Genomic DNA, 144179 nt, shown 5'->3' on the forward strand with positions numbered 1-144179 from the left:
TGTTAGTAGTTAAACCAATAATAATGCTAGGGCTGCAACTGACAGTTATGTAGGCACATTTCGATTTTTTCTTAACGCTGTGTGATTAAAAGAATAAACACAAATAGCATGATAGGCACACACATTTCCTATATCTTGCCCCACTGAAAAGGCACTGCACTGATACTGCATACCTGCCAACCCTACCGATTTGGGCGGTAGTCTACCGCTTTTGACATGTTTCTACCGACTTAGCTGACTTTCCCTACCGATTTTCAATCTTCCCAAACTATAACAAATAAAAATGACACTACATAGAGACTGGACTCGACTTTTGGCGGACACCATTTGCAGCGTGTCTGTGATCCGATCATACAAACAGTCCTCTGTGTTTCTGAAAGAGAAACAACGAGCAGAGGAAAGGCAGCGTTACCCCCGGGGCTGATGGGTAATCACTCCCAAATTTGTTTAAGGGAACAGAGACGAGGCATTTGAGTCCTGCAGGGTTTCCCCGTTAATATCAGTGTTTCGAAAACACATGTTGGCGACACATGAAGAAAGACATCCAGTGTTTGGTCTTTTCCTGAAGCATCCTTCACCTACAGTGTCTCAACTGAAAGAGGACCACAAACACACAACAAATATAATACAATTTTGAGATTTGGGGATATTTATCTCCCATTCTTTCACTTTTTCTGACATTTTCAACACCAAACATGTCGTTAATGTCTCTGTTTAGTGAACTACAGCAATCTGAAAGCCTGTACATTATTTATATCACACTTTATCAGTAGAAAAATGCAGGAAATTACTTTTTAATGCAGTATTTTCTGATTTATGGCGCAACACAAAGATATTTCGCTCTGTGCAAACCTTTGACTCTAATATGTCATCAACATGAAACAAGAACATGAACCTGGCTTTATCCAATGTTCACACAAGAGTTCTACATTCTGACACATCCTTCATATACACTGTCTCAACTGAAAGAGGACCAGAAACACATTACAAATATAATAAAAATGTGGAGATTTTGGAATATTTATCTCCCATTCTCTTACTTTTCGGGCATTTTACAGACCGAACGTGTCGTTGATGTCACTGTTTACCAAACTACCACTTTTTCTGAAAAATGCATACACTTATGCAATATATGTTAAATACATGGTTTATACATGTAATTACTTGGTGATCCATTTCTTCTGATTACCTAATTTGGGCGTGCACATTTGTCGCGCGCAAACCTACCTCTTTTGGATTTGGAAAGGTTGGCATGTATGATGTTAAAATATTGGCATAGTTCATCCCTGTGCTGCTTGGCTCGGGCTGTAGCATGTAGCCAGCGCTATATAGAGAAAAGAGTTACGACAGCGGAGGACCAAAATGCTTGATCATGACGTGGTTTAGGGAGACTCAATAGTTCCCCGGAAGTTCGTGGCGGGCCATTTGAATCACGATTTGAATGCATTAATATCAGGATAGAAATGCAATTTTTGGTAATTAGTGGTCAATAAAGGTTTTGATTTGCAATATTTATACAACATATCGATATGTGTATGTAGTTACATCAATGTTTTTTTTTTTTTAAAGTAACATAGGCTATATATTTGAGGATTAAGATAAAATAAGAAGTACTTTATTGATACCAATTGGGGAAATGTTTACGCTGCAGCAGCAAAAGACAAGGCATTATACAAGATTAGACAGTTAAAAGACTATAATTAAAAAATCGAAAATGTAGAATCTTAAATAGAAATAAAATAGCATTACAAAAAGTAGAAAAATATACATAGTGTGAACAGCTATCTTACCTGTTAACATATACATGTTAGGCTAACGTTGCATTAACGCAACATATTCGAGGTGGTTTTAAAATAAAAGATTGTTGATTTGTATTTGAAATGTGTCTATCTATATGGCGCTGCATGTAGCTATTTGTTGTTTGTCACGCAGTCTGTCTTCCGGTTGCCTCTTTTGAATGACGAATACACACTACCGCCGCCTGCTGGTAAGGAGAGTTATTGCGACTCACGCATGCGCAGTGCGTACGTGCTACTTGGCCGTCGGCTGAAGTCTTTACGGTGTGTTCCAGTGCGACTTTTTTGGCCAAGACGCAGGAGACGTGAGAAGACAAAACAGTCGGGTCCGTCGGGACGTGTTCTTTGGTGTCAGGGTCTTTAGAGATGAGCTGCTGACCCACTGACAAGCCCTCCACACACACACACACACACACACACACACACACACACACACACACACACACACACACACACACACACACACACACACACACACACACACAGACACATTTGAATGCAGTGTAGCTTAAGTCATCTTTAAAAAGGAGATGAATATAAGTTGTTACATATCACTATTACAAAACGGAATGACTGATCTGCCAACACATTTGATTTTTGGTTTTCAATGTTACATTACATTACATTGCATTTAGCTGACGCTTTTATCCAAAGCGACTTACAATAAGTGCATTCGACCAGGAAGATACAACCTTTAAGAAAACAGAATCATATAAGTACATCAGGTTTCATAGAGCCAAACATTTCAAGTGCTACTCAACTGGCATTTAGAAAGCCAGCCCTTTATTAGTATATAAGTGCTTTGTTAGGAATTCAATCACTCGAAGTGGAGTCTAAAGAGATGAGTTTTCAGTTTGCGTCGGAAGATGTGTAAGCTATCTGCTGTCCTGATTTCAATGGGGAGCTCATTCCACCATTTTGGAGCCAGGATAGCAAACCCACGTGTTTTTGCTGACGGGAACTTGGGTCCCCCTCGCAGTGCGGGTGCAGCGAGCTGTTTGGCTGATGCAGAGCGGAGTGCACGTGCTGGGGTGTACGGTTTAACCATGTCCTGGATGTAGGAAGGGCCAGATCCATTCGCAGCATGGTACGCAAGTACCAGTGTCTTGAAGTGGATTCTAGCAGTTACTGGAAGCCAGTGAAGGGAGCGGAGGAGCGGTGTGGTGTGGGAGAATTTGGGAAGGTTGAAGACCAGACGAGCCGCTGCATTCTGGATGAGCTGCAGAGGTCGGATGGCACATGCAGGTAGACCAGCCAGGAGGGAGTTGCAGTAGTCTAGGCGTGAGATGACGAGAGCCTGGACCAGAATCTGCGCTGATGTCTGGGTCAGCTGGGGACGTATCCTCCTGATGTTGTAAAGCGTGTATCTGCAGCAGCGGGTTGTAGCAGCGATGTTTGCAGTGAAGGACAGTTTGTTATCTAGGACCACACCCAGATTCCTTGCAGTCTGAGTCGGGGAAACAACAGAGGTGCCGATGTTGATTGTTAGGTCAAGAGTGGGACAATCTTTTCCCGGAAGGAAGAGCAGTTCAGTCTTGTCAAGGTTGAGCTTGAGGTGATGAGCAGACATCCACCGAGAGATGTCTGCTAGGCAAGCAGAGATGCGTGCGACGACCTGGGTCTCTGAGCGGGGAAAGGACAGAATTAGTTGGGTGTCGTCAGCGTAGCAGTGGTATGAAAAACCATGCGGGCTAATGACAGACCCGAGCGAGTTTGTGTACAGGGAGAAGAGGAGGGGACCAAGAACCGAGCCCTGAGGGACCCCTGTAGTTAATTGACAAGGGTCGGACTCGGACCCTCTCCAAGTAACCCTGTAGGTGCGGTCGTTGAGGTATGAGGTGAGGAGGGAAAGTGCAGTGCCTGAAACTCCAAGTTCTTGGACAGTGCGAAGGAGGATCCGATGGTTCACCGTGTCGAATGCAGCAGACAGGTCCAGAAGGATGATGACAGAGGAGAGGGAGGCTGCTTTAGCAATGTGCAGTTTGTCAGAGACAGCAAGGAGAGCAGTTTCTGTTGAGTGACCTGCCTTGAAACCAGACTGGTGCGGATCCAGAAGGTTGTTCTGATGGAGATAAGAGGAGAGTTGTTTAAAGACAGCGCGTTCAAGTGTTTTAGACAGGAACGGGAGGAGAGAGACGGGTCTGTAGTTAATAACATCAGACGGGTTGAGAGTGGGTTTCTTTAGGAGAGGGTTTACTCTTGCCTCCTTGAGACTGTTTGGAAAGTGACCAGAAGTTAGAGAAGTGTTGATGAAATGGGTGAGAAATGGTAGAATATCAGGAGCGATAGTCTGAAGGAGGTTTGAGGGGATAGGGTCCAGAGAACAGGTGGTAGGACGGGCAGAGGTAACGAGGGTAAGAACCTCACTTGGAGAGAGAGGGGAGAAAGAGGTCAGTGTGTGGGTGAAGGGAGGGTCTGGTGACCCAGAGGTGAAGGAGGTCAGTGTGTGGGTGAAGGGAGGGTCTGGTGACCCAGCGGTGAGTAAAGGTGAGTCAGAAAAAGAAGAGCGAATATCATCAACCTTTTTTTCAAAATGGTTAACAAAGTCGCTTGACAGAAGGGAGGAGGGGGGAGGTGCTTTGGGGGGGTCCAAGAGGGTGGAGAAGATAGAAAATAGTTTTTTGGGATTGGAATAGGAAGATTGGATCTTATCTTGAAAGAAAGTGCTTTTTGCCTGAGAGATGGAAGCAGAGAAAGAGGAGAGGAGAGCCTGATAGGTTAGGAGGTCGTCATGGTGTTTGGATTTCCACCATTTCCGCTCTGCTGCCCGAAGGATGGTTCTATTAGCACGCAGTGCATCATTTAGCCAGGGAGCAGGAGGGGACTGACGAGCCGGCCGCGATGTGAGAGGACAGAGAAAGTCCAGAGAGGATGAGAGAGTCGAGAGGAGAGTTTTTGCAGCAGTGTTTGGAGGCAGGAGTTGGAACGAGTCAGAGGAAGGGAGGGCTGAGAGCACCGATGAGGCAAAGGTAGAGGGGGAGAGGGAACGGAGGTTACGGCGGACAGGAGCAGAGTTAGAAGAGATGAGGTTGTTATGTTTGGAAAGGGGTAGAGAGAATGAAATGAAGAAGTGATCGGATGTGTGGAGCGGGTTTACAGAGAGGTTAGAAGTAGAGCAGTTCCTTGAGAATATGAGATCAAGGACATTGCCAGCTTTATGAGTTGGTGGGGATGGAGACAGTGAGAAAGCAAAGGTGGTTAACAGAGATGTTAGTTCAGATATCTTCCCTGTCTGGAGGTTGAAATCTCCGAGAAGTACAGCGGGAGGGCCAGTTTCAGGGATGTGTGAGAGGAGATTATCTAACTCCTCCAAGAAGTCCCCCAAGGCGCCTGGTGGACGGTAGAGAACAACAATGGTTAATTGTATAGGATGGGTTACTGTGACGGCATGGAATTCAAAGGTGGAAGGAGTGAAATTAGGTAGCTTGAAGAGGGAAAGCTCCATTTGGGAGAGAGCAGGAGACCAGTGCCACCTCCTCTGCCAGAGGGTCTGGGTGTATGGGAGAAGGAATATGCTGTGGAGAGAGCTGCTGGGGTGGATGTGTTGGATGGAGTGATCCAGGTCTCCGTGAGAGCAAGGAAATCCAGAGACTGCAGGGAAGCGTAGCCAGAGATGAAGTCAGCCTTAGGGACAGCTGACTGGCAGTTCCACAGGCCCCCTGAAACGAGATGTTGGATCTCAGTGGAGCATGTGGGATAGACGAGAGCAGGCCGGTGAGATCGATTAGGAGAAACACGGGGCCAGTGATAATTGCGAGAAGACACATGAACAGGAATGCAGAAAATACACATGATTATAGCATGAGGGGCTAGAGAACCCAAGAGAATTGAATAAAACTAAATAACACCAGCGATACTTGGCGCAATCAGAGTAGGATTTGCCTCCTCTTTGCCTCCCACGTGACTCCCACAGGACTCTTAATGTCTTTGTCAGTATTACTCCCACAGGACTCTTAATGTCTTTGTCAGTCTTCGTCTGGCTGACGCTGAAGCTGACGCTGCAGGAAAACGCAACCTAAGATGGATACCTGATTGCTCAGTTCTCACAGCTTTGGGGGCACGCCCCTGTAATTAGTTAACTATTTTCTGCTGATGGGCGACAGCAGAGTCTTCCTACCTATTGAAATGCACACTTGAGGGGCGTGACTCACTGAGACCTGAGTTACGCCTGGAGTTGAGCAGATCTGAGATTTTAAAATCTCTCAGAAATCGCCGTTTTAGCTACAATAACTACAGAACAATTATACAGAGTAGAATAAATGAAACAGAGAAGTCTATTTAAACAAGAATATAACTTACAGTGATTGCTGAGTCAGTATCGATAGTGTCCTCACCGAGTCTGGCACCCCACTCTCCCCCAATGTAGGGGGAGAGTGGGGTAAGTTGAGCCATTTTTTTGTTATGCTGTCCTCTAAGGAAGGAGAAATGACACATAGTAAAAATGAAAACACACACCTATAATTCAGGATGTCTCCTATCAATGGCAATCATAATAATTAATATTTGATCAAGGGCAGTGAAAATATTACTTCTTAAAAAAAAAGGTCAGGTCAGGGGGTAAATTGAACCACTTTTCAAACCTGGGCATACCTGTTCAAACCTGGGCATACCTACAACAAATCTTAAAGGTAACTATAAACAATAAATAACACACCAAATACAATTTTAGTTTTTCAAATATTTTCAATATAAATTTCGATTGAATTGATTGATTTTTTTTTACATGTTAAAGGAAAAGTAATCATACAAATGTTGATACAATTTCATACATCTTACCAATACAACGCAGGGTAAATTCAACTTTAAATGTAGCCTACTATGAGCTCTTATTATCAACTTGGCCTACTTTAATTAATTTCTCCATTGAAAAACTGGCTCAACTTACCCCAAGGCCCATGGTTCACTTTACCCCATAGCCACCATTTTAGAAAAAATAACCTAGCATTAAAATTCAGAGTCATCTTTAGCTTAATGATTCACATGGTTTAATGCGCTGCCAAAACATCAACATATACAATATATGTTTTTAAACCTGGATACTTTTTTGACATGACAGCCGATATAGCTGACGTCTAGAAAATTTACTTTGACAAGCAAAAAATGTTTTTTTTTGGAAAAATGTTTACTTACCAGACCACAATGTGTATCTCTCTTTCACAGGCAATGAGAAATGGGTGGAGCTTGCATAATTTCTGGTCACTTGATTACAACAATAAGGCGTTGCCTGGTTATAGGGGGTGGTTCAATTTACCCACTGGCTCAACTTACCCCCTTCTCCCCTCTGGCAGTAGCAGAGAAACATTTCTATAGATTCGGAGGATGTATTTTTTTGGCCACATGGCAAAATATTCAGATAATAATTTTGAGAAAGAAAAAGATTTAAGAAAAAAACTGCCATTTTAATTTGAGATAAATCACCATTGTTAGCATCTCTAACATGCAGGGTAGGAATTTTGCGGCGGTCCCTCGCTCTGGCCGTGATTCCCCGAAAATAATTGTACGTCCTACGGCCACCATGGCCTTTGTGCCCCTCACACTGTTAAAACCTCGAAGTTGCTTTAAAAGCGTCAGAGCAGTGGTCTGGGGCTTCATGTATAACGCCGTGCGTAGGATTCACGTGGGAAGGTTGCTTACGTAGTAGAAATCCGAAAAATAGGTCCATATATTTTCCGACATTTTCCGATTCACCGAACATTGCGTACCAACAAGGAAAGTGCATACGGCACGTCCTACGCCGGTTTCCCTTTATAAATCACAATCAACTCGAAATGCGGTGCAGCTTTTGCGGGCTTCACGTAACGCCCATATTTGCCTATAAATAGTCAAAGAAACGCCCATTCATTCATTCATTTTAACTGACTGCATGAAGAAGATTGCAGGAAATGACGAAAGAACAGCTAAAAAAGACATCTCACACCGTGTCAGATTTTGGTTATTTTGGGGAGGTCGAGATAAATCATATTGTTTGGTGGATGCAGTTTGAACAGAGTAGCAGCATGGAGGTCGGATCGTCACCAAAATAAATAAATAAGTGGTTCGAAAAAGTCTAATGACAAAAAAAATACACATAGCCTTCCTCAGGCAGTGTGTTTGTACCGGGGACAGGAGACACCCCCTTGATGAGAAAATGTAAGAAATGATCGGGGAATCCCTCCGGAGTGGAGTCATGACGACTGGATCGGAATTATTTGTTTGTATTTGGTGGTTTGTGTTCCAGCTTTCGATCAGCAACTATTTATCTATAATCCACCAGTTAAAGGAAATACAACTAATGTGTTGTGTTATATTAGCTGTACAATTTATCACATATGGTGTTCTTAGTTTCCACACCTTCTTTGTTTTACGAGCGACTTGTCAAGTCTTGGCAAACGGCATAAAACACGATTAAACGTGATAGTATATAAAACCAAGCTCGTATCTACAACCTATAGAAATGCAAAACGGCGTCAGTTTAGACGTAATTCTATCCTCCTGCTTACCGCATCATTTATGAGAAAACATTTCATAACATTAACACAACATACTTGAGGTGGTTTTAAATAACTATCCATATTTATTTATTTCTCCAAGTTATGTTTTTGTGTGCACTGAGGAGTCGCAAACAGGCATTTGTTTAATCATTTTAAGATTGGCTTTAATCAATTTGTGAAAATGAATTCTTCATATATGATAAATGAGAGGTAACATTACATTTATGGTATTATTTACACATATTTCTCTCCATTCTTCCTTCTGCCAACGGTGTCGCAATTTCTCGTCTCTCCCGTTTTCGTGCTTAGTGCGTACGCATGAGTTAGAGTTTGCGTGGAGGACCGCACGTTTTCCCTTCAAGTTAGTATTTTATAAATCGCAAACATTGCGTAGAAACTCATGCGCATGCCATTTTTTTTGCGTATATCCCTTTATAAATTAGGCCCCAGGTCTCTGAACTGCATTATGCTGCGTTCACATGGACGCGTAATCGCTCGAGTTTCACCACGGCTGTCAGCTGTGTTCACTCCTGTCATTCTAACAGGACTCGCTGGAGAGGGGGCAGGGCTTATATCCATGTAAATACTGTGGTAGAAACCAACTATAACAAAATGAACATATTTTACCGTGATTTAATTGTAAAACAAGTTTCAAAATGATGTAGAAGTAACAACATACTGATAACGGTGAGTAAAAACCATGAATTAATGCTTTGACAAGTGTGCAGACAAGACGGCAGGCGAAAAAGTTTTTAAAATGCGTGTTTTCTGAATGGAGATCGGATCGATCAGACTAAACCAACCTGCTCCGTCCACACTAACAACAACGTCCTAAAGACAGAAATATATCAGCAACTTTATTCACCATGACACAGACAGTCTGTGTTTTGTTCATGTTTAACTTTTGTCCAGTTTCTGAATAGATATGAGGAGCTGTGAGCTCTGTGTGCTAACAGCTAACGGCTGATGTTTTGGTTTTCTGATTCAACGTCAGTGACGGCAGGCTGAGATCCTCACCGCTGATTGGCTACCGCGAGAACGCGTCAGGCGAATTTTACGCTCGAGTTGAACATTTTTATTAAAGAGACTCGTACACTACCACACACACACACACACACACACACACACACACACACACACACACACACACACACACACACACACACACACACACACACACACACACACACACACACACACACACACACACACACACACACACACTCACACACTCACACACACACACACACACACACGTCACATGGCAATGTATGTTAATGATTCATTCTTGCATTCTTGCATTCTTCTTATTGTGTGATTTTACTCTGAAATATGTTTGCCTTTTTAACTGGTTTTAACTTCCTGCTGCATGCTTTTATTTTTTAAATGTTTGGATTGGCCTTGCCATTCTGATTAACAATGAGTTACCACACCTGGAGCCAGTTTACACCAACAGCCCTGCCTATAAATGGAAGGAGAAGAGCAGCAGAGAACAGAGGCTTGTTTGAGACGGGCTGCGGCTCGCCTCGAAAGTAGACGAGAATAGCAGATTAGAGCTGGGGGAGGTCTCAAAAAGCTTGCCTGAAGTCGGACAGCTCGGAGTCGGCTTCTTCTTCTTCTTCTTCTTTTTTCTGTTTTTTGGCAGATTGCAAACAACTTTAAGGTGCATACCGCCACCTCCGGAGTCGGCTTGACTCGGTTTGCATTTATGAAGAATGCACAAATGTGTTTTATCGTTAATGTCAGATAATTATGTATGAAGTCAATACATTTGTTCCTGCTCAAGATTAGATTCAACTTTATTGTTATTGCACAGATTACAGGTACTGAGACAACGGCATGCAGTTTAGCTTCTAACCAGGAGTGCAACTGTAAAGTGAAAAGTAATGTACACAATCTACAGAATAAAATATAGAATTAAAACTGCGGTCGCACATGTGCGCGCAGTGATGAGCGGGCCCTCGCGTCCGTGTGCCTGTCGGGGAGGGCAGCCGGTCGTCCCGGCGTCAAGCGGACGCGCGCGAGTCCTCAGAAATGAGCCATTTGTCATTTCTGTAATTTTCGCGTCCCAGACTCCCAGGTCCTCCGGCAGCAACCCGGAAATGGATGTCGGCGCGCCGTCTCAAAGGAAAACAAATTTCTCTAAAGGGTCGTCGAGGATCGATTATCGAGGAGGCTGTCTGGAGCCGTAACCGAGGATACACTGACTTAGAGGAGAGAGAAGTCTCTCTGGAGGAGCTATAACCGAGGGTACAAAGATGTAGAGCAGAGAGGAGTCTCTCTGGAGGAGCTATAACCGAGGGTACACTGATGTATTCCGGAGTCGATTTCAGCCAACAGTGTTGTTTCCGTTGTGATTATAAGTTATTTAAGATGATCAAATGTGCATCCGACTTTCTGCCCTTTACATTACATTATTACATTACATTGCATTTAGCTGACGCTTTTAACCAAAGCGACTTACAATAAGTGCGTTTGACCAACAAAATACAAACTTGAAGAAAACAGAATCATATAAGTACATCAGGTTTCATAGAGCTAAAACATTTTAACTGTTACTCAACTGGCTTTAGATAAGCCAGTCCTTTATTAGTATATAAGTGCTTTGTTAATAATTCTATCGCTCGAAGTGGAGTCGAAAGAGATGAGTTTTCAGTCTGCGCCGGAAGATGTGTAAGCTTTCTGCTGTCCTGATTTCAATGGGGAGCTCATTCCACCATTTTGAAGCCAGGATAGCAAACCCACGTGTTTTTGCTGATGGGAACTTGGGTCCCCCTCGCAGTGCGGGTGCAGCGAGCTGTTTGGCCGATGCAGAGCGGAGTGCACGCGCTGGGGTGTACAGTTTAACCATGTCCTGGATGTAGGAAGGGCCAGATCCATTGGCAGCATGGTACGCAAGTACCAGTGTCTTGAAGTGGATTCTAGCAGTTACGGAGAATTTAGGAAGGTTGAAGACCAGACGAGCAGCTGCATTCTGGATGAGCTGCAGAGGTCGGATGGCACATGCAGGTAGACCAGCGAGGAGGGAGTTGCAATAGTCTAGGCGTGAGATGACGAGAGCCTGGACCAGAACCTGCGTCGCTTTCTGGGTCAGCTGGGGATGTATCCTCCTGATGTTGTAAAGAGTGTATCTACAGCAGCGGGTTGTTGAAGCGATGTTTGCAGTGAAGGACAGTTTGTTATATAGGGTCACACCCAGATTGCTTGCAGTCTGAGTCGGGGAAACAATAGAGGTGCCGATGTTGATTGTTAGGTCAAGGGTGGGGCAATCTTTTCCCGGAAGGAAAAGCAGTTCAGTCTTGTCAAGGTTGAGCTTGAAGTGGTGAGCAGACATCCACCGAGAGATGTCTGCTAGGCAAGCAGAGATGCGTGCGACGACCTGGGTCTCTGAGCGGGGAAAGGACAGAATTAATTACAGTTTGTTTACTCACAAATCACATCTCCTCTGGATGTTAGGCTATCTATCATACAACTGCTTTCATTGTGAGGCGATGTTTACAGTGAGAACAGCTGCTGAGGTCAGTGCATAAAGCAGAACAGTGTGTATAATATATATCGTGTGTGTGTGTGTGTGTGTGTGTGTGTGTGTGTGTGTGTGTGTGTGTGTGTGTGTGTGTGTGTGTGTGTGTGTGTGTGTGTGTGTGTGTGTGTGTGTGTGTGTGTGAGAGAGTTGATGCCAGGCAGACAGGCAGGTCTCAGTAGCTTATCTGACATATAATTGGTCAAAAATGGTACATTCTCCGTTAGCCTACGAGCTCCCCGTTTGAGCGAAGGACTATTCCTTCTCAATGTAGCATGACAATGGATATGCGCTGAAGTTGTCCTAGATTGGAATTTTTCTTATCATTCCCCTATGAGGAGTTAGCAGAAGTGTCCTTAAAATGCATGAGAAACGCACATCTTTCAAAATGGCCGACTTTATGGGGGGCGGTGGCTAATGGAAGGCAATTTGAAATATGTCCGCAATCATAATAGCAATGTGCATACAGCTTTTCGTGAATATCGGAATAACTATATCCGAGTAGTTTGGAGTAATTTGCGACATGTAAATCGTCAAAAATTGTGTATTCGCTGTTAGCTTACGACCTCCACGATTGAGCTATCAAAAATGTTCTTCCCAATTTAGCATCATATAGGATAGGGGAGAACGTGTCCTGGATTGGAATTTTTCCGATTATTACCCTAGGAGGAGTTTGCAAGAATGTGCTTAACATGCATGAAAAACGCACATATTTCAAAATGGCCCACTTCCTGGGGCGGGGCTAATGGAATCTATTTACAAATATGTCCGCAATTCCATGAGGAATGTAGGTGCCAACATTTGTGAAGTTCTGAGGAACTATATGTGACTACCACACAATAGTGAGTGAGCTAGTAATGGTAATAGTAATAATAATAATAATAATAGTAGTAATAGTGAGCTAGTGAGCAGTTTTTTTGAAAAATTACGTTTTTTTTTTACATTCTTGAAAAGGTTGTGGGCTCTGAAGTGTGTACCAAGTTTTGCGTCCGAAGCTCATTTTATGCTATCGCAATTTAAAAGAAATGTATAGGCCACGCCCACATTCTGAATTTGTTGCGACACTTTAAATCTGAGTTCATAGTCACCCCGAGAGTATGTGTAAAAATAAAAATAAAAATTAGTCCATTCGCTCTTGAGTTATAAATTGGTGATGTTTTTGGCGCCCCCTATAGTCCAAAATGAAAATGCTTTGGTGTGCCTATTCCCCAACACAGACTGAACCTATCTACTAAAATATGTGATGTTTGGATACATTGTTGATGAGTTATGAGCATTTCTTTCTAAGCCCTGCCTTTTTGCGAGTACGTTTTGATTGACGGCGGCAATATTTATCGTCCTAACATGCTCATTTTCTACGGTAATGTGTCTGACCCTCCACCGATGCTGTATACAAAGTTTGGTGTTGAAAAACTGAAAATTGAAATTTAAGTGAATATTTAACTGTTTTGAACATTATGCTAATTTAAATTGGTATCAGTAAAATGTATAATCTACAATAAAATATCGTTTAAAATTATGTTACGATGTCTAAAGTTACTCATAAGGCACATGCTTCCTGCCTGGCCTTGCCCGTGTATCATTACCTTCTCTCTCTTGTCGTCTGGGCTCTAAGAGAGGAGCCCTCAACCAGTGCAGCAGCAGCCACTAGCAGCTGACTGTTAGCTATCTTTAAACTATGCCGCCAAAACATAATTTCAGCCAATCAGCGTCGTCAAATCTGATGGTCACAGGGCGCCTACGTCAGCGCCCGGTGCATTCTGTGAGTTGTTTGGACTCGTATCCAAGGAGACAAAACAGGAAGCTGTCATTCACTCTGGAAGCTATCATTCGCAGCTAATGAAAACTCAGTTTTTGACATAAAAATGGAATGATCAATTATCAATACTTTTTTCAAAATGACAGACACATTGGATTAACCTTCAGCCGCGTTTTTCTCATTTTTGATCAGAGTAACAACAAAAGGTGAGCATATCTCCGTGTTTTGCTACCTAAAGCTACGTCGTGTGATGTCTCTATTTGCTTCCCCTGTCGCGAGTTCTGATCGCTCAGTGATGATACTTATATGTCTAGAATCTGTGGAATCTCAGCTTGTTAGCATAAGCTTGTTTTTGCATATCCAATAAGTATATTGATTGATATATACCTAGAGTGCGTTAGCATTTTTTCTGCTCAGGGCTCATTTAGACGCTTCTTGTGAGACTTGTGTTTTGTTTCTGTAAATGTGACCCATACAAAGTGTGTGATCACAATGTTATGTTTATATTTAATATCATTTTAGAAACCTGTTTAACAATGGACAGCAGGGGGCAGTAGATGGCAGGGTAACACTGCCGTAAAGGGGTTTGTTGTGATTTGCGCCTGCCGTAAACGGACTGATGTGGAGACGGTGCTGCCGTTGGCTTGCCATTTTGGCAAGACCCGCCAAACGAGCAGCTAAGGATTTTGTTGTTCATCATTTCTCCTGTTTTGCAGGAATACTATCTGTCATCGCGCCCTGCATAGCGGGGCCTGTTACAGATTATTGGGGGCTCGTCCGGGATTAGCATCGTTTGAGAAGACCATATGCTGATCCAGTGATATTGGAACTAAAGGACCGGACTGACGACGTGTTGCCGGAGTGGAGGTGCTTCCAGTTAATGACTCAAGAGGTAGAGAGACCAGATTAAAGGGGATCTACGCCTAGGAGTGCAGAACTGTTTGCCACAGTTGCCCACAACACACAGGATGGCTAACAACGAGAGGAAGAGACTAAGCTGGTCCATCAAGAAAGGACTTCATCAGCTAACAGCAGATGAAGCGTATGAAGTTGCCACACACCTCGATCCAGTGGAAGGACTTGACTCATCAGAGCTTAACAGGGACGACGAGAAGGGCTGTGTTGAGTATATTACTGCAAATATGAACAGTATGACTCTACTAAACCTAGAAGATGAGGGAATGTCAATGTTGTTGTGTCTACAAGATACTGTTGATTTGATTATTGCAAACCGTAGCAGTGGTACAGTGTGTTCAAAAGAGGGTGAAATTGATACTTCTGTTAAGTCACCCATGATGTTATTTGCTACTGTTAACGCTAATCAACAACTTGAGCCATTAGACAATCCAACTGAGACTGGCATTCATGACACTGACATACAGAAACTGTTAAGGGGCTTAGAGGAGGTGCAAAACAAACTTCAACACAGTGTCACCACACCTAGTTCAGATACACCGCAACCTCACTCTAGCCAACCCAGTAAGCAGCATACACCTAACTCACCACCTACATTTACAGAAGGACTCTCTAATCCCACCCGAGAGAGCATGATTTCCCTTAAAGATCTTTCCCTTCTGCATAGAAGGGAGTTTAAGATTCATGGAGGGCAGATAACTGACACTTCATCAGACATTAGCTTTAACAGCTTATGTAAACAGATTGAGGAAGGCTGCAGAGAGCAGCACACTGACGACGAGATCATTAGAGCGGTGTTACGCATAGTAAAGGGTGGAAACTTTAAAGACATGCTGACAAACAAGGAAGATCTTACAGTCACCGAGCTGAAGAGTTTCCTGCAGTCCCACTTTGTCGAGAAGAGCAGCACAGAGCTCTTCCAGGAATTGATGTGTGCTAGACAGCATGAAAATGAAGCTCCACAGCAATTCCTATACCGCATGATAGGACTGAAACAAAAAATTATGTTCACCTCCAGGCAGGCAAATGCACTTATTAAGTATGATGCGTCTACACTGCAGGGTGTGTTTTTGAATGCAGTCTATCAAGGCATGGGAGAGAGACATGAGGATGTCAGACGGGAGCTGAAACCACTGCTTGCTGACCCCACTGTGTCTGATGAAGCTCTGTTAAGGCAGGTTATCAAGACTACGATGGAAGAAAGTGAAAGAAAGCGCAGACTGGGACGCAGTTCCAACCGCAAGTTAACTCAAGCACACAGCATACTCGCTGAACCTGAAGAGATACTCAGCAGTGTGGGAGAGACTAAAATCAAAAGTAAGGATAATGTCATCCAGAGATTGAGTGCTCAGGTTGAGGCTTTAACACAGGCAATGGAAACACTGAAACAGCTATCAACAACGATCCAGGTGCCTGAGGGACGACATCAAACCAACCACCAGTGTTGCTCTGACAAAACCAGACCAGAAAAGAAGACCAGGAGACCATATGGGTGCCCACAATGCATAGCTCAGGCTCAACCAAACTGTAGCCACTGCTTTTTCTGTGGGGAGGAGGGTCATCGTGCTGTAGGCTGCTTGAAAAGACAGAAGCAGGCGGGAAACGGGCACCGGTCAGGGCAACGGGACGACCACTGACCGACCTAAAGGACAAGTTCCACCCCCAGGAGGTTGCAGCAGCAAGACAAAGCACTGGTCATACACCTATCAACACGCAGAAAAATAACAAACAACACCCAATCAAAAAGATAGCTCCGCTAATTGGCCGAAAGTCGCTATTGAGATGTAGCATGAACGGTTACGCCATAACCGCTCTTTTAGACTCTGGGGCCAATGTGAGCATAATAGACAGTGCTTGGAAAGATAGATACTTACCTGGACAAGATATTAGACCCCTCAGTGAACTCATGGAGGATGATCTCTACGTGACGGCTGTCACAGGAGATGCAGTACCTTATGAAGGATGGATTGAAGTGGTAGTAAACCTGCAGGGAAACGATGATCCAGACTTATCTATTCGAGTGCCTTTCCTAGTGAGTCGAATAAAAATAGACAGACCAATAGTTGGTTTTAATGTCATCCAGGAACTGTTTAGGAGTCATGAAAGTAGACCCAAAGTTATATCTATCCTTGTCAACTTGCTTACTGGTGCTTTGGGGATTGACAGTGCTATGGCAGAAGCTATGGTGAGTTTCATAAAGACTGAGCAAAAACAGGAACAACAGAATGCTGCAGTAAAGATAGGCAGGAAAGAAGTCAGTATTTATCCTGGCCAGGTAGCTTATATTAAGTGCAGGGTACCAGTAGATATTAGTGAATCTGACTCACTTGTGCTTTTCGAACCCAATCCCGAAGCTACACCACTGGCACAGCTGAGTGTTGGAGAAGGACTAATGGCGATTCAACAGACAGAGAGACCTTTCGTAAAGGTGCCTGTGTCAAACCATTCCAGAAGTGCTGTGACTCTGCCCAGCTGTACTGTTCTGTTCTGTTCAACATCGAAACTATTGATAGAGTGATAGAGACAGACAACCCAAGCAGCAAGGACAATCAAGGCCAGGCAAATATAGCCAGTTCTTCCACATCACCACACTCTAACAGTGACAAACCCACTTCTGCACTGTGGCACCCACCTGTGGATGTCAGCCACCTGAGTGATGAGCAACAGATGAAGGTGGAACAGATGTTACACGAGGAATCGGCAGCCTTTGCTAAAGATGATGGGTACATAGGCTGCATTCCCGGCCTGCAAATGTCCATCAACTTAAAGGACAACATCCCAGTTCAGCGCACATACAGTGCAGTGCCCAAGCCCCTTTATAAAGAGGTTAAAGAGTACGTCCAAGACTTGCTTGTATTAGGGTGGATAGTTAAGTCCAAATCTCCTTACTCAGCTCCTGTAGTCTGCGTCAGGAAAAAGAATGGGTCCCTAAGGTTATGCATCGATTATAGAATGTTAAACCAGAAAACAGTACCAGACCGTCACCCATTGCCTCGTATCCAGGAACTCATCGACACCGTAAAAAGGCCAAAGCTGGTTCAGCATTTTAGACCAAGGCAAGGCCTACCACCAGGGCTACATTGCTGAAGGATCCAGACACATGACGGCGTTCATCACCCCTTGGGGGCTGTATGAGTGGGTGAGGATACCTTTTGGACTCTCCAACGCCCCTGCTGCTTTTCAGCGCAGCATGGAGGAAATGTTGGACTCTCTGCGTGACAACTGCTGTATCCCTTACCTCGATGACATCCTCTGCTACTCCGACTCCTTCACAAGCCATGTTGAGGGAGTACGTCAAGTCCTGAGAGCCTTGCAGTCCCATGGTGTCAAGCTTCGACCAACAAAGTGTGAGCTGTTCCAGAAAGAGGTCAGGTATGTTGGTAGGCTGAATTCTGCAGACGGTGTCAGGATTGACCCAAAAGACATTGATGCCATCATGTCCCTGAAAGAGAAGAGGCCAAGCACAGTTGGAGAAGTGCGGAAGTTACTGGGTTTCTTAAGCTACTATAGATCCTATATTCAAAACTTCTCAAGCATTGCAAAACCAGTTTATGATCTGTTAAAAATTAAAGGAAACTCTACCGTGACACAGGGGTAACATAAGGTTGGAAAAGGAGCTCAGCTGCCCTCAAGGACACCTGTCCTGTGGACTGATGATCACCAAAGGATCCTTGAACAGCTGATTGACACGCTTTCACACCCACCTGTGTTGGCCTATCTGGATTTCGAACTGCCATTTGTGCTTCACACTGACGCCTCTCAGCAGGGACTTGGCGCTGTGTTGTATCAACGACAGGATGGAAAATTGAGAGACATCGCCTATGGTTCAAGAACGCTGTCTCCCGCTGAGAAGAATTACAACATGCACTCAGGGAAACTGGAGTTTCTTGCCCTTAAGTGGGCGATATGTGTGAAATTTAGGGATTACCTGTTCTATGCACCCCATTTCACAGTATACACCGACAATAATCCCCTCACATACATGATGAGTACGGCCAAGCTGAATGCTGTGGGCCACCGATGGGTAGGTGAGCTAGCAGACTTTAGGTTTGATGTCAAATACAGGCCAGGAAGAGTGAACATAGACGCAGACACGCTCTCTCGTCTCCCTCTTGACATTGACACCTACGTCAGAGAGTGTACTGAGGAACTCACAAGAGAAACCATCCAAACCACATGGGATGGTTGTGAGTCTGCAAAGAGGCAGGATGTTGCTTATGTTGCTGCATCTGGCTGGAGTTGCTCATTCTAGGACAACCCCATACCACCCCCAAGGAAACCCAGCTGAGAGGTTCAATAGAACACTGCTCCAAATGTTGAGGACCCTGGGAGAAAAAGAAAAGAGCAACTGGAAAGACCACTTATCGCTGGTGGTACATGCATACAACTGCACCAGGCATGAGGCAACAGGCTTCTCACCCCACTACCTCATGTTTGGACGGCAGCCGTGTCTCCCAGTAGATTTAATGTTTGGTCTGTCAGCCAAAGGTCAGACTGAAACAACACAGGGCTATGCTAAGAAATGGGCTCTGAGAATGAAAGAGGCTTACCGGATTGCATCTGAAAACAGTCAACACTCCAGTGCAAGAAACAAGAAGTACTACGACTGTCACATCAAGGGAGTTGTGCTCCAACCTGGTGATAGAGTCCTAGTCCGCAACATGAGTGAGAGAGGTGGACCTGGAAAATGGAGGTCCTACTGGGAACAAACTCTGTATGTTGTCAAAGAACAAGTTGTTGAAATTCCTGTGTACAAAGTGTGCCCTGAGACAGGTGGTGATAAGATCCGTACCCTCCATCGAAATCTCCTAATCTCGTTGTCAATGACCTACCTGTAAACTTGCCTGAACCAACAGGAAATCCGCTACCACCTAGAGGGAAGAGCAAGAGTCATCATGTTGAGAAACAACGACAGAGAGAGACATCACAAAGCAGTGACTCAGAAAAATCTGATGATGAGGCACCTAGAGTACAATACTGGCTAAGAGTACCCCCACAAGCTGGACTTCACTCACAGAATATTGAACCTAGGTCTGGATCTCAGCAAAACACAGACGGTCCGAAAAGGGTACCTGAACCACATGGATATAGAGTGCCATCAAGATATCATACACCAGAACAACATGAGGTTGTTACACCTGAGAGAGAACAACCAGAAGAACGGACTGATGAGGAAGACCTGCCTGTGGATTCTGAAGCACCGGAAGAGCATGAGTATGTACAAGTACCCTATGGCTATGACCGACCTGTGACACCTCAGGATGAGACAGTGAGGAAATCCACACGGGACAGGAGACCTCCTCAAACGCTGACATATGACTCCCTTGGTCAGCCATCCTTCAGATCATGTGGGCCTACAGACCCAGCGGGACTCTATACTGTACAAGCCCTGCCATTCTGGGGAATGCAGCCCGTTCCTATGCCACATTGCACTACACACCAGACGCTGCCTTACACTACACACCAGACACTGCCTTACACTGTAATGCTACCATACATACATGCATATTGAGAAGGAAAGACTGTTACACCCACTCTCATACATATTGTATTCACCTGTACATTTAAAGAAGTGCCCTTGTGAGAGTGTGTATAAGTGTTTTCAAGTTCAAAGAGAAGGGGCATAAGTTAAGAGGTTGATGGTTAATGTCGGGAGCCATTTTTCTTTGTCGGGGAGTGTGTGACCCATACAAAGTGTGTGATCACAATGTTATGTTTATATTTAATATCATTTTAGAAACCTGTTTAACAATGGACAGCAGGGGGCAGTAGATGGCAGGGTAACACTGCCGTAAAGGGGTTTGTTGTGATTTGCGCCTGCCGTAAACGGACTGATGTGGAGACGGTGCTGCCGTCGGCTTGCCATTCTGGCAAGACCCGCCAAACGAGCAGCTAAGGATTTTGTTGTTCATAATTTCTCCTGTTTTGCAGGAATACTATCTGTCATCGCGCCCTGCATAGCGGGGCCTGTTACATAAACATGGTTCATAACATCAGTTAGCTGAGTTTCTTCCCGTTAAATGAGTAGGACACATGAATAGTTTATTACATTTTATGAAGCCCTGAGACACAGTTTTGTGAGAAAAAAAACGGGGGGGAAAATCCCCTTAACACAGTGGTTCCCAAACTTTTTCAGTCGGGACCCCCTTGGGTAATTGGAAATATTTTCGGGACCCCCCAACCCGGTTCCCATCTATATTGGTAGGATTAATTGTTGTAAAAACATTACATTTTCTCTGCTAATAATAATAAGATACAAAGATCCAACTATAATTATATATTTTATTATGGATTACACATGAACAAAAGTGCTTGTAATAGATACTGTGAATTCATTTGGCCTAATTAAAACTAGCAGGCCTTCTTCCCAGAGTAGTAGATTTTTAAATTAAAATGTCTTTAAGGAAAATAAATTAATGAACTGCTATTTCTACTGCAGGTTGCAAACGATCACATCACTTTACCATTCCTATTCCACACATAGCCTATCAATGACTTGTGTGTCCTTGCTTTCCCTTGCAGATCTTCTCAAACCGGGGCTGTTGTTTTGAGACTGCCACTCTCCGTTCATTCTCAATGTTCAGCTTTGATCTGTTTTTCGTTTTGATCCTAAAGCCTATCTCACACAAGTAGGATGTTGCAAAAGGCAGCATTATGCCCATAGCTCTCTGACCAATGAGATATGTTTGAGCAGTGTTTGTTTACAATTGAATAATAATAATAATAATAATAATACATTTGATTTATATAGCACACTTTAAAAACAACGTCATCTCAAGGTGCTTCACAAAGCTAAAAGGAGAAAATAATCAAATTAAAAAATCTTCCCGCGCCCCCCCTGCAGTACCTCCGCGACCCACCAGGGGTTGCGCCCCACAGTTTGAAAACCACTGCCTTAACAGGTTGAATGGGAATTAAATATTTTTAAGTAATTTTGAGTGTTCCCAAAGCCCCGGTGTTCTGCAGTTTGTGTGGGCCTACTGTACTGTTGCACAGTTTATGCTGTAGAAACTATGTCCAGGACAAGGTGTTTGGAAGTTTTGGAAGATTCATAGCTAACTACACTGAAGATTATGGAGGGATTGATCTGTCTTCTCATATTTGTAAGCCTCAATTTGTCCTTTCCCCTCTCTAACATCACCAGAAGTCCTAATTTAAGGGGTCTTTTCTCAATTTTTGTACCGGGGGAGCATCCCCCCAGACCACGCTAGTATTGTTTGGTCACCATTTCCACAGCCCCACCTAAAATATCTTCTGCTCATGGTGAAGCAACGTGTCTGCGTGTTAAGGTGGAACCTGAGCATTCACGTTGATCACCTCTCATTATAACTGATTATAAATCTATAAAACTATAAATATTAAACTTTACTTCACGTGTTCATTTGAGAACAGCGGTTACATACCTGGGTGAAGGTTACAGTTCATTTAAATGAAAGATACAACGTTACTACACACTCATGGTTCAGTCCACCTTAAGAAATAAGACCGACCTCGGAAGCAGTTTTGTTTTAAAAAAAACTTTATTGACACGAGTACACTTTTTTATAAGAATATAGTCTAAACCACAGAAATGACTCCGGAAAAGCTGCAGATAGAGCCATAAGAAATTAATGCAACTGATTTCATCCGCGCGGTTTGGCTTTATGAAGCAGGCACGAAAGCGGTTACGTCATGACGCAAACGATGACTCAATGGCGCATTACCAGTCGGACTCTGGGCTGTGTGAAAAGTGTCACGAGCTGGCCCCGGCTGTTATGATTCTGGCTCACGTTCCGGCTCTCCGGCCCGCTCCGGTCCCTTGGGTTATGTCGGTGTTCCGACCCACTCCAGCTCCCCGGGTCCTGTTGGAGGTTCCGCCGTCTCCCGTTCCGCCGGGGGTCCTGCCGACACCGTGTCCTGTTCCGCTGGGGGTCCTGCCAACCCTATGTCCTGTCCCGTTGGGGGTTCCGCTGACTACTCTCCTGCCGGGGGTCCTGCCAATCACATGTCCTGTCCCGTTGGGGGTCCCGCCGACTACTCTCCTGCCGGGGGTCCAGCCAACCCTGTGTCCTGTCCCGTTGGGGGTCCCGCCGACTACTCTCCTGCCGGGGGTCCTGCCAATCCTATGTCCTGTTCCTCTGGGGGTCTCGCCGTCAACTCTTCTGCCAGGGGTCCTGCCAACCCCTTGTCCTGTTCCATTGGAGGCCACGCCATCACCTGTCTCGCCGGGGGTCCTGCCAACTCCTGGTCCTCTTCCGTGGGGGATCCTGCCGAAGCCTGTCCCACCGGCTCCGGTTCCTGTTCAGCCAACACGGGGTCCTGCCCGGCCTCCGGAGCTGTTTTGTCTTCGCCCTCGAGCCCGGCCCCCTGAGAGCCGCGGTCATGGCCCTCGAGCCCGGCCCCCTGAGAGCTGCGGTCTTCGCCCTCGAGACCGGCCACCTGAGTGCCGCGGTCCTCGCCCTCGGGCCCGGTCCCCTGACTCTTCCTGCCGCTGCCTTCGCCCTCGGGCCCGGCCCCCTGACTCTTCCTGCCGTTGCCTTCACCCTCATGCTCGGCCCCCTGAGTTCGCCCGCTGTGGCCTTCGCCCCACCTTGGACTCTGCCTTGCCCCTGGGCTGTCGGCCCGGGCCCGTCCTCCGGACCCCCTCCACCCACCCTGTTGGCCTTAGTTTTTGTTTTCTCCTCCCTCCTCACCTATCTCTTGTTTGTTTTATTACTCCTGTGTGCATTTAGGTTCTGTGTTTTCTGTTAGTCTTGGTGAGTTCCTTGTTGTTGTTGGACTGTATTCACTGGGAAGAGTTCTGTCTGTAAACCTTGAAATAAAGGTATTTTCTGTTAATCTGCATTTGGGTCCTGCTTGTCTCTCTCAACCCTGACAAAAAGAGCCAGAGCTAAACCGAAGAACCGGTTCTGAACCTGAAAAGCTCTAACACGGAGCTTGAACTGGAGTTGCGCTGGTGTGAATGAGGTATTACGGCTCCTACACACGGCGGTGTGCGTTGTCGCTTGCCGGCGGGGGGGACTGAAAATCGACCAACAACCAATCACATGAATCTCCCGCCCCAGACACACAAGCACGCGGTTCGATTGGCTAGAGCTTGCACTGGCATATGATTCAATTGGCTGACGCCTCCGTCGAGGCGTCAAAAGTAGACCATTGCTCTACTTTTGCAGCGAGCCCCGCGAGAGAAGCTACGCTTTGCTCCCACAATGCAGTTTGGCGAATCGTGACGTCACCCCATTCAAAGTGAATGGGCAGAAGCGTTGAAGCGGCAACGCACGCCGCCGTGTGTAGGGGCCGTTAGTAAAGTTTTTATGTTCTCCTGAATAAATTATGGTGTTAAAATCTTAAACTTAGTAGTTGGCTCCTTGATTACCCAGTTTTGCTCTCTACCTGATTTAAAAGAACCCTTTCCCTTTCCATAAATTATTACCCCTCCCCCTCCTTTACACACACACACACACACACACACACACACACACACACACACACACACACACACACACACACACACACACACACACACACACACACACACACACACACACACACACACACACACACACACACACACACACACACACACACACACACACACACACACACACACACACTTTTTCATTTCAAAGTATTGCTTGTTCATACAGTTGAATGTTGGAGCTTCACTGTACACTGCTGAATGAAGTATGTGCAGAGTTTGACCCTTGAAGGCTGTTTCTTCTGCTCTGAAATGGAATTTGTTACATATTAATAGAACTTTAATTTTTTTTATTTGATTTGTGAATGGGAGAAGCAGTAGATGGACCATACCAAACACTAATTATTCAAAGTAGAGTATTTTATTTTATATACGGTAATACTAAGTAGGCATAGGCCTATATGTTTGACATTATTGATGTTAAAAAAGTGATTTGTTTTCCATGTCATTTGTGTGTTTTTCTTATTAGAAAGTGAAGTTATTTATTTGTAAGCTCCAAATCCTAATGTTCTCTCAATGGCCTTTGTGTTCTGGCATGTTGCCTTTGTGCCCTAAAAAAATGTGTGACACCAAAGGCCAAATGGCCTTGCCCCTAAAATGACGAAATTCTAAGCCTGCTAACATTTCTTGAAAAACTCTTATGATAAATAAATATAGTTGTATTACCAAAACGCAGTTGGTCTGAATCCTGACATTCACCATAAACTGCTCTCATTTTCCATGTTCAAATTGTCTCCTTTTTCCTTTTCCTAATATACTGTAAACTCAATTGTCACTCGAGGTCAAATGGCATAATCAAGATTCATCTTTGACTTTAGACACCCCAACCCCACCCTCTTAATCCACTGTAACAATAATTTTTCGCAACATTCACCTGGTCTCCCCTCCCTCTTCCCCCCTCCCCCACGGGAACTCCACCTTTCTCAAATAATATCTACCTAACACTTGAACCTGAACACAAACATGCACGTGTTCAATATGTGGTGTAATGTGTTTTGGGGCCATCAAATAAAATTACAACAGGATTGTAATATTATAGGATTTATAACATTTATCATAGGTGATCAGAGCTAACTGCCTGCCGTCAGATTTCATTTAAAAAACAGATCTGATTTTAAGACTATTTCTGCGCTCATAAAGAATGATAAGAATAAATATAATGCGTATTGAACTAGTTTCATTAATTAGTGAGTTTATTTAACACTAGAACCAGCAATCGGGTCAATTTGTGTGATGTGTGTTGTGTGTGTGCAATGTAACTTTTTTTCAATAAAATATTAAAGTCTCCCAGTCCGTGACTTTTCCTGAAAGTGTGTTATGTAGCACCCTATGTTGTTAAAAATTGCATTCTATAGCGGGATTTGACGGTTTTGGGTAGGCCTATACAAAAACCTCTGGCGGTTCTAGTGTTAAGGTAATTAGGTACAGTAGAAGCCCTTTTTTATCAGTAACGAATTTAGCAGTTGAACATAAAAGTCAACTAACTGAGGGTCACTTGCAATGACAGTGTTGTGTCTACTGTAAGCTTGTCACTCAGAGTAACCTACAGTTAATTTAGCTGCTGGAGAAGAAAGATCAGGGGGGAGGGGGGGAGAGAGCTGTGGTTGATGGGCCATTAGTTGTGTAAATACACAGCTGAGAGCTGCCGTTTCATTCAGACTGTTTAAAAAACGATCGCTTTGGGATCCTGATATGCCGACGAGGCTCCATTACAATATAAATATTTTTAGTGAATTACTGAGTTTAGGCACGTTAATAACGTTTTAATGAAGTTGCACGTGTTCAATATGTGGTGTAATGTGTTTTGGGGCCATCAAATACAATTACAACAGGATTGTACGGTTATGAATGCATAATAAGTTAGTTATGATGTAGTTAATACAATATTGGATGATCGTCATTTTTTGTGTGTGTTTTGGACTGAGACAAATCATGGGTCAAAATTGACCCGTGAACACCATGGTTACACCTTTCGAACACAACACGAGGGTTAATGTATTAATATTTTGTATTAGCAAACAATTTTAACTAAATCTGTGTGGAGTTAAATGTACAATATTGGCTTCTAAATGTGGAGGAGTAGAAGTATGAAGGAAATTTAAAATAAAAATAATCAACTTCAAAATTGTACTTGAGTAGAGTAAATGTACTTTGTTACACTCCAACATTGGTTTGGAGGGTATCTAGGGGTGTAACAGTTCACAAACATTTCGGTTCGGTACGTACCTCGGTTTTTAGGTCACGGTTCGGTTCGGTTCGGTACGTTTTCGGTACAGCAGAAACAATTATCACAAAACATAAAATATATATATATTTTTTTATTATTATTAAACTGTGAATAATGTATTCACTCAAATAAATACAAAAATATAACAAAATAAACATTAAGGTGCAGCATTTCGATGAACTGAAATAATCTGTATTTGAACTTTACTGTACTAGTACTCATAAAACATAAACTATTAGTTTTGGGTTTTTAATTATTATTAAACTATAAGTATTCACTCAAATAAATACAAAATATAATAAAATAAACATTAAGGTGCAGCATTTCGATGAACTGAAATAATCTGTATTTGAACTGTACTGTACTAGTACCTAAGCAGCCAGTTTGACATTATGACTTGCTTGTCATTGTATTTTCATGTTTTTTTAAAGAAAAAAAAAGAAAAGGGCAGATCTACTGGCACTAACAATGTCTCCTGCTGAGGAGAACACCCTCTCGCTAGGGACAGAGGTAGCAGATACAGCCAGGTAGCGCTTTGCTAACATGGCAAAATAAGGATATTTGGCGTTTGTAATAGCTTTGGCTTGGTCTGAACTTTTTGCGAGTGGTGGAGGCTTAAATGCTAGTGGGATTTGGGTTTGCACTTCAGTCACTTTTCCTTTGGTACCGGTGATATTCACGTTCGGGTGATGCCTTTTCAAATGAGTGTGCAAGTTTGATGTATTGCCAGCCACGTAACCAATTTTAGTTGATTTTTAGCTGTCAAACCGCTTTGGTTCGGTCCACCTGTCTTTGTCCGTCATCCTTGCACGTAACTGCGAAACCAAAATGTTCCCAAAGCGCAGACATCAATGATGCTGTTTTCGAGCTGAACTTCATCTGCGTTCGCCATTTCGACAGTTCCTCAAATTACTAACTAAATTTGAACGCATCCCTGCTCTCATAGTACAGATGTAGCACTTCATTTCAGACTCCAGCTTACAGCTTCCTGCCTACGACCTGCCTAAGACCAGTATAGAGAAATGTTGAGCCCTCCCACTATTTTCCAAGAGGGCGTTGCCAGATTTTCAATTTCAGTTTTTAACCAGGAGATGGCGCTTCATTCACAAATACAGAAAGACAAGTTTCATGGACTTTCAGTTGTGTTTTGAAGAGCATTTGAACACATCAATATTTTAAATACTATACTAAAGTATATCTTATCTTGTAATTCAATAACATATAGTCTTTATATATTAAATAATCATAATAATAATGTAAATGTTTACAACACACTTCTTTATTTGTTATGCTCATACTTTTACCTTTACAATCGTTTGCTTTAATATGCAGTATATGTGTTGTATATTTTTGTGTTTGCTTCCTCCTGCTCCCTTTCGGACACATACTGTATGATTTATTATTATAATTATTAATATGAAGATATTATTAAGATAAGATAAGATGTCTTTATTGATTGAACATTTTAGTTTAGAATGTGCTGTCCCACGGAAATTCAGAAGGCTCACAGTTCACATTCCGACCATTATTTAAACCAATAGGTGCTTTCACACCGTCTACAGTTTGATTTGTATAGAGGGAGCTCTGTGGCTGAATGGCCAGTGATTAGGTGCGGCGCATTTATCATAGGTGATCAGAGCTAACTGCCTGCCGTCAGATTTCATTTAAAAAACAGATCTGATTTTAAGACTATTTCTGCGCTCATAAAGAATGATAAGAATAAATATAATGCGTATTGAACTAGTTTCATTAATTAGTGAGTTTATTTAACACTAGAACCAGCAATCGGGTCAATTTGTGTGATGTGTGTTGTGTGTGTGCAATGTAACTTTTTTTCAATAAAATATTAAAGTCTCCCAGTCCGTGACTTTTCCTGAAAGTGTGTTATGTAGCACCCTATGTTGTTAAAAATTGCATTCTATAGCGGGATTTGACGGTTTTAGTTAGGCCTATACAAAAACCTCTGGCGGTTCTAGTGTTAAGGTAATTAGGTACAGTAGAAGCCCTTTTTTATCAGTAACGAATTTAGCAGTTGAACATAAAAGTCAACTAACTGAGGGTCACTTGCAATGACAGTGTTGTGTCTACTGTAAGCTTGTCACTCAGAGTAACCTACAGTTAATTTAGCTGCTGGAGAAGAAAGATCAGGAGGGAGGGGGGGAGAGAGCTGTGGTTGATGGGCCATTAGTTGTGTAAATACACAGCTGAGAGCTGCCGTTTCATTCAGACTGTTTAAAAAACGATCGCTTTGGGATCCTGATCTGCCGACGAGGATCCATTACAATATACATTTTTCTTTCGTGAATTACTGAGTTTAGGCACGTTAATAACGTTTTAATGAAGTTGAATACAGTATATTTGTCAGGGATTTCATGTCATTTCATGTCTACAGATCTGCAATAAAAATATTTTTGGGGTATGGGGGGGGGTCTGGGACCCGGAGTAATCTGCGGCCGTGAGCTGTTATGTGCCATCATGACACGGATGGTGTTCTTTTTTTATATATTATAATGAAGTGCGAGCTGTGTGCTCGAGTCTTCCTGCCTGTCGGCTCTGCTCATGGATGTATAATAAGGCTCTGCTGCTCCGAGATGATGGTCTAGCTTCAGCAGCTACATTACCTACGGATGCGTTCGTTAATATTAACTGCGCATCCGGAGTCACTGTGACACAGACTGGACCACTGGTGAACAGCTGTTAGAACGGGCCGTTCAGGTGTTCAGAGCAGAGCTCCCTGTCTGAGCGGCAGAGCGTGATGTGAACTGAAAAGTTTTTCTGTGGCAATATTATTTAAGGAATCGTTGAGCTAGCTAGCTAGCATACATTGTCACTATCTGCTAACGTTAGCTTTAGCCTTCTATTTCTAATAGTTTTTTTCATAGGATATAAACAGAGGTGGTATAAGTATATATATAATGTACTTGAGTAAAAAGTAGAAGTACTCAGATCTTGTACTAGGGTAAAAGTAGAAGTACTCAGGTCTTGTACTTGTGTAAAAGTAGAAGCACTCAGGTCTTGTACTTGAGTAAAAGTAGAAGCACACAGATATTGTAGAGTAAAAGTAGAAGTACTCAGGTTTTGTTCTTGATTAAAAGTAGAAGTACTCAGGTCTTGTACTTGAGTGAAAGTAATAGTACCAGAGTGTAGGAATACTCTGTTACAGTAAAAGTCCTGCATTCAAAATGTTCCCCAAGTGAAAGTAGAAAAGTATTCTCATCAAAATATAGTGAAAGTAGCGACAGTAAAAGTAGCCATTGTGCAGATTGGTCCATTTCAGAATAATATATATGATATGTTTTATAATGATTGATCATGAAAGTGTTCTCAAAGCTGGTAAAGGTGCAGCTAGTTTGAATGACTTTGTATAATGCAGGGTAGCTTGTGGATTTACTCCAGGTGGAACTAAAGTCAGATTTAACACTTGATTATATTTCACATCATTCATCCACATCTGTAAAATAACTAAAGGTATTAAATACATGGAGTGGAGTAGAAGTACACCATGTACCTCTGAACTGTAGTGGAGTAGAAGAACAAAGTAGCAAAACATTGAAATACTTAAATAAAGTAGAATTATCTCAAAATTGTGCCCAAGTATAGTACTTGTTGAGTTTATGAACTTAGTTACTTTACACCATGTGGCTATAAAGATAGAAAGACTAAGCCTTGCACAGAGGCATGAAAATACATTTTCAAAATGCTCAACAGTGCTGCCAAAATTATAAACTGACTGCTACACAATTAAAATAAATGCTTTTATATATTTCTATTAGATGTGACTCTTCGGCGTTTCTGTTATTATTAACACTGCTGCTTTAGTTGTTCTGACTGCTGAAATCCTCTGTTATTTCTAATTTTAAAGCCGATATTCCGTGGGGTGGGGGAGCCGGGGGCTCGGATCCTTGTCACCTTTTTCATACAGATGAGTTTGCATCCCAAAGCCTCAGTAACCTTAATTCATGTAATAAAAACATCTCAGGTCAGTAACACTCGAAGCTAAATGTGCAATACCATGTTCAGCTATGTTACTATTTATAATGTTATTGTTGTTACATCAGAAGATGTACATATTGGAATGATTTCTTAACTTACAGTAGGCTATTTTTTACAATGTGTGTTGGAAGGATTTATTAAATTACAATGAATATTGTCATTGTTGAAGGCTTTTAGAGAAGGGTGAACTATAAGCCTGAATTACATAACATTTTATACCTAAAAACATAAAAGCCACAATAAATAAGTCACAATTATTGTAGTTATTTTTATCTCCCGTATTACTTTCAACCCACCAGCTTTTATGTTGTTGTTACGTTACTAACTGTAAGCTTGTCACATACAGTCTATGGTCACTCAGAGTAACCTACAGTTAATTTAGCTGCTGGAGAAGAAAGAGCAGGGGGGGAGGGGGGAGAGAGCTGCCGTTTCATTCACACTGTTTAAAAAATGGTAACAACCGACTATTTTTCTTAGCGGATGCATGTCAATTTAAATCAATACATACAACTATTTTTTAAATCAATAAAAACATATTCTAAATCCATAAAAGCATTTAAATTAATATTGGGAGTCATGTCGTTACTTTGTTGAGAATGTGGCCGTGTAATAAGCGGGATAATTTGCAGCGACTTGTTCCTTATGGGGAAAAACACCCGTCATGCAGACCAAGATCCCTCCGCTGCGCGTTGGGATCCTGATCTGCCGACGAGGCTCCATTATAATATAAATATTTTTAGTGAATTACTGAGTTTAGGCACGTTAATAACGTTTTAATGAAGTTGAATACAGTATATTCATATGTGTCAGTGATTTCATGTCAATTCGGCGAACATAAACATAAATGATCGTGGTGAAGATGATGATTAAATTAGGATTAAAAATCGAGAGCCGGGCTGCATTTCCTCCTATTTGTTTTTTTCGACTAAACAACATTATTTTGTTAAATAACAACATGGTGATGTTTTGTAAATGATTACATGTCTCTTATTTAGCACAGAGTATGATATCCGTGACATATGGATCTTAACAAAGTTCCGCCGTACATCCAGCGTACTGTATCTGACTTTATTTCACTTGAGCTCCAGTGTGGAACCCCACTGCACCCCCTGGTGGATCAATGATCCATTGCAGCTGGCTTCATTATAATTACATTTATCTATCACGGGGGCGGTCTCAAGTCAAGCTGGAGGTTTTCCCTTGAGCGAGGGCAGATCACGTACCAATCACGGCCCTCGCGTTTCAAACTGTCTGAAATGAATTGCTACATCTGTATGCCTCTCGTCCAATGAAATGACTTGGTCGCTCTATGATGCGTTGAATCCAATGTGAGCAAATTACTGTGAAAGCTGCAACGCAGCACCTGAGATTACTTCCAAAAAGTTGTTCACGTTCTCAATTTTTTATGTTCAACGTTATATTCGTTCGGTACACTTCGGTACACACATGTACCGAACCGAAGAGCCCGTACCGAATAATTTTGGTCCGTATACCGTTACACCCCTAAGGGTATCTGATCCTTTATCAGTTCATGATCTATGAGAGCCAAAGAGGGGTGAGCTAAACTTTTGTATTGCTCATAGTGCATTCATTATTCATGATGACTTTGTATAACATTTCTGACCTTCAGTCACAGAAACTCACAAAAAACTATGCATAACACGGCAAGACAAAATGCTGAGCTAACAGCTTAAAGCAGAGGCGTGTCACGTGTTAGCAGACATCTTCAGATCAGCCGGTAAAATGTTGTCTGCCAGAATCAGCATCATAGATGTCTGTCATAAGGGCCTGCTGCATCAACTAGTATAGGTTTATCCTCCATTCCCAAAGTTGATGCTTTAAAAGGAGACAACACAGAAAACAAAAGCAATAATGCCAGGAGCAAAAGCGGTGGGCAGCTGACAGGAGAAAGAGTGAACAACTACATAAAGGCTGGAGGTCAGAGACGTTGAAAAAGACTCTAACGGCCCCTACACATGGCGGCGTGCATTGCTGCTTGGCGGTGGGCGTGTCTTGAGCTTGGGGAGTTTACGCGAGCAACGCGACCAACCAATCACATGAATCTCTACTGTCAATTGCATAAAAGGTTTTACATGTCACACTTTATATTATGAACATTTATGACATTAATGTCTATGGTGCTATTTTACGCAACATTCCATGCTGGCTAAATACTGTCTATGCCTGCTAGCTGTCCATTCAAACGAAGTACACTGGATATAAACTCCCCAAACAGGCGAAAACCTACCAGTTTCACACACTGACTCTGCCACCTCCCTCCATGCCTGGCTCCTCCGGTTTGTATCCCGGTAGGTGAACAGTGACTGATCATAAAGCACCGGGTGATTCCCTACCGCTATGATTATTTTCTCCTCCATTTCTTGGCATATGAGGAAATGAACTGCGGTCTGGCTCTCCCAGCATACACGCAGTTTGATTGGCTAGCGCTTGTACTGGCAGATTTGCATAAACGGGATTTGATTGGCTGACGCCTCCGTCGAGGCGTCAAAAGTAGAACGTTGCTCTACTTTTGCAGAGAGCACCACAAGAAAAGCTACGCTTTGCTCCCACAATGCAGTTCGGCGAATCGTGACGTCACCCCATTCAAAGTGAATGGGCAGAAGCGTTGAAGCGGCAACGCACGCCGCCGTGTGTAGGGGCCGTAACAGGAGACCAGTGATCGTCGCCCATGTGACAACAAAGGTTCTTATCTCTCATTTTACAAAGTTATCCTTTATAAGAGTCCGTGATTTCAAGCACAAAATCTTTCTAAAGACCTAAGCAGGTATTTCCTGGGTGGCGTGTGGCGCAGTGGACTAGTGCGTTGGTGTCCGGCTCAGGGGAGCACCGGTTCAAACCCCCCCCACCCCTCCCTAAATCTAAAGACATTTTGGCTTTCTTATATAAATTTCCCGTAAACTTTAGAAACTTCAACCAAAAACCACAATGTTTTCCTAAACCTTGTCACCGAAACCCAGTTAAGTTGTTGACCAAAACATTTGAATACGATTTTCACTCTTTCTTAAACATGACATGTTACTTGTTAGCAGTGGCGGAGCTGGGGGGTGGCTGGGAGTGGCCACGGCCACCCCCAGCTGAATCCTGGCCACCCTATTGGCCACCCCAAACACCCTCACCACGGGGGCCCAAACCACTTTAGAACATTAAGAAAAACATTTTAAGTAACCTTTCATCATTCATCAATAATTAACATTAATAGGTTATATTGATAATTTACTCACTAAACTTACAATTCATTTAACTTCTTTTCTTCCAAAAGTTAATTATCCAAAGCCTCTGTACACCCCCTTCTATTTACATGTCATGGTTTGGTCCTGCCTCCAAACGCGGTGCAGAAGACAGTGAGAGCATGTTAGGAGCAGGGATGCTAGTACTTATGTATGAACCATGTCTCAACGACTAACAAAGTCAGGCTTTCAAAAGAGAAAAGAAAGGAGAGAAAGACAAGAGAGAGGGACTAAAGGGCGACAGTATGTCACCCAGTTTTTCAAAGAAAAGGTGGGTGTGGTCTATGAGTGGTGGACGTGTCTTTTAGCTAAGCGTAGTCCATTGTAAAACATTGTTATGTTTTTTTTTTACTAAGCTGACATTAAGTACTGCTAATATCTGTACAGGTTTTTAATTTCACTCCTGTTTTAGCTGACATTTAGTAAATGCAGGTACATTTTTAGCAGCTATTCATACTAAATCAGTTGTCCCTCCCCCTGGTGCCAGGACCAACAGATCCATCTCTAGACTTAGCAGCCCTGTCCACCCATAAGTGTTATATTTTCACAGCTCAGTATCAGTAGATATTGTGCAGTTAGTATTGGACTACAAGATAGATAGCAAGCCTATACAGGTAGAGTTATTGAAAGCATAAATGAGTGGGTTGGGTTCCGGAGGTGTGGTTACAGCAATTGTGCTTGGTTGGCGTGGCCTGGGCCTGGTGGTGGGGCCCAATGTGATATATTTCCATGGGGCCCAAAATCCCTGGCGTGTATGGCCAGAGGGCAGGACCTATAAACACACGTATTACCCAATAGCATGGTGAGGCTGAACAAAAGGACCTTTTGACTATGTAAATGTAGTCTTTTAAAAAAACAAAACATTTACTGACTTTTTTAGGATAGCTTCAAGTAATGTTGTAAAATTACAACCGGTGGCCTTACAGGGTTAAGGGCTATTGTTTATTGTTATTTACTTTAAGATGTTTATTCTTAACCAATCATTTGATTTAAAAACTCTTATTTAAATGATGTGTGTGTGTTTCTGTATTCATGATGATACACTGAGAGAATGAGCTCATAGTGCTGCTGATCATCATAAGCTAAACAGTCTGGGTCTAAGCTAAGACCACAGTCTGGGTCTGTGGTCTTAGCTACTAGCTTCGTCCCAGCATGTTGTTTCTGCAGATGATTCAACAGATTTGAATTGCTGTTTTGGGCAGTAGATAGGATCTTTGACCCACCAAGACACAATTTACATTTAACTAAAACTTTCTTTTCTTTGTGCTCGACAAAAGTGAAATAGTGAGAATATCTCCAGGCGGAGAAAATCGACTTGAGCTCCGCCGCCGCCATGATAGTATTGTTAGTAAACACAAACACGCCCACAGCGCGTCTCCGGCTCCGCATGTGACACAGGAAGTATCTAAGTACATTTACTCAAGTACTGTACTTAAGTACAGTTCTCATCTCTGTTCGCCTCGCTGTTGGCGCCGCTCACCAACGTCTGGGAGCCGAGACTATATAAAAAAAATAACGGAGTAACGCACCATGTAGTAACGGTAACTGAGTTACTGAATTAATAAAATAACGCTTTAGAGTACTAGTTACTGCCAAAAATAACGGCGTTACAGTAACGCGTTAGTCCCAACACTGGTTGTAGGTGCCTTAAATAACCCCTTATTTTATAGTGAGATGTATTTTTATGTTCATATAATAGTGATTGCAATGCCACCCTAAAATGATCACTGGTTCCGTCCTGGCCACCCCACTGAAAATGTCCTGGCTCCGCCACTGCTTGTTAGACGCTTTTATCCAAAGCGCCTTACATACATACATACATACATACATACAAGGAGTTACTGTGGACAATGCCCACAGGCGCAATTTAGGGTGGAGTGTCTCCGCGACATGCACTGCATGCGACAGCATGTCGTTGGAGTGTCTCAACGACATGCTGACTGCAGTGGGGTTTGAACCTGCACCACACGCCACATGGCGTAAACAATGGTATATTATCGTAACTAAATTGTACGCTCACTAAATCTTAAGAAGTCATTTTCTTTGTGTATATTGTTACGTTTCTTTACGTTTTACTACATGTTATGTATGTTTTTCATCTTCACTTTCACTTCTATAAACTCAGTCTGTCTGACATACAGTATTAGGATGGAAGAAACCAATAACGCCTACTTAGTTGAATCTTCAGCTCTTCTGAGGGCTGACCTTGACATGCATGTAGCGCACTAAAGCCAATATGGATACATTTGATCTCTAATGTGTCCACAGAGACACATTTATGTGGCTAGGAGTGATTTATATATAAATAAGATATCAAATGAGTAAATCAATAAATAAGATGATTTATAGAAATGTCAAACATGCTGCACGGTACATGGGACGTTGTATTCCCCTGTTTACATCATCTGTCTGTTATTGGATGCTCATTATCAAAGGGCATGGTTATTTATCGATGTTTTTCCCATTTTAAAATGAATAATGATAAGTAGATGTTAATGGATCGTATCTCCCCTGCAGTCCTCATCTCCTCCTCAAGCAGTGTTTTAAATAGATCCTGCAGAAATAGCACCCTCCTTTAAATGAGATCTCTCAAAGTGTGTGTGTGTGTGTGTGTGTGTGTGTGTGTGTGTGTGTGTGTGTGTGTGTGTGTGTGTGTGTGTGTGTGTGTGTGTGTGTGTGTGTGTGTGTGTGTGTGTGTGAGAGAGACTGTATTTTGGTGTTCCCATACATATTAGTATGTGCATGTGTAAATTCATGTGCGACTCAGTTTGCTCCATTGACTTTAGTTTCATCCATAATTGAATGTGTATGAATCAGTGTGTCAGCCATGCTGTAATGTGAAGGGCCGGATGGCATTTTAACGACGCGTGGCTATTCTGGGCTCAGGCCGACCGCACAGGTATTCATCACTCACACTCAGCCATTCATTATTCTCTTCTATTCTCACTGCATATTCAAGTTTTATCTTCTGGCTCGTCCTCCCCACTCCTGTCAAAGTGTATTTTTAGATTGTTGCATGGAAGATAAATCTTAAAATTCTATTTTAGAAGGGAAATCAATGTATGGATTTCATTAATGGTGTAAACACGTCCTCAGATGCTCATGTGTCAATGTGTGTTTATGCAATGACTATAAAACTCCAAACATGTGTCAATTACGTTTTTAATGGTCTGCATGTTCATCCTCTTAAAATGACAATAACATAAAATGTAAAATCACTAAATAAAAAGTAAAACATATATAGTTTATAACGATATAAAATAAAGCAAATAAAAGTCTTAAAAATAGATAATACATACTTCAGAATCAGAAATCCTTTATTAGTCCCAGTTATCATATTACATACAGTTTAGAGTTAAGCACATATTATTAAAGAAGTAAAGACAAATAAGTACACAACCATGGTTACAAAAAGCAGCATTTTAAAAGTTTGGTGAAAATATGAAGGTCTTCAGGTATTATAAAACGCATGTATTTCACATTAAAGTTATTATTGCATAATATAAACTGTTTATTAAAATATTAAAATAGTACAATTATGTATTGTTTACATTTACAAATAACATGATTAATTTGGCATACTGTATGTGCCTCAAACAAAACAAATATGGTTAAATTGGTAGTTTGGTGTTGGTATTCGAAAGCCAAACATTTTATATTTGTACCTGGTTCCTGAATCACCGCCAACATCTCCCTATTTCTTCAGCACTTAAAATAGTTCTGTTGTTGTGATGGAAAAACAAGTGAGCCAATCAGAGCTCTGCTGGAGATATTATTAATAGGGGAGGTCATTATGTGTCACAGACACAAAAAAGGCCACGAGTGTAAATGACATCAATGCAGTTGTAAATTGATCTAAAGAAGTAACTTCAAATTGGCACATTTCATTAAGCAACATATCAAATGTCATGTTGAAAGCCAGTTGAATGGTCACCTAGCTCCACTGCTTTCTGCTTGTTTTTATAACAGGATATCATGCTCATTTTCAGGTTCATATTTGTATTTAGTGTCTGACATGTTTCCTTTCCATGTTCAAAAAGGTCTATATTTGTCTCAGACTGTCTGTGCTGCAGCACCTCTTTTCACCCTCTGTCTGAAACCAGAACCCAGTCTGCTCTGATTGGTTAGCTGGCCGACTCTGTTGTGATTGGTCAACCACTTAGAAATGTTCCGGCCCTTAGCATATCACGTATAATGTAGCCATCGTGTTATAGTGATGTCATTATGTTATGGACTTTGGGATTTTAGCCTTTTCAGAAAAAAAACCCCGATATAACACACTACAGGAAAGGGAAAATCCCAGAAAGCATAATATGGCCCCTTTAAATCCTCTATCCTACTAAGTAATTTGCATATGAGAGCCGATCAAAATGCAGGCACAATGGAGGATATGAAAATGCTCTTTAATGCCAAAATCCTGTGGCGGATGTCATTATAATATATCCGGAGACAAGACACATGTTAATATCAGGTGTAGATGAGGACACAAACACTGAACTGGAATAGACTGTCAAAATGACGTTCCCTTACAATAACTTGGAACAATTTACATGTATCGATAATCATACTTACACTACCTCACTGCATTTGCATTTTAATTAAAATACAAACTGCTTGGCACACTTTTATAATGTTTATATTATTCAAAAGATAATTTTAAACCTCCGGTATCATTCGATTGGACTACGTAAATTAGTCATTCGAGACATACATTTCCACTGCAAAATACTTTGATAAAAACATTATATTAAAAGTTGTTTTTCCCAACTTTTTTGGGTTCAATCTTTAAAGGAACTTCCGCCCTAATAGAACATACCAAAAATGTAATCATTTTCATGATTTTAACCCTTTAAATGCCATTGTGAATACATGAAACCGCTGTTTATTTTTTATATTGTGTCTATTCTTAAATAAATTATATTTATATCTTTCTATTGTTGACGTGTATACATCTACTTTTATGTACATTTTATATTGTATATATAATATTTGCAATGATATTTTTTACTCATTTGTAATGCCTGTTAACATGCTGCTGTAACAAACAAAAATCCTAATTTAGGATAAATAATAATCGTATCTAATGTTATTAGTTCTATTCTAATATAATTGTATCTAATCTTATAAAATACATATTTAATAATGATAATGGTTGATAAAATGGATGGATTTTATCAGCATGTCAGGAATTTGTCACATTTGCACTTTACAGCTTGTCAGTTCAGGACATGTTTAGCATTTGGATTACAATGAATAACTACAATAAAATACAAATATTCAGGGGAGGAGACAGTTGTTTCTTGTTTGGCACGGGCGTAGATGATGCAGAACAACGGCTGACCTACGGCTGTGTTCAGAGAAATGACATCAGACAGCAGACTGGTGTCACTCCGCTCAGAGATCTGGCTCTTTATTTTTAGATTAGCAGGAGCCTGCCAACAAGATGGTGTGGTTGAAAGCCACCATGTGTTCAATGACTGAGTGGTTCAGGCTCGGGTGCTTTGTGAATACTTAACCTGCTGTATGGATTACAATGAAAATGTGATTTTCAGAAATGCTTTATTTTATACTCACATAGTTACTCATCTGTTCTTAAAGGCTGCCCAATATGAGTACATTAGTGAGATGTTCATGCTCTAAATATACACTATGTTTGCCACAAAGTGTTGCACAGGGATAATTAAGCCCTGATCTTCCCCCTAGTGCAGTGTTTTTCAAAGTGGGGGCCCCGACCCCCCGGGGGCCGCCAGGGGGGTCAGGCAAAGTTTGAGTGAAAGGGGATTTTTTTTTCATTTTTAGATGTTATTAATAACTGCATATCTATTAATATATGTGTCCTTTGATGCCAATCTTTTAATATTTTTTGTTTTTAAATCATACGACCGCCCTTCAAGCCAATCAGAATCGAGCTGCCACTACTGAGAGTGAAACTGAGTATCTGCTCAGCTTTTGGAGCAAGTGAGAGCTAGTGAATATTTCGCTCTGCTGCTGGATGAGAGCACGGATGTAGCAAATGTCTCAGAATTGCTTGCATACATCAGATTTATTGCAGAAGACAAATTTGTTGAGGAAATATTATTTCGCAAAGCACTGGAAGTAAAGACCACATGAAGAGACATTTTCCAAGTTTTAGATGAGTACATCATCTCAAATGGACTGGACTGGTCTCGTTGTGTGGGTGTGTGTTCAGATGGGGCAGTGGGGCTATGACCGGCAAAAAAAGCGGAGTGACAGCTTTGATCAGGCAGAAGGCCCCAAATATAGTGGCAACGCACTGCATGCTACATCGCGAGGCACTTGTTGATGAACGTATTTTGTGTAACGAGATGGGGGCAAAGTTTGAGGGGTTACTGCCCCCTCTCCAATGTGCGCTGCATGGCTTTCCCGTGGGGCGGTGCTAAATCATGTTTTTGAACTGCGAAGGGAGATCAGTGAATTCCTCTCTTCTGAAAATCATCAACTGGCTGGCCGTTTTTCAGATGCCTCATGGCTCCGGAAACGTGCATACTGTTTCACTCCCACAGTACTGGCTGTATGTCAAAAAAGACTATCCTGCACTGGCTGACAGGGCTCTCAAATCCCTTCTTCCATTTGCCACCACATACCTCAGCGAGTCTGGCTTTTCTACATTGAAGGTATTGCAAACAAAGCACAGAGGACGTTAGCAAGAGAGAGCCGCAGTGACGCGTCCTTAAACCCGGAAGTAAACTTCTTCCGGTTCCTTCGTCTAAAACGCAATGCAATTTCTCCATAGGATTTTGGAAAATAGCTCGAAATAAGGTCTGTGGTTGACACATATTTAAGAGATGGATCACGTTTTGTTCAGCCGGTTAATATCCACATGTCAACCCTACTTTTATCATTTTTGAATAATAAATCTAGTCGGCAGAAGCAAAATGCTAACGTTACGCTATAAACGAACTACAAGCCAGTACAGCAGCAGGGTCGCACGACTTCAACGTCACGCCAACTTAAGATCGTTTCAACTGACTTGCACTGAAACTGCACTTTGAAAACTTTAAATATATTAACATTTTAAACTGTATACCCCGGTTATCTAGGCCCGTTTTGTTTTATGTATAGGCCTACATGTCACACTGTGGGAAACGATATTTCGATATTTCTGGATGTATAACACATGTAGAATTTTTTACAATAAAGCTGAATTTGACTTTCGCGTGCTTGCATATTTTAACAAAGCTTTTCATTTTAGCCACACTGAATTTAACACATGGCTGTGTCAATTACCAGTCTGATATCGTTTTACAAAGATGACAAGAAGAGTGTAGATAGAGGAGAGAACCACTACAAGTCAGGACACGTTACAGTGCAGCCTAGATGAAGGTGTGCTTACCGGTGTTGTCAGGGCTAGCATGAGGGACAAGGTTTATAGTGTCGGTGAGTAGTGATAGCAAGAGTACCGTTAACCTTTTAAGACCGAGTTAATTTATTCACATTAATTCCCATCAACAAATCAATTTTATGTGTCACATGAAATCTTTATTAGGCAAGGCAAGTTTATTCATATAGCACTTTTCAACACAAGGCAATTCAAAGTGCTTTACAAAAAATGAAAGACATTAAGAAAATGGCATTTAAAATCAGTCATTAAAAAGAAAAGCTAATAAAATAAACATTAAAAGAAAAAATACATGGATAAAAGTTACAGTGCAGTCTAAGATATTAATAGTTCAATTAAAAGCAGCGACAAAAAGAAAAGTCTTCAGCCTGGATTTAAAAGTAGTAAGTTGCAGCGGACCTGCAGGTTTCTGGGAGTTTGTTCCAGATATTTGGAGCATAATAACTGTACGCTGCTTTACCATGTTTAGTTCTGACTCTGGGGACAGAAAGCTGACCAGTCCCTGAAGACCTGAGAGATCTGGATGGTTCATCATTTAGCAGGAGGTCAGAAATGCATTTTGGTCCTAAACCATTCAGTGCTTTATAAACAGCAGCAGTATTTTGAAATCTATTCTTTGACACACAGGAAGCCAGTGTAAAGACTTCAGAACAGGAGTGATGTGATCCACTTTCTTAGTGTTAGTGAGGACTCGAGCAGCGGTGTTCTGAATCAGCTGCAGCTTTCTAATAGATTTTTTAGTGAGACCTGTGAAGACACCATTGCAGTAGTCCAGTCTACTGAAGATAAAAGCATGGACACGTTTTTCTAAATCCTGCTGTGACATTAGTCTTTTAATCCTAGATATGTTCTTTAGGTGATAGTAAGCTGATTTAGTAACTGTTTTAATGTTACTGTTGAAACCAATAACTAATTTAACCCGCTGACAAGAGAGCCTACCTCCGAAGATCGTGACTGGCTGAGGGACAGACTCGGGGGCAGGTTCTCAGGAATTTCTTGGCTTCTCTCCCCCGAGCCAGAAGAGGAACACTACAGCTTGGAAACACTTACTGTTCCTGAAATTATCAAATCTGTTGGGCATCAGGGACCTGAGGCAATTGTGGCAAGCATGGCATTGTCTGAAGAGCAACAGAGGGCAATTCAGGTGGCTACCACTGGTCAGCGAACCAACCCAAACTGGCATTTGTTCAGGAAAGGAAGGTTGACTGCCAGCAACTTTGGAGCTGTCCTGAGGTCAAAGCGTGTGACTGCTTCCTTTATTGCCAGGGTGCTAAGGCAACAACAGGCCCTTGATGGTGTTTTGTCTGTACAGTGGGGGACTATGAATGAATGTGAGGGCGTCAGGGCATTCACCACTGCAACTCAGATGCAGGTCCATGAGTCAGATTTGTGGCTCTCCCGATCAGGAATGTTGGGGGCATCTCCAGATGGTCTGGTAGGGTCTTCCGCTGTGCTTGAGGTAAAGTGTCCCTACGGAGCAAGGGAAATGACAATTAGTGAAGCATTGCAAATCAAGGGCTTCTTTGTCAGTAAGGAAGGACAAACATTCAGCCTGCGTGAGGAACATCCTTACTGGCACCAAGTGCATGGTCAGCTTCACCTCACTGCAAGAAAGAAGAAGAAATAATACAATTGTGAATTGTTTTTAATTTACATTTACTCGCCTTTGCAATGTTGTGGTTGTTAGAGTGTTAGGTTTTCTGTCAGCTCGTCTGTTGGGAAGATATAAAATATAGTTTCATGGAAGTCACACCGTCACATATACTGTAAGAGCATTAAGACATACAATACATAGGCTAAAACCAAACATCTAAAGATATAACCTTGCACTTTGATAAGTCTCGTGAAAATTTTCACTATTTTGACATTTTTATAGATGAAAATTGAACAAAATAAATAAATGGTAGATTAATCCATATTGAAAATAGGTGTCAGCTGCTACACTAATTATAATAGTTATATTTCTTAATTAATTAAGATAAGATATTACTGTATTGATCCCAATTTGGGAAATGTTTGTGTTGCAGCAGCATAAAAAGAAAAACAAAATATAAGTTATTATATATACAAAAGTATATGAGGGATGGAATATTAAATTGAATATAAATGTAAAATGTACATGTGATTTTACGTCCAAGAGAAGCTATGGAGCAGAGAGTTCTCTGCCAGCCAGAGGTGATTTGTTATTAGTTCAATATGTCAAACTGATTTCCTTGACTACAATCTTTAGTTACATGGTGAAACGTTATGCTGCTTGTACTAATAAGACTTATCATATAAGCCACACAGGTTTTAATAGGATGTATTCATTATCTTTACTTGTGTTGCGGTCTTTTCAGCAGCGCCATCTCTATAACGGCGATACAGTCACTACCCATTATTTACATTTCACCGTGACATGGACAAAAATGTAACGTCAGCTTACCTCATGGCACGAATCCAGACTCTCCTTTGGAAAACATTGGCCGGGAAACGATAGAACAAGCACGTTTCATGCGAAGACCTGTGGCTGCAACCCGGAGCAAAGCAACAAACCATTGCGTAGCTAACTAGTAGCGCTAGCTTTAGCTAACGTTAGCCAACGAAATGACTGCCGAGTAAAATTGGAAAACACTGGTAATTAATTATTCTATAATTTGTAAAACTACGGTGTTAAAAACGACAATTTCAAAAATACAGATTCTAATGGTCAGATATAGATATACAGATACTAAAGATAGGCAGGTACTTGCTTTTAAGCAGAACACAGGGGAAAACAAACTTAGCGGGAGTGTTTTACGTGTTCGGCGTAATGACGTACAACGGCCTCGACAATTTCTGTAGTCCTATTCAGCCATTCGGTAACAACCATCGTTTTTCAGACACGTAAACTCTTCAAAAATCCCCAGTGGGGTCACTGCTGATGTATTTAATGTCGTAGAACAAAACGTAAATTACCTCTTAAATTTGTGTCAACCACAGACCTTATTTCGAGCTATTTTCCAAAACCCTATGGAAAAAATGCATTGCTTTTTGAGGAAGGAACCGGAAGTGCTAAAAATGCTAACTTACTTCCGGGTTTTACGAAGCGTCACTGCGGCTCTCTAGTGGACAATGACAAACCTAAAACCTAGAATTGATACACTGTGTAGGAGCCACCAAGGCCACCCCTCCCACTAGTGAGGGAACAGGTATACACAACGAGACACACATAGTGAAATGACAAGGACTGTTGTTTATATATAAGAATATAAATATGTGTATTGTTAATATTACTGTTGACTATTATATATATATAAGGCATACATAGCTTTCAAAAATGCTAAACGTATATGTTGATTGTTCATGTTACTGCTCACAATTATATCATATTATAAAGACATTAATCTATTTAAAAATATGTTTACTGTTGATATTAAAGTTTAATATTGTGTTAAGAATGTTTATAACAGAATACACAATGAATGTAATGAATGACAAACAAAAGATAAAAACTAAAAATGTTTAGAAGAACAACTGATTATTAATTATGAATACAAATATATATTTATATCAATCAATCAATCAATCAATCAATCAATCAATCAATCTTTATTTATATAGCCCAATATCACAAATGTTACATTTGTCTCAGTGGACTTCACAGTTTGTACAAAATATCAATATATTTATAATATATATAATTTGTCATATTTTCCATCATAATGTACACATCATTTAAAAAGAATTTGCAACAGGGGGGTCCCCGCCAGAGGATAATGCTATATGGGGGTCCTTGGCATGGCAAAGTTTGGGAACCCCTGCCCTAGTGGATGTCAGTTTGAGTCCTTAAACACCCACTGTATCCGGCAAGAAAGTGAAATGTGTTGCAGAGCTTGTCTTCGTGTTAATAGAAATGCAACAAAGGCAAAAGGGAACAGGCTTCCTTTTACTTTTCCACACATATTAAATTCAATTCATTTTATCCACAAACAGTTAAAGCTACAAGTTCAATCATAAGACATAATTCAGATATTTGAAAGAACAAGAAGACCAAAAAGGTTCTGGGCCAGGCTCTGGTCATCTCACTCCTTGAAATGTTAACTTCCTTCCTGGCTGGTCTGCCTGCAAGTGCCATCAGATCTCTGCAGCGAATTCAGAATGCAGCAGCTCAGCTGGTTTACTCCGTTCTTATTATACATCCATGGTTTACCCCCACAATACAATGCTCCTCCGCTCCCTTCACTGGCTCCCATTGGCTTCCCGAATCTCCTTCAAGACACTGGCCTACTACTGTGAAGGGATCCGGTCCTTCCTACATCCAGGACCCATGGCCGGATTAACCATATGGGCAACCTGGGCAAGTGCCCAGGGGCCCTTGAGCAAAGAGGGCCCTCAGTGACAAGATGACAAAAAAAAGAAAAAAATATTTTTATTCTTTTTTGGCACAACCTCACTCATCATACATTGTTTTAAATGACACTCACTCTTCGCCATAAATAACACAGTTTTTCTATAGGGTTGTTACGTGCTCCCCTCCTGTTTGTCTCTCTGTCTCCCTGCTGCACAGACACACCTGGTCCGCCCCTGGCTCCGCCTCCCCCAGGTGTCCTAATTACGTTCAGCTGGGGACTTGAAAAGCAGAAGCTGGAGGAGAAGAGTGCTCTTTCCCGATGTTGACGCCGGAAGACGTTGTCCGTGGACTTCCTCCTTCTACTGATCTCTAGTTCCGAGTGTTTTGTGTCTTTTGTACGCTGGAGTAACAGGTAGTCTAGATTTTTCGGCTTTGTTTTCTCCCGTAGGGTTTTGTTAGATTTCTGGGTAGCGGAGGGAAGCTCTGGGTCCTACTGCCCGTGGTGTGTCTGGCCCAGACCCCCTTTGTCCTTTTGTTTGTTTCCTGTCCTCCAGTGCCCTTGTTCATTTGCCGGTTGGCCATGTGAGTATGGTTGTGTTACAATAAATGAACACCGTTAAATGCTGCGTGTTTGCTGTGTTTTATTTTATGTTGCGGGTCTCCCCAACGTGTCTCTACCACTAGTAGAGAGCGGGTCGTAACAAGGGTCAAATTAATATATTTTCTGAACCGTCTCTGTGGACTCACTATGTATGCGCTCAACTTTATTACTACGCGGTGGCGTTGTATAGCCGAATCACAGCCCCAACCTCACCCATGTCACATTTTGTCACATGAGCAGAACAAATTGATGGTGCCAGTAGCCAAACGCCCAGCGGGGCTGCGAAAAGAAAGAAAAAGAAGAGAGAGTGGCGGCTGCATTAAAAAATGTGCCAACAATAAACAGCTTTTTCAAAAAAGCAAAAAGTGACGAAATAGGCCAGCAACAACGACAACGAACAGTGGCGGCGGTCAAGGAGGATGTTGTCGAGCTAGCGAGCAATGTTAGCCTTGAACTTAGCATGCTAACGCAGCGGGTAGAAGAGGAGGAAAAAGATGAAGACGAGCCTGACGAGGACGTCACAGAGCAGGGTGAAGGTTCAAGTTCATCAGAAGTTCCCTGTGTCTCTCAGGACCCTGCACAATGGGGATTAATTGCTGGAAATGTCCGGGAGGAGACTTTGATGAAAGGGGTTTCGTACTTTCATAATCGGACAACGAAGTATCCAGCATCTCGGAGGGAGACCGATGCTAGCGGCCGGACAAGCTTACTGTCCAACGATATGCTGACCAGACAGCTTCACAATGGAGAAATCGTTCAACGCGATTGGATTATTTACATTATTTATCTACCGGAGCAATTTATTGTTTTGCCTGCAAACTTGTATCCACTCACAGCCACAGAAATGCATTTGTTCTCGGCTTTAGTGATTGGAAGCATCCCGAGAGGATAACGGAACATGAGACGAGTGGTGAGCACAGAAAATGCATACTTTCACTTATGCATCGCACTAAACTCATGGGCGCTGTGGATGCTTCTCTAAGGAAGGATGTATTGAGACATGTAGTTGCGGTGATTAAATTCTTGAGTGAGAGGGCTTCCTTTCCGGGGAAATTACGAACTTTTAGGATTTGCACATAACGGGAACTACCTGGGAATCCTGGAGATGCTCGTGCAGTTTGATCAATTTTTAAAGGATCATTTGCAGAAGTTTGGCCAGAAGGGACGTGGTAGGACTTCATACTTGTCATCAACTATCTGTGAGGAGTTTATTGGTTCGATGGGCGACAGAACAAATATCTCACGTCGACCAATTAACTTTTGTTTTCCGATTTGTGAGTGAGAAAGGAAAAGTTATTAGTGATTTATTGGATTTGAACCCATTCACAGTCACACTGGGTCAAGTCTGGCTGATTGTGTGATGAAGATGGTCATTGATATGGGGCTGGATCTCTCAAACTGCCGTGGCCAGGCTTATGACAACGCATCCAACATGTCAGGAAAATATAATGGGCTGCAAGCTCATCTCAAGAAAAGCAACCCACTCATACATTACATTCCATGCGCAGCACACTCCTTGAATTTGGTTGGTGTCAACTGTGTTGAAAATAGTTGTCGTGAAGCAAGCCAGTTTTTTTATATACTTCAAGCCCTTTTTGCTTTTTGCTCTGCTTCTACCCACCGATGGGATAAAGTGTTCACTGAAAACGTCACACTGACACTAAAATCTCTCTCCTACAAGAGCTGCAGAGAAGTCTCCACAAGAGCTTTTTTTGAGTTACATTGCAATAAGAGGGGCTTTACAAATGCTGATGACGAAGAGCGTCAGGACACACGGCGAGAGGCCTCTGCGCTGTGTGGCAAACTTGGGAAACTAGAGACTGCTCTGCTGACAATATTTTGGGGCACTGTACTGCACCAATTCAAGCTTACGAGCACTGGCTTGCAAAATAAAGACATTAAACTAATGACCGCTGTGCGACCTTTGGAATCGCTTCGCACTTATGTTGCATCACTACAAGGGACATTTTCGGACTTTGAGACATCTGCCCGGGCCGTCACCGGAGTGAAACAGACATACCAACACGAGACTCACCGTGTTGGTAAAAGACGAATATTTGATGACGAGACAGTGGAGCACGAGGTGGTACTGACTGGCAGTGAAAAATTCCAGGTTGAGAAATTCAATGTAATTATTGACAGTTTGCTCTCAGGACTGAGCATGGATGCATACAAAGACATACATGATCACTTTGGAATCCTATTTGAGTTAGCCGGTTGGCCTAATCCAAAACATACGCGCTCTCGCTAAACTGTACTACGACGCGGGTTATCAAGTGGATCGCTCAAACCAGCCGTGTCCTATCTAGTTAGGTGCACGTTCACATGAAAGGGGTGGTATTTGGAGCATTCGACCAATCACAAACATGGACAAGCGTACTGACAGCGGAGCGCGTCATACTTTCTGAATGAAAAGTCAACTATAATATTAGACATATGAAGAAGTTAAACTTTAAACATCCATGACTTAAACACTTTATCCAGGATAAACACTTTATCCATGCCCATGCCCCCCAGTACCTATCGGACATCCTTCACCCACATGCCCTACCCCGGAACCTGCGGTCTTCAGAGTCTGGCCTGCTTACCACCCCCCGCACCAAACTGCGAACCTTCAGGGACAGAGCCTTCAGCGTGGCAGCCCCCACCCTCTGGAACGCTCTCCCTGCGGAGATCCGCAACATCCCCACGCTTTACGCCTTCAAAAGGGCCCTCAAGACCCATCTGTTCACCAAGGCCTTTGGCCCCTAATCTATTTGTTGTTTTTGTCTGTCTGACTGGTTGTCTGATTGCCTTTTGTTTTGTTGTTTGTTTTGCCCTGTTCTTCCTTGTAAAGCGACCTTGGGTCCCATGAAAGGCGCTATATAAATCTAAGCTATTATTATTATTATTAAAAAGCCACATGGCTGCACCTGCAAGGTGAATACAGCTGGTAAAATAAAAAGTGTTTGAATGCGTACATTAACAAGTTTATGATATCACTGCCCCGTCTAAGACACGACCTGACTTAAATTACATTTGACTCGAGTGTTTCGTCAACTTAATGTGTTGCTTAAAATAATACTTCTGCATACAGTATGTGACACTGTTAGTGTTGCACGGCCAGATACGGCTCAAGAAGCTGACTCAGTTAAGGAAATATATGATACATTATGATGTGATATGCCGCGGACTGTACTGTTACTTTGATCCAGTTACTTATGTTGTGGCAGATATTTAATTAAGCTTTCTTAACTCTAATGTTATAATAGTCAGATTGCTCTGAAGATGGGAGGTGATATTCTATTAATGTTCACGTTCACACAGTCGGTGATTTTTGCTGGCCATCTTTCCTGCAACGGCAGTTTTTCTGTATTTCCTTTCTCCTGCAATATGACTTGATCGCTTTAAACTCCGCACACTGAGCTCTGATTGGTCAGCAGGTGGTGCTTTCACTGAGTTGAGCTCTTAGCCTGCAACCTAACCTGCTCCGGGGCAGGTTAGCCGCACAGCATAAGTTATAATGGAGATCTAGCCTGCTAAAAAGAGAACCAACGTCGTAGGACCGGAAACCCTGAGTTTTCCCTGAAGTTAGCCGGCTAAGCAAAAATCCTGCTTCGTAGTACAGGCCTCTGGTGTTGGTTAAACATGAGGCGCTTTCACACCGCAGTACTTTTCCCACAAAGGTTCATGAGAACTTAGTTCATCAGAACTCTTTAGTTCTGATTAACTAAGTACAGATCGCGTTCACACCGGAATAAATCCCTGGGGGTGGATTAGGCAAATGAAGCCGCTGACGTCACTTCTTCTTCTTCTGCTTTGGGTTTACTGGCAGGCCGCAAACAACTTCACGGCGTATACTGCCGCCCAAAATCCCCGGAGTTGGGGACTGGCTTCAGTAGAAGCTGCTGGGACTCCCAGCAACTAACTAATTTTAGTTCCGGCTCTTTTTGGTGTGAACGCGACATCTATATCGGAACTAAAGTGGGAAAAGTACTCCGGTGTGAACGCGGCTATGGACTACAGACAACATTCCCCAATGTTTTTGTTGCACTTAGGATTTTTCTCACACTGCCTGTAACCAACTGTGAGGGTGAGAGGTCCTTTATAAACGTATCAAAAATGAACTTAGGACAACCATGGCTCAGAAAAGGCTTTCAGCCCTTTCTTTGATGGCCATCGAGTCTGATCTTGTGAAGGATCTGGATTTTGATTACCTAATCAAATACTTTTCAAAGAGAAAGGCAAGGAAGAAACACTTCTAAAAGGTAAGATCCACTGTTTCTCATACACACTCATTCTCTCTCTCTCTCTCTCTCACACTCAAAACAATAATTAAGCCAAAAGCGTTGACTTTAAGTGTTTTAATTACATGTACATTTTCCATTCAATTTTATCATGTATGTTTAATGTAAATACTCACATTCAATGCTAAGTTTTTCCATTACGTTGACTTAGTGTGAAATAATTAAGTAACCTTTAGATCGGATTAATATAATTAATGCCAACTTTTACATAAAATGTATGTATTGATTCACTTATTGCACATAAAGGTTAAGGGACGTTTTAAATAAACCTAATGTGTTGATTCACTTACTGCACATAAAGGTTAAGGGATGTTTTAAATAAACCTAATGTGTTGATTCACTTACTGCACATACAGGTTAAGGGATGTTTTAAATAAACCTAATGTGTTGATTCACTTACTGCACATAAAGGTTAAGGGATGTTTTAAATAAACCTAATGTGTTGATTCACTTACTGCACATACAGGTTAAGGGATGTTTTAAATAAACCTAATGTGTTGATTCACTTACTGCACATAAAGGTTAAGGGATGTTTTAAATAAACCTAATGTGTTGATTCACTTACTGCACATACAGGTTAAGGGATGTTTTAAATAAACCTAATGTGTTGATTCACTTACTGCACATAAAGGTTAAGGGATGTTTTAAATGCTTTTCATATGCGTCATTGTGCAACTAAATCATATATGCACATATAAGAATAGTTTTCCAAGCTTTAATTCACAATGGAACTTTTTCAACATCTGCTCACATCCTTTCATCATCAAATCTGTCAATTTGTCACATTTCCAGATTGACTTCCAAAGACCAAACATTCATTACTTTGAGCTCAAACTATGATGGTATTTTCTTCAACCTAGTGCTGTTCACTAAACCTTAAACCACAAATATTTCACAATGTTTTCACAACCACATTGCAAACACTCAGCAACTGCAGTCCCCTTTGTAACCCATTAAGCTACCTTGAGCTGCTCCATTCCTGACGCTTACAGAAAGCGTTGGAATCAAATTCAAGTGCAACATTTTAAAATATGGAGTGGTGCAGTGATGACGTATTTTTGTAGGCCGACCCTGAAGTAAGCAGCGCAAGGGTTCCCTCGACAAAAAAGCAATGGGATTTCTCTGTGGGTCTGTGGAAAACAAATAAATGCACATTTTGTTCAAACGGATAATCTCCACATCTATCTACTTTTATAATTTGTATTGTTATTATTATTATTATTATTATTATAATTGTAATTATTATAAAAGTAGGTAGACGTGGAGATTTTCCGGCTGAACAAAATGTGCATTTATCAAACGGGTTCGTTTTCCACAGACCCACAGGGAAATCCCATTGCTTTTTTATCGAGGGAACCCTTGCGCAGCTTACTTCAGGGTCGGCCTACAAAAATACATCATCACTGCACCACTCTATTAGGTATTAACACAGAAATGTTAAAATTCAACACCTTGCAACTTTTAAGAACATCACAATTGTCCATTGTAAACATTTCCAGACTGACTTTCACAGAGGAATCTCACTTGGCATTGTAGCTTTTTAAGTGGCGAGTCCATGAGATGTTTATGGCGATAAAAAAAAAAAAGGGATCTCCATCGCTCGTTCTCATCTATTGCAACAAAAGATTACGCAATCTCATCGAAAAATGTACATGTCAAAGAACAGTTTTCTCCACCAAAATGGTCCATTAAAGTTCAAACAGAATGAATGTGCCAAAAAATAACTGTCCCAGAGTTCAATATTTCCTACTTGTATTAAGTATTATGTAGTCATCAAACGTATATTGTCCAACAAGAAAAAATCTTGTCACAGCTTGATTGTCCAGCCCTGAAATGAAGGGCTCACTGAAGCTTCTTGATTTTAAGGCTTTGGACCTTTGGTGACAGCTTGTTGCCATCCAAGTTCATCAACACTTTCTGTAAAAACTCGAAAGTGAACTTGAGTTCCTGTGGATAGCTCAAGTTGAGAGTGTAAATCAAGCCAAAAAGCATGGCCCATCCTAACGAAATACTTCGCAGATTGGATAGCAGTTCCACACCTTCGATGATCACACCGACATCCTCTGGCCCGTCCGCTTCATGAGCGCCCTCATTGCGGATCACATAAAGTCCCATGGTAGTCTGTGGGATTGCACTCTCTGCTTCCTCACTCCTGACATTCTAAAAAAAGGTGGAAAACAAGATGACTATTTTGAAAAAGTAGACATAGTAAGTTTAAAAGGTTCAGTGCGTAATATCGGAGATAGCAAAGCTCCCTTACTCCAGCCTCCCTTTGGGAAAATGTTCAGAAAGTGTGGTGGCCTTCAAGGACAGTAATTTAGTAACTGAAGATGGCATCATCCACCACTGCCTCAAGCCTTTCAGTATCAAGTGTGCTGAAGATGGACTTGGTTATTTATCTATAGTACTATAAGTTATAGCTCAATAACTAAAGCTTTTCTACCAGGCACCTACTATGAATAAAAACGTGTATGGCCATTAAGTTTGTCCGTTCTGTGCTAGTGTAGAATCATTGCGGCACGTACCCACTCCTATGTAGACAACAAAAATGATAATTATAGGGTAATACAAATAACAAACTTATATTTAAGCCATTATACACTTAACACATTGTTATGTACCTTTAATACAAAAAAGTTACAGTCAAATTACTTACCAGGTACTCCTTGATGAGACTTTTGCTGTCCTCCTTCAGGTAGACATAGAGACTTTTCAGGACAGTCTCTTTTGAGCTCAATGTCCTCACTCTATAAAACCAAGGCATATTCAATATTTCAAGACTTTGCACAAAACATGTATGCACAAGTATATTAGTTATTGTTAATGTAAAAAACATGCGAGAAGAAGGTTGACACATGTAAGTCTGATCAAAACACATGTGCTTTAAACTCAAATGTAGTTTTTAATATCAGAATGTTGTTACATTTATTCATATCATATACAAACCGCTTTGTATGTGTGAAAAATTAATTTAGCCTTTACAAAGGATCCTATAACCACCCACATACGATAGCAATTGAGTTTAGATACGACAAACAATTTATGAATGTAGATTGAACATACTGAATACTTTTAAACATCCAAATAGTTTTAAGACAACTGACATGATTGGAATTTATTGTTAATGTGAAATCAATATTTTGCGTGCATTAAAAATATTTTCAATCTGAAAATACTTGGGACACCTTTCTCTCTAATCTTTCTACATTCAGCTTCCCTTTAATAGGACATACACATATTACTTGATTGTGTTCATCTATTGTTAAAACTATCATCTCAAGAAACCTTCATGTTGTGGTAAAAATAAGGACAACTTTTCAAATGAGCTGCACTTCAGATTGCTCTTCATTGGTGGTTAGTGGCAGTACTAACCTGTTTACATGAACTGTACAAAACAAACCTATATATTTTCAAGGATTTTTGAAAACTTGTTAAAACCGGTGTTGGATGGCAAAAAGATGCTCATATGGCTAAATAATGTAATAATGTAATGCACAATGCACTTACCCTAGCTGTCGGCGCCACAAGAAGCCAGATCTTCCTTCCAGCATCTCCTCCTCTATTGTGGAAGACCTTCAGTAGGTTAGGCGAGTATCTGTCAAGCTCTGCCAGGAACTTGGCTTGGAGTGGCAAAGTTGTGATTCGCATGAAGTCTGCATTTATCTGAGACAAACAATGAAATAAACGTCATGTTCTTCAAGTATACTTGCACTAAACAGTGTGAGTAAGCTCTACATCAGCAGAGCAATATTAATATCAAAATATCATTATTAACAATACTCACTTCACTCACTGTAAACAAGGCAGGCCACTTGTTTACAAGTTCAGCCACCACAGGAGCTTCCTGGACAACCTCTTGGCGTCTGTAGGCGAAGGTCTTCTGCATCTTCTTTTTGACTACAGCATCGTTGTTTCTCTTTTTCACCTCGGTCAGGAGCACTACCCTTTCTTTCTCGAGACTGTCTCTTGTTTCACCACTAGGGAGTGGTGGGAGGAAGTTAACTTCTGCCTTTCTTGGCTTTTTGATATTTGCAGCAGCTTGTTCTTGTCCTTTGCGCTTGTTCTTGAGAGAGTTTACACTGACCTCAGGGTGTCCAATCTTGTTTAGTTTTGTGCGGAAATTGGCAACCTTTGTTTTTAGATACTGCTTCCATGCCTCATGGCCAGCACGAGTTCCTCTCTCCTTCAAGCATGGATGGGTATGCACCAGGACTGTAGCAGCCTCTTCGATTTGGGAATCACTGGGATATGCTGTGTATTTGAATATTTCTTCAGCCATGCCTTCAAGGATATCCATTCGCAGTTTAGGAGAAGGGGTAAGAAGAGTGCCATTTGCTCTGAAATCAGCAGTTGCTCTTTGGAGCTGAAATTCAGCAAAATATGAAAAGCGGGGAACAAAGAAGATTGGTGGCCAGGAGAAGGTTCTTGTCTCTGGAGCTGGATCTAGAATGACAGCGTCTCCACTGTCAAATGAGTGCTGAGAAGAAAAGCCATCTTCATCAGGGGATGTAGTACGAAGGGCATTTACAGAGGTCCGCTCTAGGATCACAGAGCTGTTGCATGTCATGGGTGAAGTTATTGGTGTGCTGGTGCTGCAAGGTAGTGATGTCTCTGGAATGCTGGAGCTAGTTTCTTCACATGAAACAAATACCACTTTTACAGTAGCCTTGTCTTCAATGTCACTGATTGACTCAAGATTAAAATACTAATTTCCAAAGTCGAGATCCTTGTACTGGAGCTTGAACTGTTGTTCAAGTCCAAAATAAGTCTTTATCTCAAGGACAAGTTGATCCACAGATGATGGCATTCCTGACTTGAGGGTAAGTTTTCTCGCGTCATCTACACCAACAACAACTCGCAGGCGGCCAGGACATGACATCTTTCCCCTCAATGTATTCTAGGAAACAAATACAGGGAAACAAAGTTAGGACAAGTACTAAACCATCACTAAATATTAACTTGTAACATTTACGTAATTAATTGTTATTTTATGCTTGTGTCTTACAGGGATAGATGTAATGGCATGGAATAGTGGTTGTTACTTCTTTATATGCGCATGTGCTCATGTTTTACGCTTACATGTCGTGTTTTTGTATGCTTTCTAATGTTTTCTCAAATGCAATCATCCTGCTAGAGACTGCAGGTGAAATTTGGCACATATGGCTAAATCTGGCACCTTTACATGATGGACGTTGTTCATGTTAATGTGCATTGTCCCTTTTAAATAAAGAAATATCAACAGAGTATTCAGCTTTCATTCACAGCTGTTTAAGTCACATTCAGACCAACCTTAAACAATGATATGCCTTTTCAGGGTAACCATTCGCCTTACTCCGACAGTGTAGTCACAGAGTGGATAAGCATCGAGCAGGTGTTCAACATCAACGAGGGCAACCTCTGTATTCGGAGATATGGTCAACTCATACGCTCTGAAGCGCTCGTGATACCATGCACACAATACCCTTACAACAAAGCTCACACTGTTTTCAACAATGCATATTTGAATTATTTCAGCAAAATCAGGCAGACCACCAGTTGAGCCATAAGGAATGAGCATGCCAACTCTGTAGGAGATTCCTTTAAGGGTTGCGTGCTTTGCAAAATGTACCTCGTTAATAGTGGGGTATTTTTGCCTCAGACTGAGGTATTTTTGTCTCAGACTACTTTCTGGTTCAGTACATCCACAGGAAGCATGGAAACATTTGAAACTTCCAATGTGGATTTAAGGTGGGATGCAGTGATATGATATGCAATCATTTGCTGATGTTTGAATGCCAATGTGAGTGGTACATTCCTGAAGCAATTTGTGTGACGAGCAACTTGCTTGAAGAAACTGTGCTTTGCCTCAAACCTCATGGTCCATTGCCCAACTAAAGGTCCAAAACGTTCAATCATTTGAGGATAATGCTCAATATAGTGATGTTTTGGTAACAGTTTTGTAGGGAAAAGCTCCAAGAATCTATCTCTGTGTTCTACGATTTTACAGTCCAGGTAGGCAATAGTTTCTTGATTATGAAGAGGGGGGACAGAGAGTTCAACAATTTCTTTTAAATCAAGCAAAACATGCCAAGCAGGCTCTGCCTGTGGAATCAAGTCTCCAATTATAAATGGCAACAACCTCAACAGATTCCAATTTTCGTGGGCGTTTCCTCCAATGGTCTTGGAAGCGGCAAAAGTGCGCGGTATGGTATGAGGTTTGTTAGTTCTGTCCCCCCACTTGTATGGAAAGCTCAGGATAAGCTCATTTAAAGTGTTAAGAGATAGATATTTCTTGGAAATAAACAAACCAATGCAAAGGGCAATCTCAACTGGAACAACACCCTCAAATAAGTTGTGTGCAATGTCAGGAGGGTAGCCCCGAGTAACGTGAAAATAAGATAATCTTTTTGGAAAAACACACTCTCTCTTTACCCCACAACAGATGGTGGCATTCTCTCTTGCAAATGTAATGTGCGTGTGATGCAAGTCTTTTGTAGGATTTCAAAATAACCTGACTGAACCATTTTAGTCTGAATGTCTGCTCTTGTACCTGTACAAAATCTGCAGAAGTAGGCACCAGAAAAGCTTTCAATGAACCCTGCTATCCCGTGGGCTCCTAGGTTGTCTGCAATGACCGACTGGACAGTGCCTTTCACAGACGCTCCAAGACCTGAAATAAAAACACCATGTGTCTCTAGAATGACCAAGTCTTGTAAAAGGGGATCTAAAATGTGTTCATATCCGTACTCTTTCACATCAATAGTCTTGCATAATACAGCTAAGTAGATGGAAGAAAGAGCTGAGTGAGATCCAGGTGGTAAATTATTCAAAATCCAATACACACCACAAAGTTTATGAGTTTTTCTGGACGTACCTATGGGGTTGCACACCTCAAAGTCATCAACATATATTGATTATGATAATTTCAAATCCTCCCCAGTAAAAAGGCCATTTTCTTTTGAGTAAATTCCATCTCTTATCGACTTATACTGCCCTAAACACTGTGTACTTTTCTGTGTCTCGTGTGTGTGAATTACAATTTTTAGTATGTCACTGTTACTTAACAGATGCTGCAAAGAACGCAATATAGGAATATACTGATATGTTCTTTTACTCTTAGGATCAAGGATGTACTCAACTGGATTTACCACACTGAAATATTCTTTGTAATACTTTTTTCTTTTGAAAGATGTAGCAAGGGGGCCGTCTTTTGCAAAGGCTTTGGTCAAGGGATTAGATTTACACACTTCTTGAGCAAGCTCTTTGACAATGGACTCATCAATTTCAACACAGTGGTTTTTAAAAATGTCCGATAGGCCGTTAAAGGTTATCGGAACAGATGAGAAGCTTAACAAAAAGTGTAATTCCTGCAGTAATTCATCAATTGCAGTTGCCGGTACAAACAAAATGTGTTCTAATTTCAGTAAAACAGAGGCAATTTTCTGATCAATAACCTTGGGTAGATCTTCAGTATCAAAACAACCATGTGCATCTATACAAGTATCAGATTCTACATCTGCATCTGCAGCACCATCAATAACAGAATTGTCAGATTCAATTAATCCAACAACTACAGTAACAACCTCAGCTTTGAAATCACTTAAAATATGGGGATTATGTTTCCTGTATTTATGAGTATGAAATGTATTGTAGATGTTAGTTTTAAAAACACAATCTTTAAACATGCATGTTACAGTTTCATTTCTCGGTAGATGTTCATTTACATGACTGAAATAAGCTTGTTCATTTGAAAGCTCAGGACAAGCACACAACTGACATGAAAATGTAGACAACTCAGATGGCTTTGGAGATGTTTCGGTTTTATGACTACGGTATATATGACTCAAAAGACTGTTCCACAATCTAAATGTGCAGGGGCAATTAGTGTATGGGCAAGGATGCCGGAACCTGTTCCCATGATGTTTTAATTTGCCATGTTTAAGCAGCTCGTATCTACTTGCTACAGACTTTCCACACACCTTACATTGCCACACGCCCATTCACATATTACACCGAAAAAAGAAAAAAAAAGAAAAGTTTCAAAGACTTCTCAATGCTATCAAGTATAAGAAATGAAATTATTGCATCACGTTCAAATGACTTACCTATATAGAGGTTGCCCATCCACAATGTTGATTTAGCTCCTAGATCTATAACAAAAATAGCACAAGGTTAGTTTCCAAAGGTGAGGAATAATCTATTCCTTGGCATTGTAGAACAATGCAGCAAACTAGCCAGATATTGAAATATTATGTTAATAAATAAGGCCTCTGCTGGATTTCTGTGATGCAGAGCAGCAGCTTGATTTAAAAATGATGCTACTTGGTAGAAAATGTCGGTTTTTAATCACTAATTAGTATTATGTCATATTTGATTATTCACACCAACCCTAGTATGGAGGACAACAACATGACAAGCATCAATAAATCAATCAAATAATCACTAAATAAATAAATGCTAAAATGAATGCTCCAATAACTATAAGAGGGAATAGGGAAATAATTAATAGTATACATAATTGCAGGAGTAAATAAATACTTGAGTGAATGAAGACAAATTGGAAGAAAAATAACATTGAAATAAATAGTAAAATAAAGCACAAATACATGAGTAATTCATGAATATATATATATATATTTATATATATAAATCAAGTACATAAATGCATTAATAGAAGTTGGTAAATTAAGAGGGCTCCAATATGTCTTACATTTATTTATTTTCATCCATGTATTTATGCCTTTATTTTTTCTTTCCTATCCTAACTCTACTCTCTTTCTGTCTGGCTCGAGCTACAGCTATAGCTAAGCCTTATGTCATGGACTAACGAAGAGTGGAGTTGATATAAGAAAGTATTAGCTAAAAATACGGCACGAAAAGAACTCCAATGTAACTTGAATTACTAACTCTCACGAATTTCCGGGTGTATCTGTGCTGCGATCATCGCATTGAGACAGACCGGAAGTACAGTGGCTAAGGCTAAACTACTACTGTAATTATTGACGCAACCTAAGCGACAGAAACATACATAGCCCTCCTAATAGGGCATTCGGGCTTATGTTTGGAGGGCAACGACGCACAAAAGGTGCTGCTGGCTCTGGTTCATGCTTAGTACAAGCAGCACCCAACTAGCTAGGCCTCGTTTCGCTAGCTAGCCAGCCAGCATTGTGGCGCGAACCTAACTGCACGACGAATATACACATGCAGACAATTCTATTCGTATAGCATAAACACGTTAAAATAACTGTTCATCTTCAATAACGTATGGTTAAGCAGCGGAATATTAAACAATTAGACTTACCTAAAGTCCGTCGATCGACGGTGTAGGTTGAAACGCCAAGTCAAGCGGGTAGAAAACACCAAGTCTACGTCCAGTGTGAACAGTCAACGTCAGTAACGTCATGCTTTGCGCATGCGCGTTACCTCCCTTCAGGGTCTGCCTCCCCTTTATGGGATTTAATAGAATAAACTGTTCAGTTTATATTTAACATATTCACGTTGTGTTTAATTGCTTGAACAAATCCACTTTATATTTGACAGATTTCAGTTATATTATATCTGAAAATATTGATTCATATTTATGTGGACCAAGAATCTGTTTTTTGAGTGACACACACACACACACACACACACACACACACACACACACACACACACACACACACACACACATGCACACACACATGCACACACACACACATGCACACACACACGCACACACACACACACACACACACACACACTTTTTCATCGCATATACTATATCACTTAGTTGAGCAACCACACCATTTCACTACATATTTTAATTTTTTAACTCTCAATGTTTGTAACTAATAAAACTCCTTGTATACTTGTACAGCCAGCCAGTCATATTTTGGCATTAAGTGGGGTGCTGCTCTGAGGTTTTGAGTGATATTACCTAGGTATTCCTGAGCCATACACTGTCTTGGGATCTTATCCATTGTATCTTTGTCTTGTGATTTTTGACTAAAAGGGCGAAAGGCTAGACATACTCTGGTTGAACTATGTGGCTGCGTCCCTGCTTTTGACAAATAGGTGCGCGATTTGACATGCCAGATTGACTGAAAATTCTAAATATTGATCATGTTGGTATGATTGGGTAGGCGTGGTGTTACTTGTTGGTACGTGGGTTGGGGGGGGGGGGGGGGGGCCATAAGCTCTCAGTGCCCAGGGGCCCCTGGAGGTACTAATCCGGCCTTGCCAGGACCTGGTTAAACCATTCACTCCAGCACGTGCACTTCAATGTTTTTTGTTCTTCCGTTTTTGATTATTCGAAGTGAATATATCAACAAATTTCGTTTGTATCTTCATGGTATATTAGGCTCAGTCGCTTGGGATAAAAGGGTCAGTTAAATGTAATGTAATGTAATTTAATAATCTCTACATCTCAACATGTATGGCAGCCATTTCCTTCCAGTGTCTTTTGAATTGCATCACAAAGAAATGTTGTATCAAAATAAATACATGTTAATTTTAGTCCAACACTCTATAAATAGTAAAAACAGAGAAACTGATAATGCTGCAGCGGTCTCTTTTTTTCCAGAGCTGTATATCACCAACACATCTAAAATTAGCGATTTATTTAATCTGTCTAGTTATTGGTCAGGTAAGATCAACTAAAACTCAGACGCATTACAAGGGTAGATAATGGTATGAACACGTTTGTTATTCAAGGCTACATATAATCATACACAATCACATTTTTTTTCTTTTTACAATACATTTGTATTTTATTGTTGTTGTTTTTTTCAATATTTATTTTGTTAAAATAAGACTAGTGGGTTTTAGACCTTTCTGCACTGAATATTGTTTAATCTGTTATGTTTGTGTATTATTAAACAGTGCAAAAAAGGAAATCAATAAACACAATGTCACTGATGCCCTCGCTTTTAACTTTGCATCAATGGTCATTTTATTTAAAACATTAAAACCTCTCTGTAAGCTAAATTCAAATAAAGAGAAGAGAACTCAATCAAGACTAATTGCGGCGCTGTTTAATCTAATTATGACATTGGCAGTGAAGAGCTTCACTCACAGGTGCTGAATCTCAGCTGTCTCTATAGTAAACCATTACTCCAAAGAAAGCTGCACAATTTGTTGTCTTTTACTTTTCTTTTCTTGGTTTTCTTGACAGGAAACCTCACAGACTCAATGCGTTTCTGAACATGAGTGCGCCCTGTGCACTTTACTGGCATCACATTAAATCCTTTCCACCTCAGAGTTGCCAAAAGGAGAAGTTGCCTAGTGCAGCTGCATGTGACCTGATGTCCTTTGAAAAATAAGTCATAATATTTAATTAGATCCCATCAATCATTTTGTCAGACGAGGTGCCTTTTTTATAAATGTGTGCATGTCATTTCAGAAGAAAAGCTTTCATTCGACCTCTCAGCAGCACGATAAAAAGTGACACACTGCCTTTAGTTTAGAGTTTCACAGTCAAATCTATTAACCGGGAACATCAAAATAGAATTTAAGATGACTGAGCAAGGGTAAATACGGGGCGGCCCTACCTGAATGCGCGCACATCTCACCGTATAAAAGGAGGCCTCGCCTTGTTCACTTCCCTTTCTCTTCAGCGAGCGGAAGTGAACACTGAGCAAGACGTGAAAGAGATTGAAAGCAGCATATAAACACTCCTCGAACACCGAACCTGCACGACATGCCCTGGCCTGATCGCGGGGGCTGACCCGCACCGCCTGAGCTGGCCGAACCATGCCGAGGAGGGCCTAAACCAGTCACCGGCCTGTAATGTCTGCCGCATGATCCCCCAGCTGAGCCACCGGCACCGTGGCGAGCATTTCCGGGTGAAGTTCGGCCCACAGGTGGAGGATCAGGACCTCGAGGTGGTCGAGATGGATGAACTTGATGAGGTGCCATTCGAGTTAACCCTCCCGAGAGGCCGGGTGGCCGCGTTCGCGGAGGGGGAGGACGACGAGGACGCCTCGTGGTCTGACACCTTCGGCTCCGGCGGCCAGGAGGGTCTAGCACACAGGTCTGCGCGTCCGGCGACGTGGAGGCAACGTGGCGGCGGCCATAGAAGACGCAGGCCCCAGTAGCAGCCATGATGGGTATCATCAGGGTGCAGGGCCGCTCGGACACGGCGTGTCGCGGTGTGCCCCCCCTCGATGAAAGCCTGGCGGCCCATCTGCTTCCGCAGGCAGCTGGTTGGGCGGAGGGAAAGAAACCCTGCCCCCGCTGCTGCAGGACCGAGACACCCTGGAACATTTGGACAAAATGTTTACGCTCGGAGCACAGATGGTGGCTGCGGCCAATCATCTCGGCGTGTTGGGCTTTTCCTTGATTACCCCTCAAGCAGACGCCCCCGCCCGCCTCAGGACTGGAGCGATTATCCGCTGCATCGGTCAGATGAACAATCTGATCCATGGAGGGGCCGCCGCAGCAGGGCGGGTGATGTCCTTGGCCACAGTGTCCTCGCGTCACGTGTGGCTAGGACTCACCGCCCTATCCAAGAAGGACCGAGAGGATCTCCTTGGAGCCCCCTTGTCCACGGAGGGGCTCTTCGGATCGATATCCTCGGTCACCCATCGGTTCAGCCGCCTAGAGGAGGAGATGGTGCAGCTTAGCCGCATGCTACCGCTGGCTCCTCCTCAGGCGCCGCAGCACGCTCCTCCACGGGCTTCCCTGCAGGCGAGGGAGCGCAGGGCGACGGTGAGACATAGGGAATGGCTTTCTGTGTCGACCCTCCATGGGCAGAACTTCCCTTCACGGGGAGTTTTGCGGCGGAAAGGGTCACCAGGGAGTACCACAGCTTCATAGCTGGGGCCCCGCAGCTGAGGGCTTGTCCCCTAACACAATGTTATGGGGAATGGAAACTCAGCTATGTGTTAACAAAGTGGATGGACAGGACGCTAAAACAGGGTTATTCACTCCAGTTTTGCAGCATCCCACCTCAATTCAAAGGCATGCGAGAGGTAAATCTATCATCCCAGGAGGAGATGGGTTTCCTCTCGGCAGAGATTCAGGCCCTGGTGCAAAAAACAGGCGGTGTCTGTTGTGCACCCTCAGCACAGAGAAAACTGTCTTTATTCCATGTACTTCCTGGTTCTCAAGAAGACAGGGGAATTCAGACCTATTCTAGATCTCCGCAGCCTGAATCTGCACATTGCCTGCAGAAAATTCCGCATGTTAACTATAAATGCTTCTTCTTTCCCAACCAAGTTTAGATTTGAACACGCCCACTTGTGCATGACGAAAGCATCGAAGCAGAGTCAGAGTCACCAGCAGATTCATAGATGCTCTTTTTCAAAGTACATCGATGAAAATAACGCTTTTTTTAAATAACAGACAATCACAGTTATGCAGACATTAGTCACTGTTATATTAATCTTTTAATATTAATTCACCATGGATTTAAGAATAATAAACTAGCAATCAATATGTAGGCTATTAGGGAATTGGAACCGCTTTGCTTTCTGGGATTTTCATCGGAAGAAGTTACAGCTTCCCCGCTGGTTAAGGTATATAGGTTGCGGTTGCTAGTATCCTCTAAAGATGGGAGTCTTGCCATCGAGGATGTCACTTTACCATTCCCTATAGCTTTTTTTTGTGAAGTGAAGTTTTCTCCAAGCGGCGGGAAGTGAGGGGGAGGGAACTCGGGTTGTTTTGGGCGTTTTGGTAAATGTATCAAATTTAGCTTCATGTCGTTTTTTCCTAAGCTAGTGATATTACTTGAGCATGTTTGGATGAGGATGGCAATGTTCTCTTTATATATCCATGATGCAGTCGCGCAGAGGAACGTTGATGCTTTCTTCGTGCTTGCCGTGGTCAAATCTAAACTTCTTTGGAAAAGCCATAGACGCAGCATTGGACAGCTGGAGCAGGTTTGGTCCATAGATAGATAGATACTATACACTAGTAAGTAAGTAAAATATAGCGCAATACAATTGGTGCCAATGGTTTGAAATGGTACTTCCTGTCTCCTAAATGTGCGTTTTGTAGGGTATTGGTATTTAAATGTGCTAATATTAGATATCTACCCAGCTAACCCAGATGTTCAGCATTTCAATATTAGTTTGCTAAGGCTAGCCAATGTTAGATTTTGTTGGTGAAACAAACAAATCAGACAAATGGGTCTTGAAAAAATGAATTTCTCCTGATTTTTCTGCTTGAAAATATTAAATTTTAGTGTCAGAATGTCTGGAGGATATGTAGCTTGTGCAAAAATGGGTCCAATATTTACTTTGGTCGGGGAAGAGTCAGCTATGATCTGTGTTTACGTTCACTTCTCCTATTCAAGACGTGTCCACATTCATGAACAAGCTGTCAAAAATTTGTATCAGTAATAATGGATTGTTGAAATATTTCAATGCTGCTTTCCCTAGCTTGTTTATTCTCAATATTTAACCAGAAGTTCGAGATTTAAAGGAGCTTAATTTCTCATTTAACCATCAAGTAAATCCTTAACCGATACTAATTTCTTTGAATTTGACTGTTCTTTCCTATATCTCACTGTTCTCTCTGTTATTTGGTATTACATTTTGAAAATAATTCAAAATGTAAAAACAACTTTTGTTTGGCATTTATAAGTCAATTTGAGGGTTTTGGCAGTGGAAAATGTAAAAAATGTAAAGACTGTTTGCTTTTTCACTGATTTTCTTTTTCTATAATATATTTTCCAGCTAAGTCTATGGCAGCTGAAACAATAACTCAGTTAGAATCACTTAGTGTGTTTTTGGTCCAACACTGCCATGCTGTGGACGTGCATGTAACTGCAGCCTGGTCTTTACAGGAAATCAGCCTCAAAGATTCAAAATAAATTATTGGTTGATAGTTCATTTTTTAAATATGTGGTGGCTAGTTATTCAATTATGAATCAGTTTATGAAATCTACAACACTCATGTTAATTTATATCATTTTATCAATGGATCAAAAATGTAATGAACATCAAGCCAGAAACATTTGATTCACCCTCAAGTGCTCCATTAAGAGTTTTTTTAATTTATCTGGTACCCACTAATAAACTGTTACTGTACACTGTAAATAGTCTACCTAGCCTTTAGTTATGAAATCATGCCTCTGCAGGTGGTTTGTCCTTAAACTCACTGTGGATGCTAATGTTTCTTGTGTTTCAGATATCGTTTTGTTGGCTTTGTTTCCTTCCAGTATTCCTCATCGTTTTATGCATCAATGGTACCTAGAATTGATAACTTGTGTTAAAGTCTTGTCTAATGCATAGAAATAAATATCCATGTATACATTGTTTAGAAAATCTAAACAAATATAAGCCTTTTGGAAGAATGTAGCAGTTCAGGATTAAATAACAAAAAAAGTATATATGGTGTTATAGTAGTGCCATCTATGGTATGTACAACATGTAGCCTACTCCTTTATTGCTGGCTCCATAATTTTGTAAACAACTTATGAAAAACATATTACGATTGATTGTTGTAATTGATTGTTACCAAGGAAACACTGGTCAGCATCATACAGTAGACTGTACACTCTTAAAACTATGGGTTAAAACATAACCCAATCATTCATAACCCAGCTGCTGAGTCACTATAGGACAGAACACGCGCTGGGTTGTCTTAACCCATGTGCTGGGCTGGATCATTTTAACCCATGTGCTGGGTTGTTCATTTGACCCAAGCTATTGATTGAAATTAACTATATTGTTGGGCTAAATAGAATATAATAATAATAATGTATAATAGTGTAATGAATTATCTCCAAACACACCGTATATATAAAAAATGCATTTATTGATAATTTGAACAGCTTTGGCAAATTGCCAACATTCCATTTCCACTATAAAAGAACAATGCATTTTAGCACAATACAAATTCAATATATTTAACTCTTTTAAATAATAAAAAAAAACACCTTACAAACAGTGCTAGGTCCTTGAGAAATATCTGTGTGTATTGTAACCATCACTTATGAGTGAACACAATTTTCAGGAACAGAGCTGCGTATTAATTTAACACATGGACCATAAAGACCCAATACATATAAAAGTATAAAACAACATCTACGAACAGTCCTTCAACTTGAAGCTGAACAGTAACAAATCTGTCAATGAACACAACAGAACACAGATGTAAAGCAGCAGGATGTAAACAGAGTGTGTGTGTATGTGTGTATTCTTTGTGTGTGTGTGTGTGTATTCTTTGTGTGTGTGTGTGTGTGTGTGTGTGTGTGTGTGTGTGTGTGTGTGTGTGTGTGTGTGTGTGTGTGTGTGTGTGTGTGTGTGTGTGTGTGTGTGTGTGTGTGTGTGTGTGTGTGTGTGTGTGTGTGTGTGTGTGTGTGTGTTAAAGTGCAACTTTGTTGGTAGGATTAAACTGCCAAAAGCTTTTTCAGGCTCAACACCCTGAGCTTTAACGTCTTTAAGTTCCCCTCACCCAGGCCCATCAACACTTTCTGGGTGAAGTCGAAAGTGTTGGCCAAGTCTTTTGGGTAGCTCAGATGCAGGGCAAAGGTCAGTGCAAAAAGCAGGATGAATGAGTCAGCCAGTGTGGGGAGTTCGATAACTCTGTTACCCTCAATGACAACAGCGATCCTCTCTGGGCAGAAGAGCGTGGTGTCTGTTGACCTGGCACTGATCATGAGAAATGTGTTTTCTGAAAAATACATCAGTGACATATCACATCAAATAACCTTATGTTTTGTGCATAATGTGGGTTTAAGGAAACGTCTATTAGCATTGCACAATATAATGTTACAGCACCAGAAACGTCAGCCTCCAAAATAACTAATCAGTTGACATAAATGCTTTAAACATTTATAACCTTCATAAGGGTAGGATGTATTTTATCACTGTATCAGACTGTTACTATGAGCTAGTTGTATCTAATAAACTGGCAACTGAATATATATTTACAGTATAAATGAATCCCTACCTACTACACATACAAAAAAATATGGGGAACACTAGATTATTTTGTAATGAACACTGATGCTGCAGGAAAGAAAGCCCTCTCTTGATTGTGTATTTTATTAAATCACGTGAGCCCATTTTTTACACTGAAACCTAAAGAGCTTAATTTCAAGTAAATCCTAAAGTAGAAATCATATTCAACACTTCTGAAGTGTTGAAGTAAAGGGAGATTATATTCAACATGTCCATTGTGTACCTTACAATAATTACAATTCTTATGGCAATATTCAAATCTTGGAACTAGAACCTGAATGGGATGTGAGCAACACAAGAGATAATGTTTGATTAACAACACCTCAGTGACAGAATCAAGCTTTGATGACACCAGGACAGTTCATACTTGTTCAAACTAAATGTAAAGCGTCCTTGGGTTTCGTGAAAGGCGCTATAGAAATTGAAATTATTATTATTAAATCTATAATTTATTATAATTGTTTCACTATAAAAATTCAAATAATTGTCTTCCTGCGATAGAGCCCCTGACACAATGTAACAAGGTAAACTATATTTTTTGATGATCTGTCACATACATTCAAAACAGTTATTATGCTGACTTACATGCCACAGCCTCAGAAACGTGGAGTCATCTTCATGCAGATATGCAGGCAGAGCACGGAGGACAGCAGCACGTCAGACATGGACGTCACCTTGCTCCTTGAGTGTGAGAACCTCTCTTTGTTTTACTTTGGATGCTAAACAGTATAGCCACACAACAATTGATATCACAAGAAAGGGCTCTTCTTCCATGACTGAAGAGATTAACATTTTGACAAAGATAATCCACTCTAGTATGAGAATAAAACACCAAGAGGCATAACCGACTCACCTGGAGGTCATAGCAGGCGAATAGCTGATCCAGAACTTCAGCTACTGTTAGAAATTAAAATCAATGTTTTGATGATATAATGTAGCTTAAACATGCCGTCAGTTTAAATGCAGTTTTATACTGAAAAACCAGAAATTCTTGTGCACAACCACTTGTTAAGCTTTTATTCTGAAAATCCTTCATCTCCGGTTAGCATTTAGCATGTGGCTAATTTACCATTTCCTATAGAGGTGAATTTAGTAGCGAAATGACATGGAGTGATGCACACCGAAACCTACTGATTTTAACACTACAAATATAGACGTAGAGATACTATTATTGCTGAATATTGAATGAAGGTACAGTTTAATTGAATAAAGTTATTGTTTACAGACGTGGGTAGCATGTGACAACATCCGGAACGACCGGAAACCAAACCAGCCGTGAAGTATTTTCTGTATTTTTTAGAGTATTGATTACAGCGTTTAGAATGTGTGAAATGAAAAGTGATGAAAGAGAATATGAGGAGAAGAGGCGTGTTTAAGTATATGAATGTACAATGTCAAAATCCTCTGTTATGTGCGATATCGGACATTGGTGAAAGGAGTGCGGAAGATTACGCCACAGCCGCCATTGAAGAGGAGGAGCCAAATGAGATATATAGGCCCTTTCTCATTTCGTCAAATCCCCCTCCTCGACTCCTCTGTCCTCCGGTAGTGACCCGGAAATGAATTTCAGCGCGCCATGTTGAAGGACATCTCATTTCTCTAAATGCACTTCGAGGACCGAGGATCGAGCGTCGAGGAAGCTCTCTGGAGAAGCTATAACCGAGGATACAATGATGGGTCCTCCACGGTCCTTCGCGGCTCCTTCGCGGATGCATTTCCGGGAACGTTGGGTATAAAATAGGCGTGACAAACCGCTGGAATCATTTCAAAACCATGGCGGGAGCAATGCACAAATGTAAGTGTTGATAATGATACGTTGCATTAGTTATTTAAGAAGTGAAATGCGCGATCCAACTCCGCCCGTCTGTATGCAGTTAGAGCCCTCTAACCGCATTCCTTATTGACATTTCACCTGATATTCTTTATGTTTTTATCCACATTTTAACTACACCCAATCCTGCTAAAGCATGCCATGATGTTTAAAAGTGCAAACGTTATTTTTTTTGTAAGAGTGTTAAATCAACCAGAACTTTGTTTAGCATTCAGCACCATCATTTGGTTTGGGCTATGTTGTACACTAGAATCCATCGCTCATTACAGTCTGTAAATCTTCCAACAGTTTTAAGCTACACCTTTTGCTTTGTCTTTTCACAGGGACAGAGCAAGACACTCTGACCCTCATCAAAGTGAGGGTCGAGAACGATAACCTTTTTACTGGCCGAAGGCACACTGCCAAGAAAGCCTGGGAGTGAGTGACATTTTTCTGGATTGGGAACATAATAGATCCGTATTTTACGGCCATGCATGAGGCCATCGGTGGGAGGCCATCCATCGACCCTCCCACCCTGATGGACTCGGCCACTGCTGCTGTGGCTTCTGGCATTGGCTCAACATCCACTGAGGCTGTCCAGAGCCAGGCCACAGTGGAGGATGAGGAGGCCACAGAGTCTGGCTCGGACAGCCAGGAGTGTGTTGAGCCATCCACCTCTGCCAGTCCCCCTCCCCGAAAAAAAAGAAAAAGCGCTTTGCTACAGTTCCTGGAGGCAGAGGCGGACAAGGAGGAGGACCGCTTCAACCGCCAACAGGCAGCCTCGGAGGAAGCCTCCGCCAAATTCCTCAAGCTCTTCGAGGAACTAGTTAGGAAGGAATAGTGTCTTTTTTTTCTTCTTTTTTCTGTACTTTGGATGTGTTCATTTATTCTTTATTTATATATGTTACAACATTTTGTAAACATATTTAAGTTTGACCTTAACTCTTGTGTGGTGTGTTCATATTTCTGCTATTCAGCCAGTGTTCGTGGGTCTGGTAGACCCGAATACCCTGTATGTAACATGGGGGGGGGGGGGTACAGTGGGTGGTCACTGAAAATGTGTTCGGATATCTGTTCTTCACAGAAAATTCAATTCAAATCCTTTATTTATCCAGGTGAAATCCCATTGAGATCATTGATCTGTTTTTCAAGGGAGACATGCAGAGCCAAGGCCATTGAGTGAGTTAGAGAAAATAAATTATCAATTTTCTTTAGAAAAATAATAAACGGGTCCCACAGACCCGAACACCATACAAGGGTTACATCAAGCATGAAGCCTTCTTTACAATTAGACTTACAGAAACACACATGTTTACTGAAGATACAAGGAGATGTGTATTTTATACAAAGCTGAATATACATTTTATGATTGTGACCTGACTGAAAAGCCAAAGTTTTTAAAGTCTTTTTGCAACCCAAGGCATAACTGTCTATAGTCATACAGAAAGTCATGGCCACTGATTTCCGCTTTTTAAATCTCCAACTCAAATAATTCTGCGCATAAACCAACCGTGTGTAAAGTATCCAAATGCAATATCAGGGATGTTTTATTATAAATAATATATACATTAACATTGAGGCAAGTTACTGCATGTAGCTCAAACCCTACATAAGTAAAATTGCTAACACATGTCTCTTCTTTCTTTTCAAGTTCAGTCAAAGCATAACAATATTTTATCACTGAACATGACTACATTTCAACACTAAACGTAACACTTTCTTAAGAGATTGTTTGATGGCCTATTTCACATACAATTTGTAATAAAGATATGGGTCTGTAAAGTCCTTTGCTCTAATTAAACTTGAGCAACGTGAAATTGGAAATAAGGCATGTAAATGGACAAACAAAATAACTGAGTAATGCATCTGGTCAGTAAATGCATTTTTCATCGGTGAAGAAAACAAACGGGTAACAAAAAAACTGGCCATAAATAATAATCCTCTCAACAATAATCGTGGTCGTTCAGCTGGACCGGGTTGTGGTCAGGAGCCGAGATTTGGTCTTCCAGTCTGTCTCTCCGGCCCTGTCCGACTCGCTCCCCCCTCACAGGACGAGGTGGAGACCTCTCTACCTCCTCCTCCTCCTCCTCCTCCTCCTCCTCCTCCTCCAACAGTTCAGTCATGTCTGCAGTAATGCTGAGATTGTGCAGTACACAGCAGGCAGTTACCACAGCAGGGACAAAGGTGTGGTTCACCTCCAAGGCCTTCGACAGGAGGCACCTCCATCGCCCCTTCAGTATCCCAAAAGCACGCTCAATGATGCTGCGCGCTTTGGCATGGCAGCCGTTGAAGCGGCTCTGTACCCTCCCCTGTAGTGGCTCCCGATACGGGGTTACGACCGTTATGGGGTGTACAATGCACGGATAGCCACCATCTCCCACAATAAAGTACCCTGGTGGAGGGTACAGAGCCTCTTTGTATAAGGTACTGTTTTTTAGGACACGGGTGTCGTGCACTGAGCCCGGAAATCCTACGAAAGGCCCGGGACACCACACTGTATGACAAACCGTGTGCCAGCCAGTACACAGTTGTCAATACAGTCATGTGGTGTCCCCAGGCCTGTCTCCTCTCAGGCCCCAGACACCGCATCAAGGCCTCCAAGGAGTCTCGGCTCACCCTGAAGTCCTTCAGCAGGCACCCCTCTCCGAAGTACAGCTCCAGCACCGGGAAACTGCTGCTCAAACTTTTGTATGAGTGTGGGTGTTGAACCTGCAGGAAGAATAAAATGTACAGGTCAATACCTTTATCCATCAAACTAAACTGCACATACATATTCTGTCAAAACAAATTAATCCATTGTTGTATTCCAATGAAAAAAGCCAGCTATTTTTCAACTATTTAAAACAATTGTAATCGAACACTCAAATACCTCAAGATGAAGCAGGATGGCTTTGCGAATATTCTCGCTTTCCAGCGCTGGGATCGGCGTCTCTCCTGATTCCTGTTGTTGGTCAGAAGTTTTTGCCACTGCCGTAAGGCACATGCTACAGCGGGTTTCATGACTCAATTTGTTTCATGTGGTCACTGAATATATTTTTCGTTGTTGAGATTTAAATCACAGGTGTGCCTGGACCTTATATAGCCTACCAGGTCCCTCATGATTCGTTAATTACATGGATTAGCAGGTGTTTTGTGAAAGAGGTGTGAGTTGATGATTTATCATGTCATTTAGCCTACTAGTTTAAAAAGGTTAACATAGCCTATAGGAGGCCTATTCAACTGGCGGCCCGCGGGCCAGATGCGGCCCAGAACCAACTCCCGAGTGGCCCAGCCTCCCCTAGCCAAATTCCTACACTAGTACAGACCATGAACGCAACACTCCGCGTTGCATAGAAACCACCAAACCTCAACGCAGCACGTTTTTTTAAAGTGCATCTAGCGGTGTAGTAACGTTGGTCCTATGATAGCAACTCTAAAACATGTCTCTCTCAACTCTGAAGCGTAAACAGAGACAAAACGGTCATTGATCTTGTGGAGCAGATCCAAGTTAAGCTGGACCTTTTCGCGGCCGACTTGAGCACGGGTCGGATGCTGCATTTTCCGACGCTCTCCAAACACATCACATCTCCGGCACAAATCACGGATGTGATGACAGATTTCTTTGCGAGGTTGAAAGAGAATTTTGCCGATCGATTGGATGGACTTGCTCTGCCCACAGAGGTGATGGGCTTTGCCAGAGACCCCTTCCCTGTTGCAATAGAGGGGGACGTATCAATCAGAGCAAAGGAAGTGGTCCCCTGCATCGACAAGGGGAAATATAAACTGGAACTTATTGACATGCAGCGCACTAACGGGCCAGCGAAGTTTTGGGGTGATGTCAAAAAACAGCAGTTCCCTAACGTTCAGAAAGTAGCGATCTGTGTGCTCAGTATGTTTGGATCAACATACACATGTGAATCAAGCTTTTCACACATGAACTCAATCAAAAGTAGCACTCGCTGCTCCCTGACTGACAGCACTCTTTACCAATGTCTTGACATCCTATGAGCCACAAATCACTGCTCTTGTTACAAAAAATGTCCCTTCTCCCATTGAGAAAGTCAGCAAGGACAAATCACAAATGAGGTGATAGTAAGCACCTAGTTTACTATAGTAGACGTGTAGTGTAGTATTCATTCATATAGTTACCCGTATCCCTTCTTATGGGTTTGTGCAGTGACGAGTTTGACAGTTCTTTCTGTATTCATTTAAATGCACTTTGTAATGTGTCTGGGTAAAATGTGACCAAAACGTATGATTTTTTTGTTATTACTTGAAAAGTGAAAAAATAGTATTGCTACAGTACTACCTCTTTGTGTTGCATTGAAGCTCTTTAGCTGTTTTCTTTGTATGTGAGGACATTTATTAAGACTGCTATTATTGTATTCAGTAAATGCACTTTGTGATGTGCCTGGTTAAAAAAACATAACCTGAATATTTGACTTCTAAAGCAAACAAATGTAATGCTACAACTGTGTACTTTTTTTCAGATTCTGTTAAATTAATTCTAATTTGTTGTGTTTTTAGGCACTTTTTGACGTACCTTTGTTAGATGAACAATGAATAAAAATTGCATGTTTTTCATCGCAGTAATATGTGTTGGTTTAAAATGTGTCACTACCCGCTTTTTACAGGCCGCTGAATGTCTGGCCCAGCTGAATTTTGTAGTTATAAAATCTGTCCCAACTGAATGTGTAATTGAATAGCCCTGGCCTATAGTATAGTGCAGTGTTTCCCAACCGGGGGTACGCGTACCCCTAGTGGTACGTGGGTGGTCCCCAGGGGGTATGTGAAAAGATTTTGAAAAGTAAAAAAAAAAGATTTGATTTTAGATTTTTTTTTATTAAACATTTTACAGGAAAACTATGAATAATGCATAATCTGTAATAATTTAACCAAAATTGGGGGCATTCAAATTAAGTAATAATTTGCTGGCTATATATTATTATTGGCGCGGCGTTCAGCTTCCCGCCGGACTGTCAGGTGTTACATCATCATCATCATTGTAGTGGCGCGCTGGTTTTCTTGCTAGCTAGCAAAATATCAACATCCTATCAAGTGAATGCACTGGTGTTTATTGAGATCAAAATTTCTGTTAACATAATCATTATGGATCAATGGCTGAGTCGAGCCGGTTCATCCAGAAACAACAGCACAGGTTATACTGCTGAATCAGGAGAACCCGTTCTCAAGAAAATGAAAACAGAGAAGGTGAAGAATCGTCAGTTTGGTGAACATTATGATGTGCTCTCCGGGTTTACTGTCACAACTACAGAGCCACCGCAGCCAATGTGTTTCATCTGTGGCGACATGCTTTCTAATAATAGCATGAAACCATCCCATTTACATCAGCACCTTAGTACTAGACATCCCGCTTGTGTGGGTAAGCCTGCAGAGTTTTTCCACCAAAAGCTGGCTGAATTTAAGCGAAGCCAAGAAAAACTAAAGAAAGCGACATCGGTCTCAACCAAGGCCTTGGAGGCATCTTATGCCGTGTCGCTACTCTTTGCTAAATCGAAAAAGCCATTTACCATAGCCGAAGAGCTAATCTTGCCTGCTGCTATAATTCTCGCAGAAACTATGCTCGATAAGAAAGCAGCGGATGTCCTGAAGAAAGTGCCGTTGTCAAATAATACTGTGTGCCATCGGATCGACAACATGGGAATTGACATTATTGACCAAGTGGTGGAAAAATGTAAAGCGTCTGGTACGTTTGCTTTGCAGTTGGACGAATCAACGGATGTCAGTGGGGAAGCACAACTGATCGCGTTTGTGCGTTACAAAGACACGTTGGAGATGAACGAGCACATTCTGTTTTGCAAGAAACTCACAGGGAGAACTACCGGACAGGACGTTTTTAGCGTTATTGACCATTTTTCTCTCAACACAAGCTGGATTGGAAATCCTGCTCTCATGTGTGCACAGACGGCGCTGCGGCGATGACCGGCAGAGTAAATGGATTAATGGCCCACATAAAAAAGGTAAACCCTGATGTTACATGGACGCACTGCATGATTCACCGAGAAGCATTAGCTAGCAAGAGAATGAGTCCAGAGTTAAACGATGTTTTGAATGATGCCGTAAAAGTGATCAACTTCATACAGTCCAGGCTCTTTGAATCATAGACTGTTTCAGTCACTTTGTGAAGACGGTGGGTCAGAACATAAACAGCTCCTGCTTCACACTGACGACCGCTGGTTATCCCGAGGGAAGACGTTACAGCGGCTGTTCGAGCTACGCAATGAAGTGAGGGCATTTCTGTCGGAGCACACACACCCACTTATGGCTATGTTCGACGACGCTGACTGGGTAGCTCGGCTGGGATACCTCTCTGATATTTTCAGCAAACTCAACCAGCTGAATCTCTCTCTTCAAGGTAAAGACACAAATGTTCTTAGCTTGTATGACAAAGTGTGTGGATTCATGGAGAAGATCAAGCTCTGGCAGAGCAAATGTGAAAAAGGGGATACAAGTTGTTTCCTGCAGCTGAACGCATACATTTTTACTGGTGAATGTGACAGAGCTCCAATTGTGAAAATAGTACACAGTATTTGTCCAAGCTCAAGAATGAGTTCAACTCCTACTTCCCTGATATTAACAACAAGTCATCCACACTGGACTGGGTGCGTAATCCATTTGTGACGTGCATTAACAGCAGCATTCTCGCCAGACTGCAAGAAGACCTCATAGATGTGTCCTCAGATAGGAGCCTGAAGATGAGGTACTCAAGCACACCACTGACACAGTTCTGGTATGGTCTGGAGAAGGAGTATCCTGAATTGGGGAAACATGCCCTGAATGAACTGTTGCCTTTTGGGTCCACATACCTGTGTTATCTAGAACAGGATTTCCCTAAAAAAAAAAGGTTTTCAAGGTTTAGTTAAGAAGAAAAAAAAGAATTTAATTTAAAGTTATATACAGGAGAATATCTGTCACACCCAAATTTGATTATACAGAGTTCAAACACATTTACTAATAGAATAGTTGGGTGCTTTTGTACTTCTTTATATTTTTGCTTCATGTAATTTTAAGCACTGCTTGTTCTAACTTAAGACACATAATGAAAGAAACATAATGCAGTATATACACAAATTGTGTTTTTTAAACACGATTCATATATTTGAAGCATATGTGGCACCCCTGGGATGTGTGCGCACACATTAATATAATTATTATTATTATTTAGAGTTAGGACATACATTTATTTTGTACATCTGTTATTTTCATTTCACTAACGGGGTCGATAGATGCAGTAAGTAGTGAGGCGGAACGTTTGTATTCGATTCAATTGTTCCGGGGTACCGATTACAGCGACGGACATTCCCGGGGTTTCCTCAGAAGTAATCTGACCTGCACCATACAGGTTGGTAAATTGTGCATAAATCACAAAGAATCCCCCATAAGGTTTGCGTAAATAATATGTAACGGCCCGCTAACAGTTAAAGACTTTGTAGCGCTGTTTACATGTGTAAAACCGTTAAATAATGTGTGTATATTAGCCTAGCTTCCCTGGTACGGTGCCATTTTGGGGACAACGTGATCTGACGCAGTAAGGATACAAGTTTGTCAGTATATCTGAAGGCTCCCGCACACTGAGTATTGTTGGGGCAGAATCTCTGCTCCGCGCCGTTCCTATATGAGCGGGTTCTCAAAAGAAGGAAAAATTCAAAGCAGCCAGGATAAGGGTTAAACAATAATCTGCTTTAATGGCAAAATCATACAAATACTTCACCGAATCACGAAGCACTCTGCAGAGTACTCCGGGCTCAGGTTCTACCACCGGCCGAGACACGTCTCAGGAACGGCAAGTCAAAAACAAGAGCGCCGATCTTCGAAATGATCACAACATTTATACACAGAGTTAACGTCTGAGCGAGCTAGACAGTGAGTTGGCAGTGTTCCATTGGTCGGTTTCATTTCTGGGTGGGACCCCAAGTAGTAAGTCCGCAGTTGTTGATTCCATCGTTTGCTTCACAGTGTATGTGTTTGTGTGTGTGTGTGTGTGTTTCTGTCCCTCTGCCCTTAGGCAGATCCCCCAATCAATGATTTGGCCTCATGACAGAGGACTCTTTGACAAGACACATACTCATTCCCCCTAAACATCTTCAACACACACAAACATCCTATCATGTATCTTATCACACAACAGTCACCTGTTTTTCTCTATGAAAGCCATATTTGTAAATATCCAAACGCCATCGTCCCATGACAGTCCCCGAATCACCCAACCAACCTAAGTTAATTGTTCTTGTGGCTTAATGGCTTCCCTGAACTTCCCTTCAACCCAAAGTCAGCTTACTAGGAATGAATACATTTTATTGATAAGCTCAAAAGGACCTTTATCTCATTTACTGCTGGGTGACCCAAGTCTCAAGGCCTGCAGGATGTGTAGGAGATAAACATTAATTCTACAAGACTTGAACTGCCTTATATGTGAAAATGTATCCGGGAATTCCCCTGTTGATTGCAAGGACTATTGATAATTAACAGAGAGACCCTAGGGGCCTCTTCCTGGTATCTGCTAGGCAGAAGTCACTCAATGCAGAAATCACAAGTTTAACACACATTCTATATAAGGTGACATTAAAATGAATATACCAGATTGAACTTTCCTGCCATAACACGTTACTTTAATCCTTCAAATAATTCAAATAATACTTCAATTCCCCCTTTTGGTCTCACCCCACGAGACCAACTCACATAAGACATTTGAAACACAACTACTGTCATTCTTTGCTACTGTGTCTGTCCCCCAGCCTTAAACCTTTGGGAACAGAACACAACTTTCAATGCCAGTGAAGGAACTATCAGAGTGCGAACCTGAGTGCCAGAAAGCAGCATCCTTGCATGTTGTTGAATCCTCAGGGCCCCCCCCCTCAGCGGAAAACGCCAACAAGGGCAGCTGATAGGGAGGGGGAGATGCGGCCTTTCCTTCAAAGGTGGAACTGATGAATCTGATCAGAGAGAAGTAGACTCCTCTGCTGCCTCGAGAAGTCCCCCAGCCCGCTGACGCCAGCTTCCGAGTCGTCTGCTGTAAGGATGTCCGCGAGGTCCTTCTCCTCCAGTCCGATGATGATAGCCAGGTCCGTCCTGATGTCCTCCATGGTCCTAGCCGGTGATTTCCTCGCCGCACAATGGCTCCAGTAGTACCCGATGTCCCCCTTTTCTCCTCGGCGGACGGCATGAGATGTCCTCTGGGTCACTCTGTAGAGGCCGGAGAATCTGGGGTTGAGCCACGTAGGCCTGACGACCTTCAGCCAGACGAACTCCGCTGTGTCGGCCTCCTGCTCCTCGGGTCCCCCTTTTGGCGTCAGGAACCTGTGTGGAGAAATTTGATACCCACCCCTCAAGTCTACGCTCAGGGCTTCTGGGCCCTCAGGTGTTTGACCCACCACTGGTAGGCCGCTTCAGAATTCTAATACTTGGCCTGTGTCAACAAAATAAACCCCAACGTCTTCAGGTGAACTAAATAACATATCTCAATAGCTCTGAATTTCTGACAAGCATCTGTGTTATTATAAATGAAATCCTTGAGATCCTATTTAAAATCTAAATATAATATGAACTGCTAATGTCTCTGGTAATGGAACACACTAATGTTATGGATTAAAAACAACTAAAATCATGATACTGACAAAGTGAATAATTTCCAGGCGAGACTGCTTCTACCTGTCACTGCTTAGTTATTATCAAGCTGAAAAAATGAATACAGAAATCCAACATACTGTCATCAAATGTCTTTCTATTATGAATTTAAATTAAATGTACATCCCAATAATGATCTAAACCAAAAAGTCTATGGCTTTTACTTCTTTACCAGGCTAGTGACAAGATGTTGTCTAAATTAAATTATATCTCATTACATTACTATGTTTTAACTTAACTCTAATATGTTCTTTCTACATTTCAAACCTCAGTTACTTTAATACCTGTTGAAATATTACAAAATTGTTTCATTATCACAGGTCAACTTCTCTGGTACTCATTCTGGAATTCCCTCTCTCAGTAGCCCCTTGGCAACTGATTCTGCATCTGTGTTACCTGTTATAACTCAATCAATATTAGAAACATGTCAACATTAATCAAACAGTATCTTATCCCCAGATATGGAGCAGGTTAAATCTAAAACTGTCAATCAATGGTCAGATTGAACATCTGAGTTGGGGCGGCAGGTTCCTTCCAGTCCCTAAATGAAAAAATCCCACACTCCCCCTTTTTACACATGTACACATGTGTAACAAAATCCTGTATGGGAAGAAAACCTTCAGGTAACCAGTGGTTATAAGAAAATACCAAACATCATTCACAAAAGTACATCCATCATTTTTCACAGTAAACACTCCAGGGAAAATAAGTGTTCATTTCCAGCTGGCAGTCCTAAAAGAAACAGAATCTTTAGATTTTAGTTTGAGTTTTACATTTGCAAACCGCCAACTCCTGTGGGAATTAGAAACGGGTCACATGTCGTTTCCCCCTTTTGCAGAATTTTTAGGAAACCTATGTTTCCCTTGGAGCTCCAAAATAATATGTTAGTCCAAAGACATGCTCGGTTAGTTATTGTTTTAGAATCATGCAGTTGCACTGATCACATGCAGAAATACATTCACACTCACACTGTCAGGTTTTAAAGTCAAGTTCGGTCAGCCCCAGAGTCTGTCATTGATAGTGCTTTTCTCAAGTCACACTGTCAGTCAGGGTCAAAGGTCATTTGGTCTCAGTCTTTTTGGCCATGTCGTGCTCTGCAGAGACTTTAATATTCTACTAGCTGGAGTTGTACTAGTGACATCATTGTGTTGATGTCAACCAATGCAACAAAGTTTTTCTCGTGTTCGCAGCACCATTTTCTTCAGATGTTTAACAAACAAATTATCAATACACTTTATTAATATACCGCCCCTAGGAAACACAATACCTGACAAATGTTCATGCAAGGCATTCTTAAGTGAACCTGCAGAAAACGGCCTTTTGAATTAATTTTCCAAATTAATCAATAATAATAACAATAATCCATTTTATCAATTTGTTTACCCTTAGAAGTGAACATACCTCATAATGTTACATCAGGATGTTAAACTAAGCTTTGGCCAAATCAATCATTATTACTGTTTCAGATCTAACTGGAGGTTGAACAAACAAAACCTTTTCTTTTTTTTACATCATGCAAACCACTAACATATTTCCCAATTTCAGCATCAGCCTTGTTACTCTAAAATTACGTCTTAAATAGGAATATTAGGAATGAAACAAATATGTAATCTTCAGAAATGTTCTTAACAAATGGAGAGTAATGCCATATCTCTATCTAGTGAATAGCCAACATATTTAAAAAATGTCAGATATACAAAAATAAGCCTAAATACTCTTTTACTATCAAAGTCTAAAGCTAGACCTAAGCTGAACAGTTTTTTAATGGACAATTTAATCTAGAAACAAAACAAAACTGGACCTGTGTTCTTATGTGTTCTTCAAAATACATTAGTAAATACCTTGTGAAGTATTCACAATATAACTAATCCTCTCTAGGATATGAAATCCATTCATCTTTAACCAGATACTATTTCCCTATTTATTTTTAGTTCATGATAATAATGGTATAACATCCACACGTTTACCCATAGCTAGTCACTATGTCAAGATTATCATGTGTGACATAATAATCAGATGTCTTGTTTGCCAAACAAGGATATTAAACTTTATTCTTTTCAGCATTCCAGACCATCATTAAACAATCAGCCTCCTTTCCTAAACACTAAGCATATCGTTCTACACCACCTTCCGATAAACTCTTGCACAGTTAGGCTGTAAAATCATTGCATGATTTCTTCAGAGTCTGAACAGACTGAGACCAGCCTGTCTCTTGATCTTGTCATATTGAGAACAGTCAATGATTCATTGTCCTCTTCAGCTGTAGTCAGTGGCAGGGTCCCCAAAAAGCTAGAACCGGCCCTGGTCAGTGGGCTCCAAGGAAACTCTCTCTTGCATTGGGATGTCCTGAGGGGGAAGGGACCTCTGGATCAATGTGATACAATCAGCAGACACACGTTGTCCTCTGTACAGCAGAAATCCCCAAAAACTGCAGTACCTCTTCACACCACTGTTGCCTTGACAACGAGGCACAAGCAAACTGTCAAAACCTCCTCAGAGATGCGTTCATTGCACAGTTCTTCTGTTTCTGTAATGAGCAACTTTTCACCAACACACTGATTCAGAGTACAACCCAAAGGTGGCGCACAACTATCCAATGCTGCTGTAATCACAGCAAATCAGCTACTGAGAAAAACCCAATGTAAATCTCTCCCCCAGCGGGTTACAAAATAAAACAGCTGAGTGTCTATATGGTCAGGAATGCTGAAACATGTGAATGTTAAACCCATTAATGGTAACAGTCTTCCTATTCTGCATTACTTCAGTTCTAAGTTAATAGGCAAAACAAAAAACTTTTCTTAACCACTATAGATTCATCTTTTATCTACTTGCTTATTCTATTATTTTTCAAATTGTTTACCTAAGTTGTGTGTTACAAGCGCGGTTAGATTTGTAACAGAATACAAAACTAACTGTATTCAGCGCTATATATTTAAAACAAGTAATCTGACTACAGTTGATGAATATATTTTTGGAACACTTAAAGGAATTATTACAAAATGTAATCTTCATTATTACTAAAGCTGAAACCTAAAGAAATCATCACGGAACAGTTTTCTGTCCTTATTACTTAATTGTTTCAATAAAAACTAAAAAGCATTGTGAAAACTCCCATTTTTGAGAACATCTCAACACTTTTATTCCATCTAAGCACGAATGTTTATGACAAACTCGTCCTATTAATCCCAAACGGTCTTTAATGGTATCTATTGTGAACTTTTCTTAATATTAAATTGTAAATCCAACGTATGTTCTCTTTAGAACAAAGACAGGATAGTTGCAGCTGAAACTGGTTAATAGCAATGTTCTGTTAACCTAGGGTTAGGTTGTTCTTACATCTAGTAAATATATTCTTATTTTATGTTACTCATAAAACAATATGACCTTTTCCCGAATATTAGTAACTCTATATAACCTGTACTCTCTCTATACTTCTTCAAACCATCTGACTTTTCTCTCTCTCTTCCTCTCTGCGCCCTGCAGCTGCCGGCCCAAGCTTCTCTCATCAAAACCTCTTTTGTTCTCCAACTGTGTGAGATGGCTTTTAGCCTCGTGCAGCACCTCTGTCATGCTTAAACATTAACAGATTCCCTCTGACTGACAAACTTACAAAAACCTTCTTTTTACTTTCTACTCCTTCTTCATAAACTTAAAAACACCATTGTGGTGGATCGTTTTACATTTTCAGTTTCCTATCTACTTTAAACAACCATCAACTGAGAGTAACTGTATATGATAAAAACAACTCCTAAATAACATTACAATATATATTTCCTCCAATGAGTTCGTTATTTCATGTCTAACAAATTCTCCTCTTTCCATGTCGTATTTTAGATGGAAAAATCCACCTATCATATTTAATTTGAATAAAGCCTTAACCTTAATGTACTTCATATACTCAGTAAATCTCTTCTTACTTTCCCCTAAGGTTAATGTATGTAATATAATTTTCCTTGAAGTATAATTACGTACAATCCTTAGTTAATGACAAATACCATAAAATTCACAACGCAATGCAACGGTATCAATCAGTTCTCAAAGACTATGTTTAAATAGCAGCAAATCATTGTTTCTTATTTATTTCAATATATCTACCACTTCAAATCACACCTTGATCTGTTAATTTTCTATGTATTTCACTCCAACTTCAGATCACTAGAGAAAAAAGCAAGCAGACACACTCCGGGCTGCTGCTGCCAACAGATCCACGGATGATGCCATCGCCACCCACGGTCCTTCACACAGCTGTGAGCCACCTAGAAGGCCCAGGCAACTATATAAGGAGTTTGTTTGTCGATTTTAGCTCAGCTTTTAACACCATCATACCTGACATACTAGTGGAAAAACTGTCAAGCCTAGGTTTCCCCTCCATCTTATGCGCCTGTATTAATAATTTCCTTACAGACCGTCCTCAGACAGTGAAAATAGGCCCTTATTGCTCCTCCACTCCCACCCTCAGCACTGGCTCCCCGCAGGGCTGCGTGCTGAGCCCTCTACTCTACACTCTCTACACACACGACTGCTCTCCCATTCACCCCTCCAACTCCATTATCAAATTTGCAGATGACACCACTGTGGTCGGCATAATATATAAGGGAGACGACGATTCGGCATACAGAGACGATATCCTGAAGCTGTCTGCGTGGTGTTCAGCAAACAATCTGTATCTGAACACAACCAAAACAAAATAAATCATCATAGACTTCAGAAAGCACCGTCCAGAACACGCCCCCCTTCACCTCAATGGAGAGAGTGGAGAGGGTCCCCACCTTTAAGTTCCTGGGGGTTCACATTTCAGAGAGCCTCAGCTGGACAGCACACACCACTGCAGCAGTTAAGAAGGCCCAGCAGCGACTACACTTCCTGAGGGTGCTTCGGAGAAACAGACTGAACAAGAAGCTGCTGGTGTCCTTCTACCGGGCGACAATCGAGAGCGTGCTGTCATACTCCATCTCGGGGTGGTATGCAGGATGCTCAGCTGCGGACAAGAAAGCCCTGCAGAGAGTGATCAGGATGGCAGAGAAAACCATCGGCTGCCCCCTGCCCTCTCTGGAGCACATCTCCACCTCCCGCTGCCTCAGCAGAGCTAACAAAATAATAAAGGACAGCTCTCACCCAGGTCACAGACTGTTCTCTCTCCTGCCTTCTGGGAGGAGATACAGGACCTTCAAGTCACGGACAAACAGACTCAAAAACAGTTTCTACCCCTGGGCCGTCAGGCTGCTTAACCACCACACATACACACACCTTTTAATGCTCTTTATATACTATTTTTATATCAATATTTGTAACTATTTATTCCCCCGTATGATTGTATGTTGTCTGTCCTATTGCCGTGTTTTTTAGTGTTATGTATTTGTTTGTATTTTTTGCACACCGGGACAGAGTTGCACTCTGAATCTCGTTATACTCTGTGTACAATGCCAATAAAAGGCTTTAACTTAACTTAACATACATGTATAATGATTGTGAGTTTGTAATAAATATGAAATTTGTAAGGGTTATAAGTTAGTTACTGTTGGTAAAACAGTAAGGTTGTTTGATACACTTAAATATGTTTCAGTAATGCATTTTAGTGAACTGCCATTAATCGCAGAAGGTAAATAGTCAACATGACAGGTTAGAGGGGCCATGAAATGCTACTTTTAAGTGAAAGTAAAAAGAAGAGTAGTATTAAATACAGGTTAATACTGTATACAAATGTATTTAAGGTACAACAGATTTCATTGAATGTGAAATTCAATTTGACATGTGTTTATTACCCTTACTGGGTAATGGGTAATTACTCTTTCACCACCTCTGTAGACAGTTTTCCAAACACCTCATAGCAGAACAAGCATGCAAAGAAGAGCAAATATCTTCTGTTGAGAATAGACTGGTGCAGTGATGACATATTTTATTAGACTGACCCCCAAGTTAGCATCAAAGGGGTTTCTCGACAAAAAGCAATGGGATTCCATAATATCACAGAAAATAAGATCTGTGGCAAACACTAGATTATGATATTTATAGGTTTTGTTGAGCAGGATAATCTCCAAATATTAAGACTACTTTATAGGGGTAAGAGGCTAACTCATTTCTGGTTTAATGACTAATTCCTGCACCGCTCTATGACAACCATTAATAAACATGGCAGTTGTTATGTTAACTAAGAAAATGCATCTTTTGTAGCAGCGATCTCTTCTACCACGGAGCCATACTGCAGCTGAGGGTGGAATGGGTACACACTGCTCTGCTCTGCCTCTCAGTCTGCACACACACCCAGTATGAAGCACTGGGCTGAACTGGGAGATGAGGCATACACACACATTGTTTATATGAACAGAAAAAAAGAAATACAAAGAAATGTAAAACACATGCAAATAAGTAGTAGAACATGTAAACACAAAAAAAAATGCAAAGATGTTAAACTTAATCAGCATTTAAGTCAATCTTCAAACAGAAAATGCCAAATATTTGATGGTTACAGTTTTTAACATGTCTGGACATAACCTGTTTTACCTGTCTTACCTTACACTGACTATAGTTACGCCTGTAACTACGGTTCTATGAGTCCCGGATGACCGCCAGAGGCGGTGCTTTAGCACTGGATATGTCCATCGCGCGCATGCGCAGCTCGAGTACCAATAACAACAAAGTCACCTGTGACCCACGTGACACCGGCTATGTATGCTGGTGTCGTCAGAGGATCTGTTCCCAGAATCTTCTCGCGAGCACACAATAATTCTGAGTGACAGGATACTCTGGCGGTCATCCGGGACTCATGGAACCTTAGTTACAGACCTAACTATCGTTCTATTTCGTCCCTACGGACCACCAGAGGCGGTGGTTTAGCACTGCAGGGCTGCCAAGTTTCAATAAAAACTAGGAGTGAGACTTTCGGGGGAAGATGCGTTTCGATTTTTTTTGTGCCTTTTTTAAGGTCGATTTAGAGGAATATCTCAATTTAAATGAAAATTAAGACTGCTGTGATGTCTTCACCCCCATGCCAGCTGCTCTCCCTGCACTGTCGGCCTCCTCATGCTTATATAGTGTTAATAATTGACCAGCACAAGTAGAAATGAAAACAATTGTAACAAGAAAAGGTTTGATAAATAAAATACATTTATTTATAAAATGTCAATATAAAGAAAACATAGCAGCCTTTTAAGAACCAATAGCAGCCTTTTCCTTTGTGCATTTTTTTTTTAAGAGTAACAAAATTAGAACCAGAATAATATATATATAATATATATTATAAAAAAATAAAGTGCATGAGTGCGTTTTGGTTTACATGACATGTCTCATGTTGTAGGTGTTTGTGGCAGATTTTGATGCCTTGATGACAGAGGGAGGGGACTCCCATTTGAAACACTGTGGCTCAAGGTTTGCCATCTTCACAGTCATGATGGATGATAGAGTTCCATCAAAAGCCAAACTGTTTCAGGTTTTGGTTTTGTTCAGTCCCACCACAGAGAACACTCGTTCAGCATCAGCATTTGAATGTGGAAGTACCAACACCAACTTGGCAATACGAGAGAGCCTCCCAAATCTGCTCATACCGGTCACCTTTGAAAAATATACATAGGAAGCCTAATTACTCTCAAGTATTTTTGTATAGAATTAAGTTGATTAGGTCAATGGGTATTTCAAAGGCTGCAGAATAATTCTTACCTTATTCTTCATTGATGCCATGTTCCCCCAAAAGCTCTCAATGTCGAACGTGGCTGGGTCTTCGGGCATGGCAATGTCCATGGACTGGTAGTCCAGAAACTCCTCACTCAGTTTGCCACGCTCGTCAGGTCCTTTGTATGGGAGAAGTTCAGGAAACCTAAAAAGAACACAATGTGCACTGATCTGGTAAAGTAATGTAGCTGAAACAGGTTGTTTTTCAAATGTGGTCATTAAACTTTACAATCTATTAAGAAAATGTTAAGAAAATGTGACAAGAGCCAAGAGTCTTTAACCTGCTCTACTTATTAAGCATATTGAGATAACTTGTGTTATGGTTTGGCAGTATAGATAAATGTACTTGACTTGATACCCCAACTAACCTGTAAAATAAAGTACAAGGCGTCTTCCACTCCACACTCTACCCTCTGCTGGACATCCAGAAACATGGCATGTTTTATCTGGGGCTCTCTTATGGGGAGTCTCTTCATGGCATACTCCACAGCCCTCACCAGAAACGCCACTGCTGCCTGCTGGAACCTCTGCACTTGCTGCGGTGTAATGTCTCCTGCATCAAGGAGCCTGTTGAGTGTAGCTCGAGTAGTGAAGCTGATTACCAGCTTTTTTCCTACGAGAGACACAATAAATCAACAAAGGTCACAGAGGTCATTAAGGTGCTGGATTCTGGAGAAAGATTGATGCATGTTACGGTTGCTGTTTCTGTCTGCTCAGTAATCTGCCTGTGAGTGTTTTCAGCTGTGCGTGTAATATGTAAATAAGCTGCGCACTAGCCCTGACGTCATTGGCTGCCCATCCTCTGGTCCGCCTCTGAAGATGGTGATTGGATTGACGTCATCCAATCGCAGCGCACAGCCGGCGCACACCTGCTGGGGAGGAGTACAAAGGCCGTGGACTATCACCACTCTGGAGGCTCTGTTGAGGAACAGACGCCTCTCGCTATTTGTTCGTCATTCTGTGCTTAACTTATGTGGTCTTAGTGATTGTGATAGATTCTGTTAACAGGGGTTAACTCGTGTGGGGTTAGTTTTGTGTAATAGTTACCTCAGCTGTGTTCCCTTACAGCTTCCCGTAGTTAGATTGTACCACTTTGATACTGAGGGTTTTAGTTGTTATTATTATTACCTATTTTCTTTGTATGTACACAGGCTCCCTTTTTAGAGTTCTGTCTTAGTTTGGTTGCCTATTTAAACTTGCGCCCTTGTGGCCTCTTTTGTTTGTTATTTAAACCGGTGTTGTGGTATTTTGTTTGTTCCAGGCTGCCTTCCTGTCATTTTGTTTACCCAGCTATTTTAAATAAACCCTTTATAATTATTACCAATTACATACTGGTGTGTGTAGCATTCCTCTTCCCCTAGTTGGGACGTAACAATGCAATATGTTCTCATTCCCAACACCAACATGTCAGTATGAGACTGGGAATAAGACCGGTGTTGAGTCACTTTAGCAATCATCAACAATCACAATATAGCTAACTTGAAAGCACCCCTTTAAGTATCTTCATCACATCGGTGATTGATTGATTGAATACTTTATAAGACAGAAATGCAAACAGCACAAGGTACAGTCACACGTTTGGGCTAAAAGGATAACATAAAAAAGTCCTGTGGACTTGTTTCCATTGTAGTCCTATGTGTGTGATGAGATGACATTATCAAACTCATAACTTGTCCGCACAAGCAGCCCTCTAACAAACACAAACAGTACTATGTGAGTGAGACCAGTGAGTGGATAGTGTATGTGCATCTGCTGATGTGAAACTTGGAGGATTACCTGGCAGTTGGTTTGATGGGTCCTTATAGAGGATTTCATGCAATTCCCGGAATTTAGAAACTTCGAGAGCAACTTGCGGATGAAACTCTGTATCTACAAAATTTGTATTTCAGAAAAGATTTTCAAAATGACATTTAACCTAAAAGTAGAGTGCTAATGAAAAAAGGAACAAACATAGTTCACTATTACTAGCATACTGTATTACTAGCATACTGTATCCCAACCTTCCCAATTTACCTCATCATGTAGAAGGAAGATGGAGGACTTCTTTCTCTGGAGGAGGAGGAGGTTGAAGGTGGAGAAGACTGGCAATGTTGCTTGATAGAAGAGCAGGTACACCTCTGTCATTGGGTTAGAGAATGCTTCCAACAGCCTCCTGAACCTTGGTTGTTTCTCATCTGTGAATAAAAAAAACAAAGGTTGTGCATACTACATACATTTACTTTTCAGTCTGTTGTAATTGTTCGTTCATTTGGATCGTTGAAATATGATGCCTACTTGATGACTTGAAGTAGCTGGCCAGTGGCTCACTGCTGCAGGATACGAGTCAAACACCTCTCCAGGCTCAACCATCGAATGGAAACGTGCATAAGTATTTCCAAATACTCGCTTCCATGGAGCTCACAGAATTCTATGAGAAGAATGGAACATCTTAATTTCAATTTAATTTAATCTAACTCTTCTGCATTTCATTTGGACTGCACATACCTGTCAGGTAACCTTTACGATTGGTGCTTCCTTTAAACAAGTATCCCACATCCACAGTCAGATCCCCTTACTGTTTGACTGATTGAATATTTTATTAGACAGAAATGCAAACAGCACAGGTACAGTACTGTAAATTCCCTTAGCTCATAGTAAGTAACCATTAGCTCACACACGCAAATACGTGATGATTTAACTAACACTGCTATTAGTCACGATTGTTTGTTGTTAAACCTACCGCAGCAACCTGCCACACTGCTCACCAGCAGCATGTGTAACGTTAAGTTTCACGTAGTGAGACCCACCGTTGACTTCATCAAAATAAAGATATTTGTAAAAATAATGTGTTTGTAAAAAGGAAGTGGTTACCTACCGTTTAACCTCCCGCTTCAGATGAAAATGTCAGTCACGGCATTATTGAGGCGCTGACACAGACGTTTCACGTTTACTTTTCGATTTCTCCGCCATAAGTAGTGTTCTTCTTCTTCTTCTCTTGCTTTTGGCGGATTGCAAACAACTTAAAAGATGCATACCGCCACCTACTGTACATGAGTATGCATCATCACATCATTCCAACTCATTAACATATGTTCTAATCAAAATAAAATAAAAATAAATAAGTAAATCAATAAAACCATTAAATAAACAAAACAAAACAAATCTATGTTCTTTCCTGACCTAATGTTAAATTCTTTTTCCTACCCCAGTTTCACTCAAGAATTTAAACAGTGCCTTTCTGGTAGCTTTTACTCCCTCTCCTTTTGTTCCCAAAACACCAACCACACTCCACTCCCTCTCTGCCTCTAAGACTTTAGCCTTTAATTGTTCTCTTTCTGCTTTATAGATTTCACAATGTAACAATATATGTTCTACATCTTCTTTTACTGCACAGTTCCCACACTTGTTACTGTCACTTTTCCCCATGATATACAGCGTACTGTTCAAAGCCGTGTGATTTATTCGGAGTCTAGCCATCATGATTTCCTCCCTTCTGTTTCTTTCTTTATGAATATTAATTGTAATTGTATTTTGTACTTTGTGATAGTCCTTGCCTTTATGGTCTTTCTCCCACCTTTTCTGCCAGATCTCCATCCCTTTCTTCTTAATGACTGCTTTTCCTTCTCCTTTACCAAGTTGAACTGGTAGTGTTATTTGCTTTTGTAGTGCAGTTTTTGCTAATCTATCAGCACACTCGTTCCCTTTCACCCCCTCATGTGCAGGCACCCAGCAGAACTGCAGATCTATGCCGCTTCTGTGCAGTCTTAACAGGCTATGATTCAGTTCTATGAGAATGTCTTCTCTAGTAGTTGTTGTTGATTGTATGCTTTGTAATATGGACAATGAATCTGTACATATAACCACCCTATCTGGTTGAACCTCTTCAACCCACTGCAATCCTATTATTACAGCAAACATTTCTGCTGTATACACTGATAATTGATCAGATGTTCTTTTTAAAATAGATATTTTAAAGTCTGGGATGTATATGCCAACTCCAACACGCTCTTCCTTGTTCTTAGAGCCATCTGTATACATTTGTAGGTAATTGTATTACTTTTCGTTCAGATACATACTTGTTTTAATTCCCACTTCATTTATTTGCCACTCTTTTTTCCTTTCTACAATACTCATATCTATTTTAGCTTCTGGGAACAGCCATGGGGGAACACTGCTAAATGGGGTTGCTTTGGCAAACGTGATATTCTCCACTACATATGTCCTCGTTCTTTCCTTACTCGTCCAGCCAAACCCACGTCCCTGGAATTTTGCATGTTCCCAGCAATCCTGTAATATTCTGTTTGGAATATTTTCTTCTCCACTACCTTGTAGTCTGACCCAGTATGACAGAGCAAGTTTCTTTCTTCTGATCTCCAGAGGTGTCTCTCCTGCTTCTATCAGAACTGCATTAATAGGGGATGACTTTATTGCTCCAATACACAGCCGCAATGCTTTATATTGTATTCTATCAATTTTTTAAAAGCGATGTTTTTGCTGCTGCTCCATATACTATACAACCATAGTCTATTGTGGACCTCATAATTGATCTGTAAATGTCTATTAATGCTTGTTTATCTGCGCCCCAGTTGCATCCAGCTACAACTCGCAATACATTTAATACTTTTTTGCATTTGGTTTCCACTTGAATAATAAGCATTTTCCATGTGTATTTGCTATCAAACCACAGTCCTAGGTATTTGAACTCATTCACCTTTGTCATTGGATGCTCATATAGTGTTAGCTGTTGGCCATCAATCTTGCATTTGTTTGTAAATACCATGTAGCATGACTTGCTTTCTGACATTTTGAATCCCCAGTTATATGACCACCTCTCCACTTTTGTAATCGCTCTAGCTATATTCTCCATTACGTATGGGGCATTTCTTACCCTCATCCAAATAGCCCCATCATCTGCGTACAGAGCCGATTGTATGCATGTGTCTCAGCATGTAAATATATCATTAATCATGATGTCAAATAATATTGGACTGACTGCACTCCCTTGGGGAATACCATTTTCTATTTCAAAATAGTTGGAAATATCTGCTCCAACCTTTACTCTAAATGTCCTGTCTGTTAAAAAGGCCCTTACCCAATTGTACATTCTCCCTCCAATACCCATTCTACCCAATTGGATCAGTAACCCATCCCTCCACATAGAGTCATACGCCTTTTCAATGTCAAAGTACACCATTGCCATTATCTCTTTCATTTTCAATGTTTTTTCCACATCGTTACTCACTCTTACTAGCGCATCTATTGTGGAACGCCCTTTACGAAATCCGCTCTGAAAACTACTCAGCAGCCCTTTCTGTTCCAGTACATGTGAGAGCCTACGGACAATGATCTTTTCCATCCATTTACATAGGTGTGATGTAAGAGCTATTGGTCTGTAGTTACTAGGGTTAGCTGTATCTTTCCTTGGCTTATTGAATGGTAGCACATTGCTGTTTTCCACACACTTGGCATATCTCCTTCTCTCCAGATTTTATTGAAAAGACTCAACACCATTTTCATAGTTTCCATAGGTAATTGTCTAAACATAGCATAGCATAGCTGGTCTTGTCCTGGGGCTGTATATCCTGTACCTTGTAAGGCTATTTTGAGTTCTGACATTGTAAATTCCACATCCAGAGCCGACCTATTATCCTGTCTCTTCTCCTTCACGTTTTCATTCTCTCTGTAACTGCTGTTTTTGCTGCCTATGAATATCACTGAGATGCTCCCCACTATGTACTGCTGCAAGTGTCCTTCCTAACATATCTGCCTTCTCTTTATCTGTCACTGCCAGCCTCTCCTCATCCACCAAGGCTGGAATTTTAATGGATTTCCTTTTCCCACTCATCCGCTTAAACATGGAGCAGACATCACCCAATGTAACTCCTCTGCCAATGGTAGAACAAAATTCTCTCCATGTTCTCTTTTTTGTATATTTAATTGTCCTTCGAGCAGCTGCCCTTTTCCTTTGAAACTCTATAACATTATTTTGCGTCGTGTTTTTCTTTAATTCTCTAAATGCATTATTTCGCTCTTTAATAGCCCTGCTGCATTCCTCATTCCACCATGGCACCACTTTCTTCCTACCTTTGATTGTTGTTTTGGGTATACTGTTCTCTGCTGCATTCAGTATATGTTGCGTTATTTGGCTTGTAATGACCTCTATGCTTCCCTCTGATGTTAGCAGGTGTACCGACTCCTCACACCATATCCTACATTTCCCCCAATCAGCTTTAGCAAAGCACCACCTGGTTATTACACCTCCTTCCTGCATACAGGACTGTCTCAGAAAATTAGAATATTGTGATAAAGTTCTTTATTTTCTGTAATGCAATTAAAAAAACAAAAATGTCATACATTCTGGATTCATTACAAATCAACTGAAATATTGCAAGCCTTTTATTATTTTAATATTGCTGATTATGGCATACAGCTTAAGAAAACTCAAATATCCTATCTCTAAATATTAGAATATCATGAAAAAGTATACTAGTAGGGTGTTCAACGAATCACTTGAATCGTCTAATTAACTCGAAACACCTGCAAGGGTTTCCTGAGCCTTGAAAAACACTCAGCTTGGTTCAGTAAACTAAATCACAAGTATGGGGAAGACTGCTGATCTGACTGCTGTCCAGAGGACCGTCATTGACACCCTCCATCAGGAGGGTAAGACACAAAAAGAAATTTCTCAAAGAGCAAGCTGTTCACAGAGTGCAGTTTCAAAGCACATCCACAAAAAGTCTGTTGGAAGGGGGAAATGTGGCAGGAAACGCTGCACAACCAAGAGAGATGACCGCAGCCTTAACAGCATTGTGAAGAAGAGTCGCTTCCAGAATTTGGGGGAGCTTCAAAGACAGTGGACTGAAGCTGGAGTCCAGGTATCAAAAGTCACTGTTCACAGACGTGTCCGGGAAATGGGCTACAATAGCCGTATTCCCATGGTCAAGCCACTTCTGAACTCAAGACAACGGAAGAGGCGTCTGACTTGGGCTAAGGAAAAGAAGCACTGGACAGTTGCACAGTGTTCCAAAGTCCTCTTTTCAGACGAAAGCAAGTTTTGTATTTCATTTGGAAGTCAAGGCGCCAGAGTCTGGAGAAAGGCTGGAGAGGAGCAAAATCCAAGTTGCTTGAAATCCAGTGTGAAGTTCCCACAGTCAGCGATGGTTTGGGGAGCCATGTCAGCTGCTGGTGTTGGTCCACTGTGTTTCATCAAGCCCAGAGTAAATGCAGCTGTGTACCAAGAGATTTTAGAGCACTACATGCTTCCGTCTGCTGAAAAGCTCTATGGAGATGAGGAATTCATTTTCCAGCATGATCTGGCACCTGCCCACAGTGCCAAAACCACCAGTAACTGGTGTACTGACCATGGCATTACTGTCCTCGATTGGCCTGCAAATTCCCCTGACCTGAACTCCATAGAGAATATGTGGGGTATTGTGAAGAAGAAGCTGAAAGACACCAGACCCAACAATGCTAATGAGCTAAAGGCCGCTATTGAAGCATCCTGGGCATCCATAACACCTCAGCAATGCCACAGGCTGATTGCCTCCATGCCACGCCGCATTGATGCAGTAATCCGTGCAAAAGGATTCCCAACCAAGTACTGAGTGCATTAATGGACATTTTCAAATGTTTGATTGTGTTTTGCTGTTATAAATCTTTTTTTTATACTTGGTCTGAGGAACTATTCTAATTTTTTGAGATAGGATTTTTGAGTTTTCTTAAGCTGTATGCCATAATCAGCAATATTAAAATAATAAAAGGCTTGCAATATTTCAGTTGATTTGTAATGAATCCAGAATGTATGACATTTTTGTTTTTTTAATTGCATTACAGAAAATAAAGAACTTTATCACAATATTCTAATTTTCTGAGACAGTCCTGTATATACATTAGTATTCATTTTAGTAAGCACTGGATAATGGTCACTTCCTACAGTGGAGCTATTCAAAACAAACCATTCGCATGTATGAACCAAACAGTTTGACACTAATGTCAGATCCAGGCATGAGACTTTCCCCGTGTACATCTACTCTTGTGCCATGTCCATCATTAAGGCATACTAGTGTTCTTTCCTCCAGCATTTCTTCCACTATATTTCCGTTACTATCTGTATGGTTGCTGCCCCATAGACTGTTGTGTGCATTGAAATCACCACACCAAACTTCCTTCCTATGTTTATTGCCTGCTATTTCTTTAAATATATCAGTGGTTAGATTTTTACATGGGTTGTATAAATTGATTATCCTAATGTTATCTTGTTTCCTAGGGTTGCAAATTTCCACTATAATACACTCTATATCCTCAGGAGATTGCACCTCCCTATATGCCACACCATCTTTGAGAAACGTGGCACACCCTCCACCATTTTGACTATTAGCTCTATCATGCCTTATACAGCTAAATCCTGGAATGACAAAGTCTAATTGAGGTCGTAACCAGGTTTCTTGCACACATATTACCTCAGGGACCACCTCTAGCTCATATATATATTTCTTGAATTCTTGACCATTAGCTATGAGGCTTCTTGCGTTCCACTGTAGTATGTGCAGAACCATGATTAAGGATCTAACCCTAACCCTGATTTTCATTTTCCCCAGCTCCATTTATAGCTAACATTGCATGTATCTGATCTGCTTTAATATCTTTCATGTCTAGGAATTTTCCAGCTGCTTCCACAATGGCTTTGATTCTATCACTTTTCTTTTTTAACTGTAATGCAACATTTACAGTATGGCATATGAATACCACAAAATTCACCTTTTTCACTCCTAGAACATCATCATCCTCTTTACTCTTGGTGGCGCTGTGGGGTTGGATTTGAAGATTACTTTTTGGTGTGTTCCTGCCATTTTGTATTGTAATGCTCTGCTCCATTACACTAGGGTTCTTATTGATTGTTATTGTTCCCCTTACTTTCTTTATTGCTTCTGCGTATGACACTTTGTTTGTAATCTTAACCCTCTGCACCTCTCTGGCCTCTCTCTGCACTTCACATCCTCCAAACGCAGCACTGTGATCTCCTCCGCAGTTACAACATTTAACCTTTGCATCCTTTTCACATTTTCCATACTCATATTTTCCTCCGCATCTCGCACACCTTAGCTGCCCTTTACACTGCTGCGCTGTGTGCCCCATTCGTTGACATGCGTAACACCTGAGAGGTTTGGGAATGTACTCCCTAACAGTGAAGTTCAAATATCCCATTTGTACTGCCTTAGGTAATGTTCTCTCAAACTGAATGAGAACTGATAATGTTTCTTTGAATGTGCCATCCCGTTTGCTTTTAAGCCTTGTGACTTCCACTACTTTACCTCCTTTTAATTCACTTTTAATATCTTCCACTGACATGTCCAATGGTACTCCTGAAATTACTCCTCTCAGTTTTGCCATTGCTCCTGGTACATGAGCCTTCATTTTCTCCCCATTCAGTGAGTTCATTCCCAGAATCTTTTCCTGCTGCTGTTTTTTATTGGCATGTATCAAAACCCGCTTGTTGTTCATGAATTTAGCTAATTTAATTTTTCCAATCTCTTTTTCAATTGCTTTGGTAAGTTTAATCGGGTGGTAGTGCCCACCATCCTGATTGAATTCTATTACAACTTTCCACTCGTGTTCTAGTTCTTTATCCAACATTGCTTGGCTGATACTTTGACTGATTTTTGATTTTTTGCTTTGATTAGCCTTGTCTGCTTCACCCGACCAATCCGACCACCTTCTAGCTCTTTCTGAACTATCTCTTTCTTTCAAAGATCTTTTCTTCCTCGCAGCTTTGGATATCATCCAGTCCATATCGTCTCTTTGGCTACCATCTGAGCTGGTTGACATGATGAAACACTCAATGTACAGTTTATGCAAATCCGCCAAAAAATAACAGTCCAATGCTACCGTTTCTGTATGTATCCGAGTTTTCCGATTCACTCTGAGCTTTCTGTCACGCGTCTCCGACTTCACTTCCACTTCCGGGTTTACTGGTAACTCCTGTGATCCGCCATAAGTGTTGTTCTCATAGAGTTAGGTTGTTCTTCAGAGGATAGAGACGCAATGACCCGCCCTAAGCTGCCTCTGATTGGTTTGTATACGTGGTGCCTTTCGTTGGGTTGGTTAGATTTAGCATCGAGGGCTGATGATTGGCTATCACCAGTGTTGGGCAAGTTACTTTTAAAAAGTAACGAGTAATAGTTATAGTTACTGCTTTCAAAAGTAACTAGTTACTTTATTAGTTACTAAATTATAAAAGTAACTAGTAACAAGTTACTTTACTTTACTTTAAAACCCTCCGGTATCATTCGATTGGACTACGCAAATTAGTCATTCGAGACAAAAATGTCCACTACAAAAGACTTTGATAAAAACATTATATTAAAAGGTTTTTTCACAACTTTTTTGGTTTCAATCTTTAAAGCAACTTCCGCCCTAATAGAAATTACCAAAAATGCAATCATTTTCAGGATGTTAACCCTTTAAATGCCATTTTGAATACATGAAACCGCTGTTTTTTTTCATGATGAAAACTGAGAAAATTAGTTATTTTCCAGAAAATACATATCTGGTGACTGGCTCTTTTTTTTTATAACAGTCTTGGATATGTCAAAGATTAGCAGCAAAATATATTTTTTTGCATTATTAGTTTTTGCACAAAATCAGATTGAACAAAAAAGTCAAATATTAGTCATTCGGGACAAAAATGTCCACTTCCAAAAACTGCTCTAAAATGAAAACAGATTAATATTTTCTTTAACTTTTTGGGGTTAAATCTTTCAATCAACTTCAGGCCTGATCAAAAATATACGTTAAATTATGTTCAGGATTTTAACCCTTGAACTGCCAGTTTGAAAACATGAATTTGCGTTTTCTATGAAAAACATGAATAAAAAGGCAGTTATTTTCCATATAATAAATGTTGGGGGGGTCGGCTTTTTTTTTTTTTATCACAGTCTTGGATATGTCAAAGATTAGCAACAACATTGATTTTGGTTGATTATTAGTTTGTGAACAAAATCAGATTAAACAAAAAACTCACACATTAGTCATTTCATTCAGGACAAAAATGTCCACTTCCAAAAACTGCTCTAAAATGACAACAATTTAATATTTTGAAAAACTTTTTGGGATTAAATCTTTCAATCAACTTCAGTCCTGCTAAAAAATACCAAATGTTAACTTATGTTCAGGATTTTAACCCTTGAACTGCCAGTTTGAAAACATGAATTTGCGTTTTCTATGAAAAACATGCACAAAAAGGCAGTTATTTCCATATAATGAATGTTGGGGGGGGTCGGCTTTTTTAAATTTGATCACAGTCTTGGATATGTCAAAGATTAGCAACAACATTGATTTTGGTGGATTATTATTTTTTGCACGGAATCAGATAAAAAGAAAACTCACACATTAGCCACTCGTGTCCCATCCACTCCCATTATAACCACATATTTTGATCTCTCCACCATACCGGTATAAAATCATGCATTTTGTAATGTCAGGGTTTTATATTGGAGGAAAATTGTTCAATTTGTCCTTTTTACTCTATATATCCAGATGTGACATTTTACCATTGAATTACATGCTTGTCATTTTTTTGTTTCTTTGCCTGTTGTATAATGGGGCCCTGACAGCCATTGGAATACATGTATGCAACTAATATGATGTAAGTGTGTTGGTATGGATGGGGAAGAGTGGTATCAGCTGAGAAATGTGTGTTTGCGTGTGTGTCTGGATGTAAAGTGTGTGTGTACAGAGACAACAATATACAGTAGATTTGGTTTACAGCAAGTCGCAGTTTTCACATCATATCTTTCTTTTTTTCTCTCTCTCTTTTTCTCTCACTCCCTCATTCGCAAACTCATACACACTCGTACATATTAAACCTCCTTATACCTTGTGTGTGTGTGTGTGTGTGAGTGATTGTGTGTGAGAATGAATGAGACAGGACTAAGTGTGCTCTCATGGCGTTTTGTTTTTCATTTGTGCTGTTTCATGTGTCTTTGAGGTAAACAGATGTATGGTCTTGACCCAGCTTGACCTCGATGTTTTGAATTGTTTGGAACTTCAAAGTACTTTGATAATGTCAAACAGACGTACACAGCGATAAATACACTCCTTGAAGTAAATAAAAACACCTGGCTGCAAAGCCAAAGCTTCAAATATGTGTAGTTTGGCTGGATGATCATTTCATTCCTGTGATACGCAACAACCAGTAAGATGAAGAGGAGCTTCTCTGTGGGACAAGAGGTCTCATGCAGCCCGTAACTTCAACTGCAGGACTCATCCTCTGAAACAGAAACACCCTGATAAGGAGAATCTGGTGTGGATCTGCCTGAACTGTGCTTGAAAGGAGTCAGCACAAAGATAAAACATTAAAAAAAGTTTTTGTGTTGTTCTGTGGCACAGTAAGAGAAAGGACAACTCCCCATCATTGTAGCAATTATCATTATGAAATGTAGTGGAACAATAAAACACAAAAGATATGTTTATAGGCCTCTTTGTTGTAGCCTCAACAATCAAGTAACAATGCTTTCTGTCCTGCACACAGTTTACATTTGACTGTAATATATTTCGCGTCCTTTATGCCCACAAATTGAAAATAGTGGTTATATCTCCAAGTTGTAAATGCGCTGCTGCTCTCGCTGATACTTGCATCTGCCATTGTGTGTGTGTGTGTGCTGGTGATGGGCGTTGCCGTGTATGTGTGTGTATTAGCAAGTGTTTGTGTGTCCGTGTATTTTCCAAGCGGCAAACTCTGGGGAAGAGCCGGGACGCCAATACGGAAGTGCCACACACTGCAGTTCATATATTGGCCGATAGGCGATGGCTGCAGAAAGGAGCAATTTCCATAGACCCCCATGTTAAAATGCCCAATTTTAAAGCTGAAAAAAACATGTTTCTACCCCTGGCTCCATACATTTTATTATCGATATAGTTAGATTCCACCTTCATGATTATGGATCTGTGAGTGAATTGTTTTCTAACACGACCCTTTTATTTATATTAGGTCTTAAGGTTTTTGCATAAATTAGGGCGTGGTCACATTGAGTGACAGCTCTGTGAAGTGACTGCTGCTGCTAGCTTCTTGTCTCTCTGCTACCTGCTCCTTGAAGCTAGCTACAGGGACTCTGCCTGGTCAGTTCATCCAGGAAACACAACTTGAAGCCGGCCGTGGTTGTTTTTTTTCTTCATGCTTGTATATCGGACTATTGTGACTCGCTCTGCGGTTAAAACAGACGGTGCATGAATGAGGTTTTGCGGTAAGTGAAATTCGAGTGCTTTATTTATGTGTTAATGATTTTAATCAGCTACGTAATGAATGTTAAGGCTTGGGTCAGCGTGTAAACGAGTGGTAGCTACATCGGTGCTAACGATGCTAATAGTAGCCTCCAAGTTAAAATCATAGACTGTATATATAAAGGTTCAAACGAAATAGAGAAGTGTTAAGCGTTAAGTGGGATAATACTGTACAACAAACGGCTTCTGTTTGAGGTTGATAAAATAAGGTCATCCTTGTAACTTAGAGATATTTTATTATGTAGGTAGGAACTGTATGCATTGCTAAGGTTAATTTAAATTGGCTATGCTCAAGTATGTAGACAAGCTAATGTCGAAGTAGTGTATGTGAAATCAACCTCACAATAAGATGTGTGTATGTATTACAATTATTAATGTCATATTTCAAGATGATTACTTAGATATTAAAATATGGTTGGTTGAGCTGGAGTTCATTATTGAGCTTACACGTTAACGTCAGTCATCTGAAGAACGAACCCAAACCTTGTTGTTTTTATTAATTGCATTACCAAATGGGTATCAAATAAACAGTAAGCATTGGTAACACAACTTCCAAAGTTACAGTAAAATAAAAAGGACCCTGACTCGGACAATACACAATCCAACATGTTCAACAGAAGAGAATCAGTTATATTTTTTGTACACATGGTACTTTACATATATATCTGTTTGTTTAAGGTGTCCAGGTGATGCAGACAGGCTGGACCAGAGAGTGCGAGACAGAACTGGACTCCTCACAGCAGTGAACTTCAGCTCAGGTACAAAGACTATTTTTTTCATACTGTACAAAGAATCAAGAAAGATATCGGTTTAAATGAATGAAATATTGACTTTAATACACTGATATACATTCCATTAAACAATACTAAATACTAGATCACCTACACATCAGTGAAGTTAAGGGTGTTTTCCATGCAAAAAGTTACATTTAGATGTTAACAAGCAATATGATTTTGTCAGCTTTCTAATTTAATGTATTAAAGGCAAATATATTTAACACATAGTGAGAACTGCTACTATTTATCTCTCAATATTGTCTGTAAAGAACGTGGTAAAAGTTATTCTTTCAGTGAGACAACAGAGCGAGCTTCTACAGTTGCACTACGTTTTGATAACAGTTAAATATTATTTTGATAATAACATATATTTCAATGTTGATGAACTTCATACTTTTCATTCATAATCTGATTTTCTTTGTAGCTCACTGTTGAAATAAAAAAAAAACATTACAATTAAAAAATAATGATATCTACAGCCCCTAAACACACAAGCACACCGCTTTCATAAATAACACACTTGTTCTGCAATAATATGTTTTATGTTTCCTGTAATCTTTGTTAGGAAAGGACATGCCTGAAAGACACAACGTTTCTCCTTCTCTGAGGGTCAAGAAGAACATCAAAGAGGAACATTAAAAGCTGATGCTATGAGATTTGAAGACCAGTACACTAAGAAACTACTTTTATTGTAAAAACATTCAGCTGATCGAATGCACCTATTTCCACATCTACAATCCATCAGCTAATTATTTCTATTTGCCTCGCTTTATGAGCTTCACATCACTTGTGCCTTGTACTGCAGTTTGCAACGTCACAAATAAATGGGGCCAATCTTCAGTCAGATGTGAATGTGTAAACTAACATTTTCAGTAAGAATAATGGACAAAAGGCGTGCAAATACAATTTACTGAAATGTTAACCAAAACTATAAAAAGCACATATGGACAGAAGGTGTAAACCTATTAAATGTATAAGTAAACACATTTAGTCAAATAAAGTGACAGACTAGGCCTGTGCAGTTGGTATCAGCTTTGCCCAGCACGGGCTCCTCCATCAGGCCTGGTTCTCCTCGCAGAGGAAAGACCCTCAGTCCTCTCCAAACCAACAAACTGGACGTCCATCACACAGAGGTTTCTCCCTGAAGTCTCTGCAGCTCTCTGGACACCACGCTGTCTCAATCCATCCACACTGAATATGAGAGGGGCAAAATGAAAATAATAAATGCTTTAGACAATAAGAAACATAAAGTTGACTGTTGAGGTGCTCAGTTTTTTTAGATTGTCAATACTATTACTGTATAACTAATATATCAGGTTAAGAGGCACATTCAAATAAAGATTGGTCTTTAAATACATGTTGTCTTTTGAATTGTTTGTCTGAAGTCAAGGATCTAGAACTGGTACTTAGTTTTAATGATACAGTCTGGTTATTATGCTGTTTGGAGGAGGCCTCCAGGTAAGAGCACTAACTAGCTACCATCACATGTACCTTAGCTTGACTTAAATGTATTAAAAGTATAGTTAAGTGATATCAAAATATAAATAACTAATGTCATGCAAACATATTAATATTTGCTTGATTCCAGTGTTGAATTTAGCACAATTGCATACAAATGTTAAGTGATTTTAAGATTCTGAAGTATTATGCTAAAAACTCAATAACTTAGATTATTTTGTATAGCTTTGCTGAATAGTTTCATGTCCGCTTACCTTAGAAACGTAAAATGCCACGGCAGTGTGCAGATGGGGAGCATGTTAGCTTAGCTTGGTAGCTTCAGCTAGCTCTGGAGCTTGCAGCTCGGTGGCAGGAGGTCTCGCCTCGGCTCCGCCTCTTTGCCCTTATTTGGAGCAGGCTGGAGCAGGCGGGAGTTGAACTCTGATGTCAATGTCGAGCCGTTAGTGGCCGACTCCGCCTACTAAGGGCTTCTCGGCAACTCTGCAGAATCCTATGGGTGACGTCACGGAGGTATTTATCAATCATCACACCTCTCTGGTCACTCTCACTTTTCCATGCAGGGCTCGACAGTAACGGTTGCCAGGTTGCCATTGGCAACCATTCAGAAAAAATGTCAACCACTTCTTGGCCTTTGGTTGCCATCAGTGGCAACCAGTTTTTAACATAAAGAAATAAGGACAGCAAACAGCTAAATGTGCACCCCAAAATAGATAAATGTTAATTATTTGTTGTATTAAGAGTGATATTTAATTATTGTTGTGACCAGTCGGAACCTTATACTTAAGTTGCACGTGCATTGGTGTGATTACGGAGCCAGAAAGCAATGCACGTTTACTCGCGTGCACAGTGCGCCGTGTGTTTGTTTTACAAAAAATGGCGAAGCAAATTAAGTTGTTTGACTGGGGTAAAAAGTTTGGCCAACCACTCAACATCTCAAACGAATGTTCAAAGTGATTCAACTGATAAAGCGTAAGGTAAACCCGAATGAAAAGCAAAGAGGAATGTTGTCCATTCACTTCCGGTAAAAGTTCCTTCAAAATAAGAGTCCCGATCTTATTACTACCAAAATAAAAGTGCAAAACAAAACTTTATCATAGGAAAATATTGGCATAAAATATATAATCACTTCTATAAAAAGGTAACACATTTTAAATATAGTTAGACATATTAATACATAATTTACAGCATTTATAATTAATATCTAATTCTTAACTGTGAATGGTTTTCATTTATTTAACATTAGAAATGTATTTGTCTGGCCAATCCAAGACTTCGATCCTGAAGGGCCAATGGATCTATCTTGGGGGTCAGCACAAAGGTCAGGGAAACCATTGAAAAAGGGAGACAATGGATGACCAAGAAATTAGTGGCATGACAACAGCTGCACTACTGGTATTTACAGCAATTGACGGTGGACAAGTTCACTACCACTTTAGTTTCAATTAATTGTGTTAATTACTTATTGTAAAGCATTTGAATATTCTTTTGTGTCACATGTTCATTATTAAGTTAATGTATAACTGTATAGTATCTTAATTATTTAAAATATAAGGTGACTAAAAATGGCAACCGTATTTTCAGTTTTGGCAACCAAAAGCTGATGCCTGGTTGCCAGCCTGGCAACCACTTTTAAAAGTTAGCGTTGAGCCCTGTCATGGTACTGTGAGAGGACATCGCTGTATTCGCCTGTAAGTTAGATCCGCAGAGAGATTCGGTTCTGTTGGATCACATAATGTAACGCAGTAACGCACCCATTTAAATCACAGTAACTATAACGGCGTTACTGAATGGGAATAGGTAACTAGTTACGTTATTAGTTACCGCAAAAGGTAGTTGCGTTACAGTAACGCATTAATTTGTAACGCGTTAGTCCCAACACTGGTTATCACATATCTCGGTCAGCCAATCAGGGGCAGAATAGGGCGGGCTCACCCTGTCCCTGACTCGAACTACGGCAAGCCTCAAGCAACAAGTTATGGAAATATATCATTAAATAAACATGTCTGCCGCTTGGAGATTTTTAAAAATATCAGAGAAAGAGGCGCGGATTGCGATATGTAAAACGTGTTCAGCTGACATTTCTCGAGGGGGTGTAACAGCAAAGACTTTCACCACTTCGGGATTACTCCACCACTTGAAATCAAAACACCCGAACAAATGTGCGGAGTAAGATCAAATCACAAGCACTGACAGCGAGAGACTGTTCAGCGCTGCCTCTCATGTGCTTGATGAGAAGAGGAACAGACTTATGGCTGATAAAGTAGAGAAGCTACTGTTCATTAAAAATAACCTCCCACTTTTCCTTAATAAGTAGACAAGGCTGGCTTATCATAAGCTTATCTAGTTCTACATGTCTACTCTATACCCACTTTCCTGAACAATTTTCATTGTGAGTTATAATTCACCATCTCAGGTTATCATTAGGGGGAAATGACAGCAGCACAGTGTTCAATATATTGTACTTTCGGTATCTAAATGATACTATGTTGTTTACATTGCTCATGAGGACAGACCACCTTATTTGCAGATTCTTGAAATTGTAATTTAATTTGTAATTGATTGTGGATTTTGTATCCAGTTTTCACTTTATGTATCTTTATACAATGTTTACTACTTTGCTTATGAGGACAGACAGCCTTATTTACAGGTTCTTGAAATTCAATTGTAATTTCATTTGTAAATAGTTACATTCATGTGGATTTATCCAGTTTGCACATTTGTATGCATGCACTTATAGGTGCATTTGTTGTTGTTGAAGGCCTGGCTGTTACAGTCTTTATTTACACTATTTTGGTGTAGGCCTACTGGCCTAGATGTTTATGCAGTTTTAAAGCACCTTGGCTTTGTTCTGAATGCACTTTGTTGTAGTTATTCTACAGAGAAAAGAAAATGCACTTGACTTGGAATTAATGTACTGTATGCATTCAAAAGTGCTGAATAAATGTTTTATGGACCCATAATAGTGATTATTATTTAAGTTAAGTTTTGCCATAAGCATGTATTTTTCCATAATCAGGCAGCTGAACAACATTGGTAAAAAATGTATACATTATATTTATATATATATTAGGCCTGTGCGGTATGACGGTATTACGGTATACCAGGGTATTTCGAAATACCGTCGGTATGATTTTCAATACCGTGACGTCACAGACTGTGCGCCAAATCACAGATGCGTTTCATTCTATTACACTGACACGGAGTTTTGACAGGGACGACATTGGTTGTAATGCACAGCACGCGCCAGCAGAGGGCAGGGGAGGGCAGTCCGTCTTTCCCGCTCTCAGAGCTCAGCACAGAGCTGAGCTGAGCAAGATGGCGGCAGCATTTGCTGGCCCCGAACTCGGACAACTAGTAAAAAAGAAAAATACCTCTGCGCCTGTTTGGGACTATTTTGGGTTTACTCGTCGCCGGTGACTTCATCCAGCACAACGAGACACAGAGGCACTTCTTTGGGAATGTTTAAGACGGGGTGAGTGAGTGTTGACATTTTTTAATCCTATGCAACTGGTTGATGGTTTTGTAGTCGAGGTCGGACGGTTTTAAAAACGAAAGCATTTACGTGCTAAACATTCACGCGAGTAATCCAATGAATCAAATGGAAATAAGGTTTTTAACACATGCACGGAATAATATTGCCAAACTAGTTAGTGAATATAGCAAACTTTATTCAATAAGTCAAGTATTTACTCCCGGAAAATGTTTATGTATGATGATATATTGTTAACTTAGCTCACTATGGAAACAACGTCGGACATCTACAAACGCGTCCTGTATCCGATCTCAAAATGTGCCATTTGCACAATGTGTCATGTATGCAGCCCTTGTTTTGCACTTGCGCGCACGTCGCGGCACTTTGCAAGGTTCTACCGCTCGGGCTGCATTTTACACCGAAAATATAATATACCGTTCGAAACATCTATTTGCCGCCGAACGCCACCTCACTCAAGTCGACCCAAGTCATACCGTCAGTGGCGGCTGGTGGAAAATATATTTGGTGGGGCTGTTGATATAGTGAGTAAAAAAAATTTGGGGGGGAGAAATTACCCCTTAAATTGGGACTGATACCGTCATATACCGTATACCACGGTATGATGTCAGCAAGGTATGACGGTATGAAAAAAATGATACCGCCCATGCCTAATATATATATATATATATATATATATATATATATTTCTATTAATCATTTTCGGCCTTTCGGCATTAGGTTTTCGGCCAACTGTTTCCTATTTTCGGTATCGGTTTCGGCCAAGAATTTCCCATTCGGTGCACCCCTAGAAAAAAGCGTGTGAAATGGCAAGTGTGGCGTGAGGCGTGTGAAGAGGTTAAATTGCGTGACTCTCACTCTCAAAGGTTGAGACTTGGCAGCTCTGGCACTGGATGACTTATATCAACAATGTCATGATGAATCCAAGCACCTACTTACCTAGCTGGAAGCAGCGGAGCGAGTGGCGACATTAACCCGATAAAAACCTGGAGAATGTGCCACAAGACGCCCACGATGCCGCGACACAGATGGTCTCCAGGGGCACCCCTCTCAGGGCAGCCCAAGATGTTGAGATGCTCCTTGTAGAGTGGCATCTCAGCCCAGATGGCAGGGGGCGGCCACTGGCCCCATAGGCATGTGAGATGGCATCGACAACCCAGTGGGACAGCCGCTTTTTAGAGAGAGCACGACCCTTCCTAGTGCCGCCATGGCAAACAAAGAGCTGCTCTGACCGCCGTATACAGGGCATAGCATCAATATAAGCCCTTAGGGCTCGCACAGGGCACAGCAACTCAGGCGTGCCGCTCTCCTGTGGGACGTTAAAGCGTGCCAGCTGGATAGGCCGATTGGAGTGGGCTAGTGGAAGCACCTTGGGCAGGAACGCCACATTCGGCCAGAGGGCAACACCCGAGCCATTGGAGTTCCACCTCAGGCATGTATCGCTCACGGAGAGGGCATGTAGCTCTCCAACTCGCTTCCCTGAGGTTATGGCAAAGAGGGATGTAAATGCCCTACACCCACGTTGCCAGCAGAGGGAGCGGGAGCGAGAGCAATGCCTTCACCTAGCTGGATTAAATAAAGAAGCTTAACAAGACAGTTTAGCCAGACGACTGCTGCTAACATCAAGCAACACGTCCACCAGGAGCGGGGGCGAGAACACTGCCTTCACTGGTTGAATTAATAACAAAAACACAAAGCTAAGACCAGAAAACTGGCTTCTAAAGAAAAAACAGCACGGCTAACTCCAGTGCTTATCCCAGCGTCAGCCAAGTGGCTGCACAGGCAGGACACATTTAGGCTGAGCCACGCTGCTGCTAACTAGCTAAACAAGAAAACGCAGCCTTGCCGGTGTCACGTGGGTCACAGGTGACTTTGTTGTTATTGGTACTCAAATTGTGCATGCGCGCAATGGACATATCCAGTGCTAAAGCACCGCCTCTGGCGGTCAGTAAAGACGAAATAGAACCAACTAATTAGAAATGATGATTACATTTGTAAAAATGAAACCTTTCATTATTTGTTATACATATGCTAAGTTATCATTTTTAATCAATGTTTGTTACTGAAAACCTGTAAAAAGTATTACATCCTGTCTGCTTATTCAACGTGGTGATGCATACAACCACAGTGGAAGTAACGTAACTTTACGTATAGCCAAACCTACGAATAATTGTATTATTTTATGTAATTATGTATGGATATAACGTTAAAACGTTAAAACAATAAAAACCTTACTAAAAATTGTTTTACTTACTTGTTGCAACGATGCTGTTTTCTTCTAAAATGTACAAGCTAGCCTTTAGTTGGCTTTACATAATCTACCTTTAGAAATGCTTTTTGTTCTTTCAATTTTGTATTTATTTTAGGGTCTAACACTTATTTTAACCTGTCTTCACAACTACGACCTTGCAACGAGATAGTCTGTAAATGGACGCTGCGAACTTGAGAGTAGTTGTTTTACAGTAGCTTGAATAACACACAAAATAACCGACGATATGTTCAAAAAATTATACAAATATGTTTTAATTAGTAACACATAGTAACGGTAATGGTTGAATTATAACTTACCAATGCACAGAATGGTAACGTCGCAGTAAGGGGACAATGGAAGATGGAAAGGTTTGGAAAGAGAAAGAGAGGAGAGTGGTACTGCTTATCTGTACGTAGCGGGTTGCCAGTTTTGTGGTTTATCCTCCATGTGAAGTGGGTAATAGTGGAAGAAAAATCCCCGAGTACATTTATAACGAGCAAAAAAGTTATGTGTTCAAAATATATATTTAATCAACGTAAAGGTAGTTGTTCTGCAGATAAACTGCAAGTATGAGTGCCATGACGTAATCAATTAGATATCTACTGAAATGCATAGTTATTTTTTTTCATACTTTAACTACAATTTGCCGATCCGAACTTTCACTTAAGTCTCATTTTCAATGCAATATTTTCACTTGTAATGGAATATGTTTGCATTGTGGTGTTCTTACGTTTATATTAGTACATCATTTGCAATTCTTCTTCCCACACTGCATAATATTATTTTGCATATTCCTCTCAATAGATGTAACCAACCAGGTGTTTGGCAAACTGTCCAAAAGTGCACGTGTTTCCCCTGCCTCGCTAACTGCAAACGCATTTTTTACAGACCTGGCAACCCCCGTACTGGTCAAACTAAACGACGCACACTCACAATCAATGGCGGACGAAGTTGAGCAGGTTGGTGCAGCCTCGTCGATTAATGCTGTTTTTCTCTCACACAGCGTGTATATAATTATCCAAAAAGAACTCTGTAAGATGTGTTTACTTTGTTTCTTCTTTCAGGGGGGTTATTGTGTCACTTCGTTTTTCCCCTCCTCTAACAGCGCGGAGAGGCCTGTCAAAAAAGCTAGCTAAATTAGCCCGGTTAGCACATCACCTTCATTCTTTCACTGTCGGTGCTGTTTAGTTTGAACATCAGAGCTAAAATTGATTATTACATCATAGGACAAGGCTATTCGTTTTTCTTTTGTGTTCCTTGTGTTTGAGAACAGCAGAATACTAGTGTAGCGTTACACCCAAAGCATACACTAGTTTAAACGTGTCTGACTTGTTTTTTTTTCCAAAAACAACTTAGAAATGTAAGGGCTGGGCTTTTAACCGGACACACATGTGACTAAATGGTTTAGCATATGGTGGGGTTTTCACCCAACACATACAATTACTTTTGTTAACTTTTCTCCACAGCTACATCTCTTTTCAATCTGTCTTCCAAGTGTTACGTTTATATTAGTTAGGTCTGATATACCTCCCCTTGATTTTGGATGCATAGTGTTTCATAGTAAAGTCACTGAAATTCATAGATTTCTTTACTTTGTTTTGTATAATTTTGATGTTCAACCTTAACTTGTGTGCCCCTTGCTTTTTGTGAATGTTTATAGTAAGAAACTGTAACACAAAATGTTCTCATTCATCACATATCTTCTGCAGCCTCTCCACTAACAGTTTCTGCACTTTTATTATTATGATCAAATTGTAAACCTAAGCAGCTGAAGGGAAATAGTTATCTGTTGCTGCTAGCCTATTTGAAAAACGATAATATTGTCGGCACCATTGTAAGACCATTTTAGACCACTGACATAATGATAATTCAAGTACATCCTTTCAAACAGAACTTTTTATTGAACATTCAACATTGCAAATGAAATGTGAAATAATATTCAAATATATAAATTATATATAATAAATAAAACAAATACATTTAATTTTAACAAATGGTATTGTTAGGTATTATGTTTTACAACCACTTCCATTTAACTTCAAATTCCCCTCGAGTAAGTCACACGGTGTCTCCTGCTTGTCTCTATTATTAATTTGGCTGCTACACTGTTGCACGCGGAGTGTCCTGACCTGGCTGTGTCATGGGCTGTGTGTGTGCCCCGCCCCTCATAGTGCACTGGGCTAAAATGCTGGTCACATCCTTATCCTTATAAACGGCAATTTATCGATCTCAGAAAAGTTATCGAGTCCATTTTTATTTATCGTACGATAAGTCAATTTATTGATTATAGTGACAGGCCTAACTCTTACCTCTGTTTTGAAAAGTATTTCCCAAATTTCCAAAATGGTAGTTAGAAATTACACACCATTCCTTCTTTTTACAGGCACTGATTGTTAATATTGTTACTTTACCATCATTTGTAATTTTTCCTACATTTATGTGGTTTTATATTTCTTTCAAAAAAGCATTGACGTTTTAGGAGAACTCGGGAAAACCTCTAAATACAGTCCTGATGGCTTTTACTCCTGTGCTTTTCAAAGACAGAAAAGAATAACTGATTCTCCGCACATTTTTCCCCAAATAATAAAGATTTGGTAGCTTAAACTACCTTATGGAAGTAGCCATCCTCCGAACTGGCATTTATTTCTGAAGTTGTTGAAATCTATATTTGTAAAATGTGTAATTAATATCCTTACTTGTGTGCTGCAGCCCCCGTCTACCAACACGGTAGAGGAGCCTCTGGATCTGATCAGACTCAGTCTAGATGAGAGGATCTACGTGAAGATGAGGAATGACCGGGAGCTCCGTGGTCGACTGCATGTAAGATACACACCCAGTATTTGCTTAAAAAAACACTGAAGTGTATGTGTGTTGTGGGATTCTACGTTTTATTGTCGCAGGTCTGACATTTGTCTCTCACTTCATGCTTGTTGATGTTTGTTTTTCCCAGGCCTACGATCAGCACCTGAACATGATCCTTGGAGACGTGGAGGAGACGGTGACGACGGTGGAGATCGACGAGGAGACCTATGAAGAACTATACAAGGTACAGCTTTGAATTCTCCTTGTTACAGCCTCATGTCTTCTTACTGAACAACTACTGTTTTGCTGGTCTTGGTTTCTAAAACTGTCTGCATGTACTGGGCCTTACTGAAGCACTAGAACAATGCTGCTGTTATACTTTATTTCAGCAGGAACATTCAACATCAATAGAAGCATTTAAAATGCCTATTCATTTTGGCATACAATATTAACAATGTTTTATCACACTTTATTGACATTTTAAGATAGAATCTAATATTCTAGATTTTCCCTCCTCGAGATCGTGAATAATAGTATTTGCACTTTCAGTGGTTTTATATAAAATGATGTTCATAGTTAAACTTTTTCTGTTAAGAGTGATGAGAGATGGCCAGCAATCTGTATCTGTGGCCAACATATAGTTCCATAATACTGCAGGAAGATTGATTTAAAGTTATTTAAATACTTTTCCTTTTATTCATGTTTTTTTTTCTTTTCGTAATGTGTAAAAATGGGAATATAAAGATCCCAGTGTCTTTGGTCTCGGGCTTTAAACCAAAGTCTTGATCACAGTCTGTGGAATACATGTGGAAACTATGGCTGCCCCCAATCAGTCAACTTAACGTTAGTCCATGAAAAAAAGTATTTGACTACTCATTTTTCATTAGTCTATTAATCGAAGGAAAGAAAACTCCATGTGTGCGCTGCGTGTGCTTTGATGCCTCAGCCTGAAAACCCCTCAGACCTCATTCAGAGCTGAGCCTGGTCGTTAAGTACATTTTGCATGTTGGTATGTAAACATAAGAAGTTAAAGTAAAATGTCCAATAAAAGAGAAAAATAATAATACAAATATTTATACAAAGTTACATTTGTTGAAGTAAAATTGTACTCAGTGTAAGACAATATATATATCATGCAAATGTAAATGTATACCGTGGTGTGTAAGTATTAATTAAATATTAATTCTGAATATCACAGTTTAAAAGGGTTTGAGTGCCGGATGCTTTGAGGACATAATACTAATAATTAACAGAACAATATAAAGATACATTTTTTTTTCTGTCTTTTTTTTTTAGTCAACCAAGAGGAACATCCCCATGCTGTTTGTCAGAGGAGATGGTGTTGTCCTTGTGGCACCGCCCCTCAGGGTGGGCTAACCCCAACCACTTTCTATTTGTGAGGGAGTGTTTGTGGCAACTGGGAAGCTTCTAACTGCAGGAGAGGGTGGTGCTGTAATTAAAGGCTGAAACATGGCTGCGTTCAAACACATCCAGCCCCCTCAGGTCAGACTCTACTGTCAAACCCCCCACACACTCATCATTCAGATACTACCACAAACTCTCTACTTTATTCTGTGGGGCTGCAATAATTGAAAGTACTTTTTGACAAAGAAAGAAAGATGACTTTTGGTTTTGGAGAAAGAGGGCTTACTTCTGAGGTTTTATTTGGGCAAATTATTATTAAATAGATTTTGGGATGTTTTGTCATTTCAGGCAATCGTTTCCTGATATCCTCAGGATATTTTTATTTGATTTTGCTCTGTACACCAAATGTTAAATACAAACCCATTTAGTGAAGCCAGAAAAAAATATCATAATTTCTAATAACAAAATCTCAACTCTAGTTTGTGGAGGATCGCAATTATTAAAAACACGTTTTGAAAAAAGAGTTGTTTTTTTTGTTTGGGCAAATTATTATGGGATTATAGAATATTTTAGGCCACAATTTTTGTTCTTATTCTCAGGATATTTAATTTGATTTTAAATTCATAAATCCTCACAATTTTTGTTAAGCCAGAAAAAAAACAAATGTTACTTTAATTACCTTGAGTTGTTCACCTTTACAAGTCTCTACAAGTGCCATATTAAGTTGCAAACATCTTATCATGGTTTTTGGAAACTAAACTGCCTCACGTCATGTGTGTGTGGTAACTTGTGTTTGTCGAGTGTATTTAAAGTATTACCAGACAGCAGACTGAGCAGAGGGGTTTTATGTAATTGTTGACCTTTCTCAAGTGAAACTTTTTGTTCTAAGCAGAAGACTTGTGCAGTTACCCCGAATCCATCATCTGTGAATATTTGGAAGCTTGAGTTCCTCTGGGACGGTTTTATTTTATGTTTTTTTATATATATTTTTGTAGTGTCTGTTGGACTTGAGAGTACATCATTTTCAGATATGTAAACATTTGTTTTCATTTGGTTTTGGTAACTTGAATAAAAAAGGTAAATTGCAAAAAATAAAACTCTTTCAAGTTTTGTATGAAATGTATTACCAGTTCGGAAAATGTAACCAAGGCGCTCCCAGAGCAGCGTTGAGACGTGCTCGGTTGGATCTATCGTTTTTCCAACACAATTTAGATTTAAGCCATGGATGTAGGCCTGGTTCCAGAACAAAATGACTCGGGGTGCATCTGAGATTAGAGAGGGTGCAGTGGTAAAGTGCTATTTTTATAAGTGGGGAGTGGAACTAACACCCTCTAGCAGGGTCCTCAACTCCTCTAGGAGGGACCTCACTTCCTCTAGGGGGGTCCGGGAAGTTTTTTTTTTTTAAATATTGAAGTTAAAAGCATCAATCTTACCTCATTCACACCAACGGTGTTTCAGGGCCGGTTCGGAGCTGGAGCTTGAAAAGCACCGGGTTTTCCTCTTCACACCGCAGTGGAGCAGCCTCTTAGCTCCGGAATCCGGTTCATTTCGAGCACCAAAAAATTGTCCGGCCAGAGCAAAAGCACCACATACGTCACGCTTACGTCGAGGCGGGGGCAGGGGCGGGATCAACTCTTGAATAACAACAAAAAGCTTGCGTTTTATCCAGTTTGTACACAACGATGGAGAAACTTAACAAGCAGCAGTGGTCCACTGAAGAGACCAGCTACCTACTGGGAATCTGGTCTTCCGAAGAGGTACAGAGGAAGCTGGAGCCCAATCGGCCATTGTTGTTGTTGTCGGTGTGAGCTGTGAGGGGTTTCCGCGCGGTTTGGCTTTATGAAGCAGGCAAGCAAGCGGTTACGTCATGACGCAAACAATGACGCAATGAGGCAGCACCAGTCGGACTCTGGGCAGTGTGAAAAGAGCCGGAGCTAAACCGAAGAACTGGTTCTGAACCTGAAAAGCTCTAGCACGGAGCTTGAACCGGAGTTGCGTTGGTGCACTTCGAGAGCAAAATTAAGAGATCTATGTGCTCTTTGCTTGATTCATGCCTTTCCAGTCCCTTGTCACGTAGCCTATAAGAGCATGGCGCCAGTTGTAGCCAGTTGTGGTGAATGCATCTGACTTACTTGAACCGAAATGTCTACATACATAGCAGAAAATGGCACCTTTATTAGATGAATATTCCAGCCAATCTCTGTTTTGAAACCATGAGCTGCAAAATGAGCGCCTTACCCCACTGTACAGGCGAGTTGGGTACTTTTTTAAATATACAGTGGGGCAAAAAAGTATTTAGTCAGCCACCAATTGTGCAAGTTCTCCCACTTAAAAAGATGAGAGAGGCCTGTCATTTTCATCCTCAACTATGAGAGACAAAATGAGAAAAAACATTCCAGAAAATCACTGTCAATTTATTTGCAAATTATGGTGGAAAATAAGTATTTGGTCAATAAAAAAAGTTCATCTCAATACTTTGTTATTTACCCTTTGTTTGCAATGACAGAGGTCAAACGTTTTCTGTAAGTCTTCACAAGGTTTTCACACACTGTTGCTGGAATTTTGGCCCATTCCTCCATGCAGATCTCCTCTAGAGCAGTGATGTTTTGGGGCTGTCGCTGGGCAACACAGACTTTCAACTCCCTCCAAAGATTTTCTATGGGGTTGAGATCTGGAGACTGGCTAGGCCACTCCAGGACCTTGAAATGCTTCTTACGAAGCCACTCCTTCGTTGCCCGGGCGGTGTGTTTGGGATCATTGTCATGCTGAAAGACCCAGTCACGTTTCATCTTCAATGCCCTTGCTGATGGAAGGAGGTTGTCACTCAAAATCTCACGATACATGGCCCCATTCATTCTTTCCTTTACACAGATCAGTAGTCCTGGTCCCTTTGCAGAAAAACAGCCCCAAAGCATGATGTTTCCACCCCCATGTTTCACAGTAGGTATGGTGTTCTTTGGATGCAACTCAGCATTCTTTCTCCTCCAAACACGTCTAGTTGAGTTTTTACCAAAAATTTATATTTTGGTTTCATCTGACCATATGACATTCTCCCAATCCTCTTCTGGATCATCTAAATGCTCTAGCAAACTTCAGACGGGCCTGGACATGTACTGGCTTAAGCAGGGGGACACGTCTGGCACTGCAGGATTTGAGTCCCTGGCGGTGTAGTGTGTTGCCGATGGTAGCCTTTGTTACTTTGGTCCCAGCTCTCTGCAGGTCATTGACCCATGATCTGAACTGTTATTACCTGCAGTAGATGCAGTGTTACTGCTGGCGATAAGGGCTGGTTGTTTTAACCATTTGCTGAGTTCCGTCATTGACTGCTGTGTAAGCACCTTGCAGAGGATGAACGTGCAGCGGCACAGGTCACGTGCAACTGACATAACGTTACTTACCATTTTAAATTGACCAAATAAACAATGTTATTTAACCACAATTAAAATGTATTTTATTTTAACTATATTCTTCTTCTTCTTCTTCTTCTTATTACTACTATTGCAGGGCTAGACATTAACGACTGCCCGATGGCCCGGGGCCATCTACTATTTAGCTTGGGCAATGAAGCCTCACCTGCTGGTTGCCCAATCGGGCCGTCTATTATGTCAGTATCATGCAGCTCGCGGATCAGTAATGAGTGACCCGACAGTAAAACTAAACATATCTATAACTAGTTTAGGTAGTTTGAGAGGTAATTAAAATAGCTACGTGTGATATTCTAACCTGAAGTGTGTGTTTTGTCCGCTCACCGCTGCATGTGATCATACAGAGCTGCGTGTCGACTCGTCAGCAGCAGCTGATCTCTCTCTCCCGCCAGATTAGACTTTACTCGCGTTTATGTCCATATCGATCAGATCCAGCTAGTTCTAGCTAATGATTTGACTACCTGCTTATTAAAAGACACCTAAACAATAAGTGTCGCTAATATGCAACCGGGTGAGGCCACAAAGTATAGCGCAGCATTATGCATTGGTTTACATGCCCACCGGAACCCCGAGGCATTACCAACAGATCAACGCACAATCAACCCATACAGGACATCTCTTTCTCCACATTAAGTGTTAGACATTAGAATTGACTATTCCTGTCTTTCACATACTCTTCTTGTCTGTCACATAAGTGGCGCTAAAGGGAAATTATTTTGACCGAAGAGATTTAGATATGCCGGTTAACGGGAACTCTGACGTCACCATTTTGTGTGCTTCGCGGATGCGCTCGGCTCCTCTCGACTGCTGCTCGGCCAGCTTCCGGATGACGAGGCATTCGTTCTACCAACTTACAGTAGATAACATTACAAACATTTTTAACAGGGGCCATAATAGTGTAAATAATGTTTGTTTTGGCAGTTATAACTGAATGTAATGTTTTTTTACATCTGGGAAGGCATTTGCCTTCATCAGATGGAAAGTGTCATGACCAACAACTTAAGTATGTCTCATAGCTATGCAGGGCATGCAAGCACAAACAAGAACAAACAAACAAGTGAAATGAAGAATAAAATTGAAACTGTACAATATAATATTGTGGTGGTTCATCTTATAATTCAGCCTAGAGAATGCACCAGACAGCATCTAAGACCTGCAAAAATCTAAATGTTCTTGGGGGAGACCCCCCAAACCCTTCGTGCTTCATTTCGGCCGCGCACGTTTTTCAGGGCAATCTCTATTGGGCTCAGGGCCATCTGTTAATTAGCTTAGATGGCCCACAGGGCCATCTCCCAAAATCCTTAATGTCATGTACTGATAATAATTATATGATTTTATATATCATATAATTATGATACATCTTTTTTAAATAAACGTTGGTGGAGTTTCTTTTATGCAACAGTCCATGCTAATATACAAAACTCTACAATCAAATGAACAAGTGTACCTTTTTCTTAACTAAGTAGAAGGAAATAAGTATTTGATCCCATGAAGATTTTGTAAGTTTGCCCACTTACAAATAAATTAACAGTCTATAATGTGAGGATCTTCGGAGAGGAGTGGACCACAATCCTTACTGAGACAGTGTTTCCCACAGGTCTGAAATATACTTGGGGGGGAAGGTACCAGGGGGGGGGGGGGCTGCGAGCGGAGCGCGGTGCGAGCGGACCGTGGGGCGGGCTTTGTGACCTGCAACACATGTGACAAACAACAAGTTTTAACAACATGTATTCATTAACTTTACATTACTGTATGGCAATATTCATTTTGTACAAAGATGGCACTGTTTGTCAGAGCACTTAATCCGTCTGGGTTTGTTGAAGAACAGCTTCAACGCCTGTGCGTATGGGAATGCCTCTGGTGCTGGTCCACTGACTGCTATACGCATACATGCAGCCAGGTGCTCCCCTTTCAGTCGGTTTCTCATGTCAGTTTTCACCTGTAAAACAGACAGTTTTTTTTAAATGAACTATACAGAATGACATGCAACAGGGAATGACACTTACCCTGTTCATCGTAGAAAAATCCCTCTCGCAGTTTACACTGGAGACAGGGATGGCCAACCCCGCTGAAGAGAGAAGGCTGAGGTTTGGGTATATTTCTGCCCATTCGTCCTTCTCACTGGCCAGGAGCTGCATGATCTCAGCTTGTGTCTTGTCCTTCAGAGATTAGCCAAGGCAGGGCAAATGAGTATACAGTATAATTGAAACATTTACAGATGTCAAAACAAGCAATTCTAACCGTCAAGTTCATATTAATTTAGGTATTTACCAACCTTAAATGTTCCTTCAAGAACATGCTGCTTGTAGGAGGTCCACTCTTGGATAACTGTGGCATCCTGCCCTGGGATGAATTTGTTGGCAAGGGTCTGCAACATTGAAATGTTGGTTACATCATTTGAGGTAACTGCCTTTGGACCCAGGACACTGAAGGCCCCAGCACTTCAATATGCTGGAACCTGCTCTCAATGTTGCTCTCCAGGCTGCAGATGTAAGGTTTGAGGACCTGGAATGATATTATACATTTTTCAGTTCAAGGAAAATAAATATTGGAATGTAAAAGTAAGAAGGGATGTATTTACATCTCTGACAAATCTGGCCCAGATATCTTCCGGGGGCGCTCCAGAATTCCGTGTCCCCTCCTGATCCTCTCCTCCTCTCCGGCAATGCTAAACGCCCCAAGTCCACCTGGGTTGTCCAAGTCTTGGTGTAGGCGAGCAAGGAACGTTCCGGGGAGTGGGGTCTCGCCTGCCTCCAGAATTCTCCTCAGAGTAGCAAGTGTGACTGGCACCTAAATGTGGAAAAAGACAACAATATAATAGGATGGATAATGCAAATAACTGGGAGCATCAAATGCATTTCTTTGTAATCTACCTGCTCCTTTATGTGGAGAAAGTTCACATCAGCTCTCTGAAACACCTTGGACAGCATTGCAATGTGGGGCAGCACATCTGCCTGAAGGTAGAGGGCAGCCACAAAGCGGTATGTGGCACAGAAGGTGTATAGACCTTTGGCCACTGGGCACTTCCTTGTGCTCGCTTCTTCCGCCAGAGCAGCCAGGAAGGTTCCTCTGGAGGTTTTGAACGGCTAGGTGCTGCACCTTGTATCTTTCACCTCCTAACAACAAGTAGAAAAACTCTGGTAAGTAAAATATATGTAAATAATATGACACCACAATAGTATTATGAAAATAGGTGAAAACACACCTTGACTTTCAAGTCGTTCAGACCAAGAGTGGTAGCGGCAGCACTCAGTGTGGCTGACCTATTTGCACTATTTCGGAAGAATAGGTGCAGTTCCTGCAGGTGGTTCCTGAAGTTTGCCATATACCTGACAGCATTTGAGGCATCTTTGCATGCCAGTGCCAGTCTGTGAGCAGCACACGCTACAGAAACCAGCTTTGGAAAACTGTCTGTGAGCTGCTTTGCCACTCCATTCAGACGGCCTAAGTTTAAGAATTAAATGCAGTGTTGAGGGCGTCATTTTGTTTCCTTTAATAACAGCTGACAATACAAATTTCACACAATCCATTAGATTTAACAATAAACTCCATATCCGTCATCACTGCTGCACCGTCTGTCCCGAGTCCGTAGAGCCTGTCTACCGGGAGATCCTTCTTCTGTAGTACACTCTTGATGGCAGCAACAACGCTGTCAGCTTTCCAATCTTCCAGAGTTACCAGGTCAAGGAAGTGGTTGAAAACATAACCCTCTTTATCCAGGTGTCTAAAATAAAAATTTATAGGTTTTCACACATATTAATAAATATTAAGTTTAACTAGGCCTACATCTTTATTTAAATGCACATCATTCCTTTAAAAAATACTCCACCTAACATGTAAATCCAGCTGGCGGTTTACAGATACATCTGTGGTTTCATCAACCTCTAGGCTGATTGCTTGAGATGACCTTATCTCTTCCAAAATAGGCGACTCTACTATCTCTGCAAGGATCTCCAGCATTTCATCCACTATTCTGTGTCATTGATAATTGTTTCTTTGATCCACCTGAGAAAAAGAGATCATTTAACATTTAGCTGGTTAAAGTTCTTAGTTTCACAAGCATCATTTTGTACTAGGTTTACCTTCAGCTTTTCAAAGTAATCACAACCCAAAAGCTGAGCTAAACTTAAGAGCTTAGGGTAGTTGCTGTGGTGAGCAATCTCGTTCTTTACTAGCCAGTAAAGGCATTTGAATCCACCTACGACGGCCTCATGCTCCATAATGACTGTGGGCTCAAAAGCCTGCATCCCTGAGTAGCCTAGACCAAGGGCAAAGACATAATTCATTATATGAGCCAAACATGGTTGTTAGGTTGCAGAAATTAGCTTTACATAAAAAAATGATATACCTGATGCAAGTGAGACCTGATGCTTTACACTATATTGATGAGGCTCTGAGGAGATGTGGCACTCGATATAATCCTTGCGGAAAACAAGAATCCCAACTTCTATGAAAGCCCATTTTAAGGGGCCTTTCTTTATTGGAGGCTTGTGTTGCCTGCAGATTCGGCATAACATTCCTTTTTAAAAAGAAAAACGTGTTAATTCTTACAAAAAATAAGTTTTATTACAAATATGAACTTGCAAATGCCATTCATACCATGCTGTGTGAGGTAGAGCCAATTCTTGAACTGTGGCATTTTGAGCCAATCAGGGTTCCATCCTGAATGGCGATGCTTGGAATCTGAAAATAATACATTGTTATTACTGCATTTAAATGGTAGAGTTCTCTTTGCTATTATACTATGTCTGTGTCTGTGTCTGTGGTGCTTGGAACTGTGCTGCTTGTTCACCTGCACCTGCTTGTACCACACTGGGACCTGCACCTGCTTCTACACTGGGACCTGCTGCTGCTTCTACCACACTGGAACCTGCTGCCTCTCCCTCAGTACTCTGACTAGTTGTGCCAGCATCTTCACTGACCACCGGCTAGAATTGAAAACAAGCTTGAATCTAGTTTGGTCTCTGCATTGCAACTCACTGTTGACTGCAATTGTATAATTTCAGGTCAAATGAACCGACATATATCATTATTGAGACTTATGCATTTATTATTGCCATTGCAAGCAAAATGCTAACATTGGCTAAGTTACCTGTGGTCTCTCCTCTCCTCGTCTCTCCTCCTCATCCTCACGCCGTATTCTCTTAAAATATTTTTGAATACTCATATCTGAGGAGTAATGCAGGGGAAATTAACAGTCTAACCTTAGCTAAAGTTCATCTGTGTCCTTCTAACTGGCATAGCCCGAAGAGAAAACAAATTATAATCTTTTTTATATTTAATTTAGCACACGTAACTTGCACGCAGCAAAGTTGGCCTGGTTACGTTAAATACACTCTTAGTTGCCACTAACTTCAAATAATTCGAATCTCCTACCAAAGTCAGAAAACAACACAATAAGGAGAAAATAGTTACTTTACCTTAGTGTCCGCGTCTTCTAAATTAACGTCGTCTTCTCCGTTTCTCGTTTCCCTCCACGCGATGGCAGCACGAACAGGAGGTGTCGAGCGAGGGATCATACACTAGTTAATCAATCGCAGAGCGAACAGGGGGGGATTATTGTCCCCTAGTTCATCAACCGCAGAGCGAACAGGCACAGGAGACGTAGAGCGAGGGCTCATTGTCCATTAGTTAATCACTCGCAGATGGCGTCGCTCGCGGACGGATAATTTTTTTTAAAAAAGGTCCGAAATATACTTGGGCGGGCCTTAATATACCTGGGCGGCCCGCCCAAGTATTAACATTGTGTGGGAAACACTGTGAGATGTGCACAAACCTGGAGACTACAAGAAGCGTCTGACCTCTATGCGTCCAACAAGGGTTTCTCCACCAAGAACTAACACATGTTTTGCAAGGGGATCAAATACTTATTTCCCACAGTTAAATGCAAATCAATTGTTATCTTTGATATAATGTCAATTTCTTTTTTTGATATTCTTACCCTCACTGTTAAAATATTGAACGCATCAAAGCTTTGTGATTGGCAGGAGTGACCCCATGTGTCGGGGCGTGGCTGGTGGGCAGTGGGCACTATTTCGCTGACGTTGTCCGTGTCAACAGGAGTGACAGTCCGCACACACACAAGACCGCAATTATGGCAAAAGTAAAAAAGCCCAAAATATATAATTTTCACTCAGAGTGGGAGGATGATTATTTTTGTATCTGTTCCAATTCAAAGTCCATCTGTCTCATCTGCAATGCGAGCGTGGCTTTATCGAAGAAGGGTAATTTAGGAGCGGCATTTCAAAACAGTCCACAAACGCTACGAGACGGAATTCCCTCCTAATCCTGCCCTACGCTCCCAAAAGGTGAGGGACCTGAAAGGACAGCTAAATGCAAAGCAGTCCACTTTCACCAGGCCCAACAACAAGAGCAAGGCTGCTACCATAGCATCTTATCGTGTCAGTCACGTTCTTGCGAAACACATGAAGTCTTTCAAAGACGGCGAAGTTGTGAAAGAAGCATTCCTGGAGGCTGCCGATGTGCTTTTTGGGGACAGTAAAAAATAACTAGCATTTCAACAGGTTTTTGATATAATAAAAACTCAAGTTAGATACCGTTATTAATCAGCAGTAAGTTTTAGTTTGTTTGAACTTATTCATTATAATTGTTGTACAAAATGGTATAAAAATGCAAACATTAAGATCTGTTCTGTTTAAATTGATTATAGTCTATTATCAATTCAGGTTAAGAAACTAGTGTTCCTTGCACCCTATTTTAAAGGCATTTCTTTTTATACTCTACTAAAATGCAACAAAAAAAAGTTTTGATTCTATTCATTTTGTCTTTTTTATTGCACTTTGGCAGCAGATTCCTGTGTAGCTTCAGATCTGAGTCGTCTTATTAGTAAACCTAATTTATGCTTTTGTAGCAACACTATTTTTATATAATGGCAAAGAAAGGGTTCAGTCTTTTCTTTTTTTCCTGTCATATGTGGCAGCACTGTTCAATGTTTCTTGAAAACATTACCCACTGTAGTATGTGACGTGTGAATAAACTCCAACTCTGTATCAACAACACTGCTGTGTAACTTCAGTTAAATACTTGTATGTGTGTAGATTAGAAAGAGGTAAGATAAAGGATTTGCAGTATTTTATGAAGTATTAATCGTACAAAGGTCAGTTTTATGCTAGTAGAAGTGTGTATTTACCTGCAGTAGGCTGTCAGTAATGGCTACGCCTCTCTATTTGGACTGGTAGATCTCGGCAGACTGGCAACTTTAAAAGTAGCTCACGGTTAAAAAAAGGTTGGGCACCCCTGGTATATACAAATATATCAGGTAACTTCATGTTGACATCAGTAGGCATGAGCAGATAAAGTCAACATTTCATATTGGTCACTGAGCTGTGTGGGGTTTCTGAAAATGTTGAATGGTGATATGCAGCATGATGGATGTGTAGGCCCTATTTTTGCGTGTATTGAATTCAATTGTATTTATTTAAAGGTTTCCTATCATGCGAAATGCGCTTTTTAATGTATCTTATATATAAATATGTGTCCCCGGTGTGTCAGGGAACTCACAAAGTGTCAGAAAACAAAACCCTCTCTTTTCCTCCGTACCCACATCTCTAACAACAGGGTACAACGGAGTTGATCTAGATTGACGTAATATCGGAAATGTTTTGGAAGAATATTGGGCTTTGTTTACTTTAGCAAGCATCGTTGTCATTGTGGTAAACCCGTGAGAGAAAAATAATTTGAGCTCCATACTTTTTCAGAAATAATCCTTGATGTGGTTTTGAACATATTATGCCGTTTAATCACTGCAGCGTTTATATAAAATATATATGTATAGGAACAAGTTTATTAATAAAGTCTGCTGTGCATTACATGTAATTAATTTCTCTGCTTATATGGTGTTATTATAATAAAGTGGTAATACGTAGAGATGATCTTGCTGTTTCATAAAGGTATGTTTGCTACAGAAATTATTTTCTGCAATAATCAAAAAAACATTCCGGAAGTGCTCCAGGCCTCTAGGGGGCGTGCTACGTGTAACAGATTGATGTATGACCAGACATAGAGAGAACGAACAAGAGTGCTGCAAATTGAAGCCGGGTTGCGTTCCAATAGTCCATTTAGTTTAGGAACTTTCCTAACCAAGTGAAATGACCCGGAAGTACGTCAGTGGCAGCCATGTTAAGTGCCGTTCCAATTCTCCAAATGAAAGGAAAGGAGGTTTCAAACTTCCTTTATAACCTCCTTTAGCTTAGGAACCACTGGACCTCCCTTACCGAAAGGAGAGGAGAAAAATGCTGCCCCACAATGCCTTGCAGCCGCAGCATTTGCGTCACACAACAGTCGGCCGTTCACGAAAACAAACGATTATGACGGAGAAATGTTATCATGAAAGTTACGGTGCTTATTAAGCAACGTATGTGGTAAGTTGCCAAAGTGCTTTGTTTTGAACGTTCATCAGTATTATAATCAAAAAGAGAAATATGAACGTTAGCTTTTACTGAAATGATCAAATAAAGTCAACATTTCACTGAGCTGTGTGGGGTTTGTTCAACTTTTAAAAGATGTTTGAATGGTGATATACACAGTGATAGGTGTTAAGGACTAACGTTTATAATAAATACATTTGTATTGATTTTAAGATATTTTCATACAATCATACGTATTGGGATCATTTGTATTGATATGGACCGGAAGGAGAGGGTGACGAGCATAAATGTAACTTTACTTTTTTATTTCAATTACCACTTTGGTCATGAAGAATATGTTTCTCTGTTGTCCACGTTAATAAAGCATAAAACAACAGCAGCATCAGAGCACGGTGCAGAGTCTCTAGATGAGTCCCTCGTTCTTATTAAACATCCATGTAGTCCGTTGTATAGAATACTGTAGTATCCATGGTTTCACCACAGCAGCAGACGCACACAATGACGTCCGCTGGCGCATCATAAACACGTCAGATAGTGAAAGTGCATTCGGATTCTCTAAAGTACCGCAGTCTCTTCTCCTAAGTCATTTTGAATTCTCCTATCCACTATCCCTTAACCCCGTGACGTTTCACTCAGAGGTCAAGGAATAGGAGATAGAGTTAGAACTTAGGAGCTGATTTTTGTATTATCGGAACGCAACCCCGGTGTCAGTACACAATCGGCTCGGGTACACGATCGGCTCGGGTGCATATCCGTCGCATCCGTCATCCATCATATGACGTCATATCCGGCGTCATTTTCGCGGGCTTCTCTGCGTCAACCGTCACAGTATCATCATTACGTTGTATGACATTGCATGTAACGGTGAAAAGTCTCCAAAAACGGAGCAGTGGCTGTGATGCTCTAGCTTTGCGGCTAGCGGTTAGTTTTTCCCTTTAAACTGTGGGTTTTCTCTGGAAGTTTTTCCTTGTACGATATGAGGGTCTAAGGATAGAGGGTGTCGTTTTCTTCTCATACTGATATTCTGAACAAACTGCTGTTGTATTAGCTGTAAAATGTCTTTGCTGTAGGTTATTTTTATTATTTGTACAGCACTTTGGCTCAACCAAAAATCGTTTAAAAATGTGCTATAGAAATAACACTTGATTTGTTTGATTTGTTTTTAAAGAGTGTGAGCCAAGTCTGCCTTTGATGTTCTTCCATCCCATTTATCTCAACTCAAGTTATTATTAAATGCAGACAACTCCAAAGTCATGATATTCTCAAATGGCAAAAAGTTAACTTCTTTTCTCCCCAACATTTGCACTGTTCAAGGGCATGACATTGAAAGGGTTACTACATACACATATCTAAGTTTTATTATTGATCAGAACTTATCTTACAAGTCACACACTGAAAATGTTGTTTTAAAATCAGGTTTCTCCTTTCAGACAAGGAAACATTTGATCTCTGCAATATGAAAATTATTAGTTGGTTACTGTTAGTAAAAAACAGTAAGGTTAATACTGGATGTTTGTTACACACACACACACACACACACACACACACACACACACACACACACACACACACACACACACACACACACACACACACACACACACACACACACACACACACACACACACACACACACACACACACACACACACACACACACACACACACACACACACACACACACATGCATAGAGAAGCTGTTTGATCCTGTTTTCCCTTTATCTTTACTCTTTGTAGTGTGTATACAAAACTATCCTAGAACATTATAAACATTTTAGATCTTCCACCTGCACGCCGGAGGAGGAACTAAACAGAGACATAACCTCAGTGTAGTAACAGTGTAGTGCAGAACTTCAATTATCTACCAACAAAATGGCCAAAATATATTCTGCTCAGAGAGCTTTGGAGCTAATAATGGATGAGAGTGAGTGGAATGCATTAGAAGAACACGTGGAAGTGGAACAGGAAGACATTTCTGAAGATGAGGATAATGTGGAGGTAAACTCAGAATTTGACAGCAAATTGGAAGATGAACTTGACTCAGAGCCAGCTGCTGGAAGACCCCCACAGCCAGCCGCAAGAAAACCCCCACAGTCCGCTTCTGGAAGACCCCCACAGCCAGCTGTGAGGTCTGTAGACCCTCAAAGGACTCCAAGACACAGACTACATGCAGCAACTGCAACAAGTACATCTGTGCTATACACACGAAGAAGTTCTGTACATCATGTGTTTCCTAAACCGACTTGCCCATTGACTCACATGATGTTCTGCAGCATCACTTCATCAATATATTTTTCGGATATACTGTATTTCATGTATAGTGACTGGTAATTATTTTTATTTGCTTTGTGTTTATATCTGTTCTATGTCATTTATATGGATGTTTCATTCTCTATATTTCACAGCGAAATACTTTTGGATGTGTGGTTCTTGTGTTTCAATTAGGGATGCACCGAATATTCGGCCACCGAAAATTATCGGCCGAAAATTGTTAAAAAGGCCCTTTCGGCTTTCGGCACCGAAAAAATATCACCGAATGTCAGAGAACAGGGTTACGTTGATCATACTCCGCATATTTGTCCGGGTGTTTTGATTTCAAGTGGTGGAGTAATCCCGAAGTGGTGAAAGTCTTTGCAGTTACACCCCCTCGAGAAATGTCAGCTGAACACGTTTAACAAATCGCAATCCGCGACTCTTTCTCTGATATTTTGAAATATCTCCAAGCGGCAGACATGTTGGCTGTGAGCCAGCCGCGAGCATGGTCTTGGTTTTGATTACGTCATCACAACAACACGTTAGGTTACCAAACTTATAGGTGCATTTGTTGTTGTTGAAGGCCTGGCTGTTAGTCTTTATTTACACTATTTTGTTGTAGGCCTACTGGCCTAGGTGTTTATTTTAAAGTGCTTTGGCTTTGTTCTGAATGCACTTTGTTGTAGTTATCCTACAGAGAAAAGAAAATGCACTTGACTTGTAATTAATGTACTGTATGCATTTGTTAAAATGTGTTCTTTATTCTCGCGTCCAGGAGAGAAGCTTTAAAATGAGACTAAATGGAGTCTCTGAAAAGATTCAAATGGGATACTTTAATTAAAAAAAAAAGGCGCGGTAGTGTTACAGACAGAATATTGTTCCGTCAGACAAACAGCTGTGGTCCGGTTCTCCTGAGCAAGAAAGACAGCGGATCTCTCCCCCGGCGCTGCTATATATATCCTCTGCTGGCTCCTCCCCGCCAGCCGGCTCACCTCGTCTCCAATGTCCGTTATTGCATTTAAACAGAGGATAGGTTCTTTTCACATTCAATATATGCTTAACACGCCGTTTCTCCTCATATTCTCTTTCATCACTTTTCATTTAACACATTCTAAACGCTGTAATCAATACTCTAAACAATACTTCTCGGCTCGTTTGGTTGCCGGTCATTCCGGATGTTGTCACATGCTACTCGTCTGTAAACAATAATGTATTCAAATAAACTGTACCTTCATTTAATATTCAGCATGGTAATATCTCGACATCTATCGTTGTAGTGTTAAATCAGTAGGTTTCGGTTTTCACCACACCAAGTCATTTCGCTCCTCAATTCACCTCTTTAGGAAATCGTATATTAGCCACATGCTACATGCTAACCGTAGATGAAGGATTTTCAGAATAAAAGCTTAACTGCTTGTGCACAAGAATTTCTGGTTTTTCACTATAAAAGAGCGTTTGAACTGACGGTATGTTTAAGCTACATTATACCATCAAAACATTGATTTTAATTTCTAACAGTCCCTCCTTACACACCTAAAAGGTGTGTATAATACTGAAATCAATGAGTTCTTCATCTGAACTTTGCATATTACATATCTCATATTAACAAACATACAATCAAATGGAATGGTTTCACAGCCGGCTTTACAAAAATACAAAATAAATTCTTGTCTGTGTTCAAACATAAAAGTTGTCCCTTGTGCATAACTTCTAGTGTTTACATTCAATATCATTCTTCAAAATAGCAGCAATGGCTTGGTATCAGAACATTTCTTCCTCCCTCCTTTCACAGAAACCGTTCTCATACCACGCTCAGTGTTAAAGCACTTGTTTTTACAAAGTGAAAAGAAACAAACCATTTTAGAATAGCAATGATTTATACAACATGAAATCTACCATATTAGAATAGTATAAAGTAATAAAGTCAAATAAAATGGACTATCTTAGAATAGTGTAAAATTAATTGGAATAATAAAAATATTAAAAATATGCTATCTTGGAATAGTATGAAGTAAATTGAAATGGATTCACTCCATTTTAATTTTGCTCACTTCTTCACATGATTTCATCATTTAAAGAATCACATCGGCTGGACATTCATTGATCAATCTCATCTCCGAACATCCATATCATTTAAACTAACTCATCATTGTCATCCACATCTGTATACGGGGTGGGTCGTCTTGTTCTGCTAGCATTTGTAACCGTCTCCTCCTGAGAAATTTACCCTCCCTCCTTTCATACCATTTAAGGTATGAAAGTAATATGTTCTCTAGAGGGGGCCGTTGTGCGTTCTACTCTGGGGTACGGCATTCTAGACAGTCATTTCTGGGAGAAGATTTTGGTCAGTTACAACAGTTGTAGAGTTTCATCACTTAAAGGTTCCTACTCATTACCTTTGGGTGGTCTGTTCTAATGCAGTGATAAAGTCCCTGAAATGGTGTGAAAACCGGTGGAATATCAATAACTCATTATACTAATTTATTTTCAATTATGGTCTACTTAAATAGCTATGCTAACCCCTTTTACAGTGTGTGGAACCTTGGGTGCCCGAGCATGTGATAATTACTCCCTCCTTTAACAAGGATTTTAAAAACAGAAGTCATTTCATTAATGGTTTGTAGTTTAATTCAGGAATTTACACCTATGGCAGATATGTTTCTCCTTTAAATAACATCTCTAAATGTCAGGTCATCTGGTGAATGGATGACCTTTAGGAGCTGGTGGCGCTTGTCTTTTAAAACTCATACTCTGGTGCCGTGCGCTCCCTCTGAAGCTGCAAGTAAGATTTAAAACATCTGCAGGGTGGGTTGAGCGACCCCTTCTCCCTAAACGATGTTTGTTGTAACAAATATGTACCATCACAATGAGTGATCCAAGGCCCCGCATGTATTACTCCCAACTACATTAGTTTTTTTTTTTTTTTAAATTAAACTTTGCTTTCGCTCTTTGCCCAGTGTCATTTTAAAACTCTACATCTTGGACGAAAAACAAATGTTATTTCCACCTTAATCTTCCCTCCTGAGGTAATAACCATGCTACAATGGAGAAATCAATACTCTAGATTGGAACACCATCTTTGGCTTGGTACTAGCTCTACCTTTAACATTTTCCATACAAATAAAGATTTGTCTGCTTTTATAGAGTGGTTACTAAAACCATCCCTTTAAACTGTAGGTCTATACTGTAACAAATTAAATCTTCCCCAAATTCACACATGAATAAAAAACTCTTAAAGAATAATTTGTTGATATGATGAAAAGATTGAATAATATGTTCTACCCTCAGTGTGTTTTTAGGGTTATTTAATAGTTTCCTCTTTTTTCTTTATAAATTCACCAATTGATTAATTCATGGCTGATAAATCTTTTTCTTTCCGTATTTCTCGTTGGTGAATAAGTGTGTTTATGTGTAAACTCACTCACTCCCGTTTTCCTTCTCTCCCCCTCTGGTTGTCGCCACGACCCCCTCACATTCTGCCGGACCATGCCAACTCCTCCGTTCTTTCCTCTCCTCCGTCCACCTTCTCCTCAGTCCATCCGCTCTTGGATCCTTCCGCTGTAACTCTTCTCAGTGTCCCATCTGCTTTGCTTTTCATCTCCTCCTTTACAGTCTCTACTTTGTTGCATGGAGGGCGTATTCCGCTCTCATGTCCCACACTCTGCTCTTGTGCCCAAATCTTGTGGCTCAGCTTGGAACTTCATGTCCTGTGGGGGACCGATGAGAGGGTGCCTTTTTATGTCACCTGGTTTTGGTTCTTGGTGCCTCAGGTGGAGATGGTTCTGGATGCAGCGTTGGAGTTGTTGGTTCAGCTCTGGTTCTCTGTCTGTTCTATGGAGGAGGAGGAGTCTTCCGTGGTGAGGTCTTTTGTCTGCTTGGACGATGGGGTCGTAGCGTTCTGACAGGTGGAGAGAGAGAGATCTCGGGAGGCATTACGTATAGTTAAATTCTAACACACTGAGGTAAAATAAATCCAACCTTTTCCACTCTATTTTCCTAACCATACTATCCATCTTAGTTGTTAAATGCCATCTAAACACAATTCATGTCTACTAATAATTTTACCATATCCCTAAACATTGCCTTCACCCACTGTAACATGTTTATTCCAATTAACTCTTTCAGGAAACCATTTTCTTCTATACATTTAAATACCTACATGTTTCAAGCACCACATATTTCACACACTATAAAAGAACGTCTCCATATTTTCTCCATCACTTTAAATCTCACTGTTATTTAGAACCGTAGTAACTTTTGTGACTGGACATATCTGCAATGTCGCCACTATCTGCTGGGGAATCTTGTTCATAGAGTTTGTACGTACAAAGCTGTACTTGTGGGTTAGTAGCCTGTGTCTAACAATCATTTTCAATAATTGTGCTCAGGTCACCGATCGGTTGTTCATAGCTTAACAGGGGGTGTTTCTGGTACAGACTAAAACATGGATCCAGTGTATTTAGAGATTCCCCTAATCTGTAAATCCCCATCACTTACATATCCCAATCACTTAAACCCATCTCATCATTTGATACAAGAACTGCATATAAGGGGGTGAATCATCTTGATTATAACCGCCTCTTGTTTGGGACCGAGTATTTCTAACTCCTCCTCTTATTGCTCAGCTGATCTTTTGGCTCTGGGGATAAGTGAAAGTCTCTGAAACCCAGCTGGAGTCTTGTTAGTGATGTGGGCATTCTATGAGTGAACTAATGGATCCATGCCTTACATAATATTGTACTCCCCTTCCAACCAGAAAGGTGCCAAGTGTAATGAGCACAATCAACAATGCTATTCTGACTCTTATCCCTAGGGGACCCCACAATTGGTTTGGCTTTGTTCTCATCATCTCTATTTTAAACCTGGTTGTGTCCGTTACAGAATTTAAATAATGAGTACAAAAACAACATAACAAATTGGACTCTTTTTACAGATGTAAAACAAAAAATAGGTATTCACATTAATGTACAATCTATAAAAATCTATAGACAATTTGTCTTTTGAGCTGTTTCTATCTTTATCTTATTTCTATTTATTGTTTTGTTCCAGCTCTGCCAAATCAGTCCTAACTCCCAATAATGTTCTGGAAGTTGCCAGTGAAGGGTGACAATGTGTGAGGTGGTGTCAATTTGCTCCTTTTTCTTTACCTTTAAACCGGAGCGCGTGTGAAGTTTGTTACAACCTTTCACGCTTCCGTCCACCGGGGATGAGCCCACTGTCTTTTGTGAACTTTCACCCTCACCCAATCACCTGGCCGAACAGGAGTCTCTTCTGGTGTCTCGTCTGGTATCTCTGTAGTTTTCCTAGCCTGTGTAGACAAAACTTGCATAATATTACTCAGAGTTCTGACATATTCATCCACTTCTATTTGTCTAATATCTAAAACTGGACCACTCCCTCCTTGGAGAAGGCCCGAGCTTCGGCATACCTCTTGTTAACTACAACGTCACTGAAATCAACATCTCTGTATAATCATGACACTCCCTCCTTTGAGCATAAAATGCTCAATTAATATTGCAATGATTACCCTATTCTGTACAGGACATGTAAAACCCATAACGTTGCATTAAATAAATATAACTTCTCCGTGTACCCACAAGGGGTACAAAAATATCGTATGATTTATGGTTTTCTGATGGTATAAATGCATATTCACTATAAAAAAAAAAAAAGCAATTAGCACTTCTAATAGTTTACTTGTTTCAATAATGGCTTTTGTAATGGTATTATGCGTCATCGTTGCTGCGAAAAACAATACCCCTGGTGTCGCTAATGCGTCTCAATAACTCTAGGATTAGAGGATTGGTTGACACTGCTGAACTAACATATGATAAAATAATATTTCTCCAAACTGGAGGGAAAATATGAACTATTCTCTCAGAGAGTGACCTGCATGAAGGGCTGGTGCCCCTCACTCAAATGAGATATTGCCTTACGCACAACACCACAAATCAGTAAAGTTACTCAAGAATAAATAAATAAAGACTGATTCTTGAAACTGTTAAAGCATCTGATCTGATTTTTACCCTTTCCTTGATATCTGCAGTTGAGCCTGGCCCTGCGTCTAGTCTCAACTTAGTTTGTTTTGGTGACATGTTCTCTAATTATTTATTAACCTATCAAAGATGAAGCACTAATCTTCTGACTAGCACCGTCGTTGCTGTTCGTCCGAACTTTAATTTTTTTTTTTTTTTTTTTTTATTTTTTGCTCAAAGTTTTATTATTTTTATAGATGTCTTTTTTTTTTTTTTTTTTAAGTTTAAGGTAAAATATTAATAAAGTTAATTAATATATAAAAAATATGCAAAATTAAAATATGAAATGTTAAAATAAAGTTGTACCGTGTATGGTTTTGACTTTGAAATATGAATTTGGTTCAAAATCACAATGTTATGGTGTTTCCGCTATTTGGGTAATAATTCTGTACTACCACCAGAGTGCGCTATTTTAAATTCCAGCTTAATCCACTAGGGAATAGCTGTTTCAAAACTGACTCGTTTTTGACAAAGGAGAACGGTTGTTTCCTCAAAAATATCTTTAAAATAGGAATTTACACTATGGTTAAACAACACAACACATAACCGCCAAAACACATTTGCAAAGAAGAATATTCACAATGTTATGGTGTTTCCGCTATTTGGGTAATAATTCTGTACTACCACCAGAGTGCGCTATTTTAAATTCCAGCTTAATCCACTAGGGAATAGCTGTTTCAAAACTGACTCGTTTTTGACAAAGGAGAACGGTTGTTTCCTCAAAAATATCTTTAAAATAGGAATTTACACTATGGTTAAACAACACAACACATAACCGCCAAAACACATTTGCAAAGAAGAATATTCACAATGTTATGGTGTTTCCGCTATTTGGGTAATAATTCTGTACTACCACCAGAGTGCGCTATTTTAAATTCCAGCTTAATCCACTAGGGAATAGCTGTTTCAAAACTGACTCGTTTTTGACAAAGGAGAACGGTTGTTTCCTCAAAAATATCTTTAAAATAGGAATTTACACTATGGTTAAACAACACAACACATAACCGCCAATACACATTTGCCAGCAGAAGTACTTCCAATAGTTCTAACTCTAACAAGAAGTATGATGTTCTTTAGAAGATGGAATGCCCAGCCTCAGTGTGTTAAAGCAAACAGAGTACTTCAATTAGCATTTCATGAAATGGTGACTGCCGTGGCTCACCGTGAACATGAGGTCAAGACAAAATGGCAACTGGTTTTCCAACCTTTGACCTGAAGAACAAAGGGATTTGAGAAAACACCTGGAGTTGAAATTGGTGAGGTGATATTTTGTCTAGTAAATTCAACACACAACACTGTAGTTTAAAATAACATTTCCATTTAGTTTACAATGATAAATGGGCCTCATACCCTTACGTCATAGCCCTCTACCCATGTACGTAAATTTTTTTTGACTTTAAGAGCCAGTATGGTCATTTCTTCTGTTTAAACACGCTATTTATGGGACAAATAGGACGCTAAGCAAACACAATTAGAAGAATATCGTCTATCTAACGCACGAATGTCGCACTTCCTGCCGTAATCCACAACGCAATGTCTTGAAAAACAGAATGGTGTAACCACTGAGAGCTTCAAACTGCTCAGGCCTTTTCCTTGAAATAGGACTTTTTTAAAACAGCCTCACGCTGTTGTTACACAAAACACTCACTCCAATAACCTTAGCTTCAAACTTTGGCTGTGTCTTTCCCTCAAGCAGTCCCGACTGCTTAATGGCCTAAAACCATTCACGTAAAACGTAAAACGCCAAAAAAGACACATATAGTGATTGGCCTCTAGCCGACATGTACTAACAGACAAACGAATAGCATGCAGGGTTAAATAGAAAAAAAGAAATTGAACTCACCCTGCCTGTAACAAAGCAACGCCACGTGGTAGGCTACCAATATTTATCAATTTAGGCTTGTTTTAACTTAAATTGCACAGCTATTTTCAGGATCCGCTGGCCGCCGTCAAACACACAGAACTAACATTGTCCTACATTAACTATTGAAGAATTCGATATAACAGGTTTCTCCATACCTAGTTGATTTGAGCTCTCTGTGTGCTGAACGGATGCCAGCGGGTCCAGCAAGCAGCCTGCTGTAGTCTCTCCCGGTTTTGCGAGATCCTGGGCTAGCTCGCCAATTGTTAAAATGTGTTCTTTATTCTCGCGTCCAGGAGAGAAGCTTTAAAATGAGACTAAATGGAGTCTCTGAAAAGATTCAAATGGGATACTTTAATTAAAAAAAAAAGGCGCGGTAGTGTTACAGACAGAATATTGTTCCGTCAGACAAACAGCTGTGGTCCGGTTCTCCTGAGCAAGAAAGACAGCGGATCTCTCCCCCGGCGCTGCTATATATATCCTCTGCTGGCTCCTCCCCGCCAGCCGGCTCACCTCGTCTCCAATGTCCGTTATTGCATTTAAACAGAGGATAGGTTCTTTTCACATTCAATATATGCTTAACACGCCGTTTCTCCTCATATTCTCTTTCATCACTTTTCATTTAACACATTCTAAACGCTGTAATCAATACTCTAAACAATACTTCTCGGCTCGTTTGGTTGCCGGTCATTCCGGATGTTGTCACATGCTACTCGTCTGTAAACAATAATGTATTCAAATAAACTGTACCTTCATTTAATATTCAGCATGGTAATATCTCGACATCTATCGTTGTAGTGTTAAATCAGTAGGTTTCGGTTTTCACCACACCAAGTCATTTCGCTCCTCAATTCACCTCTTTAGGAAATCGTATATTAGCCACATGCTACATGCTAACCGTAGATGAAGGATTTTCAGAATAAAAGCTTAACTGCTTGTGCACAAGAATTTCTGGTTTTTCACTATAAAAGAGCGTTTGAACTGACGGTATGTTTAAGCTACATTATACCATCAAAACATTGATTTTAATTTCTAACACATTCAAAAGTGCTGAATAAATGTTTTATGGACCCATAATCGTGATTATTATTTAAGTAAAGTTTTGCCATAATCATGTCTTTTTCCATCATCAGGCAGCTGAACAACATTTGTAAAAATTTTATAAATTATATATATATATATATATATATATATATATATATTTCTATTAATCATTTTCGGCCTTTCGGCATTCGGTTTTCGGCCAACTGTTTCCTATTTTCGGTATCGGTTTCGGCCAAGAATTTCCCATTCGGTGCACCCCTAGTTTCAATTGCTGCTAAATTGCTTTATTTCCTTCAGGGCTTTGATTATTATATGACAGATTAAAAATAATAAACATTAACAAAAAAATGTTTCATTTACAATTGTCCTAGAAAAGCATGAGCAAAATGTAAACCTAGTTTTTATTACAGTGTATTTTTGTTAACATAAATTACATTTGTATCACAAAAAACGATGGACAAATTTGATCTAGCAAATTTGATCTAGCGAAGGGTATTTTCCAAAACTAATCATATATTTTGATTTATATTGTTGGATAAAAGTGTCCGTTACATGCAATGTCATACAACGTAATGATGATACTGTGACGGTTGACGCAGAAAAGCCAGCGAAAATGACGCCGGATATGACATCATATGACGGATGACGGATGTGACGGATATGCACCCGAGCAGATCGTGTACTGACAACGGAGGAAAAAAAGTTGATATATAAGAAGGTAAAAGAAGAGTTTGCAAGTTAAGAGACAGCACTGTGACCTAAATGTAACTCTTGACATCATATAGATATATTATAAGTGCAGAGAGGAGTTGGTTTATTGTGCCCCAATGTAAATCCTAATGTGAGAGTTAAAGGACGGTCAACAATATAATGAACCTTGGTCAGTTTGGATTTATTGTGGCATTTATTCTTAATTAAAGTGAATTTATTTTTATTTCAGTCAGTCATTTGTGTGTATGCAGGTGTGGGACATTCCAAATGTTCCAAAAGTGAGCACTCCATGAATGGACAACAGTTTGCCAGGGTAAAATAAAACATTGTCAACATATTATTTTGTGCCACAAGAAGCAGAATGTTTTAACAGTACAGTAGTTCGAATATATTTGTTGTTTACCTTTATCAGACCTCTCAGGCACCCACAACCAGCGTCTGATCGGGTAAGACTAATTAAAAATGGAATTATACCATGTAGGTTTGAATTTGGGAACATTAAATCAATAAATAACTTTGTGTGCACTTATTTCCCGGGTAAAAATAGGATAGAGCACCAACCCCATTCCACGAAGAGGTCCAGTCTGCCCCGGGTCAGAACAACTTCTATAGGTAAACGAGGTTGACAGTTGCATCGTGACACAGTTGTGTGGTGTGTATCTTTATTTTTACATTTGTTTGTTTGTATAGCCTCCAATCACAGTGGATAACATTGCCAGGAAGCAGAACAATTATACTTTCATACATTTCCAAATGTCACCTACAACATCTTAGTGAAGACGATACAAAAAACACCCACAAATATATTTTAAAGATCAGATATTGTTTCTTGCATCCATTTCAAATGTTTACAAGGATTGTGCAGGAGTATGACAAAAGTACTGTTGTCAGTTTAGAACCCAATGTATTGAAAAAAACAGGAATAGGATCGACATCCTTTTGTAAATATGACTGTCATGCATATATTATATATTTGAAAATAATTATTCAACTGTCTTCTCACTGCAGCAACTACACAAATGTGTATGCACTTAACATTATTGATAGCCAGTCTGAGCCAGAAGACAAAATGGAGCAAAGGTATTCATTTTTACTATTACCACTTAATTGTTCTATTCTATACCGTAAATCTTATTACTAGCTTCATCATTTAATATTAGAATACATCACTTTGTCTTTCCCAGCACAGAATACCTGACTGCGGAGGACATTGTTGCAGAACTCTCTGCAAAAAGAACAAATACATCTTGCAGCAGGTTCAATATTAATAGAGCCAATGTGTGGGATGGAGCAATCCGTGGCTTCAAAGGTGCCTCATTCGATCCCTCTCATGAGACGTCAGTTAAGTTCACTGATGATGAGGGACAAACTGAGGATGGAGTGGACACTGGTGGTCCCAAGCGTGAGTTCCTGACACTCCTTATGGAATGCCTGAGAATGCGAAGAAAACATCATGGTGCCCCATGGCGGTGTGACTTTCCCAGCCGCTCACTGTCTCAAAATCTGATTCTAAATGTATAATGTTCTCTATAAAGATAGAACTAATACACAATTATGAATGTATAATATAATACACATGTTTTGTGTATTTAATCATGCATTGGTCTACAATTTAATGATGGCTTCTACATATTTCACATAAACAGACAATGAAAAAATGTGTCCTTCATGCTGATAACTAGTGTATGCATCTGCCAATTAGTATTCTAAACAGAGTAGTAGTTGCTGTACTCCCTGGGCAGGGCCGGCTCTAGACAATTTGCAGCCCTAGGTGAGATTTTAGCTGGCGCCCCCCCCCCCCCCCCCCTATAGAATATATAAAGAATAAATTAAAAAATCTCTACAACAGACGAATACACTGCAAAAACAAACGTATTGACATAGGTAATATACATCAAAAAGGCTTCAAATGTATTCAGTATTGTATGAACATGTTAGAATTGGGGGATGGACGTCACATCCCCGAGGGGGGTCCGTGGGTATGCACCCCCCGGGAGGAAATGTTTGAACATTTTAAAGTAAAATGCTTCAGTCATGTGCACTTTGAGCACACAATTACTGCTAGATCTAGGGGTTGCAACTCAACACCCATATGAAAAAGATCGGTTTACATTTTAATAATCAAATAAGTATGTGAACATAACCAATAACCTACTATAGCCAATAACAAATAAATGTAACTTATTTTAGTTTTGTTGTTCATTCATATCTTATTTGACCTAGTTAACATTCATTTATGTATTAATATTTTTTTACCTTTCCAGTTTTAAACAATATTTTTGGTTTACTGTATACATTGAAAACACCAACCCCCCCCACCCTACACACACATACAGAAACACAAACCACACTTGCTTTAGTTAGAATTCAACAAACATCTTTTAATAAACAAGTAGCTTCCACAGAAGGAGTTATAGAACTATTTTAAAGAACATTTAAGAACACATATATTGAAATAAAAAATAAATGAAAAAATAAAAACAAATAAATAAAAAACAATTATACAAAAAAAGAAAAATTACATTTCTGTTTATGAACACACATATTGTAATAATAAATACATACCTTACTGACTTGTTTGACTTAAACACTGAATTGCACTTGTCTAGACTTCTTTGCTGCAAAGTCATCGATAACATCCTCATATGACAGCTGACGAGAAACATCATGGTAATGCTGATGATGGCAAGTCCACTGAGGTGTTCTTGGAACATTGTAGACCTCAGGTAGGTTTTAATTAACTTCAGCTTTGAGAAGCTTCTTTCTGCTGAAGCCACTTTCACTGGCATAGTGACTGCGATCCTGAGGGCCACCCACATATTAGGATAAACCTCCCTCAGGTTCTTCCTTTCCAAGAACACCAACAGTTCCAGGGTGGCCATTGTGGGTGAGGGGAGATTTGGAAAGTTCATCAGCTCCAGTGCCAACTCTTTTCCATCTATGTCTGACTGTCCGCCACAGCTCATGGTGTTGCTCAGTGTTTGACACTGCTTTGTCAACTTCTTCCAGGTGTTCAAAAAGCTCATTGAGAGAAGTGATGCAAAATCAACCACCCTGTTGAAAAATGTCACTTACAACTTTTTTAGGGCATTGGCCATTGGCTCATCAGGTGCTTCATAAGAGAACTGCCTCTTGGTTGACCTCAGCCTCTTCTCCTTGAGGACAGCATCCATGTCCTTACACATGTATTTAGCACTGATCTGAGCAGAGGCAAATCCAGTGGCTCTGTAGTCTTCCATGGTGGCCTTCATCTTTCTCAGGAGGTCAACTGTGATGTCAAGTTGCATTGACACAGACTGCATGACCTTACTGACCTGTTTGACTTTACTGAGGTTGTCGTACCACACCACAGTGCAAATGGAGAAGCGGTAGGACCCCAGTTCCTCAGCCAAAGACTGTGCCTCTATTTTGATCTTCATGTCAGTGGCCTTGTCCCTCACCTCCAAAATTGCATCTCGAACATGTACAGCCTGATATCGCACAGCTTCCACACTGTTGACCCGGCTATCCCATCTGGTTTCAGACCCTGATTTCAAGGTAGTGGTGACATGGCTCTTCAAAATGTCCCAGCGCTTCGTGGATGCTGAAAACAATGTAAAAAGCTTTTGGAGGTAGCCAAAGTATCCAGTGGCATCTAGGGAGCTTTTCGTTGCATCAGCTAACACCAAATTGAGAGTGTGTGCGCCAGATGGCACGAATAGTGCCCTCGGGTTTAGTTCAAGTAACCTGGCCTGAACTCCTTTGTTTTTCCCTCGCATATTGGCACCATTGTCATAAGACTGTCTCCTACAGTCCTCAAAGGGGATATTCAGTTCTTGGAGCCTGTCCAGGATGAGGGATGACAAACTCTCGTCAGTTGATTCCTCAGCGACAAGGAACCCCATGAAGTGTTCATTAACTTGTGGCATCTCCTCCATTGTAACAATCCTTAAGATGACTGATAACTGCTCTGTGTGGCTAATGTCAGGTGTGCAGTCCAGAATGATGGTATAATATTTAGCCTTCTTAATTTCTTCAATCATGTGGGCACTGATTCTCTCACCGATACATTCGATTAGTTCATTTTGAATATTTCTTCCGAGATACGTGGTATGGCTTGCACCCCTTTGACTTTAGCAACATGTTCTTTCATTACAGGGTCAAACATTGCCATCAGCTCCACTTCTTTAAGGAAGTTGTCATTGTTGAGTGTGTCACATGTTCCCCTGAGCCCCATGTTTCTCTCAGCTAATGATTGAATGATGGCGACCAACCTTGTTACCACCTCACGCCATCTCTTCCTTTCTATGTCTGTAAGCGCCATCTCAGTCCTATCAATAGTTTGCCCCTTTTGTAATCGAAACTCTAACTCTTTCCATGATGACATGTGTTTAGTATGTTCTGGAGTGTTCTCGTGTGTTTTCAGTAATTGGTGGCAATTTTTCCAGTCATTTAGTCCTGCACTGATTAATTTGTATTCCTTCTGGGAGAACAGCTTGCAGCAAAAACAGTAAAGGCTGTCGTTTTTCTGTGAATGCAATAGCCAGCTTCTCTTGATTCTTTCCCCATTTACCAGTTTTCTATAAAAGTATTGGTGGTGGCAGCTTCTCCCATCCTGTCTTTTTGGAAAAATGAAGTGTGGTTTTGCCTGATAGGGTCCTCTGCTCACAAACTCTGCTCTTACCTTATCAGACATGGATGGCCAGTCGGCAGGGTCAACAGCTGCTGCCTTTGTGGACTCACGTGCTGCAGACGGTGTTGTGGTACTAGGGATCAATGTCCCTCCTGAAGATTGTGTAGCAGCAGGCTGACTTGGGATAGGTAGCAATACGTTTTCACCTGCATGCACAGTCAAACATGCATGGATACAGTTAGACACTGTGTGTGTGTGTGTGTGTGTGTGTGTGTGTGTGTGTGTGTGTGTGTGTGTGTGTGTGTGTGTGTGTGTGTGTGTGTGTGTGTGTGTGTGTGTGTGTGTGTGTGTGTGTGTGTGTGTGTGTGTGTGTGTGTGTGTGTGTGTGTGTGTGTTACATTAACATGTACATTATTAGTAATAGAAGTGCTATTGTAATGTGCAATAATTAACTAGAAAACGGTGGTCCTGTGCTGTGAAGCTTCCAGGTGTGAACGTGTGTCCACCATCCTAATAAACTCAACAGGTAATATCACTAGCTGACATAATTTCCTGTGCCCAAATATTCAAAATAATTTTTTTGAAGTGATAACCTAGCTAGTTAATGATTTAGCAGACTTATTTTGTGTCCATTACCATTTGTAAACTACAGATGGAACAAAATAGATAGCTTTAATAATAATAAATATATATAATGCATACAAGAAAAACCACACAGTGCAATTGGTGTAAAAAGAGCACACAAATGGACAGAACCAAAGAAAACATAGAGAGGGGTGGTGCAGTGTTTGGGGCGCCCCTACGTTTTATTTTTCATATTCTCCAAAAAAATATATGAATCCTGACCTGAGGAGCTCCTACAAAAATAATAATCTGGGCGGTGCCTAAAAAAATAAATATATATACATATATATAAAAAAATTAATCTGGCGTGTACCCCTGCGCTCCCTCTACAGTTCAGCGCCCTAGGCGAAAATTTATAACGCCAGTGCGGCGGGCCGGCCCTGTCCCTGGGAATAAAAGCCCCTTTCACCCGTTTTGGTCTTTCTTTGGCTTTATCTTGAGTTTTTTTGTACTTGTTTACTTTTTTTACAATCCATACTTTAATTTACCGGCATCCTTTGCGACCTTTGACATTTTTGTTATGCATGGAAGCAAGGTTAGGACAAATTAAGGGCTTGTTCGTCTTTTTCAATTGGTACTGACTTCTGGGTAAGATTTGGGATTTTGGGGCATTTGGTACCTAGGCGTGCTATTGCAAGTTTAGTTTGTCTTGTTTCATGAATCGCCAAAAACCTGAACCTGTTACTGTTGGTGACTATAAGTATATTATACTGTGATAGTGAATTTAACTTGGCAATAGTAAAAAATACTTTTAAGTCAATACTTTGGATGTCTGATTTTTTATTTACCAAAGCTTCGAATAACTGTTAATATTAAACTATTTTCCAAAACCAGGGCATCTCAATTAATTAGAATATCCTGGAAAAGTTTATTAATTTCTATAAAAAGTGAAACTCATATATTATATAGATTCATTTCACAAAAATAATTATTTCTAATGTTTCTTTCTTTTAATTTTGATGATTACGGATTACAGCTAATGAAAACCAACAATTCTATTTCTCATAACATTTTAATATTATCAGACCAATAAAAAAAAGGATTTCAAATACAGAAATGCCGGCCTTCTGAAAAGTATGTTCATGTGTATGCACTCAGTATTTGTCGGGCCTCCATCAGCCTTGGGCTCAGCTGAGGTGTGATGGAAGCCCAGGTTTCTTCAATAGCGGCCTTCAGCTCATCTGCGTTGTTGGGTCTTGTGTCCAGGGCAGGAATTTCACGAGGGCCACGAGGGCCTTGTGCCCTTAAAAATGATATCTGCCATAAGGCCACAGTGGCCTTGATGCCCTCTCTGACTAAGTTTTGTGGTTTAGCAGTCTGCCTCTTTTCTGACACGGCTTCAACACCAGCATATTTTGAAGGAGGAAAAAAAAATCAGCGGTCAACGGTCTATGATGACAGTTGACATCAGTCTATGACCTATCTCCGCCCACCCCCTCACGCGTCCGTGTGCGTAGGACGGTCTAGGACCAAGCTAGCTGATTCTCCGCTCAAGAAAAGGCTGAGGTGAGGTAAGGTTTTGTGATGATCCTGTTTGCCGTTAAGTTTTTCATTTGTCCAGCTTTAAGTGTAATTTTATGGATAACATTACTATTTCTTGCTCGTATGGTAATGCATAATTATAATATTTTGAAGTGTTTTTGTTACTAATTGGATAAGTTATCAGGGCTCGTACGGGTGCTTGAAATCCTTGAAAATGCTTGAATTTTTACGAGGTGTTTTCATGACTTGAAAAGTGCTTGAATTTTGGGAATGGTGCTTGGATTTGAGATAAAGTGCTTGAAATTGTAAATGCTTTACTTTTACAATAAATTGCTGTCTGACTGAATAGTTCGCTTTTTAGATTAAAAGAAAATAAAGAAGTCGGAGCGCGCTTAGTTGCTTCGCTTCTACATAAAACAGCTCCGCTCCGGCCTTCCCGCGCTATGCGCGCGACCTGCAAGTGTTTTATTTGTGTGACCTGGGCATTCTAATGAGAGAATGACAGTATGCCAGGAGGTTGCTGTTTTAACGAGCGTTGGCTATCCGAAAAGAAATACAAGCTGTGGCTAAAACGAGGATAAACCCAACGATTCGCCTTCTGCACAGTTTGCCACAAAGAATTTCAATTATTCGCGATGGGAGAGTCTGCGCTGACGAGCAATATGAAAGGTAAGCCGTAGTAGAGCATTTTGGATTAGGCTAACGTTGCATGTTACGTTTGTTTAAGCTAGTAACGTTAGCGAACTCGATGTGGATTATTGCTTAGGCAGGTGACAATAATAAAAAGGAGCGTACCTATGTCAGTATGTGCGACAGTCGCCATCCTGTGGTTTTCAGAGGATGAAGCACATAAAAGCAATGTATTTCTACTGGTAGTATTTTTCGTGCCTAAACTTGCTCCATCGAAATCAGTCACATTGACCCGAAGACACATTTTGAGTTATACACTGTTGGAAAGAGGATATTCCTAGCTTTCTAACGGAGGAAACATATTTTAGTTTGTATTAATGGTCTGGGGGAAGCTCGCGAGTGTGTGTTTGTGTGTTTGTGTATTTTTGCGTTTGTGTGTATTGTGTTAGTTTCCCGGGGAAAACACTCACGAGAAACACCGGCTGTTGTTATGCCTGCTTTGACGTAAAGTTACTCCGTTCTCCGCTTGTAATTATGCCGTTACAAGCTTCAAAGTTGTATTTATCATCTGAATTTGCCGAAACAAGTTTAATATTCTGAAAGCCAAGACTTTGTTTATTTGAAATCAGATGAAAACAAACTGTAACGGACCCTGCCGTGTTATCTATGATTACTATACACCAGGGGTCGGCAACCCCTGGCACGCGTGCCAGCATTGGCATAACCAGTGGCACACTAGGAATAAGTGGAATGAGTGTGCAAAATATTTAAATTAATTTTCGGATCCTGAACGCGAGATCGCCGCCAGAGCTCGTCTCCCCGTTACCTGCAGAAGGAAGCCATGCACGCAACGCAGCCCCGCTCTCTTTATCTCCAGTTGACTTTCTGCTGCTTTCCTCTGTGGTGCAGTGCTGATCGTTTTACCACGGAGGAAAGCGCTTCACTAATTGCAGTAACCATAAGGAGCTGTACAAATGCCGCAGTTTTTGCGTGGCTGTGTATTTAGTTGAAAGCCCAGTGGCGATCTGCTCATCTCTCATCGAAATAATATGCTACAAAGGGGCGGACTGGCCATCTGTGTGTTGAACTTTCCTGTCGGCTCCCAGACCGTAGTCGAGGAGGGCAGAAGCAACAAGCTTCAGGTTCAATAACCCACTTTAGCTTAAATGACTGGAGAGAGGCGAGCTCTTCTTGGGAGGCCGTTGCATTTATTTAGCTGTTCTTCTGTTTAACAAAATACCTCACAGACCTCTGTTTTTCTGCTTTCGCGTTTCACTTCCAGAAACATATACACAGCAAATTGAGAAGTGTTAATATTTTGGTGTTGGTGAAATTTAAACAAGAGTAGAGTTAAATATACTCCTGATAGAGTTAAATCCCTTATATTTAACTCTCATTAGACAAATAGTTGGTGTTAAAAACGAGTGTCAAAACGAAATATCTATAAATCAAATCTGTAAGTGTAATTGTAGTACATTAACTCTGAACGTTTAACTCTTAACTCCAAACCTAACACCTTAAGTGTAAATTAACGTATCACCACGCCCCCATCGCCGTAGCACTAGCCACTTCAAACCAGAGTCTTGCCGTGACGGCTAACTGCTCCCTGACATTGTTCGGTAAGTAAATTAAAATCATTTCTGTTAATGTTGTGTTTTGTTATTGGTATTTCTCTTAGTTCGCTAAAACTTCCGTTTTCATGACAAAAGTGTGATATACTATTTTCCTGTGTTATAAGACAGGCGAGTCACCGCTAAGATAAGATGTGTTTGGCTTGTGGGCTTTTAGCATTAAGCTAGAGT

General features: G+C 40.7%; 5 protein-coding genes and 4 long non-coding RNA genes across 16 annotated transcripts in view; 5 read left to right on the forward strand and 4 right to left on the reverse strand.

The window, feature by feature from the left end:
• Window positions 1–51995: 51995 nt before the first annotated feature.
• LOC307042121 (uncharacterized protein) lies at window positions 51996–53852 on the reverse strand. Its single transcript, XM_079685849.1, has 4 exons — window positions 53729–53852; window positions 53452–53607; window positions 52601–52691; window positions 51996–52104 (listed from the first exon to the last, which is right to left on the reverse strand). The coding sequence occupies exons 1-4, from the start codon at window positions 53828–53830 to the stop codon at window positions 52091–52093; spliced, it is 363 nt and encodes a 120-aa protein (XP_079541975.1). The 5' UTR covers window positions 53831–53852; the 3' UTR covers window positions 51996–52090.
• An 11890-nt stretch (window positions 53853–65742) lies between these two features.
• LOC307040782 lies at window positions 65743–68151 on the reverse strand. The gene is made up of 3 exons (XR_013808609.1): window positions 67669–68151; window positions 67401–67496; window positions 65743–66525 (listed from the first exon to the last, which is right to left on the reverse strand). It is a non-coding gene; the product is annotated as an uncharacterized lncRNA (long non-coding RNA).
• Window positions 68152–68324: 173 nt separating this feature from the next.
• Window positions 68325–69567, forward strand: LOC307040781 (uncharacterized protein). The gene is made up of 2 exons (XM_079683896.1): window positions 68325–68610; window positions 68970–69567. The coding sequence occupies exon 2, from the start codon at window positions 69116–69118 to the stop codon at window positions 69464–69466; it is 351 nt and encodes a 116-aa protein (XP_079540022.1). The 5' UTR covers window positions 68325–68610; window positions 68970–69115; the 3' UTR covers window positions 69467–69567.
• A 6717-nt stretch (window positions 69568–76284) lies between these two features.
• On the reverse strand, window positions 76285–90691 carry LOC307039106 (uncharacterized protein). 8 transcript variants are annotated; one of them, XM_079680905.1, is made up of 9 exons: window positions 88769–90691; window positions 88399–88476; window positions 88189–88321; window positions 87928–88088; window positions 87691–87783; window positions 86688–86783; window positions 86283–86527; window positions 85903–86059; window positions 76285–85797 (listed from the first exon to the last, which is right to left on the reverse strand). In XM_079680905.1, exons 4-7 carry the CDS (start codon window positions 88036–88038, stop codon window positions 86513–86515), a joined length of 315 nt encoding a protein of 104 aa, XP_079537031.1. In that variant the 5' UTR covers window positions 88039–88088; window positions 88189–88321; window positions 88399–88476; window positions 88769–90691; the 3' UTR covers window positions 76285–85797; window positions 85903–86059; window positions 86283–86512. The 8 variants fall into 8 exon arrangements, 2 of the variants coding, with proteins under 2 accessions (XP_079537031.1, XP_079537030.1); XM_079680904.1 differs by having other exon boundaries at window positions 86688–86786; XR_013808140.1 differs by lacking the exon at window positions 87691–87783 and having other exon boundaries at window positions 86688–86786; window positions 88769–90255.
• Window positions 90692–99178: 8487 nt separating this feature from the next.
• Window positions 99179–100787, forward strand: LOC307038584. Its single transcript, XR_013808038.1, has 2 exons — window positions 99179–99929; window positions 100513–100787. It is a non-coding gene; the product is annotated as an uncharacterized lncRNA (long non-coding RNA).
• Window positions 100788–108018: 7231 nt separating this feature from the next.
• lsm3 (LSM3 homolog, U6 small nuclear RNA and mRNA degradation associated) lies at window positions 108019–112410 on the forward strand. The gene is made up of 4 exons (XM_079680094.1): window positions 108019–108105; window positions 109856–109966; window positions 110097–110192; window positions 111245–112410. Exons 1-4 carry the CDS (start codon window positions 108085–108087, stop codon window positions 111323–111325), a joined length of 309 nt encoding a protein of 102 aa, XP_079536220.1. The 5' UTR covers window positions 108019–108084; the 3' UTR covers window positions 111326–112410.
• A 4235-nt stretch (window positions 112411–116645) lies between these two features.
• Window positions 116646–117331, reverse strand: LOC307040468. Its single transcript, XR_013808507.1, has 3 exons — window positions 117014–117331; window positions 116803–116897; window positions 116646–116677 (listed from the first exon to the last, which is right to left on the reverse strand). It is a non-coding gene; the product is annotated as an uncharacterized lncRNA (long non-coding RNA).
• A 17451-nt stretch (window positions 117332–134782) lies between these two features.
• Window positions 134783–136789, forward strand: LOC307041857. Its single transcript, XR_013808911.1, has 3 exons — window positions 134783–135641; window positions 136038–136109; window positions 136214–136789. It is a non-coding gene; the product is annotated as an uncharacterized lncRNA (long non-coding RNA).
• A 6947-nt stretch (window positions 136790–143736) lies between these two features.
• LOC307038567 (uncharacterized protein) overlaps window positions 143737–144179 on the forward strand; it is a 6870-nt gene continuing 6427 nt past the window's right edge. The window contains exon 1 of the mRNA XM_079680069.1: window positions 143737–143996. The gene's annotated coding sequence lies outside the window, so the exon portion shown is untranslated. The remainder of the gene's footprint in view (window positions 143997–144179) is intronic.

This window comes from Notothenia rossii, assembly GCF_949606895.1.
Source record: "Notothenia rossii genome assembly, chromosome: 5".
Classification (NCBI taxonomy): Eukaryota; Metazoa; Chordata; class Actinopteri; order Perciformes; family Nototheniidae; genus Notothenia; species Notothenia rossii.

What these genes read in the sequence shown, in the direction of transcription:
- LOC307042121 (XM_079685849.1), bottom strand. Translation starts at nt 53,830, where the DNA reads ATGCAGAAGACCTTCGCCTACAGACGCCAAGAGGTTGTCCAGGAAGCT. An exon ending in CCTTGTTTACAGTGAGTGAA is followed by an intron (nt 53,608 to 53,728) that starts GTGAGTATTGTT and finishes TGTTTGTCTCAG; the next exon opens with ATAAATGCAGACTTCATGCG. An exon ending in TTGTGGCGCCGACAGCTAGG is followed by an intron (nt 52,692 to 53,451) that starts GTAAGTGCATTG and finishes TTGGTTTTATAG; the next exon opens with AGTGAGGACATTGAGCTCAA.
- LOC307040781 (XM_079683896.1), top strand. Translation starts at nt 69,116, where the DNA reads ATGCATGAGGCCATCGGTGGGAGGCCATCCATCGACCCTCCCACCCTG.
- LOC307039106 (XM_079680904.1), bottom strand. Translation starts at nt 88,038, where the DNA reads ATGACAGAGGTGTACCTGCTCTTCTATCAAGCAACATTGCCAGTCTTC. An exon ending in TCTTCCTTCTACATGATGAG is followed by an intron (nt 87,784 to 87,927) that starts GTAAATTGGGAA and finishes CAAATTTTGTAG; the next exon opens with ATACAGAGTTTCATCCGCAA. An exon ending in CCCATCAAACCAACTGCCAG is followed by an intron (nt 86,787 to 87,690) that starts GTAATCCTCCAA and finishes ACTCCTCCCCAG; the next exon opens with CAGGTGTGCGCCGGCTGTGC.
- lsm3 (XM_079680094.1), top strand. Translation starts at nt 108,085, where the DNA reads ATGGCGGACGAAGTTGAGCAG. An exon ending in AGCTCCGTGGTCGACTGCAT is followed by an intron (nt 109,967 to 110,096) that starts GTAAGATACACA and finishes TGTTTTTCCCAG; the next exon opens with GCCTACGATCAGCACCTGAA. An exon ending in CCTATGAAGAACTATACAAG is followed by an intron (nt 110,193 to 111,244) that starts GTACAGCTTTGA and finishes TTTTTTTTTTAG; the next exon opens with TCAACCAAGAGGAACATCCC.